Raw genomic sequence first — 123,603 nt, 5'->3', positions numbered from 1 at the left:
CCCCCCTGTCTGGGTTGTGCCGTGGCGGAGATCTTTGTGGCCTATACTCAGCCTTGTCTCAGGATGGTAAGTTGGTGGTTGAATTTTACCCTCTAGTGGTGTGGGGGCTGTGCTTTGGCAAAGTGGGTGGGGTTATATCCTTCCTGTTTGGCCCTGTCCGGGGGTGTCCTCGGATGGGGCAACAGTGTCTCCTGACCCCTCCTGTCTCAGCCTCCAGTATTTATGCTGCAGTAGTTTGTGTCAGGGGGCTAGGGTCAGTTTGTTATATCTGGAGTACTTCTCCTGTCCTATTCAGTATCCTGTGTGAATTTAAGTGTGCTCTCTCTAATTCTCTCTTTCTCTCTTTCTTTCTCTCTCTCGGAGGACCTGAGCCCTAGGACCATGTCTCAGGACTACCTGACATGATGACTCCTTGCTGTCCCCAGTCCACCTGGCCGTGCTACTGCTCCAGTTTCAACTGTTCTACCTTATTATTATTGGACCATGCTGGTCATTTATGAACATTTGAACATCTTGGCCATGTTCTGTTATAATCTCCACCCGGCACAGCCAGAAGAGGACTGGCCACCCCACATAGCCTGGTTCCTCTCTAGGTTTCTTCCTAGGTTTTGGCCTTTCTAGGGAGTTTTTCCTAGCCACCATGCTTCTACACCTGCATTGCTTGCTGTTTGGGGTTTTTAGGCTGGGTTTCTGTACAGCACTTTGAGATAGCAGCTGATGTACGAAGGGCTATATAAATACATTTGATTTGATGGGAGAACCTTTCAGAAGGACAACTGTCTTTGCAGCCCTCCACCAATCAGGCCTTTATGGGTGAGTGGCCAGATGGAAGCCACTCCTCAGTAGAAGGCACATGACAGCCCACTCGGAGTTTGCCAAAAGGCACCTAAAGACTCTCAGACCATGAAAATCAAGATTCTCTGATCGGATGAAACCAAGATTGAACTCTTTGACCTGAATGCCAAGTGTCACATCTGTAGGAAACCTGGCAGCATCTCTACGGTGAAGTATGGTGGTGGCAGCATCATGCTGTGGGGATGTTTTTCAAGGGCAGGGACAGGGAGACTAGTCAGGATCGAGCGAAAGATGAACGGAGCAAAGTACAGAGAAATCCTTGATGAAAACCTGCTCCAGAGCACTCAGGACCTCAGACTGGGGCGAAAGGTTCACCTTCCAACAGAACAACCCAGGAGTGGCTTCGGGCCAAGTCTCTGAATGTCATTGAGTGGCCCAGCCAGAGCCCGGACTTGAAAGACCTGAAAATAGCTGTGCAATGACACTCCCCATCCAACCTGACAGAGCTTGAGAGGATCTGCAGAGAAGAATGGGAGAATGGAATTCCCCAAATACAGGTGAGCCAAGCTTGTAGCGTCATACCCAAGAGGACTTGATGATCGCTGCCAAAAGTGCTTCAACAAAGTCCTGAGTAAAGGGTCTGAATACTTATGTAAATGTGACATTTCAGTTTTCTATTTGTAATAAGTTAGCAGACATTTCTATAAACCTGTTTTTGCTTTGTCATTCGGGATTACTGTGTGTACATTGATCAATTTTAGAATGAAGCTGTAACGTAACAAAATGTGGAAAAAGTCAAGGGGGTCTGAATACTTTCCAAAGGAACTGTATAGCCTAAGTTAACAATGTGTGTACTATCTCAGGACACCATAAACCAGGAGGACCATGTAACAAACCAGTCAATCATTACAATGGAGGCTTCATTTATTTCTTCTTTCCTAAGTTTCCCTTTGTAGTGGTGACTTGGCTATAATTTAAATGACAACAGAAATGACCTTGTGGTGTTGTTGATTTTCTCAGGGGAAAACAGTCAATACTGCCACACAAATGTTCACCCGTTTCAAAAGCAGGTTCCTTTTAAATGCTATTTTTAGATTCAGATTTGGCTCATCGTTTTAAGTTACTCTCAATGAACAGCTGGAAAGAGGGACACAAACCCATTGATAAGGCCCAGCCTTGCCTGTATATAGGTGCTAAATAGATGATTTATGTTGCCCATATCTTTAGTGTTGGCAGTACTCTGCACCTGTTATGTCATATTATGTAGTGTAACTAAAATGCCTTAAAGTTAATACCGATAAAACCATGAGCAGCAATATTGATTGGCAAACTAAAATCTTTGCCTTAGTACGGACAGATATAAATGTTATAATGACATCGACCTTTCAATTTAGGACTATTATATCACAAGGCAAAGATCCATATTTGTTTCAAGTAGTGAAAGAGAGAGTTCCATTTGATTTGTTTTACTCACTAGCCTGTTTGACAGGTTGTACAAGCCACAATCACTGATAAGACTTGTAGTACCCGCATGGTCAATCCAGAATTCAGCAAATAGCAACTGTTAAGAGACACATCGGTTGGCACCTGTTGCAAACATTTTGAACCGATTATGAATGGACTATGTTCATAAACATTATGTTGAACAATTCAAATAGAAATAACCACCATGCATTTTGATAGGCAACAATATTGAACTGAGCTTTGTTGAATTCAGGAACACCAATGTACCCAGCCCCACAAGCAGTTTGTCCACTTCAGCAGGCCTACTGTAGATATGCAAAGATATGGTAATTGCTTTTGAGTTGAAAATGGATATGAGGCCTGTCTAAATATATCAGGGGTTAGGACCTCCCTGCCAGTAGAATGAGTTGTGTGCGTGTGACTAATCAGCATATCCTCTCCTGACTTACACAACAATGCCCTCCATTTTCTCAAATTCAATTACATTCCACTAAATGAAATGACATATCATAACGAAAATGATTAACTGAGACCAAAATAATCCAATCAAATGAATTAAAGCAAATTTAAGTGGAATGGATAACATGAGCCTGATCCTGTGATTGTGCTTAGTAGACGTACAGAGGTCGAGTAACTCATAATCACACATTACCGTCTTCTACCGGGACCAGAGTCATGTCTTTATGACCTGAAAGCGAGACTATTGCTACATGCAGGTCAGAGGTAAGGTGTTGTTTTGAAACATAATTAGGGTGGCAAATTCCTAAGACAATCACCCATCGCTGAGGACATAGACATGACTGAGACGGGAAAACCCCTTGGTGTAGATGTGGGTATTTACTAGTGAATGAGAGGGTGATGTCACGTGACACAACTACGTTACCATGTTTGGTAACTAACACGCTGTACGGTTTGACTCTGACAAGATACAGATAATAATGTTGTGGTAAGAAAAACAATGCTTGTGTCATAACATTCCATGACAAGTACTACCAGCTGTTAGACTTACTGTTGATGAGTGAATGATTCAATCATTTACTCTCATAGCAGTCCTATGACATAGTTATAGTAGGACTGTCACGAGTCACTACAGAGATTTGTCGCATCAGACACTATTCTCCTGTTATGACAGCCCAATGTTGAAAGGTCTCTTGAGTCATCTACATATTTTATTTTTACTGCATACCAACACTTACACTAGATTGGTTTAGAGATGTATTGTTGTCTCTAAATAAATTGGACAAAAATAAGAAAAGCAAAACAGGATGTTCAACTATCCACACTGTCCCTATCGCACATCCTTACGACCACCCTTCTACAACAGGAGGATGAATAAGGAAAGATACCCAAATAATAATAAAGGAAGTCTAAAACAAACACCCAACTCTATTTCCAGAAAAGGAAATATGTTCGTACAAGTATGCAAAATAAAACAACAATAAATCTGTAGATGGACTGACATGTAGTAGGCCATACCACTACTAAATCTCTAAGGCCTCCGGGAGATTGAGAAAACAGAACTCGTCTCCCCCTGGCTTTAACCCCCTGAGCCAAACATCTTGTTTCCATTAAAGAGCATCGGTAATGGCCTCAGAGTCACTCTGGAAGGAGCTCCTGCACAAGTCAGTTATTTAAGGAGGCCGGGGCCGTATCACATGGGTCTTACATGACAGTATCGTAGTCCGGTTCTACCCTACCACTTCCCTCGTGCCTCCCCCTCCAGAAAAAGAAACATCTGGAAATGAGGAATCAAATTCGCCTGGACCTGGCGGAGGAAACGAGGCTGCTGAATTATGGAGGAGTGTTGGGCTGGGGACAGAGCGAGAAGCATTGGAGCGTGCCCGTTTGGTCTGCTCTCGCTGGTGGCACACTCAGCTCCTTCATGGAGGAAGCACTAAAGAAGGCTGCAATAAATCGTCATGCTGGGAAGCCAGACTTTGTGCAAATGGCAGGAAGCAACTTCCTGTGGTCTTAGTAAGCTGGCCAATGAAGAAGATGTGTATAAGGGTGGAGTGGCTCTGTTTTAAACAGTGCGAAGGCAGGATGTCTTACGCAATTGGGCAGCTTTATTCATTGTGATGTCAAGATGGGGCCAATATAGGCTACCGCTCTAGGCCCCAGGGTAGGGACCGAGTTGAGTCTTACTATTACTTATTCTGCTGGCCAAGCACAACAATAGCTACTGTCACACAGATGAAGGCAAGGGCGTCATGCACCCCAAAAATCTGAGGGGGCACAAAGTACGTGAGGGGGGCTAGTTGGAGAATTTTGCAATTTTCCCCTGAAACACCAGTAAGTTTTCTCCTGCAATCTAGAGCCATAATCATTATGTTTAATTGTCGGTTAAAAAAAGTATATATTTTTCTGCATATCTAAGCATACCTCGAGTGGTCTGTACCCACCAGACTACTTCTCTGAATCTCTGCTTACATCTGGGTAAAAGATGTAAGCAGAGAGCTGTTGTAAAATATGTTTTACTGCTGCTCTTTAATTACTTGTTACTTTAATCTCTTATTCTTGTCCATATTTTTTAAACTGCATTGTTGGTTGGGGGCTCGTAAGTAAGCATTTCACTGTAAGGTCTACAGAGCATCTGTAATGGCCTCAGAGTCGGTGCATGTGACTAATAGCATTTGATTTGAAGATGGAAAGGAATGCTTCTTATTCAGTAAATTTAATTATTGCTTGCTTTTCTACCAACCTTGCCAGCAGGCATGCCAGCTAAAATAGTTAGTATAACTGGGCTAACTAAAGCCAACGTCATAAAATTGCCAAGTGGCTAGTAGTATTACAAAGAACAAACAAACACACTTGCTTTTTTAAAGGACAAATTGAGGGGGCACGTGCCCCTGTGCCTCCTATAGGCATGACGCCTCTGGATGGAGGCACTGCTATTCCTTTGCTGCATTTCCAAAACAAAGAAATAATGTAGTGTTTAATCCCAATGACATGGCTTGAAATTCAATACATCTTGGTAGGCTATCTATTCTGAACACTGAACTCTATTTGACTTACCCAAGCTGCCTTTCGTGAGAGAAATATTGTATTGACTGAGTAAGCAAAAAATTGATATACTGTGGGCCCCCAAGTCTCTATGAGAGCCTCATGCCAACAGTGCTATGGGAGTCTCTCACAGGTCGTTCTGCATATGGTTAAAGTTTAGAAGTCAGGCCTGTTCAAAGAGTGCTCATCAAAATAAACTCCCAGCCGACTCTCTCTCTCTGACGGTTGGAGAGGTTGATGGGGGGGGTTTGTGTCAAGCTGCGGGAAAGCTGTACAAACACTGTTGTTTGTTCTGCCCATTAAACCATACACAAATAGAGGTGATGAGGCTTGCATGAATTGCATATGATGACCTCGATAACAGAGCGTCATGAGCTCCCTTTTGTTCACGGTAATGCAAACATTGAGTGTTGTAAAGAAGTTGGTTTGTGTAGTTCAACTGCTAACAGCAGATGTGGAAGCGGTCTGTTCATTACCATGGAACAATAAGCTATTACTATGTCGTCAAGTCTATTACTTCACAAAATTCTACCATGTGAAAATAAACAAGGCTCTTGGTTAGATGCTTTGAGCTGCAGAAGAGGTATAAAAAGGAGACTTCTGGGTATTATCTCAAACTAAATACATTTGTCATAAGAAACTCGCTCCCTGGTATACAGAAAATACCCGAGCTCTGAAGCAAGCTTCCAGAAAATTGGAGCGGAAATGGCGCCACACCAAACTGGAATTCTTCCGACTAGCTTGGAAAGACGGTACCGTGCAGTATCGAAGAGCCCTCACTGCTGCTCGATCATCCTATTTTTCCAACTTAATTGAGGAATATAAGAACAATCCGAAATTTATTTTTGATACCGTCGCAAAGCTAACTAAAAAGCAGCATTCCCCAAGAGAGGATGGCTTTCACTTCAGCAGTAATAAATTAATGAACTTCTTTGAGGAAAAGATCATGATCATTAGAAAGCAAATTACGGGCTCCTCTTTAAATTAGCATATTCCCCCAAAGCTCAGTTGTCCCGAGTCTGCACAACTCTGCCAGGACCTAGGATCAAGAGAGACACTCAAGTGTTTTAGTACTATATCTTTTGACACAATGATGAAAATAATCATGGCCTCTAAACCGCCAAGCTGCATACTGGACCCTATTCCAACTAAACTACTGAAAGAGCTGCTTCTATGCTTGGCCCTCCTATGTTGAACATAATAAACGTCTCTCTATCCACCGGATGTGTACCAAACTCACTAAAAGGGGCAGTAATAAAGCCTCTCTTGAAAAAGCCAAACCTTGACCCAGAAAATATTTTAAAAACTAACATCCGCCTATATCGAATCTTCCATTCCTCTCAAAAATTTTTGAAAAAGCTGTTGAGCAGCAACTCACTGCCTTCCTGAAGACAAACAATGTATACGAAATGCTTCAGTCTGGTTTTAGACCCCATCATAGCACTGAGACTGCACTTGTGAAGGTGGTAAATTACCTTTTAATGGCTCTGCATCTGTCCTCGTGCTCGTGCTGCTTTTGATACCATCGATCACCACATTCTTTTGGAGAGATTGGAAACCCAAATTGGTCTACACGGACAAGTTCTGGCCTGGTTTAGATCTTATCTGTCGGAAATATATCAGTTTGTCTCTGTGAATGGTTTGTCCTCTGACAAATCAACTGTAAATTTCGGTGTTCCTCAAGGTTCCGTTTTAGGACCACTATTGTTTTCACTATATATTTTACCTCTTGGGGATGTCATTCGAAAACATAATGTTAACTTTCACTGCTATACGGATGACACAGCTGTACATTTCAACGAAACATGGTGAAGCCCCAAAATTGCCCTCGCTAGAAGCCTGTGTTTCAGACATAAGGAAGTGGATGGCTGCAAACTTTCTACTTTTAAACTCAGACAAAACAGAGATGCTTGTTCTAGGTTCCAAGAAACAAAGAGATCTTCTGTTGAATCTGACAATTAATCTTGACGGTTGTACAGTCGTCTCAAATAAAACTGTGAAGGACCTCGGCGTTACTCTGGACCCTGATCTCTCTTTTGCCGAACATATCAAGACTGTTTCAAGGACAGCTTTTTTCCCATCTACGTAACATTGCAAAAATCATAAACTTTCTGTCCATAAATGATGCAGAAAAATGTATCCATGCTTTTGTTACTTCTAGGTTAGACTACTACTTTCCGGCTACCCAGATAATGCACTAAATAATCTTCAGTTAGTGCTAAATACGGCTGCTAGAATCCTGACTAGAACCAAATCATTTGATCATATTACTCCAGTGCTAGCCTCCCTACACTGGCTTCCTGTTAAGGCAAGGGCTGATTTCAAGGTTTTATTGCTAACCTACAAAGTATTACATGGGCTTGCTCCTACCCATCTTTCCGATTTGGTCCTGTCGTACATACCTATAGGTACGCTACGGTCACAAGACGCAGGCCTCCTAATTTTCCCTTGTTGCAACCTCGACAACTACTGTGATTATTATCATTTGACCATGCTGGTCATTTATGAACATTTGAACATCTTGGTCATGTTCTGTTATAATCTCCACCCGGCACAGCCAGAAGGGGACTGGCCACCCCTCATAGCCTGGTTCATCTCTAGGTTTCTTCCTAGGTTTTGGCCTTTCTAGGGAGTTTTTCCTAGCCACCCTGCTTCTACACCTGCATTGCTTGCTGTGTGGGGTTTTCGGCTGGGTTTCTTGAGATATCAGCTGATGCAAGAAGGGCTTTATAAATACATTTGATTTGATATTATCTGGGGTTCAACTGCAGTTTTTCACTGGACTACAAAGAATACTTTTTTTTTCTATTTTGACAAACACTACTATCTGCAGTTTATCCTGTCAAACAATACTCCATTGTAAGCTTACAAGACGAGCACAGAAAATACCTTTCGTTGAAGCCAAGATTACACCTCAAAACCACAAGCAGCGTATCACTAGTAGATAGTTCTTACCACATGAGATAAGGGGCCTGTGTGTGTAACAACTTCAGTTTCCTTTAAGGAGACAAAGCGGAAGAAGGGAGGGAGAAAAGCATATATTTAAACAGTGTTCTCAAAATCAGGTGTAAGTTTGCAGTAATAGCCACCACAGGGACATGAAGTTACTGTAGAAACCCCTTTTCTGGATATCAAGATGGGAAAATGTAGTCATGATGCAAGGCTGAATGGGGAAACTGTGACATCATACCCCATGAAAATATCTGAGGTACTGTGGTGGTGAGTGAAAGGGGGTGTCCCGGGGGCCGTCCAGTCAAAATGGTGTTTAAATATAGCTGGTCAACAGCAGTAGTTTGTTTGTTAGTGAGGGGCTCATGAATTGTGCTGTGACACCTCACTGAGTAGGTTCAGTTAAAAAGCAAAGGACATACCATTAGACTTGATGTGCTTTTTCAAGGACTGTGTGTGCGCGCACATACCTGGAACCCTGCAGTGACGAAACATTTGTGCACTAATTGAATGGTCTTATTACTTTTTGAAACGTGAAAAGCAACAAGTACTGTATGTTCTATGTAAAATTATTTGTGCCATTGGGGGTTTGTCTCAAAAGTAAATGAAAGAAAACTTGATGCAATGTAGAAAAACATTATTTCCAGTTGGATGGTGATAAAGGAACAGTATAACATTGTTATTATGGCTTGCTAAAATAACTGTACCCCGTAGGAACCAGAGGTGTTTGCAAATGGACCAGGAAGGACCAAGGAGTCTGCGAGGGAGGCAGGACGGTTCATTTCTTTGTATATTTACAATGTTATCTTTAGTACATCTGAGGTATGCCCCCACCCTTTTGAGTTAGTGTATTTTCCAAGACTAGGTTGACTAACTTTGAAAATGAGACGTTTACTAGGAGACATATGGTGAGTAAAATGTAAGAATGTCTTCCAAAAACATTGGTCTAATTTCTGAGAACACAAAAGGATGGATGTTAATACTGTTTCCTTTTCATGAATAAAGCTGAAGGATTCCTAGATCATTTTATACTACTGAGAGTGAGACATTATACATAGCTGGCGAAATAAAGCAGGGAACTTAGTAACAGAAGTGCTTTTTAAAGTATGCAGCGAGAGATACAAATCCTTATAGTCATTAGCGAAGTGGTTCATTGAATATGTCAAATATGTACTATTCCTAACCTTTCCATCAAGGAAACAGTCCATTCCGTTTCTTTTAACCATTGTGGCTTTTCTCAGTAGTCCTCTGAACAAAAAAAAATGCAATATGCCTCTAATTGTCCTGTGATAGGCATCTTAGAGAAATCAGTAGGGAATGTAGATGTGTTTAGCCACGATAGTTAACTTATCCAAAAGAATTGCAAAGTCCCTGCCAATCACTTCACCATAGTTGTGTCCCCCAAAGCTACAGTTTCTGTCAAATGATTCAACTGTAAATATTCACTACAAACCATGAATGAAACATTGATGAGCGACCTCTAATGTAGCAGACAAATTCTGCAACACTTGAAGGGTTTTCTACAAAACAGGATTAATGAGATAGCCAGATAAACAACTAGAAATAACTTGATTTTCTGGTTCATTAAGAAAGATAAACTTAAATGTGTTTTTGGTTACTGAGTCATTAGACCATGCCCATATCAAGCTTATATTTCTAAAGAATGAAAAGTATTTTCAGAATATTTCTACAAGTTAACTGGCTAACTCATTGATCCTGCTTTCTAGTATACCCCTGTGCAAAATATGTGAATGAGGGGGAAAAAAATCAAGTGAAATACTGTTTCATTTTATTTAATAAGCTGGTAAATTATAAATTATCGCACATAAAATATTATTTTCAATAGTTACAAAGTGGATAGCAACGTCTGGTAGCGGATCAAAAAAAAACAAGAGGGCGGCAGTTTACAAAGGTTTCAGTTTCATCTGACGACACAGGATTTGAACAGCTGGGAGAGGAGTCGAGGTGCAGAGGAGGGGTATTCAACCACTGTTGACTAGCATCCTGTTAAGCAGAGGTTGGCCAATTACCCGACTAGCAGCAGCAAACACAATGGTAACAGAGGTAGCTCCAGAACACACTGAAAACAAAGAGGGGGGATGCTGTACTCTTATGTCAAATGTTGTCAAATGTGTTTGAAGATAAGAGGGAGGAAATGGGAGGAGGATGTGGAGGATGTATGACAATAAAAAAAAAAAATGTGGATCATACCACAGCATGCGGAGGCGTATCAGAGAAGGGTCAACTTAATCAGATGAGGAAGTAGCATCTTTGGCTTTCCCTTGGAGATGCTACGTGGAGCTACGACAGCGGCTGAGAGACGATAGGGGAAAGGTTCAAGGGAGCGAGCTGGTTGAAGAAGCAGCCCGTTCAGAGCACACCACTTGATCTGTGAGTCCAACGGCCTATTACTTCACTTCAACTCCAGAAATCATCTTCACTTTGTCACTCTGATTTTTGATTTTCTTTCTGGTCCTTCCACCCGCCTCCCCCGGGTCATGGGCCGTGGTTGACCGGACCACTAGGGTGGGTGGGGTTGGGTTGGTTGTGTTGTCCCCTCTACGGTAAGTCTGAGGGAACTTCCTGTTTACCATGTGCCACGTTCACTGTTTTTTTCTACACAAGGCCCAAAGGGCCTTCTACTCCGTGTGTTCTACTTGGTCATCTGTTGCTGGATGTGGAGCAGGAACTCGTAGTAGGAGAAGGCCGATTCCGACCTGTCCTCTACCAAGTGCTGGAAAAAGCTGGTCTTAGCTGAAGCATCATCCCTACGGGGAGAAGTAATGAAATGAATAAGCATGTGAAATAAGAAGGAGAGCATATAGTCCGAATACATATACATTCTATTGAAATTACTTTGATACTCAAAAAATTTGTAAGACGTCCATTTGCTATGAAGAATTGTCCTCTGGCCTGTAGACATTTGTAGCAAACAGATCCTCACAGCAGTGTAGAGGTGCTGACTAAAGGTGAATAAACTGTAAGCTGTAAAAACAAAGAGTTGCACACTATGTATAAATTACTGGGAGTTTATACATAGCGTGCGACACTGTTTTTTATAGCTTATAGTGCAACAATGCACCAGCATGACGTAAGAACACATGATCGTTCCATGACAGAGTGACCAGGTGAATCAAGGTGAAAGCTATGATCCCTTACTTATTTCACTTGTTAAATCCACTTCAAATCAGTGTAGATTAAGGGGAGAAGATAAAATATTTAACTTTTAAGCCTTGAGACATGGATTGTGTACAGTCGTGGCCAAAAGTTTTGAGAATGACAATTTGCATATACTCAAGAATGTTATGAAGAGTGATGAGATGAATTGCAATTAATTGCAAAGTCCATCTTCGCCATGCAAATTAACTGAATCCCCCCCCAAAAATCCACTGCATTTCAGCCCTGCCACAAAAGGACCAGCTGACATCATGTCAGTGATTCTCTCGTTAACACAGGTGTGAGTGTTGACGAGGTCAAGGCTGGAGATCACTCTGCCATGCTGATTGAGTTCGAATAACAGACTGGAAGCTTCAAAAGGAGGGTGGTGCTTGGAATCATTGTTCTTCCTCTGTCAACCATGGTTACCTGCAAGGAAACACATGCCGTCATCATTGCTTTGCACAAAAAGGGCTTCACAGGCAAGGATATTGCTGCCAGTAAGATTGTACCTAAATCAACCATTTATCGGATCATCAAGAACTTCCAGGAGAGCGGTTGGTGTGAAGGCTTCAGGGCACCCAAGAAAGTCCAGCAAGGACCGTCTCCTAAAGTTGATTCAGCTGCGGGATCGGGGCACCACCAGTACAGAGCTTGCTCAGGAATGGCAGCAGGCAGGTGTGAGTGCATCTGCATGCACAGTGAGGCGAAGGCAGCAAAGAAAACCAGGGACAGACTGATATTCTGCAAAAGGTACAGGGATTGGACTGCTGAGGACTGGGGTAAATTCATTTTCTCTGATGAATCCCCTTTCCGATTGTTTGGGGCATCCAGAAAAAAGCTTGTCAGAGAAGACAAGATGAGCTCTACCATCAGTCCTGTGTCATGCCAACAGTAAAGCATCATGAGACCATTCATGTGTGGGGTTGCTTCTCAGCCAAGGGAGTGGGCTCACTCACAATTTTGCCTAAGAACACAGCCATGAATAAAGAATGATACCAACACATCCTCCGAGAGCAACTTATCCCAACCATCCAGGAACAGTTTGACGACGAACAATGCCTTTTCCAGCATGATGGAGCACCTTGCCATAAGGCAAAAGTGATAACTAAGTGGCTCGGGGAACAAAAAATCTATATTTTAGGTCCATGGCCAGGAAACTCCCCAGACGTTAATCCCATTGAGAACTTGTGGTCAATCCTCAAGAGGCGGGTGGACAAGCAAGACCCCACAAATTCTGACAAACTCCAAGCATTGATTATGCAAGAATGGGCTGCCATCAGTCAGGATGTGGCCCAGAAGTTGATTGACAGCATGCCAGGGCGGATTGCAGAGGTCTTGAAAAAGAAGGGTCAACACTGCAAATATTGACTCTTTGCATCAACTTAATGTAATTGTCAATAAAAGCCTTTGCCACTTATGAAATGCTTGTAATTATACTTGAATATTCCATAGTAACATCTGACAAAAATATCTAAAGACTCTGAAGCAGCAAACGTTGTGAAAATTTATATTTGTGTCATTCTCAAAACTTTTGGCCACGACTGTATATGTGCCATATAGAAGGTCAAGCAAAATAATTAAGTGCCAGGCGCACTAGTTTGAAAAGGGGGTTACAACTCAATAATAGGAAGGTGTTCCTAACGTTTTGTACACTCACTATGTGGTCACCGATGGCTTCCTACACGACATGGACCCAGACACTCACTAGCAACAAACACACACGCGTCAATGCATCAGACCCGGGGTCCTTGACTTACTTCAGGACGTGAAGTGTTGAGCTGAAGGTTCGCGAGTCCTGTAGCCAGGCGAGGAGTGCGCGCAGTCGTTCAGACAGAGGGGTTTCCAGCTCAGGAATTTGGGTCTGGTATTCATAAGAGACAAAGAAGAAAAAAACAAGACCCACAGCTTTGTTTTTACTACTCAAGACAGTCTACACTGTGTGTGTGTGTGTGTGTGTGTGCGTGCGTGTGTGAAAAAACTAAAGATAACTAGTGGTTGGTTTCAATCCCAGATCTCCACACGTCTGACGTGTTTGTGATTTAGTGAAATATGTACGTGTGGTTCCGATTGTGAGGCATGCCTGTGGTTTAGGGATGTGTTGGTCTTCTCCCGAAAGAGGGAATCAGAAACGCAAACAAAACCTCGACAATTGCTACTCGGCCTGTGTTTGGGTTGTAACACACCCACGTTGTGTGGTATTACATTATTTAGGTAGCCACGGGCCTTTTGTCAAAAAAGTAGAACCAAATAAACAAACCTACTAAAATGGAAATTACTCTCTGGCTGAACTGACTAAAGTACAGTACTATTTAATTGTGAAGCACCAGCTGGACACAGCACAGTTATATACAGCAATAAATGTGTCACATTGTGTCTAATGAATGTTAGTGCCCCACTAACCATGTTAGGGGGTATTGAAGCATGGTTTGGGAAGCCCAGCACGTCTCGAATGAACATATCATTACAGCATTTACCAATCCACAAGTAAAACACCTGGAGAAGAGAATAGAGAGGAAGTCAATGAAGTGTACATTTCTACACGGGACAGTAACAAGGATACTTCTTCAAATACATGAATCTTTCCTCCATTCCCTTCCTTGAGGTAAATACTGATCTACACAGAGTCTGAAAACCATTATGGACACCTGCTCAGTCCATAACACAGACTGACCAGGTGAAAGCTATGATCCCTTATTTATGTCACTTGTTAAATCCACTTTAAAATCAGTGTAGACAAAGGGGAGGAGACAGGTTAAAAATAATTGCCTTGGATTGTGTATGTGTGCCATTCAGATGGTGAATGGGCAAGACAAAATATTTAAGTGCCTTTGAACGGGGTATGGTAGTAGGTGCTAGGCGCACCGGTTTAAGTGTGTCAAGAATTGCAACGCTGCAATATTGCCTTCACCTAGTCAACCTTGTCAGATCTGTTATCATCATGGAGGAACGGATGGAGGAGTTCATTGCTAACAAGTCCTCAAACAGAGACAAGGTTAATTTTTTCAGGAACTTCGGTCAATTGACCGAAGCATAGCAGGACTTACACTGCCACAGTCCATGAGGAAAGCGCCTTCTCTGGTCAGCTTCTCAGCCGTAAGGTGCAGCAGATGGGGCTGGGGCACTATGCAGTCGTTCAGGTGGAGCGCCCCCTGTGGACAGAAAAGGGTAAAGCAGTCTTACATTTCAGTATACTTGTATACTTTTTACCACCAGGTAAAACAAAACCAACGTGTCCAGCTAGGAACCAGTGGAACGCTGGAGAGATGAATCAGTTGTTCAAAGCAGAGCGGGCAGTGTTGACCTCTCACCTGGTCTGAAATGGTGTCCAGGCGGTAGAGGTCGGGGTGGACTGTGCGCATGATCTGCTGCAGCGGCTGGCTCTTGAACTCGCACATGGCGAAGACGCGCTCGTCCAGCTTTGTGCTGGTCCCTGTGCGCAGTGCTTTCTGTTAGGTGGAGAGGAAGGAGAAGGAAGGGGAAAGAGGAGGAGAGGAGGGAGCACAGATTCATGAGAAGGGATAGCATTGACAGCTTTAAACGGCTTCTGACTAGTGACGGAGACATACAACGGCTCTGTGTGTGTGTTGTTCAGACAGACCTGTTTGAGTAATGCCAGCACGTAGAGGGGGAAGAGACAGAGGGCTGCGGGGGCGATGAGGCCAGACTGCTGCAGATTCGAGACTGTGTTCTTGTACGCACTCAGGGAGTCCACCACCGCATTCACCAGGGCATCCCGGGCGTCCGAAAGGCTTGACGATATCGACCGGTCAATGGCTGTTCAAAATTAAAATGTATGAATATACACAACAACAAAAATCGGATCTCATTAACAAATGCAGCGTGCGTATATATACACGCACCCATGTTGGCTAGGAGGCAGGTGATTGCCTGAACGTCAGCCCCGGCATATACATCACTCAGCTGGCTGACCACTGGCAGACACAGAGTATGGACCCTGATCCGCCTCTTCCCTAGGAGGACGGAGGGAGGGATAGGAGCAGAGATGAGGGTAGATTCATTTGTCTTTGTTAGATGATATTAAAATAATCAACTCTTGTACTAGAACTGGGACTAATTATTCATTATTTAAGTAAAAGTCAGCAATGACTTCTCCAAATATTTACACAATGAATGAAACGGTGAGATGGTGTTCACCTTTGCTGGAGGTGTACAGCAGCGCAGCCTGGAAGCAGGCCAGTGAGGTGTCGGCCATGCTCTCCTCTATAGACATCTGCACAGCAAAGCCCGAGTCTGGGTTGACATTGGCCAGGGACAGCAGGTCCGTCGAGCGCACAAAGAAGTTCCCATGGAATGTGTGGATGGACAAGCCTGTTTACCAAAGAGACATACATAGTAATGATGACTGCTAAATCGATCTAGAAATTGTCAAGAAATGTGTACTGTTTGGCCTCCCGAGTGGCGCAGTTCTCTAAGGTACAGCATCGCAGTGCTAGTGGCGTCACTGCAGACCCGGGTTCGATCGCAGGCTGTGCCGCAGCCGGCCGCGACTGGGAAACCCATGAGGCGTAGCCCGGGTTAGGGGAGGGTTCGGCCGGGCCGGGATGTCCTTGTCCTATCGCGCTCTAGCGACTCCTAGTGGCGGGCCGGGCACAATGCACGCCGACTTTGGTCGCCAGTTGTACAGCGTTTCCTCCAACACATTGGTGCGGCTGGCTTCCGGGTTAAGCGAGCAGTGTGTCAAGAAGCAGTGCAGCTTGGCAGGGGTCGTGTTACGGAAGGACGCATAGCTATCGACCTTTGTCTCTCACGAGTCTGTACGGGAGTTGCAGCGATGGGACAATTGGATATGATGAACTTGGGGAGGCAAAACACGTAAAAAAATATTAACAAAAAAACAGTACCTTTCAGAAAAAGATTTTAAAAACTACTCAGACAATACAAAACAAAATATCTAGGAGTAGCTTACCCTTGCAAAATCATAACCATTTGAAGAAACAAACTAACAAAATAGACCTACCTTTGGTGCAGCGTATCCTCATGACAGCCTCGAAGCCGATCTTCCTGGTGAGGTAGCGCTCCAGATCCTTCTGGAACTTGTCCAGCTGGGCCGGGTTGTGAACGTGGTGCAACGAGGGGTAGTAGAAGATACTACCCGCTGAGTATTTAGACACACACGCTGGCCATCCGAGAGGGGCGGGGGGGAATAAGGAAGGAAAGAAAGGAGGATAGAAATTCTCTTTAAGACGCCGGTCTCTTTGTCAACTTTCAGCACTTTCCTAAACAGTAACCTGTCTATTATATAATCTAAGGAATGGACGATCACGTCTTACCTAGTGAGGCCAGGTCAGAGTACTGGGAGCTGAGGAGGAAGAGGTCCACTCCTATCTGCTGACCAGAACAGTCCAGGGCCAGCTTCTTGTAGAAGTCTGTGGCTGGGCCCAGGTGTTGGACCCCCTGTCACAACATGACATGCAGAACAGACTTCTTAGACAACTGGAACCTTACATTACAGAGCCATATGATCTGACAGTGTGTGTCATGCCTGTGTGTGCGACTCAGCACTCATACCTTGGTGCTGGACCTCTGGTTAGGGTCCTCCCGGGACTGCAGCAGGCCGGCACCCAGCGTGGGTAGCTGGGTCTGGAACACGGAGACGCGGCCCCCTGTGGAGGACATGAGCTTGTAGGCAGCCTGCAGCGCCGGGCCCAGGGCACTGTGGGTCTCCCTGGTCTGGCTAAACATGCCAGGTAGGGAGGTCAACAGGACCCTCACCAGCTGGGAGGGGGAGTGGGAGAGAAAATGAGAGATCAGGGAGAGAGAGAACAGTCAAAATGACTAAAGATGCACACACACACCAGCATCAGAAAACAAACTGTCTATCACACTAAAGCAACCATACATGGCCAGAAACACACAGACTCTCACCCTCCAGTCATAAAAAATAAATTAATAAAATAATAAAATTAACCCATGATGACACTGGTAAACACAAATAGTTCCACACATTCTCAGTCAAAGAAAAACCTTTACCGCTCTGCTTTCCTTCAGGTTCACCAGTAGACTGTCGTGGGTTGGAATGAAGATATCTACAAGAACAGAACAATGACTGAATCATTTACTGCATCACCACAGCTCACATTCAATGTCCTGGGATAATTCACTGGGAGAAATGACTATATTCACCAGCAGAAGGACAAGTCATTACATCTCTACAGTACACATTATTTTTACCATTAGTGGATTAGTGACATGTCAGTTTGAGGGAGAGGAGGGTGTAGTCAGTCTGCAGTCAACAACACCGTTGCCTTGCCAAGAGCTGTTTGTTGTTTAGTAAGACAACGACATGTTGGCTCGAGCACAAACTGACTGGCACCCAGGCTGGAGATTTTTAGGCAGTGGACCTAAAGTTGGAGGAGAGCTGACTGAAACACACACACACAGAACACACACCGTCGATGTCGGAGACCACCAGCATCTGGGGCTGCGAGAGGCTCTCGTGGAGGTTGTAGAAGTGGATGGTGCTGTTGAAGGTGATGAAGCCCACTCGGGTACGCGTGTCCCCCGGCATCCTGAGACACAGAACAGACACCCCCCGGAGAGTTAGCCTGGCCGCGGCATATAACAGTACTGTACAAGGAACAGGTCAAGAAAATGGCAGAATAACTCTATGGTTTGAGAGATACCAGATGTGTGTGAGCGTGGAGTTCTGGTGAACTCTTTTTCACGTCAGAATGTGAGATTATGGAGTTCAAGTTGACGTGACTGAGATTTTCCAGACATCGGAACCAGCAGTGAACCTTCGTCAAAGCTAGTTTTGTATAGTTGCAACAAAGAACAGGATAATTTCCTGAGAAAAACAGGAAGGACAGTCCTGCTAAAGTATTTCATGTTTCTCTTTTCTTTTTTTCTGGCAAGAGTTCAAGTATATACACTTCAAAATGGTTTGCTCCCTAAGGAACTGTCCGATTAAACCAAATCTTATTGCTCACCATGTGTATGAATGTTGACGGACTTAACTACTAAAACAGAAAGCAACAGAGCGATCACCATTTACTTTTATATGCCTCCAGTTCTTACGCACTTGCAAGCCAGCCAATACTAGTATGACTTTTATAGTAGGGCTTGACCTGTTTCACATTTGATCCATGGCCTTTATTTGTTTATTTCTCTTTGAAATGGAGCCTTGACTACTTAATAGTAGGGGTGTGAGCAGGAAAGGCCTTTGTCAGATACATATAAACTGACTGGAAAACTATAGCTACTGCACCGGTTATCTAAGTGAATTTATCATTAGTCAACGGCAGTGCTGCTATAAGCAACTCAGATCATATTGAACACATGAATCCAGGTGCGAAGCTACTCACTTGTCCAGGTTCTCCAGTAAGGTCTGACAGAAGACGTCCAGGTAGCCTGCATCCACCGCATTGTGAGACACATCCAGCACAAACAGGTACACTGCAGGCTGAGGAGGCCGCAGCTGGGGACAACACCCATACACATGCTTTACTCAAAACATTCAACCAGTTCACATCTGCAGACTGACAGTCTGATATTGGAAAGCACAGTGCCTTGCCATTGGTGACTGCATGAATCTGATGGAGACCTGCCCTCTAGAGGATTGTGGGCAAACTGTTTCTGGATGAATGAACATTGATCTCAAAATTATTATTATTATTGTTTTTTTAAATCACTCACCATGTAATCTGAAGAGGCTATGAACTCCACCGTGGAGTTCTGCACCTCTGGCCTCTTGTGGGGCTCTCCATAGGAGCGGGTCACGGGATTGTACATGAACTCATCGGGAACTGTGAGGGGGAGAATATGCACGTTCAAGTCATTTAGCAGATGCTATTTAACGTCTCACATTTTGGACGGTGCTGCCCTAAGTACACATATTGAATAGAGGGATCCGTACCATCGTTGACCCTGTAGCAGAGGCTGCATTTCCATCTCCTCTGGTCCAGGAAGGAGACGAAGGGGTTAATGTAGGTACGACAGGAGCGACATCTCACTATGGTGCTGGACGTGATCACTGGGAGTTGCTATGGATGGAGAGAAAGAGAGATTATGTGATTACTTTTTTATTTTTTAACTAGGCAAGTCAGTTAAAGAACAAATTATTTTACAATGATGGCCTACCCGGGCCACACCGGGACGACACTGGGCCAATTGTGCGCCACCCTATGGGGCTCCCAATCACAGCTGGATGTGATACAGCCTGGATTTGAACCAGGGACTGTAGTGACGCCTCTAGCACTGAGATGCAGTGCCTTAGACCGCTGCGCCACACGGGAGCCCAAAGATGAAGACGACTGTTGATTTGTGGTTTGTTACTCATTAAATGATTTACATTCTACACCTGATCGAACCTGCGTCTGCAATCTATAGGAGAGGACTCTTTTCTGTCAAGTCTTTATATCAACAGTCTGCTTTTTGTACTTTTACCACCTTGCACCTGACACTGTCAATGAAACTAAAATAATGGCTTTCTGCACCTCCTCACCCTCCAGCTCATTCTGCCTTGCCTCATGCTTTTCTGTTTCTGAACTCAGGTCAACTTCCTATGACATATTGACAGGGTGTTATTAAGGGGCACTGAACACTACTGTCAATATAAATAACCACTGAAGTGTCTTATTCTATGATATTCACTCAATTCCACAACAAAACATTTGTGCTATGTTCAATGTAGAGTTTCAATTCAATTGCACTTCCAAGTTGGTAGCTTCCTGAAATGTCAGTCGCTTACACCTATCCAATCCTCTCAGATCTACACCAGCACATAGTAGTTAGGGGCTAGGGGATGTTTGTGGACAGGACCCGGGTTGTATTAGGGCTGGGTGTCTTCTTACTGCGAGGTCTCTGAAGGGGTGCAGGAGGAGGCCCAGGGGCAGCCGGGCTTTATTCAGCAGGGCCTGGGTCTGTGGGATGTTGGTCAGGGTACACCTGAATGTGCTGTGGAGGCCAGAGAGAAGAGCTTTTAGCACAGCTTTGTAAAGGCATGAGCTAATGAGTTCAATTGAGTGAGCGGGGACTATGGAGGAACAATGCCGTGTGGAGACAGAGGAGAAGTACGTTTGAAATCAACAAATGTTCCCTACAAGCGTTTTGCTTGATCCTATAAATATAAGTGGGATCGCACTTGTCATTCCTAGTATTTCAGTTTACGCTGAATATTGTCCGTTAGTGTTGTGTCCAGATACCAGCATATCCTCAAACCCACAAACTTCCCCTGCGCTTACTCTGGGCTGCAGTTGGCCTTCTTGAGGTCAGCGTTGAGGTTGGGTTCGGGGGCATTCAAGGGCCGGTGGGGCAGAAGGTTCCTCTCCTGCAGCAGGTTGACGGGCCGCAGCGCCTCCACCTCCAGCTCTGGCACACCGCTCAGCCCGCCCAGGGCCGCTGACAGCTGGGACATGTTAGGGAAGGGCTGCATGGACAAACAGGTGGCAGTTAGTCAAACAGTCACTAGGGACAGGTAGATCATTACCACAAGGGTCAGGTGTGGGAGAGAGATGAACATGATAGAAAGGAACTGATATCCACAACACTAATATGCCCCCAGAGAAATTGATTGACATGCAGTGTCTTAGTAGGCCAACTCCTTTTCATGTATTTCATGAGGGACAATATTAAAATGACACAATACGGCCTGAGGGGGTGTGGTATATGGCAAATATAGCACGGCTAAGGGCAGTTCTTATGCACAACGCAATGAGGAGGGCCTGGATACAGCCCTTAGCCGTGGTATATTGGCAACACCACAAACCCCCGAGGTGCCTTATTGCCATTATAAAACTGGCTAGCAATGTACTTAGAGCAGTAAAAATAAATGTTTTGTCATTCCTGTGGTGTACGGTCTATTATAAACTGGGTGGTTTGAGCCCTGAACTCTGATTGGCTGACAGCCGTATACCATGGGTATGACAAAACATTTATTTTTACTGCTATAAATACATTGGTAACCAGTTTATAATAGCAATAAGGCACCTCTGGGGTTTGTGGAATATGGCCAATATACCACGGCTAAAGGCTGTATCCAGGCACTCCGGGTTTCTTCGTGCATAATAACAGCCCTTAGCCGTGGTATATTGGCCATATACCACACCCCCTCGTACCTTATTGCTTAAATATACCAACGCTGTCAGCCAATCATCATTCAGGGCTTGAACCACCCAGTTTATTTAGAATATATATTATCTTTTAGTCATACACAACCAGGTGAGTTGTACCAGAACATCTTACCTGTGACAAATGCTGGTAGCCAGTTTGGTTGTAACTGCCGTGTGAGGGGGAGGAGTCTGTCCTGGGGGATGGCCTCTGCTGATAAGCTGGCTGCATGCTGGGGTAGCCATAGCCAAAGGGCGGGGCTTGTTTGGTCATGTCGGTGGAGGGGGAATGGAGGACTCTAGAAATAGAGTGACAAACATTAGGGTTGAAGGTACCAAATTGATGACTGCCTGCCCACTTAGTGCATTTTGGGGTTGTGGTTGAACGGAGAGAAATGTGGCAGCAGAATCGTTCAATTGTGTCAAATGCCTCAACGCGGCGCTGGATTTTTAAGAGCCGAGTACAGTATGTACCTGGGTAGCTGCCGCCTTCCAGGGAGTCGTAGCTGTTGGGCACCGGGGACGCACTGCCAGTGGTAGTTGAGGAACTATCACCACCTGAGAGTGGGGATGGTGGGGGAAGGAAGAGAAAAACATTTGAGGAGCTGCTCTCTAACTTTAAAAGTTTAATACAGTGCACATGCAGGCGGGAGAAAAATGACACATGAAAGGTGGACATGTTAGGCGTGTGTAAGCAGGGCAGGGGGAACGTGATGCTGATGAAATAGGAAAATAGGTGAAGCCATAGACAGACAGGCAGTAGTTATCATCATCATCCCTCTAGGCTGTACACATCCAGCCTTCCCTTCCAGATCTCTGAGAGAAGGCATTTTAGGTCTCGCCACCCACACCCACGCACTGGAAGCTCTGAAAGAGTCGTTTAATCCAATTGGGCAAAACGGAGGGCTGTGACAGTGAACCAAGATAGCGCTGCCTCATTGGATGAGCTCCAATTATCACAGGCAGCTAAATCTGCCTGCCACCCCAGTGGATTAAGTGCTCTAGATATTAAAGAACCTGGGCCTGGGGAAACATGTACTATGACTGACAAGCCCTCCTAACACATCGGAATTCAGCTAATTAGACATATCAAAATGACCAAAAATGGAGAGCGGCTGAATGATGATTGGCCAAATGTACAGAGAATGATAAGAAACCACTTGAGAAAAAAAAAATAGGACAAACAAGAGAAACATCAGTGGCACAAAAAAAAAAAGTGCATGAAAATGACATCTGAAGGCATTTGGAGAGCAAGGGCAGAGGAGAAAGAGTTAAGGCATAGCACACTTAATTGAACCAAGGTGCTAAGGAGTGCTAGCTGCTAGAGCTGACTTGCCTCAGCCTCTACCCTTTTCCCATTGGAGACCAGTGAGCGGCAGAGAGCCTGTTGGCCCGTGGTAACAGGGGACGTGCTATATATATATATAAAAAGTGGTTAACCTCTAGACAATAACACACTACCCAAGGGTGGGGACCCACCAGCGCCTCTAGGATATTCATCAACACCTTCTCATTGAAACACGGCGTGTACTCTGATAACAACATGTGAAATGTAGTATGAATAATATCATTATCAGGATAGCATAACTATGTAAGTTGCTAAGATTTCAGGTTCCAAACCAACTGGAGGCTATTGACTGGCCCAGATAGGGGGTCTATTGAAAATTGTGTTCAATTATGTCTGCTCTAAACATCCATTTATCTAAATGCAAAACCAATCATGCAAAAATCTATTGTTTTTCAGGAGGATACAATTTGGAAATTTCAATGGGAAGCAATAAGAAGGTTTTTATTCAGTGACCAGTTAGACCCCTTCCTATAATTTAAATGCAGACAGACATTCCCAAATGGTTAGTGGGTGAGAGGACAACTGAGGACATGATTGGAAAGGACAAGAACGAGTGCATAGCCTGAATTTCAAGAAGACTAAATAGATTCTAAAACAGATCATTTACTCTCAAACACTACACCGTACTCACATTATTTGAACCGATGGTTCGAATGAAGCTTAACCTCTGTGATGAAGTTAGGATAACTGATCAGATGCTCCACACCATTCTGATTGCCATGCTTCAGTGATTTTAGTTACAACGAGCTCACATCACTAAAAACAAATATCTATTGGGAACACTGTGATAATGTTGGGAGAAGATATGGCGTAGATGTTGAATGCGTGGACGCGTCAGAATGCGTCAGATGGGCAGCAGAGAGAGATGGATCTGCAAGTGGGGGGCAGGCAAGCTGCTAGAGATGGGCAGAGGTGGCTTTGAGACATGAGTATGAATGCAAAGTGCCTGGGGTTGAAAGGAAAGTAGTGGGTTGATGTGGGGGTCGGGTTGGTTGGGTGGTTATTGGAGTTGGGTTGGGATGAGGGGCGGGCAGGGATGGGAATAAAAGCTATAAGCAGACCTGCTTCCTCATCCTCCTCCTCATCAACATCCTCATCGGAGCTGGATGACAAGGGGGCAGCGTTGGTGGAGGCGTTGGCAGAGCTAGCGCCACTATTGGCTACATATCCGTAGTGCATGCCTGTAGAGGGGTGGGAGAGGGTAAAAAACAGAACAACCGTCAACTATGTGGAGGGGAGGAGGGGGCGAGGACGGAGCCAGAGGACTGTCAATTTAGAAAATCTGTGTCGTGGGAATGTTGGTGAGGATGCTTGCGATTCGCCTGGCGAAACATCACATCTCACTAGCTTGTACCAAATTGAGACAAAAACAAATCATGGTAGGATTGTATCTATGGAGAAGAGAAAACGGAAAGCGAGACAGGACAAGAACAAAAAGGAGATAGAGGACCTATTAAATTCACTTAGTTAGACTAAGCCTACAAGAAGTGAGTTTGAAAGATGAAATACAGATCCCTTCATCAATCATTGAATGAAGGTCCTCAGGGTGAGGACGGATAACCACACAATTGTAAAAATGCACGAACTAGGGCAGGCAAAATTACCGTATAACTGACGGTTATGGAAGAAGACCGTCATGAAAATTAAGTAACCGTCATAACTGTAAAAAAAAAAAAATTAAAAAAGGATTTTACGGAGACCGCGGTCATTTACCATCATCCAAAATTCCATGAATGTCAGAGCCTTGGCAGGATCCTCTTAAACTTGCATCAAAATGGCAGACATGGGCAAGCCATTGAGGACTTAGAGTTACTGTAGAGATATGGAGGCTAATTCAAAAGTTGAAAAGCCTCTCTTCTCTCTCCATTTACCTTGCTGATGCCCCGGGGAGGAAGTGAAAGGGGTTCCTGAAGGTGGTCTATCTCCGTCAGCACCCCCGGTGTTGTGTGTGACTCCGTAGTGGTCATGTGCCATGGCTGCCTGGTGGCTTTGGTCATAGTGCTGGAGGACTGGAGCTTGGACTGGGGAGAAGATGGCAATTAAGGCAGAGGCAAATATATCAAATATTGTCATCACATAAATTAAAAAGAAAAGGGGATTGACAAGTGTCTCAAAATCGATTATGTACGGACAATCACAACAGTGCAGAGCCGACTGTACCTGCATTACCCTGGCCGTTGACTGTGGCTGGTTGGCCAGGGGGAGCCATGCTATGCCCAGAGGGAACCGCTGCAGTAGATGCTGGGTGACTGGTGCCATTTCCTGGGGGATACTGGTGGAGGGGAGCGCCTATCAGGTTGGAAATGGCTCCTGGGCCGGTGGGAGCCTGGGAGGAACGCAAAGTGCCGTACTGGCTGCTTCCTGGTGCAGAGGGGTACGAGACAATGGGGTACATGGGAGTGCCTTGACTGCTGGGGGTCGCTGACACCAAGTTAAGCTGCTGGGGATAGATTAGCGCTTGGGAGGGGAGGTACTGCTGCTGTCCATGGTAGGCCCCATGCGGTGCGTAGGGGGATGGTTGTTGGAATGGAGGTGCCTGTTGGGGGTTTGGAGGGGCGACTGAGGTGGGAAGGGTGCCATAGGGCTGAGAGGGAGGATGGGAGCCTTGAGTTACCCTGTATGCAGAGGGGGCTACAGTAGGTGCAGCAATAGGCTGCTGGTGGCTGTTGTGGTGGTAGTAAGCACTGTGGTCATTGTTCGTAATGGGAGATTTGTTGGGGGCATTGGCACAGTGTCCAGAAATGGTTGGGTAGCCCTGCTGTTGAGGCCCTGCTCCATAGTACCCCGGAGGATATGTGGATGGGTAGGTCTGTCCTACTGGACCTGTGGAGAATAACAGTTGAGGTTAGCAAAACCAGGATTCATGTTAGATTTTTTTTAAAGGAGTTTGCGTAACAATTTACATATTGTTGATGGATTTTTGATCATAAATGTGTAATCAATCTACCATTATCAAAAGTATTACCTACCTACATTACTAAATATTATATAGAAGGGGTCAAACCTGTCAATGTCAGCTAAGCAGTTACTGACTTATTCAAACCAACAGTAACATAATTTTGCTAACTAGCTGCCGGTGTATTGTCCTACCAGTAATGAGATGTCAATACCCTAGCTAGCCTAAAGGTTCCTCCCCTCCATGGACCCTGGCTGCGTTAGTACAATAAGCAAAGAAGATAGATAACTGCTGGCAACATCCATTTGTGAACATAACCAATATTACTACAAATACTTTAGTGATGTGGTTGTTCAATATAGCTTGCCAACTAGCTAGCTGGCTAGTTGCAAGCTTGAATGGATGTTCGCTAGAAAGTTAAGCTTTCTCTTTAACGTTAGCTAGCAAGCTAGCTACAGTACAGTAGATGGCTAACGGTTTGCTAGCTGTTTCTAGCTAACGTTACTGCTAGTTAATAACAAAAGGACAATTGTTCCGTTTTTACTAGCTAATAACGCTATAGCTAACGTAAGTTAGTTATCTAAGCTAATTACCAGACGCAATAGCCAAACAACACCCTTTCACACAGCCATTAGCTATTTCAACCACTGGCACTTGCTAGTTTAGCTAGCGGCCGTATCTCCACGGCCCGTTTTACCATTCTGATAGGGGGGTGCTGCTCCACCATTAGGCGTAGAGTTCATGCTGTAACCGACAGGGGTTTTCAGGTCCGTCTCTTGGTCACGAACGCACAGGGTGACAAAAACACATGAAAGGTTGTCACCAGGGCAATATTCCCATTTGCTAGCTAGTTGTTGGCTGAGGATTTTGTGTCCCCTACTCCGATGGCTGTCGAGCAGAGACGACGAGGTTCATCCACTTATGTGAAGCTGCCGTTTCTATGCGACTAGAGATGGCATAACGGCGCCACCTGTCAGTAGGCAGAAGAGCAAGAGCTGGATCAAGTGTTGAAAAAAAAAATGTATTTAGCTAGTCAAATCAGCACCTATTTTTTTCTGTTGTTCTTAATCATGAATATAGATGTTTTATTTATTTGTATTAAACAATAAACCAGGTGATGATATCAGGGACATATGTCTGTCATATTTACTATCTAGTGTAAAATGTTATTGCATTTTTAACTCAACTAATTAAAGGCAAACAAATAAAATAACAGATCTGTTGAGGATTACTTTAATTAAAATAGGCACACGCCGATTGTCACCACAATCACATTTGAGTCTATTGAAAAAGGATGGTCCATTTAAAATACATGAATGGGTTAAGCTCCAGGTAAGGTCTCTGCTTAGCTCTGTTGAACTTTTTTTTAAACTGGTGATGTCACATCACAATGCATCCTGGGGGATCATGGGCCGCATGGCTGTGCACTTGCACTCCTCTCTCTGTGGAGGTGTGGCAGGGGGCTCTTCTCCCTTGCCCTTGGTCTGGCAGATGGGGCAGCAGGCGGTGTGGCCACCCTGTCTGCAGGCAGAGCAGGAAAGAACCAGCTGGCAGCAGAAGTGTGTGGAGCATAGCTGGTACTGGTCCCACGGAGAATTGCAGTACCTACACTCTGCACACAGAGGAAGGGGAGAGGAATGTTGATGAACAGGGCCTGGTTTCCCAAAAGCATCTTAAGGCTGCATTCATCGTTTAAAAACTATTGTTACTAAAGTTGTGCTTGAAAAAGCTTGTTATATTTAACAACTGCCTCAGACCACTCAGAACAGTTAAGTATGTCATTACATGCTTTTTTGCATTTCCACATCACTTTATACACAGAAATCTCTGCTAAACACAAAATCAAGATGTTCATCTGTCTTTCTGTGACTGCCAATAACTTCAGAACAAATGTGACCGCGACTACAAATACAAAGTTGACGATTTCTTTGCATAACAAGAGAAGGGTATCGAGGCTTCAAGTGAAAACTGAGATGACTGTATTAAAATATAAATAGGCCTATAAATTAAATTATTATAAAATACATTTCATGTTCATTCAATTCAGTTTTATTTAGCAATTTGTGCGCTACCATCTGTGATTTTTGCCTCAATATATTTAATGTATAACATGTGAGCAATGATGTGCCAAATCTGGATTTTGTGCATTATTATAGCGTAAGCATTAGAATAAGCCGGCTCAATATTTGTAGCCATAGGTTTATATTGCTCTAGGAGCTAATTCGTCATAAGTATTGTGGAATAATTGTAATGTTAAGGTAAGATTGGAAAGGCAGAACGCTGATCCTAGAGCAGTGCTTCCTTTCTTTTGATCCTATCAGTATTGACACATGCCTCAACGACGCACTTAGCAAACGTGCTCTCTGCATGGCGCTTTGGGAATCGCATGTTACATCTTCGGCTGTTGTAGAAAAGATGCGTGGTTAAAACACTCGTAAGCCTAAATTCCATCGCTTTCAGGAAATTGCACCCTGGTCTCTCGTTCTAACAGGAATGGTGAACCATATGTTGGAATGCTGGGTTTGCTACTGCTTACATTAAAAAAAAAAACATTGTGGTGATCATAAAGTCTTAAGGGCAATTCATAGTTAACACAGACCTGAGATGATGTCACTGTTGGAGGAGATTGCAAAGCGCTCGTCAAACACAAACAGTTTGCTGCGATAGAAGCCCTCAGGGAATTGTTCCAGGTACTTATGAATGCCACCTTTCAGCTGATAAACCTCTTTACACACAAGCTGGAAGTAGGAAAGAAACACAAACACTTTGTTTAGGTTGAGCTTTTTGGTTGGATAAAGTGTGTTTGAAATGTTCCAATTATATACGGTCACTGTGCAAAACCTGAAAGGTAGGCTTACTTTTGAGCGGAGATAGGCTGAGCCGCGTTCACAGCGAATGCCACCGGTACAGTACATAAGGACCTTCTTGTCTCGAAAGAGGTCAAGGTTCTGGTCAACGTAATCGGGGAAGTAACTGAATTTTCGGATGTTAGGGGCCAAACATTGGCTGAACTGGCCCTGAAAACAAAAACATATTTAACCTGCCATTATCTTTATTACTCTATACGATACACTTTAAACATGCATAAATAACCAAGTGGGATACAAACATATGCAGTCAAAAGCAATACTTACAATTCTAATCTCGTAGAAGTTCCGGCAGTCCAGCAGTATTGTATCATTGCAAGAGTCACCTTTTGACAAAAGAGCCTCCACTTTGTGGAATTCTTCAGGTTCCAATTGAGTACCTAGGTGGTAAAAAGAGGATTAACTCAGGGCCATATTCAACCATAACCACTTACTGGTTCCATCATCTCAAATAGCATATTTGTATTTTTTTATTTATCCGTTATTTTACCAGGTAAGCAACGACCTGGGGAATAGTTACAGGGGAGAGGAGGGGGATGAATGAGTCAATTGTAAACTGGGGATTATTAGGTGACCGGGATGGTTTGAGGGCCAGATTGGGAATTTAGCCAGGACACCAGGGTTAACACCCCTACTCTTACGATAAGTGCCATGGGATCTTTAATGACCTAAGAGAGTCAGGACACCCGTTTAACGTCCCATCCGAAAGACGGCACCCTACAAATATGCAACGCAGACGTACACAAGACACGTTGTTTACCTGCTAGACTGTAGGAGAGGGCATCAGGGTCCACTCCCATTGGAACTATTTCCTTGTAGACTCCAACCCTCAGGTCACAAAAACACTCTGCACCCCCATTGCTGGTCTAAGGGGAAACAGAAAGACATATTGAGCATTGAAAACAACACTTGGGCGATTCCACGCCAGTACAGCCCGAAAAAATTTAAGGTTTCTCAGATAGTATCACATTTTCATTTCATTTCATTACAGTACAACGGTTTGATTTGTTTGATCGTAGCTAGCTACATAGCTAGCTACATAGCCGTCTTTGTATCAAAGATAATTGTGTAGTCTAGAGCGATTTTCTAGGTTAGCTAGCCAGCTATTGTCGTTCTTTTAACGCAACGTAACGTAATCAACACTGCTAGCTAGCCAGCTAGCCCCCGAATAGCAGCACTGTAGAAACTATCACACTCAACGGAACGACTTGATTAGTGTAGTGTCAACAACGCAGCCACTGCCAGCTAGCCTACAAAGTCAACAACGCAGCCACTGCCAGCTAGCCTACTTCAGCAGTACTGTATCATTTTAATCATTTTAGTCAATAAGATTCTTGCTACGTAAGCTTAACTTTCTGAACATTCGAGACGTGTAGTCCACTTGTCATTCCAATCTCCTTTGCATTAGCGTAGCCTCTTCTGTAGCCTGTCAACTATGTGTCTGTCTATCCCTGTTCTCTCCTCTCTGCACAGACCATACAAACGCTCCACACCGCGTGGCCGCGGCCACCCTAATCTGGTGGTCCCAGCGCGCACGACCCACGTGGAGTTCCAGGTCTCCGGTAGCCTCTGGAACTGCCGATCTGCGGCCAACAAGGCAGAGTTCATCTCAGCCTATGCCTCCCTCCAGTCCCTCGACTTCTTGGCACTGACGGAAACATGGATCACCACAGATAACACTGCTACTCCTACTGCTCTCTTCGTCCGCCCACGTGTTCTCGCACACCCGAGAGCTTCTGGTCAGCGGGGTGGTGGCACCGGGATCCTCATCTCTCCCAAGTGGTCATTCTCTCTTTCTCCCCTTACCCATCTGTCTATCGCCTCCTTTGAATTCCATGCTGTCACAGTTACCAGCCCTTTCAAGCTTAACATCCTTATCATTTATCGCCCTCCAGGTTCCCTCGGAGAGTTCATCAATGAGCTTGATGCCTTGATAAGCTCCTTTCCTGAGGACGGCTCACCTCTCACAGTTCTGGGCGACTTTAACCTCCCCACGTCTACCTTTGACTCATTCCTCTCTGCCTCCTTCTTTCCACTCCTCTCCTCTTTTGACCTCACCCTCTCACCTTCCCCCCTACTCACAAGGCAGGCAATACGCTCGACCTCATCTTTACTAGATGCTGTTCTTCCACTAACCTCATTGCAACTCCCCTCCAAGTCTCCGACCACTACCTTGTATCCTTTTCCCTCTCGCTCTCATCCAACACTTCCCACACTGCCCCTACTCGGATGGTATCGCGCCGTCCCAACCTTCGCTCTCTCTCCCCCGCTACTCTCTCCTCTTCCATCCTATCATCTCTTCCCTCTGCTCAAACCTTCTCCAACCTATCTCCTGATTCTGCCTCCTCAACCCTCCTCTCCTCCCTTTCTGCATCCTTTGACTCTCTATGTCCCCTATCCTCCAGGCCGGCTCGGTCCTCCCCTCCCGCTCCGTGGCTCGACGACTCATTGCGAGCTCACAGAACAGGGCTCCGGGCAGCCGAGCGGAAATGGAGGAAAACTCGCCTCCCTGCGGACCTGGCATCCTTTCACTCCCTCCTCTCTACATTTTCCTCTTCTGTCTCTGCTGCTAAAGCCACTTTCTACCACTCTAAATTCCAAGCATCTGCCTCTAACCCTAGGAAGCTCTTTGCCACCTTCTCCTCCCTCCTGAATCCTCCTCCCCCCTCCTCCCTCTCTGCAGATGACTTCGTCAACCATTTTGAAAAGAATGTCGACGACATCCGATCCTCGTTTGCTAAGTCAAACGACACCGCTGGTTCTGCTCACACTGCCCTACCCTGTGCTCTGACCTCTTTCTCCCTCTCTCTCCAGATGAAATCTCGCGTCTTGTGACGGCCGGCCGCCCAACAACCTGCCCGCTTGACCCTATCCCCTCCTCTCTTCTCCAGACCATTTCCGGAGACCTTCTCCCTTACCTCACCTCGCTCATCAACTCATCCCTGACCGCTGGCTACGTCCCTTCCGTCTTCAAGAGAGCGAGAGTTGCACCCCTTCTGAAAAAACCTACACTCGATCCCTCCGATGTCAACAACTACAGACCAGTATCCCTTCTTTCTTTTCTCTCCAAAACTCTTGAACGTGCCGTCCTTGGCCAGCTCTCCCGCTATCTCTCTCAGAATGACCTTCTTGATCCAAATCAGTCAGGTTTCAAGACTAGTCATTCAACTGAGACTGCTCTTCTCTGTATCACGGAGGCGCTCCGCACTGCTAAAGCTAACTCTCTCTCCTCTGCTCTCATCCTTCTAGACCTATCGGCTGCCTTCGATACTGTGAACCATCAGATCCTCCTCTCCACCCTCTCCGAGTTGGGTATCTCCGGCGCGGCCCACGCTTGGATTGCGTCCTACCTGACAGGTCGCTCCTACCAGGTGGCGTGGCGAGAATCTGTCTCCTCACCACGCGCTCTCACCACTGGCGTCCCCCAGGGCTCTGTTCTAGGCCCTCTCCTATTCTCGCTATACACCAAGTCACTTGGCTCTGTCATAACCTCACATGGTCTCTCCTATCATTGCTATGCAGACGACACACAATTAATCTTCTCCTTTCCTCCTTCTGATGACCAGGTGGCGAATCGCATCTCTGCATGTCTGGCAGACATATCAGTGTGGATGACGGATCACCACCTCAAGCTGAACCTCGGCAAGACGGAGCTGCTCTTCCTCCCGGGGAAGGACTGCCCGTTCCATGATCTCGCCATCACGGTTGACAACTCCATTGTGTCCTCCTCCCAGAGCGCTAAGAACCTTGGCGTGATCCTGGACAACACCCTGTCGTTCTCAACTAACATCAAGGCGGTGGCCCGTTCCTGTAGGTTCATGCTCTACAACATCCGCAGAGTACGACCCTGCCTCACACAGGAAGCGGCGCAGGTCCTAATCCAGGCACTTGTCATCTCCCGTCTGGATTACTGCAACTCGCTGTTGGCTGGGCTCCCTACCTGTGCCATTAAACCCCTACAACTCATCCAGAACGCCGCAGCCCGTCTGGTGTTCAACCTTCCCAAGTTCTCTCACGTCCTCCGCTCCCTCCACTGGCTTCCAGTTGAAGCTCGCATCCGCTACAAGACCATGGTGCTTGCCTACGGAGCTGTGAGGGGAACGGCACCTCAGTACCTCCAGGCTCTGATCAGGCCCTACACCCAAACAAGGGCACTGCGTTCATCCACCTCTGGCCTGCTCGCCTCCCTACCACTGAGGAAGTACAGTTCCCGCTCAGCCCAGTCAAAACTGTTCGCTGCTCTGGCCCCCCAATGGTGGAACAAACTCCCTCACGACGCCAGGACAGCGGAGTCAATCACCACCTTCCGGAGACACCTGAAACCCCACCTCTTTAAGGAATACCTAGGATAGGATAAAGTAATCCTTCTCACCCCCCTTAAAAGATTTAGATGCACTATTGTAAAGTGGCTGTTCCACTGGATGTCATAAGGTGAACGCACCAATTTGTAAATCGCTCTGGATAAGAGCGTCTGCTAAATGACTTAAATGTAAATTGTTATAGCAATTTTCACATAGTAACTTCATTGGGACGAAGAAAGTTTTAAATGCTTTTTACAATTCTATCACAGTTTGAGAAAGTCATGATGAAAATTGCCATTTATAAGGCCCTTTTTAGACCTACACATGCCTCCTGTAAGACCCTATGATCTGTGAAATGTACATGATACAGACAACATCTTGGTGTCATTATACTCCTAACAAACAGAGAGTCTGTCTAGATTTAGAAACACTTTTTTTTTTACATTAATTTGTTCAACATTTAATACAAATATTCACTAGAATTATAATTTTTCAAAAGTACCCTTTTTGATTTCATTCGTTTCAATTTCTAAGCATTAAATGGATCAAATATTTAAGTACCAGAGAACCCATTCTGGAAAGTTGACATGTTTGAAGAGTATATCGTTCCAAGCAATATGTAAAAAAATAATAATAATAATAAATAAGCCAAATCAAAAAGGGTACTTTTGAGATATTAATATTTTTAATGTTGAAAAAATGAATGTGAACATTATTATTTCCGGATCTTGACATACTCCATATTTGAGATCACACTATTAAAGGAGTAAAATGCAATGGTGTAATGGTGCCGGAGAAGTGGGTATACTCAAATGTTGCTAAAAATTTCCCAGGCGTCCTGCCCGGCGAAGGAAAGGCACCTCGTGTGAAAAATTCTATGACAAACAGTGACACGCACAATGACCTAACGTGATAAATCCCATATTGGTCTTTCACAGTCAGGCCAACCAAAGCTGTACTGTGCAGTAGGCTAATAATAGGCCAACTATTGAAACAGATAAATCAAGCTATCAACTGTCAGAAATTCACAGACCACTTTTGAGGTTGGGGGAAAATCCAAGATTTTAATTTTTTTGAATGTAGTTACCCTTTAATTCAAGCAAACAGGCACCTAGCACTGTTTGGTTATATGTGTTCCTGTAGCACGAGTTGCAGTTTGAAAAACAAATAGCCACTGGATTGATTCTGCCAGGTAGGCATAGGCTACTTTGTAGCTAGTTAACATTTCATTTAGATTTTTTTGGGGGAAAGCTTCTCCATCTACAAGACAATGTTTAGGCCTATTGTTGGCGTCGCTATATTTTTCCTGTTCTTTAATTGTTTAAAACTGGACATTTACTTCATATATTGAGGCATGTCTTGCCTTGCTTCAAAGAATACTGAGCAAAAATATAAATGCAACATGTAAAGTGCTGGTGCCATGTTTCATGAGCTGAAATAAAAGATCACAGAAATGTCCCATATGCACAAAAAATGTATTTCTCTAAAATGTTGTGCACAATTTGTTTAGATCCCTGTTAGTGAGCATTTTACCCTTTGTCAAGATAAACCATCCACCAGATAGGTGTGGCATATCAAAAAGCTGATTAAACAGCATGATCATTACACAGGTGCACCTTGTGCTGGGGACAATAAGAGGCCACTCTAAAATGTGCAGTTGTTACACAACACCACAGATGTCTGAAGTTTTGAGGAGAGTACAATTGGCATATCCACCAGAGCTGTTGCCAAATAATTGAATGTTCATTTCGCTACAATAAGCCGCCCCCAACGTCGTTATTTAAGAATTTGTCAGTATGTCCAACCCAGGACCTCCATATCCGGCTTCTTCACCTGCTGGATCGTCAGAGGGTTGGGGGGTGCTGAGGAGTATTTCCGTCTGTAATAAAGCCCTTTTGTGGGGAAAAACTGTTCTATTGGTTCTTTCATTGTCCAGCAGTTAAAGGCATTATCCTAGTCATTATCAACCTATGATAGTTGTCGCATCTTTTCTAAATTTCTAAAGGAAATTTCCATCTCTGTCCATGTGCATTTTATGACGGGTTTTACCCATAAATTGCATTTTTTAACATTCGCGCATAGGCCTACCACCATGTGCACATTGCTGCGCCTAAAATGTGAAGAAATAATAGTTCAAGATTTTAAGCTAAACATTCGGATCGGTTCCATCAGCCCTATTGATACGGTGCATACCTCCACTACACTACTTTGATATGCATCGTAGGGATTAAGTGAGTATACGCAATGCCCACTGAAAAACAAGTGGATATACAGCATATACCCTCCACTACACTGGTAAAATGACACCAAGATGTCTGTATCATGTACGCCTCGTGGATCATAGGGCCTCACAGGAGGCCTGTAAAGGTCTATAATGGGCCTAAAAATGGCCACTTATCATGATTTTCTCATAACTTTTGCCAAGTCTACCTGCCCCAAATTCTGGATCTGCCAGCTGACAGTAGCAGTAGAGCAGAAGAACATCACCTGGGCCACTTTACAGATTACAAGAAACAGAGCACGAGAAGGTATTGATTTCATAGAGTACTATACAGTCTTATGTAATAACTCCCATACTTGTGAAGCTGGTCACCAGTGATGTGACTGGTGTCAGGTATCCAGGAGGAAATGTCCACTGGCTCTTTCTCTGTTGATTGTTGTTGTGAAGTGGCTTCTTTCTCAATCTGGCTCAGTAAAACCTCAAATGTGGACTGGGTAAGCTGGTGAATGTCAGTGTCATGAGACCTTGCCACATGTTTATGGATGGAAGAAAGTTCCTTGAAGGTCTGGCCACAGCAATTCCAAACTGTTGTTGAAGCTCTTTTGGATGCCACAAATGTACCAAATGTCTGCAAGATGAGAGATACGTCTCCATTATGACATACAATAACCAGCACTTTAGCAAGCCAATAAAATAGACCGTTTGTTACACTCACCCTCCTCTTACAGAATGAGTAGTACTTTCGTAGAGTTGCAGAAAGTTGGAGTTTTTCTTGTTTTAAATCATGGGGGGCAAGGGTGTCAACATCTATGTTAATTAATTCATTGCATGCCATATCATCGGTTGTCATCATGTCCCCTCTTCTTTCTGTGGCTAGACCTTTCCTAGAGTGATAACGTTATTTGCTAAGTTGATAATAAAGATAATGTGACCTAGCATACAGTTGAAGCTAGCCCCCATGCCTTGTTTAGCTTATGTCAGCAATTAAAACATTAAACGAAGCAAATAACCTTTGTACCCGAGTTTATCACCAAAGCCAACAAAATGTAGCTATAAATTAACACTACTAGCTAGCTAACTTACGTTAGGACACACCGGCGATGACAAATACGGAACCATACACAAGAAATTCGGAAGACAAATAAAGTACACAACCAAGTACTTCTGGTTAACCTCCACCCCGGATGTGCCTGACTTGAATCTGACCGCTATTATTTTTGCGACCATTGAAAAAAATCAAATCTTTATAACTTGGTTTCTTATTTCGAAAAAATATTGTTGCCATATTCAAAAAGAAGCAGCACACAATTGTTAATCCAACGGTGTCAACAATAAAATGTCGAGAAGACGGCACAGTGACGGAGATGATGGTAAGTTAGTTACTTCGAGGCTAACGGTATAACGTTTGCTGAAGCCCGCGAGAGTTGATGCTGCTAGCTCTGTCAATGTGTGCATGCTAGCCAAATAGCTAGCTAACCACCTTGATTGCTAACTAAATCATTGTAGCTAGTCATTTCAATTAGCTAACGGTGACTGTATCGGTTCATACTTGTATGTGACACTTTAAAACAAGTTTTTCGCAAGTCATTGGCAGTTTTCCAGCACCCCATTATTGGCTAGCTAGTTAGCCTGATGGATTAGCATAGCCCTTGCTTTTAGCCGGTTAACTAGAAATTGCCTAGCAAACTACCTTTCGTTCCCCATCACATAAAGCAAAAACACTTCTTTATCCTACCATTACGTTAAACATTTGACCAACCTATAATGTGATATATAGCTAACGTTATTCTCTTGTTGTTAATTAACAACTGTTAATAGTATTTCAGACCTTGGGGGCGGCAACCATGCCAAAAAGTTGTTTATCTCGCTAGCTGGCTATCCTCTGCCATTTACCCCACAGACAGCGGATGTTCAAAATAATGATTAATGAAATGAACTAGTTAGTTAGTAACTTGTTACACCACTGAAGGATAACGTTTTTAAAGAGCTAAGTATATTTGAGCTAGCACAAAATACTACATTGAAGGAAGGCTTTATCTAAGACTGTATATGGTCCATCTCCCCATCATCCGTCCTGTATGTCTCTGTCTGATTTCAAGGAGGCCAATCTCACAAAAGAAGGAGAACGTCTGAGCCCATTGAGATTGAGGATCGCCTGGAATCACTGATATGTCGAGTGGGAGAAAAGGTAATAGGGCTTTGCAGTAAGTGTGGGGATGTTTTCTGCATGATACCCATGTGTGTATTTTCTCACTCACTATACTTTTTTTTGCCTGATTTGACCCCAGAAATCACCAGATATGTTGCCCTACAACAATTTCTTCATTTGCAGAGTACCTCTTCCCTGGAAAGCAATTTGGAAGGTCTTGCAGGTGTCTTGGAAGCCGACCTCCCCAATTACAAAAACAAAATCCTCCGCATTTTGTGTGCTGTGTAAGCTATTGGAAGTTATTCTAATACATTTGAAGGACTTTTAGTTAAAAAAATTAAAAACATGGAATGAGTAGGTGTGTCCAAACTTTTGACTGGTACTGTAATTGTGTGTCTGCTTTTGACAGGGCTCGACTTCTACCCGAGAAGCTGACAGTGTACACAACATTAGTGGGCCTTCTCAATGCCAGGAACTACAACTTTGGCGGGGAGTTTGTGGAGGCCATGATCCGACAACTCAAAGAGACCTTGAAGGCCAACCTGTACACCGAAGCGCTTTACCTAGTAAGTGTTTGGTGCAATAAAATAATTAGTCCACAGGCTCACCAAGGCAATTTTCTTTCAAAGTAATTACAGATGCATTACAATCATGTTTGACGTTATGCTAAACAATGGTTTCCAACACCCTGGCTTCCCTCTTTTCTCCAGGTGCGCTTCCTCTGTGACCTGGTGAACTGCCATGTGATCGCTGCCCCCTCCATGGTGGCCATGTTTGAGAACTTTGTTAGTGTCACTCAGGAGGAAGATGTGCCACAGGTAACATCTTATTGATGCATTTTAAACCCTTGAATTGTATGAAAGTATATTCAGTTTAGTTTTAGGATTGGTACATTTGAACTGTTTTCCCTGTTCCCAGGTGCGCTCGGACTGGTTTGTCTATGTTGTACTCTCCAGTCTCCCCTGGGTTGGGAAGGAACTCTATGAGAAGAAGGATGTGGAGATGGACAGGCTCCTAAACCAGATTGACGGTTACCTCAAGTATGCTTCCCCCCTCTTAGTTTGGTATTAACATGTCTTTCTGGCTCTTTCCTAGTTGAGGAACTGTGTATGATGTAATGCAACTGAAATTCATGAGTATTTTGAGGGAGACTCCTTTGTCAACTGCACTCAATAGTGGTGAGACGGTCATGGTGACACCAATCTGTTTTTTTAGGAGGCGACTGAAGACTCATGTCCCCATGCTTCAGGTTTGGACAGCAGAGAAGCCACACCCACAAGAGGAGGTAAGTAAGAGATATGTGTTCATATATGTTATTCCTCTGTCATAACCATCATAACCTTCACCTCTTCCTGGCTCGCCCTCAGTACCTGGACTGCCTGTGGGCTCAGATCCAGAAGCTGAAGAAGGACCGCTGGCAGGAGCGCCACATCCTGCGGCCGTACATTGCCTTTGACAGCGTGCTGTGTGAGGCCCTGCAGCACAACCTGCCACCCTTCACCCCACCTGCCCACATGCCCGACTGCCAGTACCCCATGCCCCGCGTCATCTTCCGCATGTTCGACTACACCGATGCCCCCGAGGTACCGTGTAGTACTCCCTCGCTCAGACCAGAGAAAGAGGAATGTTTGGGGATGGGGTGGCCTTTTTGGAATGCTCCGACTAGTCTTTCTCTCTCCCTGACCACAGGGTCCCGTCATGCCAGGCAGCCACTCTGTGGAGAGGTTTGTGATTGAGGATAACCTTCACAACATCATCAAGTCCCACTGGAAAGAGAGGAAGACCTGGTGAGCTGCTGTACTTTCCAATTGACTTGTTTATGTGTTCTCTTGTTGTGCGAGTGAGTCATTTATGACTCGTAATTGATCGAACAACTTATTATTTGTTTCCAGTGCTGCGCAGTTGCTCAGCTATCCAGGGAAAAACAAGATCCCACTCAACTATCACATTGTGGAGGTAAGCCCATTACTGCTTCATATCAAGGTTTCATATCAATAAGAGGACATGATCGAAGTCGACGCTTCGGTTCCTCTTTCCCTCTCTTCTGCCAGGTGATCTTTGGAGAGCTCTTCCAGCTGCCCTGTCCCCCCCACATCGACGTCATGTACACCACACTGCTCATCGAGCTCTGCAAGCTGCAGCCAGGCTCCCTGCCTCAAGTTGTATCCTTCTCCCCACTACTGGGACTACCCATTACAGTCTAGTAAAGGGCACACTGAATGGGTGGTCCATCACAGAAATGCTTGTTTTGAATACTTAAGAAATACATTTTTGTCCTATGCCAAAATTTGAGAATAGTGGGAAACCAAGTTACACAAAATGGCATGGGAAAGACATTTACATTTAAGTCATTTAGCAGACGCTCTTATCCAGAGCGACTTACAAATTGGTGCTTTCACCTTATGACATCCAGTGGAACAGCCACTTTACAATAGTGCATCTAAATCTTTTAAGGGGGGGGGGGGTGACCCTACAATTTTTTGGACCACAAGTAATTATTTTGTCAGGCTTGGATACCTGTTTTACATCAACCGTGAGCGTTAACCCCTTAACAGCCTCCTCCCAGTTGGCCCAAGCCACAGAGATGATGTACATGAGACTGGACACTATGAACACTACTTGCATAGACCGACTCCTCAACTGGTTCTCCCACCATTTGAGCAACTTTCAGTTCCGATGGAGCTGGGACGACTGGTAAGATCAGCTGTCTATCACACAGCTTTTCATTTTATTTAGTTGGAACCCCTACTTATTATATTGAAATACTTATTTACTATTCCAATCAAATACATGTTCTTCTCCAAAGGACGGACTGTTTAGCGCTGGATGCAGACAAGCCCAAGCCCAAGTTTGTCAAGGAGGTTCTGGAGAAATGCATGAGGTATTTCCATTCAGATCCACTATAACTGTGTTGCACCCAGATTGTTTTGAATCATACATGGGGAGGGATGTGTTATAGAGTCTGTCCCTGTAAACTGACCAATCGGCTTTTTGTTCTCGACCTCCAGGCTCTCCTATCATCAGCGGATAGTGGACATCGTCCCGCCCACTTTCTCAGCCCTCATCCCAGCCGACCCCATCTTCTTTTACAAATACCAAGATGAGGCCAACAGTAAGTACACTGCCTCTCCAGGGGCCATTCATTTATGTATTCTTGAATATATTTCTGTAAACTTCTGTCTGTTGGTGCATCATAGCCTGGGGACTAAGATGACTCTATTGTGCTCATAATTGGTCTGCCATTTATTTGATTTTTTTTTCTGTTGGATTGTAAGAGTGTGATCACAAGTGGCAGCCTTTTGAGGGTAAAGCTCAAATAAACCCCAGGGGTAACACTTCACATTAGTGTTGTTATTCCAGTGAAACTGTTATGGAACAGATGTAATTAGCCTGTAACAGGAAAGAAGTTCACTCAGCTTAATCTAAGTAACTATTGGCGTAAGCACCATCGGAAATACAACACGACACCTCTGCCTTTGTCCAGGTGCGCTGCCAGGATATGCCGTGGCCATAACGGTGGGCAACGCCATCAAGAACCGGGCCTCCAACGAGGAGATCCTCACCGTGCTCAAAGACGTGCCAAACCCCAACCAGGAAGATGACGATGGTCAGTTAGCCCCAAAGCACTCACCTTCTCAGTGTCCCTATATCCTACATACACTCATTACAGTACTGTACACCATAGGGATATGTTCTGCTCATTTCTCACTCGCTCCTCCTTTGTCTGTTTCCAGATGAGGGTGAGGGCTTCAACCCCCTAAAGATAGAGGTGTTCCTGCAGACTCTCCTCCATCTCGCTGCCAAGTCCTTCAGCCACTCCTTCAGTGCCCTGGCCAAGTGAGTGCCTGTTATGCCGACCCACACCCTCCATTTCTGTGCCCTCCTCTGTGCCACAGAAAAGGATGGCATTGTTCAGCCTTGAGGCTTAGTGTAGCATCGCTATGATACCAGGCAGTTGAATGAACGGTGGGAATCGGTCTTCTGTTGAGTTTTGCGCGTGTTGTCTGCGTGTACAACCCCTAAAGTGTCCTGTTTCCATCTGCCAGGTTCCATGAGATTCTGAAGGTCCTGACGGACTGTGACGAGGGCAAGCTGCACATCCTCCGGGTGGTCTACGAGGTCTGGCGGAACCACCCACAAGTGAGACCGACCACCCATCTCCGTCACCTACACTAGAACCCTCATTTCCACAGAGTTAATATAGATTTTGTGAATTGTGATGTGACCATAGTGTGTATGGAGAAATATCAGTCTGTAGTGTAACTGTGCAGTTGACCTTTCTCTGTCTGTGCAGATGATCTCTGTGCTGGTGGACAAGTTGATCCGTACACAGATTGTAGATTGTGCAGCTGTAGCCAACTGGCTCTTCTCCCCAAACATGGCTCATGAATTTACCAGGTGGGTGTTAAACCCTCTCTGCGTGTGTGCCCGCACACGCACGTTTGCTGTGTCTTCCTTTGATTTAAATCAGATCATGCAAATATCTCGATCAATAGTTTTCAATTAACCTACTATGTACTACAGTATAAAAAAAAATCCACTGTTTTGAAATTAACAAACTCATTTTTACTCCATGCTTGGCCGTGTGGTGGGCAGGTTTTACGTGTGGGAGATTCTGCACTCCACCATCCGTAAGATGAACAAACACGTCCAGAAGATTCAGAAAGAGCTGGAGGAGGCCAAGGATAAGCTGGAGAGGCAACAGCATAAGAAGGTAGGCAGCAGGAGTGTGTCCTATCAACCGCTGCTGTCAACACTGACTCTTTATAGACTCTTTAAATGCACGAATCGACCAGCCGCATTACTCTGAATATTGTACTGATTGTGCCAGTAGTTTCTCTTCCAAGGTTTGCACAAAGCAGAATGTTCCCTTGTCTATATATAGTGACCTTTTTAGATTGCGCACTAGTTTTGCTTTCTAAACATGCATCACACGTGGTATTTTCAAAACCAACACATTTAATTTGGCCTTGAATGGACAGACTGTCCCTTTCAAACATATTTAAACATTTGAATTAGTTTAGTCTGTGTTTGCTGATAATAGACATTACCAGTAGATGTCAGTGCTGCCACCATTTTTAAAGGGACGAGAGGAGCCAAATACGCAAATAAGATTCACTCTTTCTCCCCCTCAATCTCTCTCGTGTGTTTGTCTCTCTCCCCTCCCTATCTCAGCAGAAGGACAGTGGCGATGAGGAGGACATGGAGAAGAACAGTGAGGATGAGGACGGTCAGCTGGAGGAGCAGATCGAGCGTCTGCAGGAGAAGGTGGAGTCGGCCCAGAGTGAGCAGAAGAACCTCTTCCTGGTCATCTTCCAGGTAGTGCATGGGCAATAAATCTTTGAAGTTAAATGTACAATGTCGGCAACATGGTTTCCTGTTTTTGTTTTCAACTGTTCAGCGCTTTCAGTGATGCTGAGGAGAGGACAGTAGACAGGATGTCACTCCAACGTGTTTTGTATGAGTCCATAGTACCCAGCCTGATTTCATCCTTTTTTCCCCCTTCTAATCTTTGTCCCTCTCTTCTGTCCCCGCAGCGCTTCATCATGATGCTGACGGAGCACCTGGTGCGCTGCGAGACAGGCAGTGTGGACTTCAGCACGCCCTGGTACAAGAACTGCATCGAGAGGCTGCAACAGATCTTCCTCATGGTATTAGCTAGCCTTTCTCGCCTCGGCCGTCAGTCTGACGGGCCCTGTTCGTTCAATTCCATGTCATTTCAAGGTCAACTGATGTTCATGTGGTTCTTTTGTGTTTTCTTTGTAGCATCATGTGACCATCCAGCAGTACATGGGGACCCTGGAGAACCTGCTGTTCACCGCCGAGCTTGACCACCACATCCTAGCTGTTTACCAGCAGTTCTGTGCCCTGCAGCTCTGAGACCCTGCACACACACCATTACTTTACATATGCCATACTCTATATATATACACACACACACACACACACTTGCATCAAGATGTCCTCATTACTTTTTAATTTTTATTTTATGTATGAGTGCCATTGACGGTATTAACTATAAAAGACCATATTTGAAGGAGGATTTGTTTATTTGGTGAAGTAGTACATTTGACAGATGTTAGAATCTGTCTCTCGGGTCTTATGCCATTTCTTTTGTATTGTTTTTTTTCTTTCTCCCCCTTCATTTTGCTGTTCATTTTTACCACGTTACTCGTAGCCCTATTAAGGTGGCTCTTTTAAAAAAGAACTGAGGTTGCAACAAGGCAGAGGGTGGCTTTCAGTGTTGCTCAGGCGAGCCTGAATCCAGAGTGTTCTATTTTTTTTAGATGTATTTTATGTGAATTGAAATTGGGGAAATGATTCAAACTCCTGTAGAGTCTTATCTGCCTGTATTATCTGTATGGTGTCTACTGAGGGGAGTGCAGTTCTGTTTGTCACTGTGTAACACTTTGGAACAGTGATGAAATAAATACACTGAAACGGCTTCCTCTTACAAAAAAAAAATCTATCTTTCTTAACTTTAGAACTTTTAGATAAATGGCTCATTTTATCAGCTGCCTGTATCTTGGTTGGGGTGTATGCATGTGGTAAATGGCACATAATAGTATCCAGGAGAAATGAAAGTGTTTTGACAATTCACTAAGTTGTATGTATTTAGAAGTGAATTAAACCAATGACTGACATGGTGGTTTATTTGACTATAAAGTATATTTACAGGAGCAGTTTAAAATACCAAATTTACACAATTGAATGTGTAAAAGAATTTGGTACTGACAAAAAATGTGCCATCATTCAAATGGACCTGGAATATTATTTTATGAACTAGTCTGTACACCCCACAAGCATACATGTCCACCACCATCACAGTTTAATTCCGTTGAAATGTCAGTCAATTCAGGTATTGGATTACTTTTGCATCATACATTTAATGTCCAACTTAACAGACCGAGCCGAAATGACCTCCACTTTGCTCCGCATCAGTGCAAACGGTGCGGTGCATAAGATGCTATTCATCTTAGAGTATACCTGTATAAAAAGGAAAGCCCCGTTTCAAATCGAGTAACTTATGATCACTGTTTACCACCACCGTTTAAGCAATATTAAATATCGCTATTGTCAAAACTGTAATCATTCACTTGGGACGAGAGAATGAAGCAGTATAGCAAAGGTAGAAATTACCTTTCAGTTACATTCAGTGCTTCTGAAATGATGCTAGTGATCTCAAAGCAGTTCAGTTAACCCCTGACCTGTTCCTACTTTTGGTCAGAGTTTGACGTGCTGTCACAGGTTGCCAGAGTTGGCTTTTTTCCACCAGCTTGTGCCTCAGCATCCAGTCTCCTGTACTTCGTGTGGAAGAAGATAACGAAGCAGCAGGTAAAGACACTGAACAGGCCTGCCATCACCAGCATGGGCACTGTGGAGACGTACACAGAAAAAGACAAGTCAATGACTGGAGCTAAGACATTTTCAGACATTTCTACAGGAACTAATCACAGTGTGTGTGTTTTCGAGAGAATAACGCTGCTAGAGCCACTGCAAAGCACCAGACAATAACAATACAGACTTGTTCCTCTTTATCAAGTCCCCAGAGGATATCATTATGTTAAATTTAGAAATAAGAGTGGCAACTTAACTTAACTGAACATAACCTCCGGCATCACTGTGTTTTGGCCTTGGGCACGTAATTTATTTTTGGAGGGCAATATTTTTTTATGTATTTGTAAAATAAACTATAGCTTGTCAGGGCACCTGTCCCCTCAATTTCAATGGAAATATGTATTTGCAACATACAGTACCAGGCAAAAGTTTGGACACACCTACTCATTCAAGGGTTTTTATTCATGTTTACTATTTTCAACATTGTACAATTATAGTGAAGACATCAAAACTATGACATAACACATATGGAATTATGTAGTCCCCCAAAAAGTGTTAAACAAATCAAAATATAATTTATATTTGAGATTCTTCAAAGTAGCCACCCTTTGCCTTGATGACAGCTTTGCACGCTCTTGGCATTCTCTCAACCAGCTTCACCTGGAATGATTTTCCAATAGTCTTGAAGGAGTTCCCACATATGCTGAGCACTTGTTGGCTGCTTTTCCTTCACTCTGCAGTCCAACTCATCCCAAACCATCTCAATTGGGTTGAGGTCAAGTGATTGTGGAGGCTAGGTCATCTGATGCAGCACTCCATCACTCTCCTTCTTGGTCAAATAGCCCTTAGACAGCCTGGAGGTGTGTTGTGTCATTGTCCTGGTGAAAAATAAATTATAGTCCCACAAAATGTAAACCAGGTGTGATGGCGTATCACTGCAGAATGCTGTGGTAGTCATACTGGTTATGTTTGCCTTGAATTCTAAATAAATCCCTGACAGTGTCACCAGCAAAGCAGCCCCACACCATCACACCTCCTCCTCCATGCTTCACGGAGGGAACCACACATGCGGAGATCATCCGTTCACCTACTCTGCGTCTCACAATGACACGGCGGTTGGAACCAAATTTGGACTCATCAGCCCAAAGGACAGATTTCCGCCGGTCTAATGTCCATTGCTCGTGTTTCTTAGCCCAAGCAAGTCTCTTCTTATTATTGGTGTCCTTTAGCAGTGTTTTTTTTGCAGCAATTCGACCGTGAAGGCCTGATTCACACAGTCTCCTCTTAACAGTGCCACAATACAGTGCCACTGACACGGCCCGCTACCAAAACCTGCGGGCTCTCCTTCACCGCAACCAACGTGAGTAAAACATTTAAACATGTTAACCCTCGCAAGGCTGCCGGCCCAGACGGCATCCCTAGACTCGTCCTCAGAGAATGCGCACAGCAGCTGGCTGGTGTGTTTACGGACATATTCAATCAATCCCTATCCCAGCCTGCTCTTCCCACATGCTTCAAGAGAGCCACCACTGTTCCTGTTGCCAAGAAAGCTAAGGTAACTGAGCAAAACGACTATCACTCACTTCCGTCATCATGAAGTGCTTTGAGAGACTACATTTACATTTACATTTAAGTCATTTAGCAGACTAGTCAAGGATCATGTCACCTCCACCCTACCTGACACCCTAGACCCACTCCAATTTGCTTACCGCCCCAATAGGTCCACAGACGATGCAATCTCAATCACACTGCACACTGCCCTAACCCATCTGGACAAGAGGAATACTTATGTAAGAATGTTGTTCATCGATTACAGCTCAGCAGTTAACACCATAGTACCCCCCAAACTCGTCATTAAGCTCGAGACACTGGGCCTCGACCCCGCCCTGTGCAACTGGGTCCTGGACTTTCTGACGGGCCGCCCCCAGGTGGTGAGTATAGGAAACAACCTCCACCCCGCTGATCCTCAACACTGGGGCCCCACAAGGGTGCGTGCTCAGCCCTCTCCTGTACTCCCTGTTCACCCATGACTGCGTGGCCATGCACGCCTCCAACTCAATCATCAAGTTTGCAGACGACACAACAGTAGTAGGCTTGATTACCAACAACGACGAGACGGCCTACAGGGAGGAAGTGAGGGCCCTCAGAGTATGGTGTCAGGAAAATAACCTCACACTGAACGTCAACAAAACAAAGGAGATGATTGTGGACTTCAGGAAACAGCAGAGGGAGCACCCCCCTATCCACATCGACGGGATAGTAGTGGAGAAGGTGGAAGGTTTTAAGTTCCTCGGCGTACACATTACGGACAAACTGAAATGGTCTACCCACACAGACAGCGTGGTGAAGAGGGCCATCAGACTGTTAAACAGCCATCACTAACATTGAGTGGCTGCTGCCAACATACTGACTAAAATCTCTAGCCACTTTAATAATTAAACATTGGATGTAATAAATGTCACTTCAAACAATGCCACTTTATATAATGTTTACATACCCTACATTACTCATCTCATATGTATATACTGTACTCTATACCATCTACTGCATCTTGCCTATGCCGTTCAGCCATCGCTCATCCATACATTTTTATGTACATATTCTTATTAATTCCTTTACACTTGTGTGTGAAATTGTTAGATTACTTGTTAGATATTACTGCACGGTCGGAACTAGAAGCACAAGTATTTCGCTAAACTCACATTAACATCTGCTAACCATGTGTATGTGACCAATAACATTTGATTTGATTTGATTTGTTGAGATGTGTCTGTTACTTGAACTCTGTGAAGCATTTATTTGGGCTGCAATTTCTGAGGCTGGTAACTCTAATGAACTTATCCTCTGCAGCAGAGGTAACTCTGGGTCTTCCTTTCCTGTGGAGGTCCTCATGAGAGCTAGTTTCATCATCAGTTTCATCAAAGTTCCAAATTGACTGACCTTCATGTCTCAAAGTAATGATGGACTGTCGTTTCTCTTTGCTTATTTGAGCTGTTCTTTCCATAATAGGGACTTGGTCTTTTACCAAATAGGTCTATCTTCTGTATACCACCTCTACCTAACACTTTTTTTGGTTACTACATGATTCCATGTGTTATTTCACAGTTTTGATGTCTTCACTATTATTCTACAATGTAGAAAATTGTGAAAATAAAGAAAAACCCTGGAATGAGTTGTGTCCAAACTTTTGACTGGTACTGTATTTTGTTAGCTGTGGCAAAGCATGTGTTGTCTAGGATGCCGTTTCAGCCAACATTTTGGTCTGCCACATGCATCTTGTGTTATTTTCATACAGATGCAAAGTCTTACCTGCTAACAAAACAACCAATAGCTGTAATTGCCTGCAGAAATGTAATGGTGGGCAACCATACCTCAATTAGCATTCATATACTATTTTAATCCCTCCGATACATATGGTAGTTCTTGACTTACCCCTCCAACTCAAGGCCGCATCCCCTCCTACAGAACAGGTAGAGAAGGCCGAGTAGGCCATTGGTTTGGTCAACCCCTGAAGAAGCAGTATATAGATAACTGACTGGATCTGTCTGAAAAAACAAAAACAAGCACATTCTTGTTAACACATAGCCCTTTATTCACACTCTTGCTCTTTAGTCTATGTTCTTCTTGTATGAAACAGTGTATCAGACAGATGTACCCTGATATAAATATCAGGCCTGCTGAGGTGGCCTCCCCAACTGGGTAGGAGCACTCCACAGACAACTCCATGGCAACCGGGTAAATGGAGAAGCCGAAAAAGCCGAAGAGCGAACAAGCAACGGCCACGGCTATTCCCTGATTCCGCATCTGAGATACCTGGTAGGGGGAAACACACACACACACAAGGATGAGAAGGTGTTACACACAAAACTGCTTGGTAAAAATAGAAGATCGTAAAGAGGATAATGGTACCAACAGAGAGGGCTGCTGTGCTTCTAGCTCATAGGAAAATGTGCAGTATTTAGTTTTTTAATGTATTATTTATTACATTATTAGACCACACATTTTTTTTTTTGTTATTACATACATCCGGGAAGAACTACTGAATATCAGAGCGGCGGTAACTCACCAGCACTACCAGCATTACAACCAGGAATATGACTTTCCCAAAGCGAATCCTTTGTTCGCACCCCTCAGGGCAATTTAACTGATTCCAGAGTCCGACCCAAAACACCGCCGGCAGAGGAGAGGTACTCGGAGTGGTCTTCTAGTTCGCTAATGTTCAGTCTCTGGATAATAAAGTTGATGAGCTCAAAGTGAGGATTTCTTTCCAGAGAGACATCAGGGATTACAACATACTCTGTTTCACGGAAACTTTGCTCTCTCGGGATATACTGTATGGGGAAGTCCAGCCAGCTGAGTTCTCAGTTGACTGCGCAGACACTAATAAATATCTCTCCGGGAAGAAGAAGATGTGCGGTGGTGTTTAGAGACTCATGGTGTGATTGTTCACCCGACCTAGAATACCTCAAAATCAAATGCAGACCGTATTACCGCCCAATAGAATTCTCTTCGGTTATAGTCACAGCCGTGTATATTCCCCTTCAAGCCAATATCACGACGGCCCTCAAAGAACTTCACAGGACTTTATGCAAACTGGAAACCACATATCCTGAGGCGACATTTATTGCAGTTGGGGATTTTAACCGAGCAAATTTTTGAAAAAATAATGTCGAAGTTCTATCAACACATTGACTGTAGTACTCGCGCTGCTAAAGCACTCGACCACTTCTACTCCAACTTCCGGGATGCCTACAAGGCCCTCCCCCGCCCTCCTTCGGCAAATCTGACCATGACTCCATTTTGCTCCTCCCTTCCTATAGGCAGAAACTCAAATGTGTGACTGTGACTGTGAATATTAAAACCTACACTAACCAGAAACCGTGAATAGAAGGCATAATTCACACAAAACTGAAAGCGCGAACCACAGCATTTAGAAATATGGCAAGGTGACTGGGAATAAGGCAGAATACAAACGGTGTAGTTATTCCCTCCGTAAGGCAATCAAACAGGCAAAATGTTAGTACAGAGACAAAGTGGAGTTGCAATTCAACAGCTCAGACACGAAACGTACGTATGTGGCAGGGTCTACAGACAATCACGGACTACAAAAGGAAAATCAGCCACGTCGCAGACACCATTGTCTTGATTCCGGACAAGCTAAACACCTTCTTCGCCCGCTTTGAGGGTAACACAGTGCCACCGACTTGGCCCGCTACCAAGGAATGTGGGCTCTGCTTCTCCGTGGCCGAAGTGTGTAAGACATTTAAGCGTGTTAGCCCTCGCAAGGCTGCCAGTCCAGACAGCATCCCCAGCCCCGTCATCAGAGCATGCGCAGACCAGCTGTCTGGAGTGCTTACAGACATATTCAATCTCTCCCTAACCCAGTCTGCTGTCCCCAAATGCTTCAAGATGTCCACCATTGTTCCTGTACCCAAGAAAGCAAAGGTAACTGAACTAAATTACTATCGACCCATAGCAGTCAATTCTGTCATCATGAAATGCTTTGAGAGACTAGTCAAGGATTATATCACCTCTACCTTACCTGTCACCCTAGACCCATTTCAATTTGCTTACCGCCGGAATAGATCCACAGACGATGCAATTGCCATCACACTGAACACTGTCCTATCCCATCTGGACAAGAGGAATACCTATGTAAGAATGCTGTTCATTGACTATAGCTCAGCATTCAACACCATAGTACCCACCAAGCTCATCTTCCCCAGGTGGTGAAGGTAGAAAACAACACCTCCACTTCGCTGATCCTCAACACTGGGGCCCCACAAGGGTGTGTGCTCAGCCCCCTCCTGTACTCCATTTTCACCCATGACTGCGTGGCTACGCATGCCTCCAACTCAATCATCAAGTTTGCAGACAACACAACAGTAGTGGGCTTGATTACCAACACTAACAATACAGCCTACAGGGAGGAGGTGAGGGCTCCCGGAGTGTGGCGACAGGAATATAACCTCTCACTCAACGTCAACAAAACAAAGGAGATGATCGTGGACTCCAGGAAACAGCAGAGGGAGCACCCCCCTATTATCCATATCAACAGGACAGCAGTGGAGAAGGTGTAAAGATTCGGCGCCTCTTCAACCTCAGGAGGTGGAATAAATTTGAGTGGCACCGCACAAACTTTTACAGATGCACAATTGAGAGCATCCTGTTGCCTGGTACTGGAGAGTATCACCGCCTGGTACTGCAACTGCACCACCAGCAAATCCAGAGGGTGGTTTGGTCTGCCCAACGCATCACCGGGGGCAAACAACCTGCCCTCCAGGACACCTACAGCACCCATGTCACAGGGAGGCCAAAAAGATCATCAAGGACAACAACCACCCGAGCCACTGCCTGTTCATCATGCTATCATCAAGAAGGCTAGGTCAGTACAGGTGCATCAAAGCTGGGACCGAGAGACTGAAAAACAGCTTCTATCTCAAGGCCATCAGACTGTTAAATAGCCATCGCTAGCACATTAGAGGCTGCTGCCTATAGACTTTAAATCACTGGCCATTTAAATAAATGGAACACTAGTCACTTTAGTAATGTTTACATATTTTGCATTACTCATCTCATATGTATATAATGTATTCTATTTTACTGTATCTTAGTCTTTGCCGCTCTGACATTCCTTGTCCATACATTTATATATTCTTAATTCCATTCATTTACTTAGATTTGTGAGTATAAGCTGTATGTTGTCAAATTGTTAAGTATTACTTGTTAGATATTACTGCAGTCGGAGCTAGAAACACAAGCATTTCGCTACACCCGCAATAACATCTGCTTAACACGTATGTGACCAATTCATTTTGATTTGATACCTTGAAAGAAGAAAAACTGAAAATATATGCTGTTTTCTTCCACCCCAAACCTTAGTTTGGAACATGCATCACTGTTTCATCATCACACCTATTCATGAGGTACTAAACTGATAACCCTGAGGTTTGATCCCAACTCACCACTGAGAAGGCAATGCAGGCCAGCGCTGAGAGGCTCATGTTGACCTTGGTGACCTCAGTGAACTTCTTGGACTTGTCAACGTAGAGACCCAGGAAGCCAGCTCCGACTATACCGAACACGATGAAGAGACCTCCGCACAGTCCTGCAAAGTCCTGCAACAACAACACACATTGAAAATACTGTTCAGGAAACCAATTCATGGGACATATATTTTTTTCATATTTTGCATGGAAAAACTAATCTTGTTGGTCCTTTGGGATCATTGATGTTTGCTTACATTAGTGTACCCTCGGACACACATAATCTGCTCCAACAGTGTAGAGAAGCAGGTGAACACAGCGATCCCCGAGCCGAAACACAGCAGGAGAATCATGTAGGCCTTGTTCCTCAGGAGCTACAAAGGAACAGGAGGCAGACAGGCACAGGTTACAGTGGGTTACAGATGCTCCTGTTAGAAATTAGCCATCCGGGATCATTCAATGCTGCAGAAATTTGCAGAAATTTCAAGCAGTATCCAAATCCATCGGATATAATGATCACAATATAGTAGCCATATCTAGGAAAACCAAAGTTCCAAAGGCTGGGCCTAATATAGTGTATAAGAGGTCATACAATACGTTTTGCGGTGATTCCTACGTTGATTGATGTAAAAAATATTTGTTGGTCCGTGGTGTGCAATGAAGAGCAACCAGATGCTGCACTTGACACATTTATGAAATTGCTTATCCCAGTTACTAATAAGCATGCACCCATGAAGAAAATGGATGTAAAAACTGTTAAATCCACCTGGATTGATGAGGAATTTAAAAATGTATGGTTGAGAGGGATGAGGCAAAAAGAATGGCAAATAAGTCTGGCTGCACAACCGATTGGCAAACGTACTGCAAATTGAGAAATCTTGTGACTAAACTGTTACCAACACTTCGTAAAAATTGTGTTTGACTAGATACAATGCTATTTTACACTAAACAAATTGACAAAATACTTTCAGCACGCTTATAGGAAAGAACATTCAACAAGCACAGCACTTACACAAATGACTGATGATTGGCTGAGAGAAATTGATGATAAAAGATTATGGGGGCTGATTTGTTAGACTTCAGTGCAGCTTTTGACATTATCGATCATAGTCTTCTGCTGGAAAAACTTTACACCCCCTGCTATATTGTGGATAAAGAGTTACCTGTCTAAACAGAACACAGAGGTTGTTCTTTCATGGAAGCCTCTCCAACATAATCCAGGTAGAATCAGAATTTCCCCAGGGCAGCTGTCTAGGCCCCTTACTTTTTTCAATTTTACTAACGACATGAGTAAAGCCAGTCATGTCTATGTATGCGGATGACTCAACACTATACACATCAGCTACTACAGAGACTGAAATGACTGCAACACTTAACAAAGAGTTACAGTTAGTTTCAGAATGGGTGGCAAGGAATAACTTCTTTCTTTCCCACCTCTTTCAGGAATACCTAGGATAGGATAAAGTAATCCTTCTCACCCCCCTTAAAAGATTTAGATGCACTATTGTAAAGTGGCTGTTCCACTGGATGTCTTAAGGTGAACGCACCAATTTGTAAGTCGCTCTGGATAAGAGCGTCTGCTAAATGACTTAAATGTAATGTAAATGTAATAAGTAAAAACTAAAAGCATTGTATTTGGGAAAAATCATTCACTAAACCCTAAACCTCAACTAAATGTTGTAATAAATAATGTGGAAATTGAGCAAGTTGAGGTGACTAAACTGCTTGGCGTAACCCTGGATTGTAAACTGTTATGGTCAAAACATATTGATACAACAAAAGCTAAGATGGGGAGAAGTCTGTCCATAATAAAGCGCTGCTCTGCTTTCTTAACAGCACTATCAACAAGGCAGGCCCTACAGGCACTAGTTCTGTTGCACCTGGACTACTGTTCAGTCGTGTGGTCAGGTGCCACAAAGAGGGACTTTTTTGCAATTGGCTAAAAACAGGGCAGCACGGCTGGCCCTTGGACGTACACAGAGAGCTAACATTAATAATATGAATGTCAATCTCTCCTGGCTCAAAGTGGAGGAGAGATTGACTTCATCACTACTTGTATTTGTGAGAGGTATTGACATGTTGAATGTACCGATGTGTCTATTTGAACTACTTGCACACAACTCGGACACCCATGCATACCCCACAAGACATGCCACAAGAGGTCTCTTCACAGTCCACAAGTCCAGAACAGACTATGGGAGGCGCACAGTACTACATAGAGCCATGACTACATGGAACTCTATTCCACATCAAGTAACTCATGCAAGCAGTAACATTTGATTTCAAAAACAGATAGAAATACACCTTATGGAACAGCGGGGACTGGGAAGCAACAAAAACATAGGCACAGACACACACGATAACATACACACTATACACACACGTACACATGGATATTGTGTTGTAGATATGTGGTAATAGAGTCGGGGCCTAAAGGCAGACACTTAATGTGTTGTGAAATCTATTGTTAATGTTTTTAAAATGGTATAACTGCCTTCATTTTGCTGGACAGAGAGTAAGAAAGGAAGAGTATCTGCTAATAAACACCAAATATACAATGCAATATGGATGCTGCTACCCCTCTCAAATGAAGTATAATGAGCCTGAACCTCAGTACCATCAGGAGTGAATTAAATGTCGATGGGGACTACAAATATTATTAGTACAGTATTGTCATTCTTTGTGTGTATAACTCCTCACCAGCTTGATTCCCTCCAGGAAGGGCTCTGAGTTGGAGCTTTCGGCACTGGCTGAGGGGGGCGTTGGGGGGGCACTATCACGGATCCCCACTGTTGCTAGGAGACAGATAATGGCTGCTGGTACAGCATATATGAACAGCTGGGAAGATCAGTGAACGCGGATAAAGTATTAATGTAGTGATAAATATATATGTAATCTAAAGTCAAGACAATCTGTTTTACTATTTCTTCCTTAACTCACCAATAAAGGGATGTTGTTGGTAGTCCCCACAATCATAGGGGAAAAGATGCTAGCAATGAGAATCCCAAGGGGATTTGCTGAAAGGAGAAATAGAGAAACACAACCGAAAAATGTAAAATATGCCGCCATGATATTGTCCTTTGTTTGGAGCTAAAACGAACAGACATTTTGGACTTTCTCTTCCTACTTTTTAGGGGATCTCAGTTCCTGTGACTGAAAAGCTGACTGAAAAGCTGACTGAAAAGCTGACTGAGGCTGACGGAAAAGCTGACTGAAAAGCTGACAGAAAGCTGACAGAAAGAGGAGCAGTTGGCAATTCAAAACACATATAGCAAGTGGTGACTAAACCAATAATTCTGACTTGACACAGGTAGTTTTAACAGAGTAACTGATGGGAAATCTGTGGTGGACAGGACAGCAACCATAGCTCACTCACACATGGAGGCTATCATATTGGCGGTGGCCCGCTGGTGCTCTGGGAACCAGAGGGCTGCCAGCTTGGTGGGAGTGAAGATAACTAGGGGCTGGGCCAGGGCACATAGGGTTTGCCCCCCCATCACCACGGGGAAATTGGCTGCACTTGGTAGGTTCCTCATGATGCCCACGAAACGCAGCACAGCTCCCAACATGTTGAGCCAGGAACCCAGCACCAGCTATAGAACAGTCAGAAAGGCAAAATGTCACAATGGGCACGATTTAGTAAAAAAAGTGCCATCTGCATGTGGGCAGCTTCCTCTATCACTGACAGCAGACTTCATATCCAAAGCCCACACACTTTCTATCTGAGATTTTTCCAGACAAACTCAAACATTCACACTTTACTGAATGTCCCTCTTACACCTCTCATCCATATCTCTTTCATCATATCTCTTTCATGCATATTTATTTCATGCATATCTTAAAGGAACAGTCTGTATCTTTCATTTCAAGCACTGGACAGACTCCCCTCACAGGTTTGTTTTCAGTGTGTGCACAGCATTGTAAACAAATATTCTGCGAGATACTGTAGGCAAGGCAGATTTAATGGAATCTGGTCTGTTTTATTCATTTAACCTTTATTTGCCCAGGAAGTCCCATTGAGGTCAGTAGACCTGTGTGTGGTCTACCTTGACCAGACTGTACATACTGTGATTCGGAGTCCTAAGGTGTCCAGCATCCATGTGGTCCCAAAGCTGAGAGGAATGGCCACCACCATGTAGATCATGGACAGCCAGTTGATCTGGTCCAGCGTGACACCCATGAACTGGGCTGAATGGTCTGCCACTGGAGCAAAGGTCAGCCATAACTGAGGACACAAGCACAAACACAAAGGAAGAGGGTGTTTTAGGATCATTTGATTATATATACAATAAATGTGTTATTACATTATTTACAACTTGCTGCTTGTACACAAATGTTCTTCACTGATATTTCCATTCTATCTGCCCAATGTTACAATGCAGTGACACAAAAGTGTCTGATCGGACACCATCTGTTAATATTCCAGTCCAATCAAGATGTCAACCAATGAGACGTAAAGCTTGATTTATTCTATTGAACATTTATTCAACCAGGAAGTCCTATTAAGGACTGAATACCTCTTTCCCAAGGAAGATATTGCAAAACTGCATGACAAACGCAACCCACTGGTATACATGTGATCATGTGATAAAAAGATACATCACTAAGCAGGAAGTAAACCACAGCCTTGCCTTGTGGAACTCCAAGTCACGTGAAAACAGAAGCAATGACTCACAAGGCACTAGCGTATGACCCAGCTTTAGGCCGGACTATTCAAATCAGAGGCTAATATGGAGTGTTTAGGCTTATAGGCTTATTTGCAAATAGTCTGGGTAGCCATTTAATTAGCTGTTCAGGAGTCTTATGGCTTGGGGGTAGAAGCTGTTTAGAAGCCTCTTGGACCTAGACTTGGCGCTCCGGTACCGCTTGCCGTGCGGTAGCAGAGAGAACAGTCTATGACTTATATTGGCATTCATTGGTCAAAATGAATATGTAGAATTCCTATGCTGAGGAGAGAGACCAACCATCCCAGCCCAATAAACAGTGATAGGCCGATACAATCACAGCATGTTAACCATATACAGTTTGACCCCTGTGCCCTCTCCTTCAAAGATTAACCTAACTTTAACCTCTTAGATGTTGTCCCTTATATAGGAGACTTTGAGCGGTTGTGGACCGGTTCCAACTTACATTTTGGTGTACAAAGCCCCCTGTGAACGTTGCAGGGTCCAGTACCTTATAGTGCCAGAAAGCCCCAATTGTCTGCTTTCCACTACTTCTCAATCAGCGGAGCTTACTTGAAGTGTCAGGTTTCACACCCAACATTTGCATAGGGAGTGACGTGTCACATTTTCTGGCCTATCCAGACAAAGTTTCAATTTCATCTGCCTCTGAGCACTAGATTCCAGCCTACTCAAGAGCATGTTGTGTCTCAACCGATGGTGGACACAACACTAAAACCTCAGATGATTTAAAGTAAAGTATAAGCTACAACACGCAAATATGAAGGCACAAATTCATTCCTTCAATTCAGTACCGCTCTTCACCGTGCCCAGAACTGGCCGAACAGGTGTTCATGGCCGAACAGGTGCTGTACCTCCTTTCCCTCCTTTATGGAACAGTAGTTATAGTCATAACTGTACCTTCCCTTTCAGTCACTCAACTCAGTACAACAAATCTATGAGGACATGAAATCACACCCCAGGGCACCAAATGAAATTGCCAATGGCAGACCACTCAGAGTTCCAACCCGATAGGAAAACCTGCGGTACCGGGTATTGTGCAATCTGCATGCTGCTTAATGACACTCTCCTGACCCAGTGGTAACCACACTGTTGGCTACACAGGGGGCAATGAAATCCGAGCAATAAAACCTCACAAAAATGTTTGGTAATGCCCAACTCGCCGTAGAACAGATATCCCCTGAAGGCAACCCTTTAAACAACGCCCAAGACGTTGCCAAACCCCTGGTGAAATGGGCACGTGCACCATTAGGTAATTCTTGCCTTTTGCTGTCATAGCGGACCAGAGAAATAGCCCCCGAGCTGCAGTTTAGAAAGCCCCCTAAAACTATCCGGATTAGCAAAACAGACAAAAAGTTGGACACTCAAACGTACACCCCTAGGCCGCTAGATGTACAAATCAAATCAAATTGTATTTGTCACATAAGACGTGGTTAGCAGATGTTAACGCGAGTGTAGCAAAATGCTTGTGCTTCTAGTTCCGACCATGCAGTAATATCTAACAAGTAATCTAACCTAACAATTTCACAACAACTACCTTATGCACACAAGTGTGAAGGAATGAATAAGAATATGTACATAAAAATATATGAACGAGTGATGGCCAAACGGCATAGGCAAGATGCAGTAGATGGTATAGAGTACAGTATATACATATGAGATGAGTAATGTAGGGTATGTAAACATTATATAAAGTGACATTGTTTAAAGTGGCTAGTGATACATTTATTACATCAAGATGGCAGTATGCAGTAGATGGTATAGAGTACAGTATATACATATGAGATGAGTAATGTAGGGTATGTAAACATGGCGTAACGCTCATACGGATATAGGGCATGTAACCTCCACTGCTCCTCAGAAGCAAATGGAGGAGGCGAAAAGGGAAATAGCTCAAAGCCAGAGACCTGTAGGACATAGTCATGACCTTAGCAGCAAAGGGTGCAATAGGACGCAACGTCACCTTAGAGTCAACAAGGGTGAACTTTATACAAGAGGGGTGAATGGATAACATGTGGGGATCTCCAACACATTTGGCTGAGGCCAAAGCCACGAGCAGGGCGGTCTTGTAGGAGAGGATTTCAGATCCAATGACTCCATTGGTTCAAAGGGGGCCTCACAGAGCACATACAAAACCAAAGCCAAATCCCAAATGGGTGCAATAGGTTTAGAATCCGGGTCCCCGCCTAAAAGGAGAATGATCTCCGTGAACCAATGTTGTTTGGGCCAACGGGGAGCCACAAGGATCAATGACAATCCCTCCAGATGCACCATTTCCAGCGTGGGCTGAATCAGGTCCACAGGGGGAAATGCGTCAAGGAGCACCCAGAGCCCTTATCGAGAAAACCAGTCAACAACGCACGTTTTCTTATGATGAGTAAAGATCTACGTCATCCTTGCCAAACATTTCCCATATCTGGGAGATCCCAGAGAACGGGTGCACCCCTGGATAGCAGATCCACACCTGTATTGAGGCACCCGGGGGGATGCGTCGCCCGGAGTGAGGGAAAGTGCGCACTGCTCCACAGCAGTAGTGAGCGAGCCAAGGATAAGATGGTTAGAGACTGCACCCTTCCCTGTCTGTTGATGTATGCCAGCAACCCCCAAATGTAGCTGCCCTCAGGGGATGCATCTGTCGTGATCACCTTGCGGGATATAACTCATCCCATGGGGGTCCCCAGCGACAACAAAGCCCATTGGCATAACGGGGCCACCCGGAGGGACCAATTTAGGTGGCGCGATGCGTTCATGTGCCTATAACCCACCGCTGAAAAGGTTGCATCAGCAACAGCCCAGGGGAAACCATGGGTATCATAGAAGCCATCATCCCCAATTGACGCAGGCACTGGTGAAAATGCAATATGTGACCCAGCCAAAATCAGGCCAAGTAAAACCGGAAACCATACGGCCTCTGCTGGGACAAGAACGTTTATGTCTATCTTGAGACCCAGAAACGGAACATGCTGAGATGGAGTCAAACAGCTATTCTCTTGATTCACTCTGAAACTCAAGAGACTGAACATGTGAAACCAGCATGGATGTGTTTAACACAGCCTGCTCCCTTGACTCCGCTACCACCAGCCAAATAATAATAATAAATAATTGGAAGAAGCTAGCTAGCTTACAAAGAATAACAACAAAAAATATCTAGTTAACAGAAGAAAGGAAGACAAAATAAGGACAGAAGAAAAAGGAAAATAAAAAGGACAACAAAGTGAAACCTCTAAAGAAACAAGAGACCATAATACAAGAAACAGCACTATAGAGAGATAGAACAACAAAAACGCAGCCACTGCCAGCTAGCCTACTTCAGCAGTACTGTATCATTTGAATTATTTTAGTCAATAAGATTCCTGCTACGTAAGCTTAACTTTCTGAACATTCGAGACGTGTAGTCCACTGAGAGTTCATCTCAGCCTATGCCTCCCTCCAGTCCCTCGACTTCTTGGCACTGACGGAAACATGGATCACCACAGATAACACTGCTACTCCTACTGCTCTCTCTTCGTCCGCCCACGTGTTCTCGCACACCCCGAGAGCTTCTGGTCAGCGGGGTGGTGGCACCGGGATCCTCATCTCTCCCAAGTGGTCATTCTCTCTTTCTCCCCTTACCCATCTGTCTATCGCCTCCTTTGAATTCCATGCTGTCACAGTTACCAGCCCTTTCAAGCTTAACATCCTTATCATTTATCGCCCTCCAGGTTCCCTCGGAGAGTTCATCAATGAGCTTGATGCCTTGATAAGCTCCTTTCCTGAGGACGGCTCACCTCTCACAGTTCTGGGCGACTTTAACCTCCCCACGTCTACCTTTGACTCATTCCTCTCTGCCTCCTTCTTTCCACTCCTCTCCTCTTTTGACCTCACCCTCTCACCTTCCCCCTCTACTCACAAGGCAGGCAATACGCTCGACCTCATCTTTACTAGATGCTGTTCTTCCACTAACCTCACTGCAACTCCCCTCCAAGTCTCCGACCACTACCTTGTATCCTTTTCCCTCTTGCTCTCATCCAACACTTCCCACACTGCCCCTACTCGGATGGTATCGCGCCGTCCCAATCTTCGCTCTCTCTCCCCCGCTACTCTCTCCTCTTCCATCCTATCATCTCTTCCCTCTGCTCAAACCTTCTCCAACCTATCTCCTGATTCTGCCTCCTCAACCCTCCTCTCCTCCCTTCTGCATCCCTTGATTCTCTATGTCCCCTATCCTCCAGGCCGGCTCGGTCCTCCCCTCCTGCTCCGTGGCTCGACGACTCATTGCGAGCTCACAGAACAGGGCTCCGGGCAGCCGAGCGGAAATGGAGGAAAACTCGCCTCCCTGCGGACCTGGCATCCTTTCACTCCCTCCTCTCTACATTTTCCTCTTCTGTCTCTGCTGCTAAAGCCACTTTCTACCACTCTAAAGTCCAAGCATCTGCCTCTAACCCTAGGAAGCTCTTTGCCACCTTCTCCTCCCTCCTGAATCCTCCTCCCCTCCCCCCTCCTCCCTCTCTGCAGATGACTTCGTCAACCATTTTGAAAAGAAGGTCGACGACATCCGATCCTCGTTTGCTAAGTCAAACGACACCGCTGGTTCTGCTCACACTGCCCTACCCTGTGCTCTGACTTCTTTCTCCCCTCTCTCTCCAGATGAAATCTCGCGTCTTGTGACGGCCGGCCGCCCAACAACCTGCCCGCTTGACCCTATTCCCTCCTCTCTTCTCCAGACCATTTCCGGAGACCTTCTCCCTTACCTCACCTCGCTCATCAACTCATCCCTGACCGCTGGCTACGTCCCTTCTGTCTTCAAGAGAGCGAGAGTTGCACCCCTTCTGAAAAAACCTACACTCGATCCCTCCGATGTCAACAACTACAGACCAGTATCCCTTCTTTCTTTTCTCTCCAAAACTCTTGAACGTGCCGTCCTTGGCCAGCTCTCCCGCTATCTCTCTCAGAATGACCTTCTTGATCCAAATCAGTCAGGTTTCAAGACTAGTCATTCAACTGAGACTGCTCTTCTCTGTATCACGGAGGCCCTCCGCACTGCTAAAGCTAACTCTCTCTCTCTGCTCTCATCCTTCTAGACCTATCGGCTGCCTTCGATACTGTGAACCATCAGATCCTCCTCTCCACCCTCTCCGAGTTGGGCATCTCCGGCGCGGCCCACGCTTGGATTGCGTCCTACCTGACAGGTCGCTCCTACCAGGTGGCGTGGCGAGAATCTGTCTCCTCACCACGCGCTCTCACCACTGGCGTCCCCCAGGGCTCTGTTCTAGGCCCTCTCCTATTCTCGCTATACACCAAGTCACTTGGCTCTGTCATAACCTCACATGGTCTCTCCTATCATTGCTATGCAGATGACACACAATTAATCTTCTCCTTTCCCCCTTCTGATGACCAGGTGGCGAATCGCATCTCTGCATGTCTGGCAGACATATCAGTGTGGATGACGGATCACCACCTCAAGCTGAACCTCGGCATGACAGAGCTGCTCTTCCTCCCGGGGAAGGACTGCCCGTTCCATGATCTCGCCATCACGGTTGACAACTCCATTGTGTCCTCCTCCCAGAGCGCTAAGAACCTTGGCGTGATCCTGGACAACACCCTGTCGTTCTCAACTAACATCAAGGCGGTGGCCCGTTCTTGTAGGTTCATGCTCTACAACATCCGCAGAGTACGACCCTGCCTCACACAGGAAGCAGCGCAGGTCCTAATCCAGGCACTTGTCATCTCCCGTCTGGATTACTGCAACTCGCTGTTGGCTGGGCTCCCTGCCTGTGCCATTAAACCCCTACAACTCATCCAGAACGCCGCAGCCCGTCTGGTGTTCAACCTTCCCAAGTTCTCTCACGTCACCCCGCTCCTCCGCTCTCTCCACTGGCTTCCAGTTGAAGCTCGCATCCGCTACAAGACCATGGTGCTTGCCTACGGAGCTGTGAGGGGAACGGCACCTCAGTACCTCCAGGCTCTGATCAGGCCCTACACCCAAACAAGGGCACTGCGTTCATCCGCCTCTGGCCTGCTCGCCTCCCTACCACTGAGGAAGTACAGTTCCCGCGCAGCCCAGTCAAAACTGTTCGCTGCTCTGGCCCCCCAATGGTGGAACAAACTCCCTCACGACGCCAGGACAGCGGAGTCAATCACCACCTTCCGGAGACACCTGAAACCCCACCTCTTTCAGGAATACCTAGGATAGGATAAAGTAATCCTTCTCACCCCCCTTAAAAGATTTAGATGCACTATTGTAAAGTGGATGTTCCACTGGATGTCTTAAGGTGAACGCACCAATTTGTAAGTCGCTCTGGATAAGAGCGTCTGCTAAATGACTTAAATGTAAATGTAAATGCAAATATCCAGGTAGTCCAATTTCCTGAGTCCCAGACACTCGTAGGCTACACAGCCTCGAAATGGAACCTCAGGAACTTCCTGTGAGGGGGATATTATTGCCACATGAAAGTATGTGTCCTTCAGGTCAATTGAGGTGACCCAATTGCCCGGGCGCCCTGTAACAACCGGCTGTTCGTGACCATTCTGAATTTTTACACCCTGAAGTCCTTGTTTAGGGCACGCAGGTCTAAAATGGGTGCAAAGTCCCGCCCTTTCTGGGTAAATACTGGGTGTGCCGGGCCTCTGACATGTTCGCATTATCAAGGGTGACACTGTGCATGCACGCCATTGGTCGACACAGACAGCGAGTCTCCCGCAATGTGCCATCTGAAGCAGCATAAAACCAAAATGTGGGGGGGTTCACCATTCTCAACAACCGAGTGTCTGACTGTGGGAAAGGGACTCTTTTTATTGAGCTCGTATGTGGAGGACAACACACACTTGACACCCGTGAAAACAATGTAACTTGGGTTAGAAACAATGTGTTTAAGTGCCTTTTATGAGCACAGGAGCTCAAGTAACGGCCGAAGCAGTACCCTGGTCGGCCGTAGCCAAACACAGAGGCACTGTTGTCACCGTATGCAGTACCGTATGCTAGCCAAGCCTGCTGCCAGTGTAGAGCTAGCAGAAGAAAACCCGGGTTAAGCTAGGGCAGCTTTCACATGCCTCAGCCCAGGCAGACAAGGCATTTGATCTGACCAAAGCCTGAATTCATCCATGGTTCCCATAACTCAGACCCAGCCGAGGCTCCTGTGAGAGGAAGTCCTAAGAATTCTACCCATTTGGGGTGGCAGAGAAGCCTAGTGGTTAGAGCATTGGACTAGAAACCAAAAGGTTGCAAGTTCAAGTCCCTGAGCTGACAAGGTACAACTCTGTCGTTCTGCCCCTGAACAAGGCAGTTCCTAGTGATTGAAAATAAGAGTTTGTTCTTAACTATCCTGCCTGGTTAAATAAAGGTACAAATTTGCCAAGGGAATCTGGTCACACTATGGACTTGGGAACAGGGCAAGCCACTGTTACTGACACCTTCATCTCACACACAAGTTGAGCAGGGGCAGCAAGAGCATGCGCTGCTCCGAGACATACCAGACAACAAAATGTGAGTATCATTTAATTTATTTGGGCATGGTCTTGAACCTGAACCCGCCTTGTTAGCCTTCGTCGTTTTGGTTGCGTTAACCATCTTACTCAGCCAGTTAGCCAGGCTAAACAGGCAGAAGAATAACTAACAAATTGGTCGGGAACTTCACCAAACTAGTTATTAAACTTTAATATATAAAGTACAGAAGGATTTTTTATTTATTTAACTTGGCAAGTCAGTTAAGAACAATTTGTTATATACTATGACGGTCTACCCCGGCCAAACCCTATAGGACTCCCAATCACAGCCAGTTGTGTTACAGCCTGGACTCGAACACGGGTCTGTAGTGACACCTCTACCACTGAGATGGACTGCCTTAGACCGCTGCGCCACTCGGGAGTCCAAGTATGTCCGCCCTCTTGGCCAGTTAAGTTGGAGTAAAGCCTGATACATTTTGCATTCCAATATTATAATTTTTGTGTGAATTGTTCTGCTCAGTTAGAGGTGAAGAGTGGAAGAATAGAAGGAATGAATCCGTGTCTTGGGTTCATCACCTGTGGAAGATGGGGCTTCAATTTACATTGTCAGGCGTGATTTGCCCTAAGGCACACATTCCCTATTAAAGCAATAGCCCCAGGGGTACATTAGCTTAATTCTCTGAAATATTAGGGTGCACCATATGGCAGATACCTTCACAGTACCCTTGTAGAAGTCTGAACCAAATGCATTTTGACTCAATGAGTGATATGCTGAAGGGGTTCATGATGACTCCTGAAACGTCACTATAGGCTGCTAAGCTACTGTATTTCATAGTGAAGGGTAAACACTAATTTAGGATCTGCAGCAGTCTGTCCAAATCAAATCAAATGAAATTGTATTGATCACATACACATGTTCAGCAGATGTTATTGCAGGTGTATTGACATGCTTGTGTTTCTAGCTCCAACAGTGCAGTAATATCTAACAAGTAATATCTAACCATTTCAAAACAATACACACAATACACACAAATCTAAAGTTAAGGAATGGAATTAAGAACATATTAATATTTGGACGAGCCATGTTGGAGTGGCATAGACCAAGATACAGTAGAATAGAATAGAAGGACTTCCTGTGACATCGGGTGCTGTAGGTATCCTGGAGGGCAGGTAGTCTGCCCCCGGTGATGCGCTGTGCAGACCGCACCACCCTCTGGAGAGCCTTGAGGTTGTGGGCAGTGCAGTTGCTGTACCAGGCGGTGATAAAACCCGACAGGATGTTCTCAATTGTGCATCTGTAAAAGTTTGTGAGGGTTTTAGGTGCCTCCTGAGGTTGAAGAGGCGCTGCTGCGCCTTCTTCACCACACTGTCTGTGTGGGTGGACCATTTCAGTTTTCAGTGATGTATACGCCAAGGAAATGGACGCTTTCCACCTTCTCCACTGTGGTCCCGTCGATGTAGACAGGGGGTTGCACCCTCTGCTGTTTCCTGAAGTCCCCGATAAGCTCCTTTGTTTTGTTGACCTTGAGTGAGAGGTTATTTTCCTGCATCACACTCCCAGGGCCCTCATCTCCTTCCTGTAGGCTGTCTCGTCATTGTTGGTAACCAGGCCTACTACTGCTGTGTCGTCTGCAAACTTGATGATTGAGTTGGAGCCGTGGGTGAAACGGGAGTCATGAATGAAAAGGGAGTACAGGAGGGAGCTGAGCACGCACCCTTGTAGGGCCCATGTGTTGAGGATCAGCTAAGTGGAGGTGTTGTTTCCTACCTTCACCGCCTGGGGGGCGGCCCTTCAGGAAGACTAGGACCGAGTTGCACAGGGCAGGGTTCAGACCCAGGGCCTCAAGCTTAATGATGAGCGTGGAGGGTACTATGGTGTTGAATGCTGAGCTATAGTCAATGAACAGCATTCTTACATGCAACAGCATGTAAGAAATGAACAGCATTCTTCCTGCAACACTAACTCAAAAAGGTTCTGGGACACTGTAAAGTCCATGGAGAATAAGAACACCTCCTCCCAGCTGCCCACTGCACTGAAGATAGGAAACACTGTCACCACTGATAAATCCACCATAATTGAGAATTTCAATAAGCATTTTTCTACGGCTGGCCATGCTTTCCACCTGGCTACTCCTACCCCGGTCAACAGCACTGCACCCCCAACAGCAACTCGCCCAAGCCTTCCCCATTTCTCCTTCTCCCAAATCCATTCAGCTGATGTTCTGAAAGAGCTGCAAAATCTGGACCCCTACAAATCAGCCGGGCTAGACAATCTGGACCCTTTCTTTCTAAAATTATCTGCCGAAATTGTAGCCACCCCTATTACTAGCCTGTTCAACCTCTCTTTCGTGTCGTCTGAGATTCCCAAAGATTGGAAAGCAGCTGCGGTCATCCCCCTCTTCAAAGGGGGGGACACTCTTGACACAAACTGCTACAGTCCTATATCTATCCTACCATGCCTTTCTAAGGTCTTCGAAAGCCAAGTCAACAAACAGATTACCGACCATTTCGAATCTCACCATACCTTCTCTGCTATGCAATCTGGTTTCAGAGCTGGTCATGGGTGCACCTCAGCCACGCTCAAGGTCCTAAACGATATCTTAACCGCCATCGATAAGAAACATTACTGTGCAGCCGTATTCATTGATCTGGCCAAGGCTTTCGACTCTGTCAATCACCACATCCTCATCGGCAGACTCGACAGCCTTGGTTTCTCAAATGATTGCCTCGCCTGGTTCACCAACTACTTCTCTGATAGAGTTCAGTGTGTCAAATCAGAGGGTCTGCTGTCCGGACCTCTGGCAGTCTCTATGGGGGTGCCACAGGGTTCAATTCTTGGACCGACTCTCTTCTCTGTATACATCAATGAGGTCGCTCTTGCTGCTGGTGAGTCTCTGATCCACCTCTACGCAGACGGCACCATTCTGTATACTTCCGGCCCTTCTTTGGACACTGTGTTAACAACCCTCCAGGCAAGCTTCAATGCCATACAACTCTCCTTCCGTGGCCTCCAATTGCTCTTAAATACAAGTACAACTAAATACATGCTCTTCAACCGATCGCTACCTGCACCTACCCGCCTGTCCAACATCACTACTCTGGACGGCTCTGACTTAGAATACGTGGACAACTACAAATACTTAGGTGTCTGGTTAGACTGTAAACTCTCCTTCCAGACCCATATCAAACATCTCCAATCCAAAGTTAAATCTAGAATTGGCTTCCTATTTCGCAACAAAGCATCCTTCACTCATGCTGCCAAACATACCCTTGTAAAACTGACCATCCTACCAATCCTCGACTTTGGCGATGTCATTTACAAAATAGCCTCCAATACCCTACTCGACAAATTGGATGCAGTCTATCACAGTGCAATCCGTTTTGTCACCAAAGCCCCATATACTACCCACCATTGCGACCTGTACGCTCTCGTTGGCTAGCCCTCGCTTCATACTCGTCGTCAAACCCACTGGCTCCATGTCATCTACAAGACCCTGCTAGGTAAAGTCCCCCCTTATCTCAGCTCGCTGGTCACCATAGCATCTCCCACCTGTAGCACACGCTCCAGCAGGTATATCTCTCTAGTCACCCCCAAAACCAATTCTTTCTTTGGCCGCCTCTCCTTCCAGTTCTCTGCTGCCAATGACTGGAACGAACTACAAAAATCTCTGAAACTGGAAACACTTATTTCCCTCACTAGCTTTAAGCACCAACTGTCAGAGCAGCTCACAGATTACTGCACCTGTACATAGCCCACCTATAATTTAGCCTAAACAACTACCTCTTTCCCAACTGTATTTAATTAATGTATTTATTTTGCTCCTTTGCACCCCATTATTTTTATTTCTACTTTGCACATTCTTCCATTGCAAAACTACCATTCCAGTGTTTTACTTGCTATATTGTAATTACTTTGCCACCATGGCCTTTTTTTGCCTTTACCTCCCTTCTCACCTCATTTGCTCACATTGTATATAGACTTGTTTATACTGTATTATTGACTGTATGTTTGTTTTACTCCATGTGTAACTCTGTGTCGTTGTATGTGTCGAACTGCTTTGCTTTATCTTGGCCAGGTCGCAATTGTAAATGATAACTTGTTCTCAACTTGCCTACCTGGTTAAATAAAGGTTAAATAAAATAAATAAATTACATAGGTATTCCTCTTGTCCATGAAAGCAGACTGGGATAGGGAGAGATTGAATATGTCTGTAAACACTCCAGCCAGCTGGTCTGCACATTCTCTGAGGACGCAGCTAAGGATGCCGTCTGGGCCGGCAGCCTCGCGAGGGTTAACACGCTTAAATGTCTTACTCACGTCGGCTACAGAGATGGAGAGTCCACTGTCCTTGATAGCTAGCTGTGTCGCTGGCACTGTGTTATCTTCAAAGCGGCTGAAAAAGGTGTTTAGCTTGTCCGGAAGCAAGACGTCGGTGTCGCTTTCAGTTTTGCGCGATTGCTGCCATCTATCCACGGTTTCTGGTTTGGGTAGATTTTAATAGTCAAAGTGGGTACATCTCCTATACATTTTCTGACAAACTCATTCACCGTATACATGTATTCGTTGATGTTATTCTCAGAGGCTACCCAGAACATATCCCAGTCCCATGATCAAAACAATCTTGAACCATGGATTCCGATTGGTCTGACAAGCATTGAATAGTCCATAGCACGGGTACTTCCTGTTTGAGTTTCTGCCTATAGGAAGGGAGGACCAAAATAGAGTCGTGATCAGATTTGCCGAAGGGAGGGTGGGGGAGGGCCTTGTAGGCATTTCGAAAAGTTGAGTAGCAGTGGTCCAATGTTTTCTCAGAGCGAGTGCTACAGTCAATGTGCTGGTAGAACGTTGGTAGCGTTTTCCTCAGATTAGCTTTGTTAAAATCCCTGGCTACTATAAATATGGTATCAGGATATGTGGTTTCCAGTTTGCATAGAGTCCAGTGTAAGTATTTGAGGGCCGTTGTGGTAACGGCTTGAGGGGGAATATACACGGCTGTGACTAAAACCGAAGAGAATTCTCTTGGGAGGTAATGTGGTCATCATTTGATTGTGAGGTATTCTAGGTCGGGTGAACAAAATAACTTGAGTTTATGTATGTTATCACAATCACACCATGAGTAGTTAATCATGAAACATATACCCTTCTTCTTCCCGGAGAGATCTTTATTCTTGTCTGTGCAATGAACTGAGAACCCAACTGGCTGTATGGACTCCGACAGTATATCCAGAGAGAGCCATGTTTCTGTGAAACAAAATGTTGTATGTTACAATCCCTGATGTCTCTCTGGAAGGAGATCCTCGCCCTGAGCTCGTCAACTTTATTATCCAGAGACTGAACATTATAGAGTAATATACTCGGAAGCGGTGGGTGGTGAGCGCGCCTACTGAGTCGGGATTAGGAGTCCACTCCGAATACCTCTTCTCTGCCGGGGGTGTTTTGGATCAGCCTCTGGAATCAGTTCAATTGCCCTGGGGGGTACGAACAATCAATCCAATTCGAGAAATTCCTGAACATAATGCTGCTCGAGAACATCTACATTTTAAAAAGTCTAATAAATTCATGTAATATAGCCTAAACCATCACAATAAATCCATTATTTATTCTAGACAGGTCTAAAGAAACATGATATGAAGTAAATGTAGTCTATTTCAGAAGAACAGAATAGCATACATTGTTGCTATAAACTACGCCATATGCCTGCCTGTAGGCTACACTAGTTCATTTATCAAATGTGGCAGTAGGGAATCACATAATATACCATATTATATCAGGATCACAAACAATAGAAAGAGGTCAGACTTTTCAAAAGTAACCTGTAGGCTACATGTCAGTGTCACATGCTTCTCCAGTTCATTTACCTTTTAAAACAATGTAGTAATAGAGCCATAGAGATTGCTACATTGTTGTAACATTGTAGCAATCTGAGCCCTAGAGATTATTACATTGGTGTAACATTGTAGGAATCAGAGAAGGGGAGATTATAACATTGGTGTAACGTTGTAACAATCTGAGTCACAGTGAGTTTTACATTGCTACAAAAAATTACAAAATCACACCATGGATTTATTGACAGATTACAGCCAAGTTAATGTATGAGACAGCAAATGATAATTAAAGCCACTTACTATGGAGTTTGAGCAATTTAGCAAGCACAACACGAACAGAATGAACCATCTCCTCTTGTAAACTTTGAACACAATACATTTTTCGAGTACTGGATTGGGTTTAATCGGAATGACGTCGTCCCGGAATTCATTAACATCTTCCATTAGTAGTGTTGTATCCAGCCTGATGCAGTAGACTTTAAAATATTAAATTAGCATATTTGAACCAAGGGTATAGTGCCTTTAAAACGTTTATTTAAAACATATCCTACATTGTCATTCCGATAAAGCAACACAACCAACTGGTTTGAGATCAACAACACCGCACAGTGTTTTTAGTGGGGACGGGTATTCATTACGGAAACCGGTTACCGTTTAAGAACCAAATGGAGCAAACAGACCAAACGTAACGAAACGGCGAGGGACCTACCTTAATTTGTCCAATAGAAATTCCCGTTTGCGTTTTCCGTTTGAAGTTCACGGAAAACGTTTTGTAACAGACGAAACGTTTTGCAACAGAATCGGCATAATGACTACACCCCAGCAGGAATACTGAAATTCGGATGCCCCTCCCTTTGGCTAGCCCTAAAAATTGAGTCCTAGTGATAGTCTAGTTCAATGCTCATTCGGCTTTGGAGAACGAGGTAGAGGGTGTGCAGAGTTTTGTTCTAGCCCAGCACTAACACACCTAATTCTATTATTCAACTGCTCAATTATTATAAGTGACAAAATTCATGTTCATACTGAAGATGAGGAGTTACCATCAGATAAAGGATATGAGATGAATATGATAGACTGCAGTGGAGGTATGTGCTGTTTAAGATGAGGGATGACCATGATTTTTTTCATGAGCATGGCCTTATTAAGCAATATGGCACGAGGGGGTGTGGTATATGGTCAATATACTATATGGTCAATATACCACAGCTAAGGGCTGCTCTTTGCAGGGTGCAACGCGGAGTGCCTGGATACAGCCCTTAGCCGTGGTATATTGGCCATATACCACAAACCCCCGAGGTGCCATAATGCTATTATAAACTGGTTACCAATGTAATTAGAGCAGTAAAAATAAATGTTTTGTCATACCCGGGGTATTTGGTCTGATATACCACGGTTGTCAGCCAATCAGCATTCAGAGCTCGAACCACCCAGTTTATCATTTCTATTATAGCATAGTGGATGACTGTCATTCATATTCCATTCACCCAGTTCAATGTAACATCGATAGGTTAAGGCTACTACATGATACACAAATTTTCCCTATACCCATCATGAGGTTGCTACAACCTAGCCTATGAATGAAAGTTTCCAAGGTAGGTGCACACAGGTCAAGAGAAACATTTGAGGGGACAGACAGGGACACATTCAATACTGCCTTGCACACTCTGGCCTACATCTGGCTGATCTAGTTTGTAATCTTTAGTCTGACAGTTGCAAACAAGAGTTTCTATTGGACTAATTCAGGTATGTTTCTCCCTGTTTCATTCCATTTGCTTCCGTTAAAGAAACATTTAAAAAAAAACAGAATTGTCAGAATAAAGACACCCCTGATCACACGAAAACATAGTTCACCTTCATAGCAGCCACGTTGTATTCCTTCTCGCAGCTATGCGCTCTCCCCCTCTCACCTTTTCACTTTGTTTGTGGACTTCAATACACAACACATCAGCTGTACGTGACCAGGCAAAAAAAACTTTCCAAGCCAAACAATATCATAACTGCTACACATAGCCTACAGAGTTGTCACCATATTAGCTAAAGTAACATCATAGTCAACATAGCTAATAGAACTAACACGTTAGTAAACCCGCTACAATCATGCAGTAACGTTACAGTGTATAGTCAGTAAGCAGTTTAGCAGATTAGCAGTTTCAACGACGGGCCCCTGTGGCAATAAATTAGTCAAACCAAAAGCTTATCTTGACTTGGAAGAGTTCCAGTGTTGTGTTGGATAGTCATAGCTAGTTAACTAACATGGCATCCCTCTAGTTGAGCAGGGTGTGAGTATGCTAAACTAGCTAGCTACATTTGCTAACTAAGTAAGTGAAACCGAAGGTGAAAAGAAAATGACAATCTCTCTTTCTCTCCTGCTTTTGGAAGAAATAAATTTGTTCAAAACCATTCACCTACTGTATTTCTCTCTCTTTGAGACAACAACTCACATTTTATGCACTGCAGTGCTAGCTAGCTGTAGCATATGCTTTCAGTACTAAACTCAGAAAAAAAAGAAATGTTCCTTTTTCAGGACACTATCTTTCAAAGATAAGTCGTAAGAATCTAAATAACTTCACAGATCTTCACTGTAAAGTGTTTAAACACTGTTTCCCATGCTTGTTCAATGAACCATAAACAATTAATGAACATGCACCTGTGGACCGGTCGTTAAGACACTAACAGCTTACAGACGGTAGGCCATTAAGGTCACAGTTAGGGAAAACTTAGGACACCAAAGAGGCCTTTCTACTGACTCTGAAAACACAAAAAGAAAGATGCCCAGGGTTCCTGCTCATCTGTGTGAATGTGCTTTAGGCTTGCATGAGGACTGCAGATGTGGCCAGGGAAATAAATGGCAATGTCTGCACTGTGAGACGCCGAAGACAGCGCTACAGGGAGACTGGACGGACAGCTGATCGTTCGTCGTTCGTCGCTGGACCAGACAAGACTGGCAAAAAGTGCTCTTCACTGACGAGTCGCGGTTTTGTCTCACCAGGGGTGATGATCGGATCCGCGTTTATCGTCGAAAGAATGAGCGTTACACCGAGGCCTGTAGTCTGGAGCGGGATCGATATGGATGTGGAGGGTCCATGGTCTGGGGCGGTGTGTCACAGCATCATCGGACTGAGCTTGTTGCCATTTCAGGCAATCTCAACGCTGTGCGTTACAGGGAAGACATCCTCCTCCCTCATGTGGTACCCTTCCAGCAGGCTCATCCTGACATGACCCTCCAGCATGACAATGCCACCAGCCATACTGCTAGTTCTGTGCGTGATTTCCTGCAAGACAGGAATGTCAGTGTTCTACCATGGCCTGCGAAGAGCCCGGATCTCAATCCCATTGAGCACGTCTGGGACCTGTTCGATCGGAGGGTGAGGGCTAGGGCCATTCCCCCCAGAAATTTTCGGGAACTTGCAGGTGCCTTGGTGGAAGAGTGGGGTAACATGTCACAGCAAGAACTGGCAAATCTGGTGCAGTCCATGAGTAGGAGATGCACTGCAGTACTTAATGCAGCTGGTGGCCACACCAGATACTGACTGTTACTTTTGATTCTGACCCCTCCTTTGTTCAGGGACACATTATTCCATTTCTGTTAGTCACATGTCTGTGGAACTTGTTCAGTTTATGTCTCAGTTGTTGAATCTTGTTATGTTCATACAAATATTTACACATGTTAAGTTTGCTGAAAATTAACACAGTTGACAGTGAGAGGAGAGTTTCTTTTTTTGCTGAGTTTATATTAATTCTCTAATTCTTTGATTGGGTGGACAACATGTCAGTTCATGCTGCAAGAGCTCTGATAGGTTGGGGGACGTCCTCTGGAAGTTGTCATAATTACTGTGTAAGTCTATGGAACGGGGTGGGAACCATGAGACTTCTAGGTTTGTACTGAAATCAATGTACCCAGAGGAGGACAGAAGCTAAGCCATGGGACTACAATACAGAGTGTGGTTGAGGCTACTTTAGACCTTAGTTGCAAAACAGTGTGTTTTAATGAATTATTAGTTGATGTGAATATATTTTGTATAGTTTTATCTAAAAAGGATCACTTTTTAAATGTTTTACCGTTTTTATTTTTATGAAATTCACTGAGGGGGGTGGTCCACCCCTTCCTCCTCTGACGAGACTCCACTGATAGGCTGTCACATGTGTTGTCACATGGATTTTGTTATGTCAATGTGTAGGCCACTGGAAGCGGCTAGTCAGGTTAACACAATTGATTAATAGAGGCTTTTCATTCTGGTGCTTGATTACTCATGTTAAGGATGTGTGTAGGACTACCTGTAAACTGTGTACCTATGTTGAAACATACTGAAAAAGCAAACATTCTCTGATAAGGTTTGACCTAATCTCCTGGCATAAGCCCTTAACCACCCTCTAAGCAGTTGTGTCCTTCCAGGAAGAAAGTGCCTTTTGCGTCCCTTTGATATATGGAGTAGAAATTGTGCACCAATATTGCATTTTAAATTCCTGTTATATAAATTAAATGTATTTCAATATAGACCACATGGACAATTTGATAAATGTGATTTTGTTTTGCATAATTACTTGCTGAAGTGCCAAAAATCTGCATTTTGACGTGTCCCTCCTCATGTTTTTCTGACTTCTAGGAAGATTTTAACCCACTTAGTGCAGAAATGTCCCCAAATGTTTCCATCATTGTAAAGGCCTAGTTACTTTGTTGCTTTGACAGTCATTTTTGAAGTTTCATATTTATTTAAAGCGATTAGTGATTAATTTATGTTTGTCCCTCATTTTAAGGTCAACTCTGTTACGTGAACTGAACTGTCATTTTAATATGGTGAAAATGTTCCTTTTAAAATATTTTTTTCTAAAGAAACATTGAAATGTCTAAGAGTATCAAAAGAGTATTCTACTCTTTTTGACCATTTTCTGGTGTTACATGGAGGAAAACTGAGCAGATCAAGCATAGGGCTCCTGAGTGGTGCAGCGGTCTAAGGCACTGCATCTCTGTGCAAGAGACACCACTACAATCCCTGGTTCAAATCCAGGCTGTATCACATCTGGCCTTGATTGGGAGTCCCATAGGGCAGTGCCCAGTGTCGTCTGGATTTCGCTGGGGTAGGATGTCATTGTAAATAAGAATTTATTCTTAACTGACTTGCCTAGTTAAATACAGATTACATAACATAACAAAGCTACGGTCACAAGACGCAGGCCTCCTAATTGTCCATAGAATTTCTAAACAAACAGCTGGAGGCAGGGCTTTCTCCTATAGAGCTCCGTTTTTATGGAACGGTCTGCCTACCCATGTCAGAGACGCAAACTCGGTCTCAACCTTTAAGTCTTTACTGAAGACTCATCTCTTCAGTGGGTCATATGATTGAGTGTAGTCTGGCCCAGGAGTGGGAAGGTGAACGGAAAGGCTCTGGAGCAACGAACCGCCCTTGCTGTCTCTGCCTGGCCGGTTCCCCTCTTTCCACTGGAATTCTCTGCCTCTAACCCTATCGCAGGGGCTGAGTCACTGGCTTACTGGGGCTCTCTCATACCGTCCCTGGGAGGGGTGCGTCACCTGAGTGGGTTGAGTCACTAATGTGATCATCCTATCTGGGTGATCCCCCCCCCACTATCTGGGTGATCCCCCCCACCCCCACCCCCTTGGGTTGTGCCGTGGCGGAGATCTTTGTGGGCTATACTCAGCCTTGTCTCGGGATGGTAAGTTGGTGGTTGAAGATATCCCTCTAGTGATGTGGGAGCTGTGCTTTGGCAAAGTGGGTGGGGTTATATCCTTCCTGTTTGTCCCTGTCCGGGGGTGTCCTCGGATGGGGCTACAGTGTCTCCTGACCCCTCCTGTCTCAGCCTCCAGTATTTATGCTGCAGTAGTTTATGTGTCGGGGGGCTAGGGTCAGTTTGTTATATCTGGAGTACTTCTCCTGTCCTATTCGGTGTCCTGTGTGAATTTAAGTGTGCTCTCTCTAATTCTCTCTTTCTCTCTTTCTTTCTCTCTCTCGGAGGACCTGAGCCCTAGGACCATGCCTCAGGACTACCTGACATGATGACTCCTTGCTGTCCCCAGTCCACCTGGCCATGCTGCTGCTCCAGTTTCAACTGTTCTGCCTTATTATTATTGGACCATGCTGGTCATTTATGAACATTTGAACATCTTGGCCATGTTCTGTTATAATCTCCACCCGGCACAGCCAGAAGAGGACTGGCCACCCCACATAGCCTGGTTCCTCTCTAGGTTTCTTCCTAGGTTTTGGCCTTTCTAGGGAGTTTTTCCTAGCCACCGTGCTTCTACACCTGCATTGCTTGCTGTTTGGGGTTTTAGGCTGGGTTTCTGTACAGCACTTTGAGGTATCAGCTGATGTACGAAGGGCTATATAAATACATTTGATTTGATAACACATTAACCATAGATAGGCTACAAATGTTTTAATAATTGCTATTTTTTGTGAAGCTTGCATTCATTTGCTCCTCCCTGTTGCTCACAACATTCCATTACCCCGTCACAATGGGAGTTATGACTGATTTAAGATGAAAACTCCAACCCTGTTACAATCAACCCGGTTACTTTAATTGCCACCTTTTATAGTAATTTTTCTAAATTGAACCTCTGGAGATGTGAAAACATGTTTTTTATTAACTTGAACACGTGCTCTTTATGATAGAATGTTAAATACAGGTTGAATAAATTGCTTATCTTAACCAAATAGCACTACCCAACTGGCACTCTATTGGTGGAGTGGCATAACGTTATTCTGAGTTATTGTCTGAATTAATCAAATGTTTGATTAATATGTTAAACTTGTTGGAGGACTTTTAAAATCTCCCCAAATGAGCCCGGTCCTACTTCGAAACTCAATCCACACTGAACACATCTCAAACTTATTGAAAGTGTGTTCACAGGGCCATTTATAAACACCCTATCTTGCAGTAATATTAAATAGATATTGCTCTTTTTGTCAACATCATTCTACATCAGGGTGCATTTTAGCACAAGCATCCACCTTTTACTTTTGACATCCTAATGTGCTACATCTCAGACATCAATGTATAGTGTTATCATCAAATTGACTGAGATGACATACATATCTCCTAATACAGTAGTGGGCTATTAGCAAAGAAACTTATTCTGACAACATAGTCCGCAGGTCTTGCCCACAAATTACCCTCGATTTCATTGTGTGTTTTTTGGGGTCATTTCCCGGGAATTCTAAAATGTATAGAAATGTATCAAAATTGTGAATTATTTTAAATGAATGGGGCGCTCCCTCCTATAATGTTACCTTTTCGTCGACTCTCGTTCAACCCTCCTCCCCCTCGACTAATCAGCGCATGCTCAGCAAAGCTCCAAATGGTGTTTCGGCCTGTTTCGGTATTGCCCGGACATTTTCGCCTCTTTGTTTTACCGATAGTGCATTTAACTCGCGTTCAACCCAATATCCAGCGGACTGTACTGTTCTCAAACAGGTTAGTTCGTTTGACTTGAAATATTTCAGGCGTATTAATGCATTAATGCGTCTTTTATTGATTTATGGCTGCGATTTGTATTGTTCTTATTCATTTGTGTCTGTGTCTTTTCCGCTTGGTGGTATGGACATGCCATACGTGTTGTTGTATGTGCCAATGTTGTAGTGTATGGCGGCGCCGGGCCCTCCAGTTAGGCACCGGGATCCTTTTCAAGGAAGAGTGCATTATACCGGAGGGTTTGGATAGCAGCGAAGCACGCTTTTTGTTCTTTAGGAAGGGAGCTCTCGTAGACGCTCACATGTCTCCCATAATATTTGTGTTGTTTGCAGAGACCAATCTTTCCCATTGCCTGGAATGTTCTTGAAAAACCATGGTCCAACATTAACGCCTTCGGGTTTCGAAAGTTCGGTGTTAAATGCACGATGATGTAGTTGTCGCCACATGATTTAATCTAGACAAAAGAAAGTTATTGCTTTTTCGGGGCTATTACGGCCCCGTCTGACTGTATGGAGCTGTTACATTGTGGGGTTTTGGTGAAGGGTCGAGCCAACAAGTCTGTCTTTTGGTAGATTGATGTCTTGTAATCAGGGACAGCAATATGTAAATGACTCTGTGGGTCATGGCACAATATAGCAATATAAGTGGCTAAGAAGCTAAACATAGGTGGGTTTTCCTGACTTCAGACTATATGGATTCAATGGTTTATGACTTGCATAATAGCACAAGACAGTTCAAAAAGTCAGACAGGAACAAAATTACTGAACTTTTATTGTAGCATGACCTACTTTGCTTTTTAAGTAATAAATATATCTAGACATGCACAGCTTCTTCATTCCTGGTTTGTCTTAAATTGATTGATCAGGGGGAAAAAATTGCAGAGAGCCGTTGGCTATTTTCGATATCGTTGGTCATGAAACCTACCTTAGATCCAATTAAGAAGGCTGTTCTTCCCTTCATAACAGCCTTTGCTATGAACAGTCAAATAAATCAATAAAAAACACACCCACTCACACTTTACAAAGAACTAAGGTAGCCATACAAAGATTCCACATGTTGATGGCCCCTTGACAGTGGTGCAACTACTGGCCATTAGGCTACAGCTTTGTGACAGTCTCTATCCATGATGCTCTATGGCTAGTATGCCCAGCTGTGTATAGAATAGCCCATATGTAAAGCTGCTCTTATACCTGTGGTAACGCTGTAATTAGCCTACTACCACATCGACCTTGTTGTTACATTGTAGTATTTACATTGTAATGTAGTTGAGTTTGTTTTGGTCATAGTACAAGTGTTAGGGCTATCAATAAGTGTTGCTGAAATGACAAAATACAAACTATTAGGGGAATCTACCAACATTTTGGGGGATTTGGTTCAATTCCATTCAGTTCCATTCCGTACCACCTTCTTTGTCAAGGTGTGTTGACTGTTGTTAATGAGAATCGCTGATCAGTGACCAGCAGAGCAAAACAACAGATGGACAAGAAACTAGATATCACCTCTTTGAACCATATCCCACTTCATCCCTTCTTTGAAATTATGTCAGCTTATGCAGACACATGAAAAAGGGAATACAAGATGTTGGTTATAGACCTTGTGAATGTACAAATCCTATTCATTTTAAGAACAAGACCAGACCTACTCAACATTCTGCATTATGTGTATAGGAGTTTCTCTACACTCTTGAGTGGATTACACCCATAGAGGGAAGTAGGTCCTAACTGTATCAGTTCACTACCCCGACTGTTGCTGTTGTATGCCAACATCCTGAAAAACTGGTTCACACAACCAATTGTGCTAATCCAGTGGTTTTCACTCACTGCACACACACACACACACACGCACACACACACACACACACACACACACACACACACACACACACACACACACACACACACACACACACACACACACACACAGACACACAGACAGATTAAGATTTAGGGAACCAAGATTTAGGGAACCAAGATTTAGGGAACAAATGATCCACTGGCTGTTGCTTTCTGAGTTTGACAGATGGGGCTAGTTAGCCTGTTGATGCTTACCCAGGCCATGGTATATGGCCTATCATTCATGCATTTAGCAAAATCTCTAAATTGTAGTTAACTGATGGGCACTGGACTGAATCCAGGAACACTTGCCAATTTGAAAGTGGTAATGTGAAGGCTTTGTGAAGCAATTCAAGTAACCCAATCCCAAATCACCCACTATACCCTACGTCCTATATTCTTGTGGATGTCTGAGAGGAGTACATTTTCAGTGTGTCACTTATAACTTATTACCCCATTATTGCCATTTTATTACCACTTTAGTCTGTGTTGTAATGTAAAGTACTATCCTAAATTCTGTAAGGATACATTTCAACTGTGTGTTAGATGGGCTTTCAGATGGGCTAAAAATTGTCAAATTAAGAAGGTTGAGGCTGTCGCTCTGGATAAGAGCGTCTGCTAAATGACTTAAATGTAAATGTAAATGTGTTCATGAACCGAATAGGCGGTGACTTGCTTATGTAGTGCCACTGCCAACCCTCTTTGTGTAACGGCTGTTAGTTAAGGTTCTGTTTTAGGATTTGTTAGTTTACAACTAACTGCCTTTTAGTCTTACGTCTGAATATAGCTTTGTGATTTCTTTAGACAATGACAAGAGGGCTGCCCAAAGTCATTACAATATTAACACGAGTACACCCCTCCCACCCCCCCGGCATGTACTTTGCTGATTAAAACGAATTCCATGACAGGAAATACATCAATGTTTGGTACTAGAAGTCATTAAAATTCCTAGTTTTTGATGTGAGGTGAAAGTTGTATTTTTCAAATGTGTTTTTTTTTGGGCTAAATCTCCAAATCGGAGACTGTTGCTGCACCGTCCCCCCCTTCCACCTCACGCATAGTGTCACACCTATACCAGCCCCCCCTCCCCCATTCCGACAGTATATATTTTAGTTGAAAAATACAAAATGTACTTTATGTCAAGACTCAAAGGTATACATTTGTTGCGATAATGCAAAGGTGAAAACAAGCATGCGCTGAGGGATCGCGCCATGAATCCCTGATAGAGCCTAAAGGATTTGGGAACGTTATCGAAATCCATGCTGAAGTACAGAGGCAGTGGCACCATACACATTATGAGAGCATTGTTATAGACTGAAAATGTAGTTCCTAAGTGTAAATTACTCTATGCTGACAACATGGACATCCTCTACAAGACACATTAAAAGACACATAGGCCTAAGCCCACTGTCTCTGAAGAGGGCCTCTAGCTATCTAGCAATGCCATTCAAGGGAAACCCAACCGCTTGACCAAAGTTCACCTTAACCGGAGGAATGGTTATCGTTGTATAAAACAATAATAGTTGTTCCTGATCGGTGATAGTGTCTAGTGTAAACAAACGGTGATGGCTGAAACTTTGTTAGCTGAAAAGTTGTTAGCTGTGCTTCTTAGTTAATGAAAGACAACAACATGGCTCAACAGAACCTGAAGGGTCCACATTTCCTTGTTTACTCCTTATCTCCTCCTCTGTCTCACTCCTGTTGCGGTAGTCTGATGCAACTGCTGCTGCTGCTGATGATAGGGTTTATTCACAAGCTCCTTGACTATGTGTGTGTTCCTGCGCACTACCCAAGATCAATTTGTCTCAATCTACAGCAGTCACTGTCCATTGCATTACCCCGTACCTAAACTGGCCAGGGAATCAGCTAGGGCCTAAACGCACTACACTGTTTGACACGTGTGGTCAATTCTGAGGATTTCCTCATGCTAGTCCATGTCATATTGCGTAAATGTTTCTAGCTGTGTTCCACCAATCAGGCAACGCCACTTCACAAACCAAAATGGTCACACCATTTTCATACCTCATTATTCCGATTTGGCCACTGCATGACACATAACAACACATAAGAAGGCTTTCTGGCATCTCATCACATTAGTGCAGCTTGCTTCACATTTTAACACTTGTTTGGTCTGTCTATCCCTTTTGGCACCAACTCTCATTCATGAGTCAGTTGGGACCATCAGAGAGCATTTAGAAGAGTAGAATAAACAGTGTGTGTGTGTGTGTACACGTGCACCCGTGTGTGTGTGTGTATGTGTGTTTAAAGTGAATCCAATGCATCAGCCACAACAAGAGTGTTCTCCTCCTGGCTGCCTCTGCTGATACAGGCCTCAGTGTCCTACTCCCAGGCTGTCGCCCAGTCTACACTGGACCCAAACACTCCACTGCCCACAGGCTGCCAACAGGGGCTCTTTGTGCCTATGTGTCTGTGTGTGTGTGTGTTGCCCAATTTCAATCGAGAATTTACCCCAGTGTTTTACCCAAAGGCTCAGACTTTTCTGTTTCCATCTATGCCTGCCGGCACCCGTGTCTCACTGGGCCATGACTCCGGCAGACCTGCTCTAAGTTGGAGCCAAGGCAAGGCCCTGGGTACTTTTCAGCTTTCATTTGCATAACAAAGGCTAACTGTGAACTTTAACACCTTCTCACAAAGCAACAGTCTTGAATGATGGAGAGGTTGTTGATTCTGCTCGCCACAACTCTTTAGTGTCACACTCCTGATGGAAACACAATAAAATACTTAATTCTTACTTTAGAATATGGTGGTGGATCTTTGATGTTTTGGGGCTATTTTGCTTCCATTGGTCCTGGGGCCCTTGTTAAGGTCAACAGCATCATGAACTTGACCCAGTACCAGGAACCCCGTCCATTCAGCCAGCAGAGTTTTCTGTCCATCGTGCTGATGGGAGGAAAGAACTCTTAGAGAAAAATAAAGTAGGGTGGGTTTGTTTCATGATTAACAACTTATGGTGTGATTGTAGTAAAGTACAGGAACTCAATACCTTTTGTTCTCCCGATCTGGAATACCTCACCTTCAAATGCCGACCGCATCACCTTCGAAGATAATTTTCTTCGGTCATCGTCACTGCCGTGTATATTCCCCCCCAAGCCGACACTTCGTCCACTCACTCTCAAGGAACTACACTGGACTATGTTCAAACTGGAAACCGCATATTCTGAGGCCGCATTTATTGTAGCTGGGGAAATCTGAGGAAAATGCTACCGAAATTCTATCAACACATCTCCTGTTCTACATGTGCAACATGGACCCTGTATCATTGCTACAAGGCCCTCCCCCAGCCTCCCTTCAGCAAATGAATGAAGCAAAAGCTTCCATTCTGCTCCCCCCCATTTATAGGCGGAAACTTAAAATAGGAAGCTCCCGTGTTAACTTCTTCGAGATAGGGGGCGCTCTTTTAATTTTTGGATAAAAACGTTCCCGTTTTAAACAAGATATTTTGTCACGAAAAGATGCTCGACTATGCATGTAATTGACAGCTTTGGAAAGAAAAAACTCTGACGTTTCCAAAACTGCAAAGATATTATCTGTGAGTGCCCCAGAACTAATGCTACAGGCGAAACCAAGATGAAATTTCATACAGGAAATGGTCCAGATTTTGAATGCCCTGTGTTCCAATGTCTCCTTATATGGCTGTGAATGCGCCAGGAATGAGCCTGCACTTTCTGTCGTTTCCCCAAGGTGTCTGCAGCATTGTGACGTATTTGTAGGCATATCATTGGAAGATTGACCATAAGAGACTACATTTACCAGGTGTCCGCCCGGTGTCCTCCGTCGAAATTATTGCGTAATCTCCAGGTCCATGCGCGTTCCATTTTCTTCAGAAGAGAAACCAAACTGCCACGAATGATTTATCGTCGATAAATATGTGAAAAACACCTTGAGGATTGATTCTAAACAACGTTTGCCATGTTTCTGTCGATATTATGGAGTTAATTTGGAAAGAAGTTCGCGTTGTAATGACTTAATTTTCGGGTTTTTTCTTACCCAAACGTGATGAACAAAACGGAGCGATTTGTCCTACACAAATAATCTTTTTGGAAAAACTGAACATTTGCTATCTAACTGAGAGTCTCCTCATTGAAAGCATCTGAAGTTCTTCAAAGGTAAATGATTTTATTTGAATGCTTTTCTTGTTTTTGTGAAAATGTTGCATGCTGAATGCTAAGGTTAAATGCTATGCTAGGCTATCAATACTCGTACACAAATGCTTGTTTAGCTATGGTTCAAAAGCATATTTTGAAAATCTGAGATGACAGTGTTGTTAAGGACGATTCAACGTTGGTCTGACCAATCGGAATCTATGCTTCAAGATTGTTTTCATCACATGGACTGGGGTATGTTTCCGGTCACCTCTGAGAATTGTATCGATGTATACAGTGACTCAGTGATGGGGTTACTCAATAAGTGCATAGAGGATGTTGTTCCCACTGTGATGATTAGAACTTATCTAAACCAAAAACCGTGGATAGAGGGTAGAGGTCGACCGTTTATGATTTTTCAAAGGCAATACCGATTATTGGAGGACCAAAAAAAGCTGATACCGATTAATCGGCCGATTTTTATACATATATTTACATTTACATTTACATTTAAGTCATTTAGCAGACGCTCTTATCCAGAGCGACTTACAAATATTTGTAATAATGACAATTACAACAATACTGAATGAACAATAAACACTTTTATTTTAACTTAATATAATACATAAATAAACTCTATTTAGTCTCAAATAAATAATGAAACATGTTCAATTTGGTTTAAATAATGCAAAAACACAGTGTTGGAGAGGAAAGTAAAAGTGCAATATGTTCCATATAAGAAAGCTAACGTTTAAGTTCCTTGCTCAGAACATGAGAACACATGAAAGCTGGTAGTTCCTTTTAACATGAGTCTTCAATATTCCCAGTTAAGATGTTTTAGGTTTTAGTTATTATAGGACTTATAGGACTTTTTCTCTCTATACCATTTGTATTTCATATAAGTTTGACTATTGGATGTTCTTATAGGCACTATAGTATTGCCAGCCTAATCTTGGGAGTTGATAGGCTTGAAGTCATAAACAGCGCTGTGCTTCAAGCATTGCGAAAAGCTGCTGGCAAACGGAGGAAAGTGCGGTTTGGTCACGATCGTTATAATAAGTGGACTAAGATGCAGCGTGGTATGGTTCCATCCTCTTTATTATGAAGTGAAACTCAAAGAAAATAATAAATGCAATAAAGCGTAAAGACGAAACGTGAAGCTCAAAAGAAGTGCTCGCAGGCAACTATACCAAGACAAGATCCTACAAAGCACAATGGGGAAATGGCTGCCTAAATATGATCCCCAATCACAGACAACGATAAACAGCTGCCGCTGATTGGGAACCACACCAGGCCAACATAGAAATATAATTATCTAGATGACCCACCCTAGTCACACCCCGACCTAACCAACATTGAGAATAAAAAGCTCTCTACGGTCAGGGCGTGACAGGTTTGAATGAATGCTTACGAGCCTGCTGCTGCCTACCACCGCTCAGTCAGACTGCTCTATCAAATATCAAATCATTGACTTAATTATAATATAAGAAACACACAGAAATACGAGCCTTAGGTCATTAATATGGTAAACTCCGGAACCGTTCCATTAAGTCTAAATATTGCTGTTACATTGCACAACCTTCAATGTTATGTCATAATTATGTAAAATTCAGGCAAATTAATTTTGGTCTTTGTTAGGAAGAAATGGTCTTCACACAGTTTGCAACGAGCCAGGCGACCCAAACTGCTGCATATACCCTTACTCTGCTTACACTGAACGCAAGAGAAGTGACACAATTTCAGGCACCACGTTGATTATATGCAACACAGGACAAAGTAGTTAAACTTTTAATTTCATTAACCATGTGTAGTTAACTAGTGATTATGTTAAGATTGATTGTTTTTTATAAGATAAGTTGAATGCTAGCTAGCAACTTACCATGGCTCCTTGTTGCCTGCACTCGTGTAACAGGTGGTAAGCCTTCCACACAGTCTCCTTGTGGATTTGCAGTATTATCGGCCATAATCAGCATCCAAAAATTCAGATTACCGATTGTTATGAAAACTTTAAATCAGCCCTGATTAATCGGCCATTCCGATTAATCAGTCGACCTCTAATTGAGGGCATAATTTGTGCAAAACTGAAATCGCAAACCACCACATTTAACCATGGCAAGGTGACTGGGAACATGGACATGTACAAACAGACTAGCTATGACCTCCGTAAGGCAATCAGAGGCAAACCGACAGTACGGGGACAAAGTGGAGTCGCAATGCAACGGCTCAGACACGAGATGTATGTGGCAGGGACTCCAGACATTCACAGATTATAAAGGGAAAACCAGCCACGTCGCGGACACCTACGCCACATTCCACGTTTAACATTTTGGGGTATTGTGTGTAGGCCAGTGACACAAAATCTCAATTTAAATTGATTTTAAATTCAGGCTGTAACACAACAAAATGTGGGAAAAGTCAAGGAGTGTGAATACTTTCTGAAGGCACTGTATATACTGTATTCTATTCATTGAACACTGGTCACATTAATAACGTTTACATGTTTTGGGTGCTGGAGTATTGAAAACAGGGGATCCAATACCTTTGACCCCTATCTTTTTTAGATCTTTAAATATTACTTCATTAACAAAATGTCTTTTTCTGAGCAATTGTATTGGTATAACCTAATATAATAAGTCAATGTTTTGGAGCATACACTATAACTCAGTATTTGTATTACTTATTTTAGTCTTTTTTGCTCATCTTTTTAAAGGGATCCAATCATTCCGTACCCCACTGTATATTAGGCATAGCCTTTATTTGTTTTTGCCAAAATAAAGAAAACACTGGAGTAAAAAATCTAACTTTAAGCACCAGCTGTCAGAGCAGCTCACAGATCACTGCACCTGTATATAGCCCATTTGTGCATAGCCCATCCAACTACCTCATCCCCATACTGTTATTATTATTTTTGCTCCTTTGCACCCCAGTATCTCTACTTGCACATTCATCTTCTGCACATTTATCACTCCTGTGTTTAATTGCTAAACTGTAATGATTTCGCCACAATGGCCTATTTATTGCATTACCTCCTCACGCCTTACCTCCCTTATCTTACCTCATTTGCACATACTGTAAATCAATTTTTCTATTGTATTATTGACTGTATGTTTATTTATTCCATGTGTAACTCTGTGTTGTTGTTTGTGTTGCACTGCTTTGCTTTATCTTGGCCAGGTTGCATTTGTAAATGAGAATTTCTTCTCAACTGGCCTTCCTGGTTAAATAAAGGTTAAATAACAAATATATAAATAAATAAATGAGGCATACAAAGTATATTTAAAGCAAGTGATTCCACACAGTATAAGGTGCTTCCACACCTGATTGATTGCAAAGTTAAACAACCATACAACTCACAAAGACTACCTTTAACAATTTCCACTAAACATTTGATAAAAAACACATTTACTCGAAGAACAGTGCAAATGTAAAGTTTGGTAACAGAATGACAGTAAAATCTCCCTCGTTTTTATGTGACCACGTTTTCCAAAAACTCTTAAATATTGATTCCGAATTAAGATTCAAAGATGCTTTGCTGAAAGAATAGGGTGTCAGATATGATATGACACCTTGAGTTTGAAAAAATATCTATTTTGATTATTGAAATACAGTAAGTGAAGTGGATTAACTCCCGGTAACAATGTTTCTACTGGTGTCTTCGCCCAAGACGTTAATGAACATTGCCCAGTTGTTTGTGTTAGAGATGCGAGAATACAAAAATCTAAGCCGCGTGGTATCACAAAGACGAACTTTAAAAACATCAGTGAACAGGCTTTTCAACATAGTCACCTTGATTGTATTTCAGCTATCCCTGAACCTGATTTAGCTTTCTGCCTTTTTGAAGATGTCTTCATTACTATTGTGGATAATCATGCTCCTTTCAAAAAATAATGGGTTAAAGGCAGATCGAATTATCAGAAGTCATTTATAAAAGAGATGATGCTTTAAGCAACTGAGGAATGATGGTGTAATACAAATCAGAAAGGCTAAATCTGATTATTATGTTACCGCTCTTTCGGATTGTAATTGGAACCCGGTTTAATTCTGGAAAACGGTCAAATCCCTGAAGGGTTCTACTTCCTCCTCTCTGCCACAACAAATTAATTCAGACACTGGCCTCATTACGGAAAAATATGCTCTCATTGATGCATTTAATCACCATTTTATTTCAGCAGGCTATCTCTTTGAAATAACTTCTAAGTCTATTCACAATGATATTGTGCTGGATACTGATAGGGGAAACTTGCTGAATGATCAGAGAAATGACAGACGAAGCTTTTCTTTTAGGCTATTTACAGAAAAATAAGTACTGGATGCTTTACTAGCAATAGATAAGAAGGAATCCACAGGGGCCGATTAATTGGATCCCGGGCCTGCTTAAGTGTAGCGCCCATCGTTTTTTGCTCAAAACCCCATATTTTTTATTTAAAATTGTTATCAGGAAATATTCCAAAAGTATGGAAATCAGCTCTTGTGCTGCCACCCCATAGGGGCGGGGATAGTAGTGATCTTAATCATTATCACCCCATTTCAAGGCTTCCTTGTCAAGATAAGATTCTTGAATCTTTGGTAAACATTGCTCTTTTTTATCCGAGAAATCTATACGCTCTACCCTCTGTTGCACCCTGCCGTCAGATGCTGAGCAGTTTCCATACCAGTCCGTGATGCAACCAGTGCTCTCGATGGTGCTGCTGTAGAACTTTTTGAGGATCTGAGGGCCCATGCCAAATCTTTTCATTCTCCTGGGGGGGAATAGGCATTGTCGTGCCCTCTTCACGACCATCTTGGTTTTGTTGGACCATAATAGTTTGTTGCTGATTGTTGATGTGGACACCAAGGAACTTGAAGCTCTCAACCTGCTCCACTACAGCCCAGTCGATGAAAATGGGGCGTGCTCGTCACGCCTTGTATACACAAGTAATTATGACGAATAAACTCAATTCAGAAAGGTTATGTGTTGCAGTAATGAGAAATTACAAATACATCTGTTCAATTACATTTTAAATTTATTTGTTTTCAGTATTATGCTTAACTCAGGCCTTTTCATTTGGTTAGCAATGTAAAAACATATTAGCAATTGATTTGTTTATCACTTTTTGGGACATTGAAACTATTATGGTAATGAGAATTTTTTAATTGGTAGTTGTGGAAATTGTGGTAAAATGCATAGTATCTGATCAATAAACATAACAATAAATATGAAATAGATACAGTGCCTTCAGAAAGTATTCACACCCATTTATTTTTCCCACATTCTGTTGTGTTACAGCCAGAATTTTAAATGGATTAAATTGAGATTTTGTGTCACTGGCAAACACATAATACCGCATAATGTCGAAGTGGAATTATGTTTTTAGATTTAAAAAAATAAATAAATAAAATAAATGAAAGCTGAACAGTCCTTCCAACACATCACTGAGTTCCACCCTTTATATGGAAGCACTAGAGGTAAATCTGGTTCTGTCTGCTCTCCAACAGACACTGGGAGACAAATTCATCTTTCAGCAGGACAATAACCTAAAATGCAAGGCCAAATATACACCGTAGTTGCTTACCAAGACGACATTGAATGTTCCTGAGTGGCTTGGTTACAGTTTTGACTTAAATCTGCTTGGAAATCTATGTCAAGACTTGAAAATGCCTGTCTAGTAATGATCAACGACCAACTTGACAGATTTCTATATTTTTAATATTGTGCAAAGCTCTTAGATGCTTACCCAGATGTATTGACGAAGGGTTGTGAATACCTATGTAAATAAGATATTTTTATATTTAATTTCCAACAAATGTGCAAAAAATTCTATGAACATATTTACACTTTGTCATTATGGTGTAGTGTGTGTAGATGTGTGAGAGGGGAAACAAAATTCACACTGTAACACAACAAAATGTGGAATAAGTCAATGGGTTGAATACTTTCTGAAGGCACTGTAAGTAACCACAGATCTTAATTTTAGTGATTCCAAGAGGAATTATAGTGCCAGTTTTGTGATGTTTTGTCATAAAAGATCAACGTTCTCAGATTCACGATCTGCAAAAAAAAAAAATATATATATATATATATCAGGAACAGCCTTATTCATTAGCGCCGCCGATACACCGTAAATATTCTGAATTGAAAAGAGCAATTTAAACACCATAGCTCAACATTTCAGAGGTTACAGAGTCCCAGCTCCAGCGTCAATCACTATTATATCACTATTACTATGAATTACTATTATAGCTCCGGGTTGGAGCGAGCAGTCGCATCCGCACTTCGGTCTGCACTTCGGTCTGCAGGTAGTATAACTTTTCATTACATTTCATTACATTTCATTATAGTACAACGGTTTGATTTGTCTAATCTTAGCAATTTCTTCTTAGCTAGCTACATAGCCGTCTTTGTATCAAAGATAATTGCGTAATTATCGTATTTCGTCGTCCTAACGTATCTGCCCAGCAGCTAGCCAGCTAGCTAACGCCCACCGTCTATATAGCTAGCTACATAGCCGTCTCTGTATCAAAGATAATTGTGTAGATAATTGTGTAGTCTAGAGCGATTTTCTAGGTTACCTAGCCAGCTATTGTCGTTCTTTTAACGCAACGTAACGTAATCAACACTGCTAGCTAGCTAGCCAGCTAGCCCCTGAATCAACAACGCAGCCAGCTATTTGTCGTCCTTAACGTAGGAGACACTGCTAGCTAGCTAACAGCTAGCCAACGTCTACCGATTAGAACTCAACAACCCGGTCGCATTCCGCCTCGCTCCACAGGTAGTATCACATTTTCATTTCATTTCATTACAGTACAACGGTTTGATTTGTTTGATCGTAGCTAGCTACATAGCTAGCTACATAGCCGTCTCTGTATCAAAGATAATTGTGTAGTCTAGAGCGATTTTCTAGGTTACCTAGCCAGCTATTGTCGTTCTTTTAACGCAACGTAACGTAATCAACAACGCAGCCACTGCCAGCTAGCCTACAAAGTCAACAACGCAGCCACTGCCACCTAGCCTACTTCAGCAGTACTGTATCATTTTTAATCATTTTAGTCAATAAGATTCTTGCTACGTAAGCTCAACTTTCTGAACATTCGAGACGTGTAGTCCACTTGTCATTCCAATCTCCTTTGAATTAGCGTAGCCTCTTCTGTAGCCTGTCAACTATGTGTCTGTCTATCCCTGTTCTCTCCTCTCTGCACAGACCATACAAACGCTCCACACCGCGTGGCCGCGGCCACCTAATCTGGTGGTCCCAGCGCGCACGACCCACGTGGAGTTCCAGGTCTCCGGTAGCCTCTGGAACTGCCGATCTGCGGCCAACAAGGCAGAGTTCATCTCAGCCTATGCCTCCCTCCAGTCCCTCGACTTCTTGGCACTGACGGAAACATGGATCACCACAGATAACACTGCTACTCCTACTGCTCTCTCTTCGTCCGCCCACGTGTTCTCGCACACCCGAGAGCTTCTGGTCAGCGGGGTGGTGGCACCGGGATCCTCATCTCTCCCAAGTGGTCATACTCTCTTTCTCCCCTTACCCATCTGTCTATCGCCTCCTTTGAATTCCATGCTGTCACAGTTACCAGCCCTTTCAAGCTTAACATCCTTATCATTTATCGCCCTCCAGGTTCCCTCGGAGAGTTCATCAATGAGCTTGATGCCTTGATAAGCTCCTTTCCTGAGGACGGCTCACCTCTCACAGTTCTGGGCGACTTTAACCTCCCCACGTCTACCTTTGACTCATTCCTCTCTGCCTCCTTCTTTCCACTCCTCTCCTCTTTTGACCTCTCCCTCTCACCTTCCCCCTACTCACAAGGCAGGCAATACGCTCGACCTCATCTTTACTAGATGCTGTTCTTCCACTAACCTCATTGCAACTCCCCTCCAAGTCTCCGACCTGTATCCTTTTCCCTCTCACTCTCATCCAACACTTCCCACACTGCCCCTACTCGGATGGTATCGCGCCGTCCCAACCTTCGCTCTCTCTCCCCCGCTACTCTCTCCTCTTCCATCCTATCATCTCTTCCCTCTGCTCAAACCTTCTCCAACCTATCTCCTGATTCTGCCTCCTCAACCCTCCTCTCCTCCCTTTCTGCATCCTTTGACTCTCTATGTCCCCTATCCTCCAGGCCGGCTCGGTCCTCCCCTCCCGCTCCGTGGCTCGACGACTCATTGCGAGCTCACAGAACAGGGCTCCGGGCAGCCGAGCGGAAATGGAGGAAAACTCGCCTCCCTGCGGACCTGGCATCCTTTCACTCCCTCCTCTCTACATTTTCCTCTTCTGTCGCTGCTGCTAAAGCCACTTTCTACCACTCTAAATTCCAAGCATCTGCCTCTAACCCTAGGAAGCTCTTTGCCACCTTCTCCTCCCTCCTGAATCCCCCTCCCTCTCTGCAGATGACTTCGTCAACCATTTTGAAAAGAAGGTCGACGACATCCGATCCTCGTTTGCTAAGTCAAACGACACCGCTGGTTCTGCTCACACTGCCCTACCCTGTGCTCTGACTTCTTTCTCCCCTCTCTCTCCAGATGAAATCTCGCGTCTTGTGACGGCCGGCCGCCCAACAACCTGCCCGCTTGACCCTATCCCCTCCTCTCTTCTCCAGACCATTTCCGGAGACCTTCTCCCTTACCTCACCTCGCTCATCAACTCATCCCTGACCGCTGGCTACGTCCCTTCCGTCTTCAAGAGAGCGAGAGTTGCACCCTTCTGAAAAAACCTACACTCGATCCCTCCGATGTCAACAACTACAGACCAGTATCCCTTCTTTCTTTTCTCTCCAAAACCCTTGAACGTGCCGTCCTTGGCCAGCTCTCCCGCTATCTCTCTCAGAATGACCTTCTTGATCCAAATCAGTCAGGTTTCAAGACTAGTCATTCAACTGAGACTGCTCTTCTCTCTGTATCACGGAGGCGCTCCGCACTGCTAAAGCTAACTCTCTCTCCTCTGCTCTCATCCTTCTAGACCTATCGGCTGCCTTCGATACTGTGAACCATCAGATCCTCCTCTCCACCCTCTCCGAGTTGGGCATCTCCGGCGCGGCCCACGCTTGGATTGCGTCCTACCTGACAGGTCGCTCCTACCAGGTGGCGTGGCGAGAATCTGTCTCCTCACCACGCGCTCTCACCACTGGCGTCCCCCAGGGCTCTGTTCTAGGCCCTCTCCTATTCTCGCTATACACCAAGTCACTTGGCTCTGTCATAACCTCACATGGTCTCTCCTATCATTGCTATGCAGACGACACACAATTAATCTTCTCCTTTCCCCCTTCTGATGACCAGGTGGCGAATCGCATCTCTGCATGTCTGGCAGACATATCAGTGTGGATGACGGGTCACCACCTCAAGCTGAACCTCGGCAAGACGGAGCTGCTCTTCCTCCCGGGGAAGGACTGCCCGTTCCATGATCTCGCCATCACGGTTGACAACTCCACTGTGTCCTCCTCCCAGAGCGCTAAGAACCTTGGCGTGATCCTGGACAACACCCTGTCGTTCTCAACTAACATCAAGGCGGTGGCCCGTTCCTGTAGGTTCATGCTCTACAACATCCGCAGAGTACGACCCTGCCTCACACAGGAAGCGGCGCAGGTCCTAATCCAGGCACTTGTCATCTCCCGTCTGGATTACTGCAACTCGCTGTTGGCTGGGCTCCCTGCCTGTGCCATTAAACCCCTACAACTCATCCAGAACGCCGCAGCCCGTCTGGTGTTCAACCTTCCCAAGTTCTCTCACGTCACCCCGCTCCTCCGCTCTCTCCACTGGCTTCCAGTTGAAGCTCGCATCCGCTACAAGACCATGGTGCTTGCCTACGGAGCTGTGAGGGGAACGGCACCTCAGTACCTCCAGGCTCTGATCAGGCCCTACACCCAAACAAGGGCACTGCGTTCATCCACCTCTGGCCTGCTCGCCTCCCTACCACTGAGGAAGTACAGTTCCCGCTCAGCCCAGTCAAAACTGTTCGCTGCTCTGGCCCCCCAATGGTGGAACAAACTCCCTCACGACGCCAGGACAGCGGAGTCAATCACCACCTTCCGGAGACACCTGAAACCCCACCTCTTTAAGGAATACCTAGGATAGGATAAAGTAATCCTTCTCACCCCCCTTAAAAGATTTAGATGCACTATTGTAAAGTGGCTGCTCCACTGGATGTCATAAGGTGAATGCACCAATTTGTAAGTCGCTCTGGATAAGAGCGTCTGCTAAATGACTTAAATGTAAATGTAAATCACATTGCATGTGCATTAAGGAGGACAATAGTTATAGGCTTAGTTCATGCAGACCAGTTTTTGACAGGCTAGATTGGCTAGAGTGCCTTGCCAATGGTGTGTCAATGTGATGCACGGAGTCATCCTGTGTCGTGTTGAATGACTGTTCCTTCATCAGGAACCTGTAGGCGTTTGGAACCAAACCTTCATTACCGTCTTCTATTGTAATGGAAAAGTTGTCACCTTGATTATGACAGTTTATCATCTTAGCAACTTTGAATTGTCGCACATTCATTAATGAAGCACTCTTGTTCAGCTGTCTCTGCAAGTCATCCCATCTGAAATGAAATAAATCAAAAACAATGGACATGGTGATTGACTTTCGAAGGAACATTACAATGCACACACCATCACTGATAAAAGGTGAGCCCATTGAAATAGTGGAGGAGTACAAATACCTTGGGCTAGTCATTGACAACAAGCTGTCCTGGGATCAGTGTACTGACACAATTTTTAAGAAAGGCCAACGGAGACTTTATTTCCGACGGAAACTGCACTTTTTTAAGGTTGATCTAACCGTCATGGTTCTCTTTTATAAATCATTCATTGAGAGCATTCTGTCCTACTGCTTGACCCGCTGGTTTGGGAATATCAAGGTTGCACAGAGAAATAGGTTGGGCAAGATAGCAGTTTCTTTTGCACCCACCATGAGTCACGTCCGCAATGGTCATGTGAGGTGAAATGTGTATATAAGCACTCAGTGTGCTTGACCTGAGGAAGATCCGTTTCGGATGGAAACGCTGTCAATAAAGCGGGTGAATTGGGAGCTTTAACAGTGTGCGGCTCTTCTTGTTCGGTACTAGTATTCTTTATTAGCCCAGCATTTATGTTTTTAAGGATGTGCGTAGGACCACAGACGTTTCTATAAGGCAGGTTAACACGTCCTGTCAACACACTTGCAAGTGCTCTGCAACTGAATGCACTTGTTCAAGTCGACAGTGTGGCAACTGTTACAACAACTCTGATACATGATTTTGGAAGCAGCCCAAGTTTGAACCCAAACAGCGCAGGCTAGGGTTCTAATACATCCGCAGCAGCTCTCCTTCACTCATCTCAATGGAGTAAGTGGGCTAATTTCATGATCTGATGAGCAGACAACAGCACACAGGCAGACTCTTATTGTCCAAGACAGAGTAAAAGAGAATTGCACATTTAGGATCAAGAGGCCCAAAACAAAGTGGTGGGAGTAGTGGGAGCCAAGTCGAAAGAGGGTTTTCGGGCTCACAACTCCAAAGCGGTCTGCCTAGAGAGTAATGACTCTCTAGGGCTATGTCTAATGGATTGACTAAGTACTGCAGTACGTCGTTCCTTGAGTCATGTGGGGACACCACTTTTTCTTGTTTATTTTTTAGGCTTTGGTGGATTGTAAGTTACTTTAAATTATGTCTCTGGTTCTTATTTTGTTACATTAATTCAGGGACGTCTCCTCTCCATACAATGGTCTCATTGAGTAAATGTCTCAGATTTTCAATGTCTCAGATGTTGTTTCAGAGTTTCAAATATGAATGGACTTTTTACAGTAGCAATGGCATGTGCAGTCAGCACTTCCCAGTTTTAATTGAGTTCTGCAGAGCAGTGTCTCAAAAAATGGTGGGTCACTGCCTACTCCTAAGAGTTTGCGGTTCAATATAAGCCTGAGATCAGACAGATTTATTCTCTTCTGCAACATTCGACTGGTTTTAGGTTAGTTCATGATTAGGCTAAGGCTAGAAAAGCCTCTCCAACTCCTGTCCTGGAGAGCTACTGGGTGTGTGCAGGCTTTTGTTCCACACTTGTAGCACTGCTCTCCAGGATAAGGGTTGGAGGACCCTGGGTTAGAAACACGGTTTTATTCATCTGGAGGGTCTTTGTTGGCTCATCACGGCACAAGGAACTTTGGGGCATCACCACTGCTGTAGAGCACAATGAATTCTGACTGTGTTGTTGTCTGTGTTCTCCCTTTAGCCACATGAGAGGGCATCTATGATGAGGAGCTAACACCACTGCGTGCCTGCAGGAAGAGACGTGGCTGCCAAATCATCCTCAGTCAACACATGGCGTCATTAGGGGTAAGCCAAAACAAGCATCCACCGTGAATAGAATTTTATGTCTCTGTCTGTCTGTCTGTCTGTCTGTCTGTCTGTCTGTCTGTCTGTCTGTCTGTCTGTCTGTCTCTCTCTCTCTCTCTCTCTCTCTCTCTCTCTCTCTCTCTCTCTCTCTCTCTCTCTCTCTCTGTCTGTTTCTCTGTCTGTCTCTCTGTCTGTCTGTCACTCTCTCAAAAAAGGTACTCTGCATAACCTTGAAACCAATGAGTTGTACAGTTGACATGTGTCTTTATCCTGTATTATTTTGTCAAAAGTGAATTGAGAGGTTACCCTTAGAATGTGCAAAATGCACAGAACAGAACGACTCAAATGGTTTTGTTCTCCTTCTCCCCAGAACCCCGAGATGCTAACCAGGAAGATCAAGCTGTGGGACATCAACGCCCACATAACTTGTCGCCTGTGTGAGGGGTACCTGATAGACGCCACTACTGTCACGGAGTGCTTGCATACCTGTGAGTACCTGCTGATGACACAAGCATGTACTCATACTCCGACACACATCATTCACATATTAACACGGATCATGTATCTTCATGAGGACTTCGTGCATGTGGCTTCATACAGCAATAGATATTTTTGTTGTCTCATTAAAGTTCAATTATCATAACGATCAAGCAACCCCCCACCCACAAAGTAGGCCTAGTTGTACTGGAGACAAGAGAAGTCTTGAGTAAATGTCAGCAGCAGCGCAAGTAATGTAATCAGTCAGTCATGCCCTAGAGGGCGCCATTGTACCATACGTGGAAAGTCCCAGTTGACCAAATGTCAATGTCGAGTGGAGAGCTTCAATCGCAATCCTCAGGTTGGAAATGACTTTCTCTCACACCCCCCTCAGAGATGAAACAGAGAGACTCACATCATGTCCGGATAGCTATCGGACACATCATAGCGAGGCTGGTCTCTCAAAAAAGCAACCCTTTTTTTAACAACACCAAAAGATAGAACAAGATACCCGTATTGCTTATCATGTGATTGACATCTCTCGCTCTCTCTCTCTCTCTCTCTCTCTCTCTCTGTCTCTCTCTCTGTCTCTCTCTCTGTCTCTCTCTCTCTCTGTCTCTCTCTCTGTCTCTCTCTCTCTCTCTCTCTCTCTCTCTTCTCTCTCTCTCTCTCTCTCTCTCTCTCTCTCTCTCTCTCTCTCTCTTTCTCTCTCTCTCTCTCTCTTTCTCTCTCTCTTTCTTCTCTCTCTCTCTCTCTCTCTCTCTCTCTCTCTCTCTCTCTCTCTCTCTCTCTCTCTCTCCCCCAGTCTGCAGAAGCTGTCTAGTGAAGTATCTGGAGGAGAACAACACCTGTCCCACGTGCAGGATTGTCATTCACCAGAGCCACCCACTGCAGTACATCGGGTCAGTAGGCAGCCTGGACACCAAACCACATTCCCCTTAGCCGCTCAGTTGTTTCATCAGTGTGCAGAACAGAGAGCCACCACTACGGGGCAGCAGCACTGTCCAAAAACAATACCGTCGAAGGAGATGGGAGAGGAGGGGGAAAACAAAACAACATGAATATTCTAATTAAATAAATACATACATGCATATTTGCTTAAATGTTTGTTTTACTACGCTGGTGGGGACAAAGCAATTGATTTCCATTCAAAGTCCTATTTTCCTGAACCCTAAACTTTTTTTATTGTGGGGACCGGTGAAATGTCCCCACCTGTTTGAATGTTCCTTTTTTTACCCTCCTTGTGAGGATTTCTGGATAGTCAAACCAAACACACACACACAAAGTAAAGGGACTGTTGTCCATCTGCCCTATTAGGGCTTGTGCAGTAGTGTCTGATTAATAGTACAGCCAATGGGGATGTTCGCCAGCCTAAATGTCTACCAGCTATTTAGTCATAAGCATTTTCCAGCCCAGAAAAATGTCCCCATTTTGATGGAAAACCCCAATTTCGAACACATTTGAAATGCACTGCTCTCTTCATTTCCCTCTGAGTAGTTGTTTGCTCAAATTAAAATAAAAAGCGAATAAATGTGCCAAACGAAAACATTTAAACAGATGTAAGACACATCAAAAATGTTAAAATTCGAAACATAAAACAATTAACAGGTTCAAACTAGGTGTGAGAGGCGGAGATATAAAAAAACAACAACGAGTGCTGCTACTACTACGGCCTGCTGCCGAGAAGATGAAAACACAAGCATTCTAACCATATTTCAAGTCATACATCATTTAAGGCTTATTATAAGCTTGTATGCACTTATCTTTAGTGTTTCAAGACTAATAAAACTCGAACGATTCATAATAGGTCAACTAGGAGTAGCCAACATCATCAACGAGCATTAGGTCATCTTTCAGATGGTATATTTAAGCCTCGATCCATCCCGCACTCCCGTGCACCAAGGGCCCTGTCAATAAGGCGTCAGCGCTCGCTGTGTTTGGGGCGAGGCAGAGTTTGGCTACCGCAGTGGTAAGTGGTCAGCTCTCACCTGCCTCAGGGGGTGGTGAAAATCAGCTAATTATGGTCTTGAGCGCAGGATAGGATAGAGAGAATGACCTTCACTCCAGACGGCGCACACCCCGCTGAGTTTCGCTAGTCACACTGCAGGCCCAGGTGTTGCAGTACAAAGTGGGCGTCACAGCTGGGTAGTGGACAAATGCGCGGTGTTTTGATGTCATTCATGCTGTTATATGGTAAACATGGGAATTTTGAATGTCAAGAAGCATGTGCTTGCTGACATTAAGGAAGCGTATATGTTTTGTATATGCTGTGGCAAGAGAACGTATGTGAACCCTTTGGAATGACCTGGATCTCTGCATAAATTGGTCATAAAATTGGATCTGATCTTCATCTAAGTCACAACAATAGACAAACACAGTGTGCTTAAACTAATAACACGCAAACAATTATACGTTTTCATGTCTTTATTGAACACACCGTGTGAACATTCACAGTGCAGGGTGGGAAAAGTATGTGAACCCTTGGATACTGGTATATAACTGGTATTAAAACAGGTTGACCCTACTTTGGTAGCAATAAATTCCACCAACCGTTTTCTATAGTTGCGGATCAGACCGGCACAACGGTCAGGAGGAATTTTGGACCATTCATCTTTACAAAACTGTTTCAGTTCAGCAATATTCTTAGGAGGTCTGGTGTGAACCGCTCTCAAGGTCATGCCACAGCATTTTAAATGGGGTTGAGGTCAGGACTCTGACTGGGCCACTCCAGAAGGCTTATTTCCTTCTGTTGAAGCCATTCTGTTGTTGATTTACTTCTGTGTTCTGGGTCGGTGTCCTGTTGCATCACCGAACCTCTGTTGAGCTTCAATTGGCGGACAGGTAGCCTTACATTCTCCTGCAAAATGTCTTGATAAACTTGGGAATTAATTTTTCCATCGATGATAGCAAGCTGTCCAGGCCCTGAGGCAGCAAATCAGCCCCAAACCATGATGCTCCCCCCACCATACTTTACATTTGGGATGAGGTTTTTATGTTGGCGTGCTGTGCTTTTTTTTCTCTCCACACATAGTGTTGTGTGTTCCTTCCAAACAACTCAACTTTAGTTTCATCTGTTCACAGAATATTTTGCCAGTAGCGCTGTGGAACATCCAGGTGCTCTTTTGCAAACTTCAAACGTGCAGCAATGTCTTTTTTGGACAGCAGTGGCTTCTTCCGGGGTATCCTCCCATGAACACTATTCTTATTTAGTGGTTTACCTATCATAGACACGTCATCAGAGATGTTTGCATGTTCCAGAGATTTCTGTAAGTCTTTAGCTGACACTCTAGGATTCTTCTTAACCTCGTTGAGCATTCTGCGCTGTGCTCTTGCAGTCATCTTTGCAGGACGGCCACTCCTAGGGAGAGTAGCAATAGTGCTGAACTTTCTCCATTTATAGACAATTTGTCTTACCGTCCCAACCTACACTGTGAATGTTTAAATTATGTATTCGATATATACAAGAAAAATGCAATAATTTGTGTGTTATTAGTTTAAGCGCACTATGTTTGTCTATTGTTGTGACTAAGATGAAGATCAGATCAAAAGTTTTGACTAATTTATGCAGAAATCCAGGTAATTCCAAAGGGTTCACATACTTTTTCTTGCCACTGTATGTCTATCATTAAACTCAACATTTCCAAACAAGACACAGAATAAGCATGGTACCACATGTCATCAGCTATTAGTGATAATAAATGTAGCATTGTCAGATTTGTAATTTAAAAAAGAAATCTCTCTCCCCTTTAGCCATGACCGAACAATGCAAGACATTGTCTACAAGTTGGTACCGGGGCTACAAGAGGGTAAGTGTCTCACTTTGGTTTCTCTCCTTCCTTGTCCCCTCACCAAAAAATGAAATATATATATTTGAATCTGTCCATATACATTTCCAAACCAACCCCAGTTCGCCTTGAATCTTCTTCTTTCGGTGAGATTGGGGCTGAATGACTGAATAACAAACATCCCAAAACACATAGCCCTGAAATATCTATGAAGGATTTGACTTTTATTGATTTATCTGACAGACTGTAATGAGAGAAATCCTACTCCATACAGTCTGCCATCAAATTTAAAGAAGCCCTAGTGACAGTTACCTTCAGCCAAAGCAAGGCTCTAATTCTCCCTTGTGTCTCTCTCTCTCTCTCTCTTCATTCCCCTTTCCCCTCCTGCAGCGGAGATAAAAAAACAAAGAGACTTCTATCAGAAGCTGGGAATGGAAGTGCCCGGGGACATCAAAGGAGAGCTGTGCAGCATGAAACAACATCTAGATCCTCAGCGCAATGGTACGGTCCACTCTCGCCCGCCAGAGCCTATGCACACACACCTTCCCCCCCTCTATTTTCCCTACTTAGTATCACCTCTTTCCTGGATTCGGCCCAGGCGAATCAGAGTGTGAAAGTGGCGGTGCCTGTAAAGCACGGCGGTGTTGCGATCCAGCCCGACAACGAGGTGTAAACGCATGCCCAGAGAGTCGTCGCAGAGCAGGCCTAATTGGTCGCTCAAAACCCCTTCTGATTTCTTGTAATTAACGTTCAATATGGAAGTGGAACTGCTCTCGCCCCCCCGTTGGGCTGAGCTGTGGCTAACATCCTTACGAGGTCGTTTAAACAGAATTCTGGCAGAAATGGAACCCTTGTCAACACTCACTGCCCAGCAAAACAGAAATAGTGCAGAGCTTGTTGGCTAACAACAGGCGACAGCTCCGGCTCCTAGATATCCTGAGAGCCAAACCCCGGAGTGGGGAATGACATGAGTGTGCTAATGGACAGCTTCTATAATATCACCTTCACTTCAAGAGCACAAAAAGTGGCTTTCACTCTCATTTTATTTCTGTCTATTCCTTTCTTTCATGTTCTCTCTCTCACTTCTATCTCTCGCCCCCCCTCTTTCTCTCTGTCACTCCCTCTCTCTCTCTCTCTGTCCCTCTCTCTCTCTCTCTCTCTCTCTCTCTCTCTCTCTCTCTCTCTCTCTCTCTCTCTCTCATACCTCTAACATTCTTTTTCATTCTCTTTCATTCTCTCTCATATACACTGAGTGTACAGAACATTAGGGACACCCTCCTAATATTGAGTTGCAGCTCCTTTTGCCCTCAGAACAGCCTGAATTTGTTGGGGTCATGGACTCTACAAGGTGTCAAAGGACACCATATATACCGTATACTGAGGTGTTTGGAAATAGCCACAGGATGGTTTGTCAATACCGTCAATACTGTTGAAACTATTTCTTTTAAATAGATTACATTTTTTAATTTGTAAATTTTCATATTTGTAGCAATGTTTTAAGTAAATACCTGCAGTCAACTAGTGCAATGCGTTAGTAAATAAAGCAGATTGCTTTCTTATTTCACCTGTCACATTATTTTACATTATGAAGCTTACTTAGTTCCCAGCACAATTGAGCAAGTCACGTGTTTGTTTGTAAAAGCACAACAGGAGATTGACGAGTGTGTATGGACGAGTCACGTTTTATATTGAAAGTCAAAAGTGTTTTTTTTTTGCTTCAAGAGTGATCAGGGACGTGCAACCATTCTTTTCATTCACAGAAAATACATTAGTGCAACACATTCAAAATAAAATGGCTTCATTTTTATCAGATGGCAACAGAAGTGCAACGCTATTTGGCTGGCAGCCGCAAGTAAATGAGCAAAAATATTTCTAATGTTTAGGCCTATAGAGAGAATGTTGCCAACTACATTTCCTAATGTTTTGCTTAAAGTTAATCTAGCATTTTTCCGGAGGAAAATAGGCTGGCTACACCGAGAAGTACAGGAGAAAAGAAGCGCTGTCTGCTGATAGAATGCTGTTCATGAATTCTCATTTGAGTTTAGAAGTGCAACTGAAGCACAAAATGAGTCTGATGCCGAGCAGAAATTACAATAAGAAGCCATTTAGATCTGTGTTCACAAAACGGGGGCAAGAAATGTCTTGTGTTTTATATATTTTTTCCTTTGTGAAAAATGCTGCATTTCGTGTTAACACGACCCTTAAATTTAACATGCTATCTAAGTAAGTGGCTGGATTAATAAGGTGACGGGGCATCGTATTGTGTAAGCTTTCTGTCTTGTTTGAGAAGTCAAAGCCCTCTGGATGAGTTATTTGTATAGCTGCCCAAGGCTTTCTTGATTTCCTTATTTTTTTTCTCCTCCGTTCTCGGCCTGTCTGCTCCTCCCCCCTCTCTTCTCTGAGCAGAGCAGGCAGGCCCGTTGCCCTAGCGACTCCAGACTTCACAGTCCACTCAAACACAGTGTGTAGACATGCTGCTGGAGAGCCAGTACTGCATGCTTCAAAACTTTGTTCATTTGCATAATGCCTCTCGTTCACATTCGCTTGAAAATGTTCAAACTCGCCAAAAATGACATTCGGCAGCTCCTACCTATTTATGTATAACATTATGAACTGGATTGCCTGTCTTTGCAATTGGTTTATTTGTTTTTGAGCTCGTTAGCGTATTTAGCTAGCAGCCTCCATGCAAATTCACTATTACTTGTGCTGATTTTGTTAGCATTCTGATAATAGATGCCCAATTTTCTTATGTACTAAACCGGTAATACTGTAAATCCCGTGGTGAGAGAAGGACGGTATGACGATACCGCCCAACCTTGTCGAAACCATTCCACAGGGATGCTGGCCCATGTTGACTCCAATGCTTCCCACAGTTGTGTCAAGTTGACTGGATGTCCTTTGGATGGTGGGCCATTCTTGATACACATGAGAAACTGTTGAGCATGAAAAACCCAGCACTGTAGCAGTTCTTGACACACTCAAACCGGTGCGCCTGGCACCTACTACCATACTCCGTTCAAAGGCACTTCAATCTTTTGTCTTGCGCTTTCACCCTCTGAATGGCACACATACACAATCCATGTCTCAATTGTCTCAAAGCTTAAAAATCCTTCTTTGTTTGTATAGTCAGTGTGCATTAATGCCAAAGTCTCCATAAAGACCCACTTATGTGAAAAATCACATGAGTATTTTACATGCCAGCTCTTTATGACAATGTCCTCTGTGAGTGGTGTTTCGATGGTAAACAATGCTGTATGCTATGTAGAAGCTAATGAAAAAGAAAATGTTCTGTGACATATAGTGCTCAGATTAGCCCACTAGTTTCTTGTTTGTAAGACTTGATAATATCAGTGTCTTGTTTCCTAGAATTGTTCCAAAATGGAAACAAAGTCCACCTTATACTTAGTGTCATTGAGTTATTTTCAGGTTGGCTGAAGGTGTATCATAACCAATTTGGCCTCACTTGAACAGTAATCACTCTGCTTACTCTTGAGATTAGCTCGGGCTTTAGTACAAGAGTGCTCTCAAGCCTCACTGTCAATCCCCTTTGGAATGTACCGTGGAGAGCAAATGGGAGAACAATAGAAGATGGTTGGGCCCCAGTCCCATCGCCAATCATAGAGAGGGAGGAAATGTTTGTCCACAAACAAGGGGCTAACCTAATCAACTGAGCTCAGATAATGGCCCCTCGCTTCGCCGGGACGGAATTGAAAACTCAGGGTATTGGGAGATTCTCAAGGCCCTCTCTCCCAAGGTCTTTTCCATCACAGTGAACCAAAGATCCGGAGCCAACAGGTTTATTTAACAGGAGCTAGCCTCCCTCTCACCGCTCCACACCTATTTTCCTCAGCTTAGTTATTTCGCTGGTGTGTAGAAGCATTATTTCTCTCTTCCTTTTGCCAGTGACCATCGGCCCTTACTTTATAATGACCTCTCTCCATCTCAATTTCCCTATTCCTCCATCTTTGCTCAAATGGTTCCCCAAGACCAATTAAACCAGAGAAGAGGTCTGATTTGAGCCCCCTTGCAATCACAAAGGCAAAAGATCAGTTTGCCTTCATTAAAAGGCCCCCCGATTTGGATGACCGCGCTCAGACGGTGGACAAATCAAGTAAACTGCTTGACGCGTTGGGCCACGTAAATTCCTAATAAATGTAATTCTACAGTTGAATGGATACAGGCCATTTGGTTCATTAGAAAAAAAAGCCCTGTTTCTTGCCATCAGATGAGCATTGCTTGTGTTTAGTTAATAAAGAGAGCAGGTATGAAAGTCAATTATGTCCAGTCGACTAGATTAAAGGTTGAACACACTCCGAGTGATCCATTCTTGCCATTCACTCATAATTGTCTGGTAATCTTATATAGAGCCATGGCTGTATGAAGTAATATTCGTTAATGTGTTAAAACATTGAAATGATGGCGACTAAAATAAAGTATTATTAGGCTTGACCACTATCTGTCGCTCCTCTCATTGGTTGACAACAGGTGAGGTGAAAACGGAGGACACGGCAAATAAGGAAACAGCGGAGGACAAACCGGAGGAGGAGGAGAACGATTATCACCGCAGCGACGAGCAGGTAGGTGGACGTCCACCACACGCCACCTTCATTTCCTGCAGGACAGGAAGGAGTCATCTCTGAGCTCATCTTTCATTTTCTCTGTCCACGGTGCCATGAAATTACGAGCCCCATGCTTTGTCTGCTCAAGTGGAATCTCATAAAACATTATCCTAGGTTATAGGGGAATGTATTTTATACCATCTATTGCATTTTGCCTGTCATTGCTCATCCAAATATTTATATGTATATATTCTTAGACCATTCCTTTACATAGATTTGTGTGTATTAGGTAGTTGTTGTGGAATTGTTAGATTACATGTTAGATATTGATGCACTGTCGGAACTAGAAGCACAAGCATTTCGATACACTCGCAAAAACATCTGCTAACCATGTGTATGTGACCAATACAATTTGATTTGATTTGATTTAGGTGAACTATGTTGTAATGACCAGTTCACTACATGGTAGGCCTATAGTTGTTTTGGGTCGTATATCCACAAGTAGACAACCCAGCATGCCCCACATACAGCTCATTTAAAATACGGAAGGGTTTTTACACGAATCTCGTCTTGATGATCATTTGTATTCCAGTACATTCTCAGCTCTGTGGACGATATCAATAATGCAGAGAGCTTGTATTGTCTCTGCTCGTCGCCATTGTATTCACAAACAGTATTTTCCAGAAAAGAGCCGCCGTACACGCGTCACCACTATATAGCTTCAGGTGATTGGCTGTTTAACATGTAGCTATTGTCTCCGTAAAGAAAAGATCAACATGTTTTTGTAAAAACACGCAGTGTCGACTTGCAGCCAAGTGCCACGTCCTCTCTACTTGGCCGGGTGATTGTACCAGAGGTCAAAGGTCCCGCTCTTTTGGTATTCAGCAGAGGTGTGGAGTGTTGAACGAATAGCTAATAGAGCTGCTAAGCTTTGTGAGCAGAATACACGGAGGGGAGAACTGCTGTCCAGCGTCATGTGAGGCACGGGAGAAAGGGAGCGGGTGAAAAGGAGACAGTGGGGGGAGGATGTGAGAAAGAGATAAAATAAAAAAAGATTTGGAGGGTCGAGATAGAAGCCCTTTAAGACTCCGTGGGTGAGAGAGTCTGCTAAAATGACATGGCTGCAATGGAATTGTGGAGGAGATGAAGAAGCGCGTGAGTGAAAAGGATGGATAGAAGGAGGTCAAATCAAATGTTATTTGTCACATGCACATGGTTAGCCGATGTTAATGCGAGTGTAGCAAAATGCTTGTGCTTCTAGTTCCTGACCATGCAGTAATATCTAACAAGTAATCATTTAAGTCATTTAAGTCATAATCGAACCTAACAATTTCAGGTGATGAGAGGAATGAGAAACAGAGAGATCAGGTCAATGGGGAGAGAAAGAGAGGACCCTGAGGAGGGAGGTTATGCAGAAAGGGACGAATTGATAACCGAAAAAAGAACAGAAACCAAAGATGGCGAGGACGGATAACGAAATTGTCTTACAGGCAATGTTAAGATTCGTTACTTACTTGGAATAGTAATATATGAAATATTATTTGTTATATTAGTTATTTATTTACGCCGTCCATTCAGTACGGATAAGCAAACTTTTAGATTTACTTTGTGATTTTCGCCATTGTTTGTCCTTAATAAGTAATCCCTTTAATTTGATGCTTTATATTTCAATGCGTTATTATGTGCAGGATCGGTCTGACAGTTTGCATTCGCCGTCATTTAACCCACACGAGTTTTGATGTCAGCATTTGAAGTCGGCCTTGTTGTGACTTGATAGCCGGTATTTCATGGCTTTAATATGTATATTTCGTTTCGTGAAGATGCCAAAATGTTTATGGACAATATTCCTTTGATGTGTTAGATTTATTAAGATGGAATTTTGTTGTGATGAGAGACGTTTTTCTTGCTGTTTTGAATGACATTTATTAGACATTTCTATTGTTTTTATGGACATTACTATAGAACACTTGAAAACGTTATTTATGGATATTTTGGTTATTATAATGTGCATATACAGTGGGGCAAAAACGTATTTAGCCAGCCACCAATTGTGCAAGTTCTCCCACTTAAAAAGATGACAGATGCCTGTCATTTTCATCATAGGTACACTTCAACTATGACAGACAAAATGAGAAAGAAAATCCAGAAAATCACATTGTAGGATTTTTTATGAATTTATTTGCAAATTATGGTGGAAAATAAGTATTTGGTCACCTACAAACACGCAAGATTTCTGGCTCTCAAAGACCTGTAACTTCTTCTTTAAGAGGCTCCTCTGTCCTCCACTCGTTACCTGTATTAATGGCACCTGTTTGAACTTGTTATCAGTATAAAATACACCTGTCCACAACCTCAAACAGTCACACTCCAAACTCCACTATGGCCAAGACCAAAGAGCTGTCAAAGGACACCAGAAACAAAATTGTAGACCTGCACCAGGCTGGGAAGACTGAATCTGCAATAGGTAAGCAGCGTGGTTTGAAGAAATCAACTGTGGGAGCAATTATTAGGAAATGGAAGACATACAAGACCACTGATAATCTCCCTCGATCTGGGGCTCCACGCAAGATCTCACCCCGTGGGGTCAAAATGATCACAAGAACGGTGAACAGAAATCCCAGAACCACACGGGGGGACCTAGTGAATGACCTGCAGAGAGCTGGGACCAAAGTAACAAAGCCTACCATCAGTAACACACTACGCCGCCAGGGACTCAAATCCTGCAGTGCCAGACGTGCCCCCCTGCTTAAGCCAGTACATGTCCAGGCCCGTCTGAAGTTTGCTAGAGAGCATTTGGATGATCCAGAAGAAGATTGGGAGAATGTCATATGGTCAGATGAAACCAAAATAGAACCTTTTGGTAAAAACTCAACTCGTCGTGTTTGGAGGACATAGAATGCTGAGTTGCATCCAAAGAACACCATACCTACTGTGAAGCATGGGGGTGGAAACATCATGCTTTGGGGCTGTTTTTCTGCAAAGGGACCAGGACGACTGATCCGTGTAAAGGAAAGAATGAATGGGGCCATGTATCGTGAGATTTTGAGTGAAAACCTCCTTCCATCAGCAAGGGTATTGAAGATGAAATGTGGCTGGGTCTTTCAGCATGACAATGATCCCAAACACACCGCCCGGGCAACGAAGGAGTTGCTTCGTAAGAAGCATTTCAAGGTCCTAGAGTGGCCTAGCCAGTCTCCAGATCTCAACCCCATAGAAAATCTTTGGAGGGAGTTGAAAGTCTGTGTTGCCCAGCAACAGGAATGGGCCAAAATACCAGCAACAGTGTGTGAAAACCTTGTGAAGACTTACAGAAAACGTTTGACCTCTGTCATTGCCAACAAATGGTATATAACAAAGTATTGAGATAAACTTTTGTTATTGACCAAATACTTATTTTCCACCATAATTTGCAAATAAATTCATTAAAATCCTACAATGTGATTTTCTGGATTTTTTTTTCTCCTCATTTTGTCTGTCATAGTTGAAGTGTACCTATGATGAAAATTACTGGCCTCTCTCATATTTTTAAGTGGGAGAACTTGCACAATTGGTGGCTGACTAAATACTTTTTTGCCCCACTGTATGTCTCTTCTTTCACCCATTTTTGCAGAACAATTTCAATATAGGCTACAAGCGTTTCTCCATTCAGTGTTTCAGAACATGATTGGAGAATGGTGCTCGTTTAATAAAGTTAGATCAAAGCTGAATGTCTGCAAGATCACATAATGATAGTGTTCTACATAGTCTAACCGAATAGTATAACGTTACTGTAAATAAAAAAAACAGCACATTTTATTATGAGATGGTAAGATGATTGTGCGAATGGTCCGATTTTTTGCTCATACAGCCAAAACTGAACAGTACACGACACAAGGCAAAATAGATTGAAACAAAACACAAGTAGGCTACAGTTTGTGAACTGCATGCCAACCATTTGATATCAATCAGTTTCATGAGAATATGCACTTAGATCTCGAGTGATGTTGCATGAATGATGTTGCATGGACATTTCACTGGTAAAACTTGAAGAATAAGCCTGTCATTTACGATTGACAGTGATAAATGTGAATGGAGGGTGAGCACATACAGTTAAAGTCGGATGTTTACATACACTTAGGTTGGAATCATTAAAACTTGTCTTTCAACCACTTCACAAATTTCTTGTTAACAAACCATAGTTTTGGCAAGTCGGTTGGGACATCTACTTTGCGCATGACAAGTGACACAAAAATTGTTTTTGACCTAATTTCAGTGGGTCAGAAGTTTACATACACTAAGTTGACTGTGCCTTTAAACAACTTGGAAAATTCCAGAAAAGGATATAATGGCTTTAGAAGCTTCTGCAAGGATAATTTAACTAATTTGAGTCAATTGGAGGTGTACCTGTGGATGTATTTCAAGGCCTACCTTCAAACTCAGTACCTCTTTGCTTGACATCATGGGAAAATCAAAAGAAATCAGACTCGACCTCAGAAAAGAAATTGTAGACCTGCACAAGTCTGGTTCATCCTTGGGAGCAATTTCCAAATGCCTGAAGGTACCACGGTCATCTGTACAAACAATAGTATGCAAGTATAAACACCATGGGACCACGCAGCCATCATACCACTCAGGAAGGAGAGGTGTACTTTGGTGTGAAAAATGCAAATCAATTCCAGAACAACAGCAAAGTACCTTGTGAAGATACTGGAGGAAACAGGTATAAAAGTATCTATATCCACAGTAAAACAAGTCCTATATCGACATAACCTGAAAGGCCACTCAGCAAGGAAGCCAGACTGGCCTCCCAGGTGGCACAGTGATCTAGGGCACTAAATTGCAGCGCTAGCTGTGCCACCAGAGACTCTGGGTTCGCGCCCAGGCTCTGTCGCAGCCGGCCGTGACTGGGAGGTCCGTGGGGCGACGCACAATTGGCCTAGTGTCGTCCGGGTTAGGGAGGGTTTGGCCGGTAGGGATATTCTTGTCTCATCGCGCACCAGCGACTCCTGTGGCGGGCCGGGCGCAGTGCACACTAACCAAGGTCGCCAGGTGCACGGTGTTTCCGCCGACACATTGGTGTGGCTGGCTTCCGGGTTGGATGCGCGCTGTGTTAAGAAGCAGTGCGGCTTGGTTGGGTTGTGTTTCGGAGGACACATGACTTTCGACCTTCGTCTCTCCCGAGCCCGTACGGGAGGTGTAGTGATGAGACAAGATAGTAACAAACTAATAATTGGATACTACGAAATTGGGGAGAAAAAGGCCAGACTATGGTTTGCAACTGCACATGGGGACAAAGATCATATTTTTTGGAGAAATGTCCTCTGGGCTGATGAAACAAAAATAGAATTGTTTGGCCATAATGACCATCGTTATCTTAGGAGGAAAAAGGAGGAGGAAGCATGGGGGTGACAGCATCATGTTGTGGGGGTGCTTTGCTGCAGGAGGGCCTGGTGCACTTCACAAAATAAATGGCATCACGAGGAAGGAAAATGATGTGGATATATTGAAGCAACATCTCAAGACATCAGTCAGGAAGTTAAAGCTTGGTCGCAAATGGGTCTTCCAAATGGACAATGACCCCAAGCATACTTCCAAAGTTGTGGCAAAAAGGACAACAATGTCACGGTATTCTTTAAAAAAAAATGTTTTCCCCTATTTCAGTAGGTTAGTAGTTACTATCTTGTCTCATCACTACAACTCCCATACAGGCTCAGGAGAGACGAAGGTCTCTCTTAACACAGCACGCATCCAACCCAGAAGCACCAATGTGTCAGAGAAAACACCATGCACCTAGCGACCTGGTCAGCATGTACTGTGCCCGGACCACCACAGGAGTCGCTAGTGCACGATGAGACAAGGATATCCCTACCGGCCAAACCCTCCCTAACAAGGCTAGGCCAATTGTGTGTGTGTCCATGGACTTCCCAGTCACGGCCAGCTGCGACAGAGCTTTGGCTCGAACCCAGAGTCTCTTGTGGCACAGCTACCACTGCGATGCAGTGCCTTAGACCACACCTGGGAGGCCTGGACATCACAGTTCTGACCTCAATCCTATAGAAATTGTGTGGGCAGAACTGAAAAAGCATGTGTGAGCAAGGAAGCCTACAAATCAGACCCAGTTACACCAGCTCTGTCAGGAGGAATGGGACAAAATTCACCCAACATTTTGTGGGAAGCTTGTGGAAGGCTACCTAAAATGTTTGACCCAAGTTAAACAATTTAAAGGCAATTGCCTCTACTATTATTCTTACATTTGTCATTCTTAAAATAAAGTGGTGATCCTAACTGACCTAATACAGGGAATTTTTACAAGGATTAACTGTCAGGAATTGTGAAAAACTGAGTTTAAATGTATTTGGCTAAGGTGTATGTAAACTTCTGACTTCAACTGTAAGTTGAGGTAAAGAAACCGAGGGTATAACATGCCAGTAGAGACTTGATTCTGAAAGTAACGTTACTTGAAAAAGTAACTGTAATAATGCTACAATATTTGAACACAAGTAACTTGTTATATTATTCATAAAAGTAATAGATTACTGTAACGCGTTACCCCCAACACTGCTTATAAGTGTGAATTTTGAACAGCCACTCAACCCTATTTGGTAATAGTAATAACAGCAGGAGAGGGCTATGCATGGCTGGTTTTTGGACTTCTTCCGCCATGTCTGCTGGGTGACCTTCTAAAGGTTGACCTTGGGGTGGGGAGGGAAGCCAAGGCAGCCTAATGAAAGCAGCACAACACTGAAATTGAAAAGAGGAAGAACCATGAAAGCAACATTTAGCAGAGTATTGAACGTCTGCTCACGTTGGCAGAGGCACAAAGGTTTGAATTTTCACATCCAGGATATACAGACAATGGAATGAGTGTATTCGGTGTTAGTTATTTTCAAGTGAAATGAGCTCCCAATTAAAAAAGATACACAGACACTGCTTGATAATGTGATAAAATGATTTTTTAGAAAGACATGACATCAGAATATATAACTCCATGTTCTTGTATGGTGATTTTGGGATGCTAAATATGGACACACAGTTGAATTCGTAAGTTTACATACACTTAGGTTGGAATCATCAAACCTTGTTTTTCAACAACTCCACACATTTCTTGTTAACAATCTATAGTTTTTGCAAGTCGGGTAGGACATCTACTTTGTGCATACCACAAGTAATTTTTCCAGCAATTGTTTACAGACAGATTATTTCATTTATAATTCACTGTATCACAATACCAGTGGGTCAGAAGTTTACATACACTAAGTTGACTGTGCCTTTAAACAAATTGGAAAATTCCAGAAAAGGATTTAATGGCTTTAGAAGCTTCTGCAAGGCTAATTGACATAATTTGAGTCAATTGGAGGTGTACCTGTGGATGTATTTCAAGGCCTACCTTCAAACTCAGTGCCTCTTTGCTTGACACCATGGGAAAATCAAAAGAAATCAGCCAAGACCTCAGAAAAGTCTGGTTCATCCTTGGGAGCAATTTCCAAACATCTGAAGGTACCACGTTCACCTGTACAAACAATAGTATGCAAGTATAAACACCAATGACCACACAGCCGTCATACCACTCAGGAAGGAGACACGTTCTGTCTCCTAGAGATGAACAAACTTTGATGCGAAAAGTGCAAATCAATCCCAGAACAACAGCAAAGGGCCTTGTGAAGATGCTGGAGGAGACAGGTACAAAGGTATCTATATCCACAGTAAAACGAGTCCTATATCGACATAACCTGAAAGGCCTCTCAGCAAGGAAGAAGCCACTGCTCCAAAACCGCCATAAAAAAGCCAGACTGCACATGTGGACAAAGATCATACTTTTTGGAGAAGTGTCTTCTGGTCTGATGAAACAAAAATAGAACTGTTTGGCCATAATGACTTTTGTTATGTTTGGAGGAAGAAGGGGGAGGCTTGCAAGCCGAAGAACACCATCCCAACTGTGAAGCATGGGGGTGGCGGCATCATGTTGTGGGGGTGCTTTGCTGCAGGAGGGCCTGGTGCACTTCACAAAATAAATGGCATCATGAGGGAGGAAAATTATGTGGCTATATTGAAGCAACATCTCAAGACATCAGTCAGGAAGTTAAAGCTTGGTCGCAAATGGGTCTTCCAAATGGACAATGACCCCAAGCATACTTCAAACATTGTGGCAAAATGGCTTAAGGATAACAAAGTCAAGGTATTGGAGTGGCCATCACAAAGCCATGACCTCAATCCCATAGAACATTTGTGGGCAGAACTGAAAAAACATGACTCAGTTACACCAGCTCTGTCAGGAGGAATGGGCCAAAATTCACCCAACTTATTGTGGCAAGCTTGTGGAAGGCTACCCCAAACATTTGACCCAAGTCAAACAATTTAAAGGCAATGCTACCAAATACTAATTGAGTGTATGTAAACTGACCCACTAGGAATGTGATGAAAGAAATAAAAGCTGAAATAAATAATTCTCTCTACTATTATTCTGACATTTCACATTCTTAAAATAAAGTGATGATCCTAACTGACCTAAGACAGGGAATTTTTACTAGGATTAAATGCCAGGAATTGAATTTAAATGTATTTGGCTAAGGTGTATGTAAACTTCCAACTTCGACTGTAACTGTTTCACTGGAATATAAATGTAACATATTTAATAATCTCCCTAAACCATTGAATCTATCAAGCCATATTTTGTTCTTAAGTAATCGATACCTGCTATTCGCTACAAAGCTCAAAAAGAGTGAAACGGGGTGGTGCTCCAAAAACCTTCATTTACTCAATGCCTTACGCTATTGCATTAGTCATATCTGTGAATTTGCTCCGAGTCATACCAGCGCGGCAGTTCCCTAATGGTTCCACTAATGTAACGGCCCCGAAGACTGCTGCCGAACTACCATTAACTCTCAGTGCCTCACTCTCTCAATGGAAAGCTTTTGTTTGCATCACAATGTTCCCCTCATTGTTCGTTCCATTGAAAACCAACCATTTACACTTTACAGCAGTCTTTACACTTTACAGCGGTCTTTACACTTTACAGCAGTCTTTACACTTTACAGCAGTCTTTGCTTTCGATAGGTTCCATTGCCGCTGAGTATTTATTCGCGGATGATTTTCCACATTTGAGCACAACTCTGGAGACCCTTGTTTTTACTGGCTCTGTTGATGTTTTAAGGAGAAAGACAGGGGTTGCTAATGCCATCTGTTTCTATTAATGCATCCCTGGGTCTCCAGAAATCACCTGAAAATGGCAGTATAAAGCCACTTTACCAGGGCACTTTGTCTGTCTGTGTGCCAGTCAGAGGGAGAGGCCTGATGCTGGTAATGCAACGTGACTCCTTCAGGCACAGACTTGCCAAGCCACCTGCGGTACGGTCTTCGCTTGCCATGCTTCAAAAGTGTGCCACTCTCCATCTCCTGGCTTCTTGAGACAATGCCATGGCACACAGTCACCATGGAAGACAGCAAGTCTCATGTGGAATGGTATTTTCAACGTAGTGGTTGATATCACTTTCATGTACAGTATTTGCAGAATACTGAGAAGCCTGGAAGGAAAATTCAAGTGCCACCTCAGTCATTTTTTAAATGCGTGTTCATGTGTCTTCCCTCCTTGCAGGTCAGCATCTGTTTGGAGTGCAACAGCAGCAAGCTCCGTGGCCTGAAGCGCAAGTGGATCCGCTGCTCGGCGCAAGCCACGGTCCTTCACCTCAAGAAATTCATCGCCAAAAAGCTTAACCTGACATCGTTCAATGAGGTATGGCTAACCCACTTTAAGGCAAGGGGGGAGGTGATTTTCCTGCAGTAAGGCGAATTTGAGCTTGTCTAGTGACGAAGGACCTCTTTTTAAGGAGGCCCCAAGATGTAGTTTTGACTAGCTGTCTCTTTAAGCCCTTCCCATGCACTTTAAACTGAAAGACGATCCCTTTTAACAAGGCGTTCTTGGTTCTCTCAAGGCAGTGCATTTGTTTGCCTCATCACATACACTATCCAATCCTCTTCCTCCGCTGCCATTATTCTTCACAAAGCTTTTGCCATTCACCTTATGTTCTGGGGAAAATATGCCCTTGTAATATAATTTGCTTTCTGTCTTGTCATTGTGAGTCGCCTGTCACAACTGTATGCGGGAGATGTGATGTAACTTTTAAGCCGGTGTTCAATTGGCCTTTTATCTCGTATCCGTCTGTCTTGAAGATGTGTGTGTGTGCGTGTGTGTGCGTGCGTGTGTGTGTGTGCGTGTGTGTGCGTGCGTGTGTGTGCGTGCGTGTGTGTGTGCGTGCGTGCGTGCATGTGCGTGCGTGTGTGTGTGTGTGATGTCTTCAAAGCGTATGTTTCCATCACCAACGTCCGTGACGCAATACAGCTGTCAGCTGCTCTGTTGTTGTCTATTGAATATCAAGAGCCGGTCTTCATTCAAAATCTATTTTCAACACTAAACATAGAGGTGTACGTCAACAGTCCCTGCTGTGTCAAAGCACAGCGCGGCGCTTTCCCATGGGTTATATTTATATCTATAGGATAATTGGAGCATCCATCTTGATATTTCAGCAGACCTCACCAGGCCATGGAGAACAGTATTTATTAAATCACTGTACCTCACTAAGCCACGGAGAAGAGTATTCGACCACATGAGCTGAATGCGTTGCGTCACCCACACCATGTGTTTCATAATGTTTTATTTGTTTTCAAACTTGTTGCCATGTCCCTTAGCGCCCAAACACATGTACGCATGGGGAGAGGGAATGTGTTATGTTATTAATGACATTATCAACAATGGAATAAATACTCGAATACATGCTGTCTATTATTGCTGTAACTCTTGCTGTGGCAAGACGGTTTTACTCTGTTACCAAGATAAAATAACATCAAGGCAAAAGCAATGTCTCTCAGTTAGAAGGAAGAGCCAGCTACCAGTAGGTGCTGCTGTGGCAGTGCTGCTTCACACTGGCTTCCTCTCCTCCTCTCTCCCCTTTCCCCCTCAGCCCCTCAGTGTCTGTGTTGGGGAGAGTATTGATTGGCCGAATGCAGATGCGGGCAGCCGCCTCACAGAATATCAATGTTTAATCCACGGAGGAGGAGTGGATTGGCAAGGAAGTCTTTGATTCAATTGGCTACAATGAAGGTTTTTGTGCTTTTCCAAAAGACCCCCATGCGCAAGGTGCTAAGGGCCCACCGGCAAATGTACTTTTCCGTCTTTGTTTCCTCTCAAAGAAATGTAGATATTTTGACAGCACAGAGAGACCTCAAGTCTGAATCAAAAGGACAATATATAACATATAATCAAAGCAGTGCCTGTTTCTGACCGTGTGGGGGTTACAGCACACGCATTACACACTCCTAAGGTTAAAGGTATTTATTCTCTATATGCAGTGCAGCGGATTTCCCTTCCAGTGAATTGTTAATAAATGCATCATTCTTATATCTTCCATTCACAGCTGGACATTTTATGCAATGAGGAAATCTTGGGAAAGGACCACACTTTGAAATTTGTTGTCGTGACAAGATGGAGATTTAAGGTAATACTTATAAAAGAGTATGGGGTAGAATAAGTCTACTAAAATATTGCTTTTCCGGTTGTTTTCTGCATAGATCATCCACAGAGTTGCATGCTGATAAGCTGTGCACACACACACACGTCTCGGTGGAGAGGACAGCTTGCTCTCCAGAACTATTTAGAGACCTTTTCTCTCACGATGTGCTATGGTGACACAAAACCCAGAGATGAATGGAAGTGAATGTTACGATCAGAGCTTGTCATTTTAAACCCCGATGTTTTATACTAGGGGCTATGATAAGGATATAATCAAAGTAGTAGCCTCTCTATCTCTGTCTGTGTTGAGAAGGACATCTTTCCAGCTGTATTGTTTTCAGTCAGTTAGTCTTTATTTGTCATTTGTTTTGTTTGCATTCCAGAAATCCCCCCTCCTGCTGCATTACAGACCCAAAATGGATTTGCTGTAGTCGGACAGAACGGTTGTTTTGGCCCAGTGGCCCAGAACTGTGCAACGTACTATTTATGCAGAGACGATCAATCCCAACACCAAGCAAACACACCAGATCAGAAGTCCACACAAGCCAGCAAACAACAAACCCCAGCACAGATACTGCACCACTGGCGGGTTTAGATAAAAAAAAAAAAAACTTTTTTGTCCGCTATACATCCTAGATATGTGAAAGATTTGAGAGAAAAAAGCATATATTTATACTTTTGTACAGATGAGACATGGAACCAAGACACTACTGGTGCTCTGTTTACACATGAACAAGATGTCGGGGAATCGTGTGCCCATATTTTTTGTTTTTTTCCGACAGACTTCACTCCTCCGACCCTCATTGACTGATAAAAAGGCGAGGACGAGGATTTTTAACAGTTCATTTTATTTTTCAGGTTACACTCAAACGAGTCTTGGGAGCAAAGAAAGTATATACATTTATATAATAAGACATTGTTTCAAAGCTGTTTATTGCATTGTTGTATTGTTCTCTGATTTATTTTTTTATTTTACTTTAAAATTGCTTCGGGTTTGCTGAAGGTTGATTGTGAATAGGGGAAAAATGTGTGTACTAATTTATGTTCTATATACCAATATTGTACATAAAATGTCATTATGAGAGAGATTGAAAGGAGTAAGAAAGATACTTAAGATTGTTAGGAAAGGTTCACAGAAGTGCTTCAGTACGGTGCATTCGGAAAGTATTCAGACCCTTTGACTTTTTCCACATTTTGCTATGTTAGTCCACATAAATCTACACACAATACCCCAAACAGGTTTTTAGATATTTTTGCAAATGTATTATAAATAAAAAACAGAAATACCTTATTTACATAAGTATTCAGACTTGCTATGAGTTTCGAAATTGAAACAGGATTGTGTCGAGGCCCAGATCTGGGGAATGGTACCAAATTATGCAGCATTGAAGGTCCCAAGAACAACAGTGGCCTCCATCATTCTTAAATGGAAGAAGTTTTGAACCACCAAGACTCTTCCTAGAGTGGGCCGCCTGGCCAAACATCGCAATCGGGGGAGAGGGGCCTTGGTCAGGGAGGTGACCAAGAACCCGAGTTCCTCTGTGGAGATGGGAGAACCTGAAAGAAGGACAACCATCTCTGAAGCACTCCACCAATCAGACCTTTATGGTATTGTGGCTAGACGGAAGCCACTCCTCAGTAAAAGGGACATGTCAGATTGAACTCTTTGGTCTGAATGCCAAGCATCACAGCTGGAGAAAATCTGGCACCATCCCTACAGTGAAGCATGGTGGTGGCATCATAATGCTGTGGGGATGTTTTAGGCGGGAGGGGCTGGGAGACTAGTCAGGATCGAGGGAAAGATGAACAGAGTAAAGTACAGAGAGATCCTTGATGAAAACCTGCTCTAGAGCGCTTAGGACCTCAGACTGGGGCGAAGGTTCCCCTTCTAACAGGACAACGACCCTAAGACAATGCAGGAGTGACTTCGAGACAAGTCTCAGAATGTCCTTTAGTGGCCCAGCCAGAGCCCGAACTTGAACCCGATCAAACATCTCTGGAGAGACCTGAAAATAGCTGTGCAGCGACACTACACATCCAACCTGGCAGATCTTGGGAGGATCTGCAGAGAAGAATGGGAGAAACGCCCCAAATACAGGTGTTTCAAGCTTGTAGCATCATACCAAGAAAACTCAAGGCTGTAATCACTTGCAAAGGTGCTTTAACAGTGCTGAGTAAAGGGTGTGAATACTTACACTAACGTTCAAAAGTTTGGGGTCACTTAGAAATGTCCTTGTTTTTGAAAGAAAAGCACATTTTTTTGTCCATTAAAATAACATCAAATTGATCAGAAACACAGTGTACACATTGTTAATGTTGTAAATGACTATTGTAGCCGGAAACAACAGATTTTTTAATGGAATATTTACATAGGCGTACAGAGGCCCATTATTAGCAACCATCACTCCTGTGTTCCAATGGCACGTTGTGTTAGTTAATCCAAGTTTATCATTTTAAAAGGCTAATTGATCATTCGAAAACCCTTTTGCAATTAGGTTAGCACAGCTGAAAACTGTCGTTCTGATTATAGAAGCAATACAACTGTCCTTCCTTAGACTAGTTGAGTATCTGGAGCATCAGCATTTGTGGGTTCGATTACAGGCTCAAAATGACCAAAAAACAAAGAACTTTCTTCTGAAACTTGTCAGTCTATTCTTGTTCTGAGAAATGAAGGCTATTCCATGCGAGAAATTGCCAAGAAACTGAAGATCTTGTACAACGCTGTGTCCTACTCTCTTCACAGAATAGCGCAATCTGTCTCTAACCAGGATAGAAGGAGGAGTGGGAGGCCCAGGTGCACAACTGAGCAAGAGGACAAGTACATTAGAGTGTCTAGTTTGAGAAATAGACGACTCACAAGTCCTCAACTGGCAACTTTCATTAAAAAGTACCCGCAAAATACCAGTCTCTACCTCAACAGTGACGAGGCGACTCTTGGATGCTGGCCTTCTAAGCAGAGTTGCAAAGAAAATTACATTTCTCAGACTGGCCAATAAAAATAAAAGATTAAGGTGGACCAAAGAACACAGACACTGGACAGAGATATGGCTTTTTATTTGCATCTCTGCCTAAAGGCCAGCATCCGGGAGTCACCTCTTACCTGTTGATGTTGAGACTGGTGTTTTGCGGGTACTATTTAATGAACTTGCCAGTTGAGGACTTGTGAGGCAATTGTTTCTCAAAATAGTGTACTAATGTACTTGTCCTCTTGCTCAGTTGTGCACCGGGGCCTCCCACTCCTCTTTCTATTCTGGTTAGAGCCAGTTTGCTCTGTTCTGTGAAGGGAGTAGTACACCGCGTTGTATTGTGTGTAGATCGATGAGGGGAAAAACTATTTAATCCATTTAGAATAAGGTTGTAACATAACAAAATGTGGAAAAGTCAAGGGGTCTGAATACTTTCCGAATGCACTGTATATTGTTGGGCTACTTGTATATGTAATATTGGGTTTTTAATGTAGAGCAGACTCCTTATCAGTATATAGAAAGGCATCTTTTAGTTGTCTGAGAGAGAAACAAAACAAATATATCAAATCTTCTGCCGTGTAAAAAAGGAAATAGTCTGAAATTACGTTGCATTGCTACATGCACAAGATATGAATTAGAGACAGTCTATGAAAGCAGCCCGCTTTTAAACTATTCCAGTGATTACTACATCTCAATTGCATTGCCATCAAATACGATTGACCATTAAATCAACCTGGTTTCGTCTAACAGTATAATCAAGCAAGAACTTGGGAGTATTGTTTGAAACATCTGTGTCCAAAAAGCCTGCAAGGTAATATTATGCAGCTACTGTTACTCTTGCTATCGACAGGAGGCACTTGTATTGATTTATTCTCTTTAGGTATTCATACCACAATAAATCCGTCCTCGTGTTTATTCGACCGCACTTCACAGCTCCCTAGCCCTGCATATTGTTTCGAGAGATGAGGAAGTGCAGCCACATGCATATGAGATGGCCGAGCACCCAGCAGCTGATAGCATTAGCATCCCAGTCCTTTGTAGAATGTATTCCTCTGGGTTACAGTGCAGCATCCCACCACTTCTTCTATCCCTATGTCATCGCGACCTTTAGTGCCAAAGGCTTGAAAACCCCCCTTGACTTGATCTTGTATTTCCGTGTGGTCAGCTATATGAAAGTCAATGAGATTTAATCTATTTCACAGCAGTATGGGACCTGAGATATAAAGCTGTTTGGAACAGAGAGTCACATATGAAACAGTTACATTTGAGACGTTATTAAATTGACAAGAGCTTGAAGTTTTTTCATTATGTGGAAGAAGCACACTCAGACGTGAAAGATTAACATGCTCTTTTGAGCATATGAAATAAATGCATTTTTTGATATGATAGTATCAAAATCAGATTACTTTTGTACCTTTTTGAGGTGGCTCTAATTTTGGTGCTAATTTGAGCGTGTCTAATGAGAGTTTGGGGAGAAAGTACTTCAGAGATTAATGGCTCAACTGTGTATTACGGGATCCAGGGCACGGAAGGACAGAACAGTCTTAATTCATAGTCATGGCCACCCTTTTCTTCAGTGCAACTGAAATATGCTTTCCTTGAACTGGACCATAAATGAACATTTCAGACCTCACATAGCATTACCTCACTGCGCTGTCAATATTACTGTCAATAATTGTTGATTCCCCTCCTTGTATTTATGTAAGGAAAGCTGTCGATCTTGTTCACACACAGTCCAAATAAGGTCTTATAGGTGCATATTATATTTTAAAAATACTTTCATACCTGTCTCTACCAAACCAGCTTAACCAAAACTCATTTTTATTTGGTTAACGGTCACCCCATCAGTAAATGCATAAATGCTATTCATATAAATACTTTTTTTTTTTTATCCATACTTCGACCATATTTGTTGAGATGTCTTACAGTGCAAAAAAATTGTTGTATGCATATGGCAACACAATATGTGTAAAGCCTGCCTGGCTCATTTCCTGTTGTTTTTATCAGTACCTTCTGCCTTTGACCTTAGCTTACCCATCCAAGAGCTGAAAGATGTGCAAGCATTTTTTGTCAATATTGACCGCTTGGCTCCTGTGTGAATGACATATTAATTTTGTGTTACAGGCCCCGTATATTTACATTAGCTTGGTTTGAACAGCATATTAGCCATGTAATCATTACTTTTCGCAAAAATGCTATCAGAGTAAACAATGAGGTAACTATTTCCCAGCAGAACCTATGTAATTCTTAAGAACTGGTATAATTGGAACGAAGGCATGTTACATGTTTTTTTTTTTTTTTTTACATGATTCAGATATTCTTTTCTCTACTTGTTTTACATGTATGCGAGTGCTGTTCAGTAACCCTGTGATGTGATCTCTGGAACATAATGGGGGGGGATGGGGCTTTGTTTTGGGGCCTTTGCCACTGTGAAGGCTGGTGCCTTCTCTTCTTTTCTCTCTTCTTGGAGCTGAGTACGGTGCTAACATCTTTTCTCTAACTCTAACTCAATCTGGTTCAAATCCGCTTCAGAGAGTTCAAATGAGTGCTGTGGATTCCGCGGCCTGTAGTACTTCAGTCACTCACTAATCGGGCTTCGTGACGACGTGCCCTAGTGCCTACATGCTGGAGTCCAGGGGTGTGATGTCTTGTCGTGTCTGTCTCACTTTCTCTCTGTGCAGATGACAAAGGTGCTGTTTTTATCTTGTTGATTTGTTTGTTTGCTTGCTCTGGAAAAACAGAATAGAGAGAAAGGTAAATAACGTTTTGGACCGTGAAGAAGTTGCTGTTATTTGAAAACACACAAAAAGCGGAGAAGCTGAGGTAGCTATATACCTGAATGATTCTTCTTCAGAGAGAAAGAGTATTTATTTGGAGTTATTTTCATGCGACTCACAGTAACCTCAGTGAAATGCTTGGGGATCCCTGTTTTAGCTGTAGTTGTCCTTTCTGCTCTATGGAATTAGTACAGAAAGCTCTTCTTTATCACTACACTTTCACGACTTCTAGCAGTTGGACATTCGCCAGGTGCCTAGTGCCGGCACAGGTATTGTTGTTAGAATTTTTCCAAAGTTAACTCATACCCCAGGAGTCATGCCTGGGAGGTGTGTGGAGTAACGCGGGGGCAGGTTCCACCTCCAGAGCACTGGATCGGATCGATCTTCACACTTTTATCATCCCTACGTTGAGACATCAGTGTCGCTACACTTGACAGCTGGGCTAAGAGGCTTTTACATGCTTCCCTATTCTGCTCACTGCAGAGCGTGGTTCGTATCCAGACTGAACCGTTGCCAATGTGGAGACCGTGACATGTCAAGGCCTCAACTCATAAACTCCTCTTTTCTCATTTTCTAGACTCTTATCCTCTCGTTATCTCCGAATTATCCACACCGCGGTTGGGGCGAGCTGTACGTAACTGATAGTCTGATTGCCTGAACTTGACTACCAGCTCATTTCAATGTCATAATGCTACTTATGAAGACCAGAATAAGCCATGGTACCTGTGGAGGCTTTTAACCTACTTTTTTAAAGAGCAATTAAGTCTTAATAATAGTTTCGTGAAACATTGGCAGTCATTTTTGAATGGATGCCCTGGATAGACACCAAAGTATTCCAGGTGGTCTCAAAATGGCCCAGTGTTTATGTTCCTGTAATAACAGTCTCCACTCTGAGAGTGTGATGGCTCTTTTTCACTCTGGCCCCCTGAGCTCTCCTGTAAAGCTCTGTAATCACCCAGGCGACCCCTACGTCTGACCGGGGTCACTCAGGCGGCTAGTCTGGATGAAACACACTCCACAAATACGGATTGTCTGGCCAGGGCAGCACTGCACCACTGCACCCACTCAGAAAAGGCAGCTTGGCTCTTGACGGTGCCATGCAGCGAATCACAATCCCACAGGTGGTACCGATTGAGGGGTAACTGTCTGGAGTTGGCTTTCATTTCAACATGATATTTCCATTTCAATTGTCTATTTCAAAGGTGTTTAACTATCATCTGCAACTTTGACCCGACTCTGGGAATGAGGAAAGAGATGTGGTCTGGATGTCACAGTGAGTTCATTAGCCTGATAAATGTTACAGTCATATTTTCCTTCAAAATGAAGGGAAATAAATCCACAGTAACCAACCTTCACAGTGGCGCACTGGTCATCGATATAATCTGTCCGAATTTTGTATTATTATTATTTATTTATACTGTAAAGTTATGAATCCTGCAGTAGCTTTTTGTTTTTGAAAAACATACAGAGATTTGATATCCTTCCCTGTGTTCATTATTTTTATTTTTGTTTTGTTTAAAACATACGATTTTATGGCCTAAATTATGAATTTATAACTGTGCTCCCTCTTTTGTATTGTAAGTGATCGCGTCTACTCAATGCTCTCTGTGTACCAACAGCACAAGCTGTGCTCCTCTTTGGGTCAAGGTCTGGCAAAATTAAAACTAATGTAAAACTGGCAATGTGGTAATTGTATTTGCAAGGAAAATGTGCAATATCCTTTTCTCAGATGGTTCCAGGTTTCAGAGTAAAAATTCCATTTAACGTATTTTTTGGCTTTCCAGTCAATTCCTCAGGTCACAAAAATGCCTTCCTGGTCTTGAGGGTGACCAGGAATCTCAGATCACACTAATGCACCCGGATATGAAATGGCTGGATTTTATTTTGGTCTTGTCGCTCTTGTTTATTTTATGTCTCTGTTACACAAATTTCCTCAGAAAAAAAGTTCTGGGTTAAACACAGGCACTTATTCAGGTGTCCTTTTCCTTGTTCTCTTTTTTGTATTATGATTATTTATTTCCATTGCCACATGAAAGGAGTTTTTGGTAGAGAACTGGGCTGGAATTTGTTACACACAATTATTAAGGATGTTTTTTGTCAAAAACGTAAGTGTGTATTTCATCAATAAATGCCTTTAAAAGTGGCTGTAATGCCTTGGTGTCTTTGCTCTGTCTGATCCCAAAGAGATTGCTCACACAGCGTGGTCACTCAGAATAGATGTAACATAGTAAATGTACATTTGTAGCCCTCCAGTTATTATGATATGTTACGTTTGGTGTGGTTACTAAAGACAGAGGGTTACTTAAGACAGAGACGATAGGGTGGAGGTTGGTCAGGATATGTGGGCGTATAACGCAATTTTCTAGCAACCCAATGGTTGCACGTTCGAATCACATCACAGACAACTTTAGCATTTTAGATAATTAGCAACTTTGCT

General features: G+C 43.7%; 5 protein-coding genes across 7 annotated transcripts; 2 read left to right on the top strand and 3 right to left on the bottom strand.

Annotated features, from left to right (window-relative positions):
* Positions 1 to 9,988: 9,988 nt before the first annotated feature.
* Positions 9,989 to 26,797, bottom strand: sec24b (SEC24 homolog B, COPII coat complex component). The gene is given in 25 exon segments (XM_029659917.2): positions 9,989 to 10,979; positions 13,128 to 13,231; positions 13,771 to 13,863; positions 14,415 to 14,519; positions 14,679 to 14,816; positions 14,969 to 15,144; positions 15,231 to 15,341; positions 15,526 to 15,699; positions 16,349 to 16,507; positions 16,662 to 16,785; positions 16,900 to 17,106; positions 17,362 to 17,417; positions 17,782 to 17,900; positions 18,696 to 18,808; positions 19,027 to 19,136; positions 19,247 to 19,373; positions 20,184 to 20,286; positions 20,574 to 20,758; positions 21,574 to 21,719; positions 21,722 to 21,736; positions 21,912 to 21,995; positions 23,847 to 23,966; positions 24,657 to 24,806; positions 24,946 to 25,608; positions 26,379 to 26,797. Coding segments are annotated over 25 exon segments (3,543 nt in total). The 5' UTR covers positions 26,425 to 26,797; the 3' UTR covers positions 9,989 to 10,864.
* Positions 26,798 to 26,891: 94 nt separating this feature from the next.
* On the bottom strand, positions 26,892 to 36,180 carry LOC115129508 (thiosulfate sulfurtransferase/rhodanese-like domain-containing protein 2). The gene is made up of 6 exons (XM_029659925.2): positions 35,786 to 36,180; positions 29,309 to 29,414; positions 28,816 to 28,928; positions 28,540 to 28,698; positions 28,281 to 28,419; positions 26,892 to 27,293 (listed from the first exon to the last, which is right to left on the bottom strand). Exons 1-6 carry the CDS (start codon positions 35,921 to 35,923, stop codon positions 27,067 to 27,069), a joined length of 882 nt encoding a protein of 293 aa, XP_029515785.2. The 5' UTR covers positions 35,924 to 36,180; the 3' UTR covers positions 26,892 to 27,066.
* Positions 36,181 to 36,259: 79 nt separating this feature from the next.
* Positions 36,260 to 43,664, top strand: LOC115129506 (nuclear cap-binding protein subunit 1-like). Of its 2 annotated transcripts, none has more exons than XM_029659922.2 (22): positions 36,260 to 36,440; positions 37,170 to 37,258; positions 37,403 to 37,503; positions 37,629 to 37,785; positions 37,930 to 38,037; positions 38,138 to 38,259; positions 38,435 to 38,504; positions 38,587 to 38,802; positions 38,909 to 39,006; positions 39,112 to 39,175; positions 39,271 to 39,381; positions 39,786 to 39,913; positions 40,026 to 40,100; positions 40,228 to 40,331; positions 40,704 to 40,826; positions 40,954 to 41,056; positions 41,266 to 41,359; positions 41,514 to 41,617; positions 41,816 to 41,933; positions 42,398 to 42,538; positions 42,757 to 42,870; positions 42,986 to 43,664. In XM_029659922.2, exons 1-22 carry the CDS (start codon positions 36,407 to 36,409, stop codon positions 43,097 to 43,099), a joined length of 2,388 nt encoding a protein of 795 aa, XP_029515782.1. In that variant the 5' UTR covers positions 36,260 to 36,406; the 3' UTR covers positions 43,100 to 43,664. The 2 variants fall into 2 exon arrangements, with proteins under 2 accessions (XP_029515782.1, XP_029515781.1); XM_029659921.2 differs by having other exon boundaries at positions 36,261 to 36,440; positions 42,395 to 42,538.
* On the bottom strand, positions 43,174 to 70,113 carry LOC115129507 (solute carrier family 49 member A3-like). 2 transcript variants are annotated; one of them, XM_029659923.2, is made up of 10 exons: positions 69,774 to 70,113; positions 55,610 to 55,768; positions 54,920 to 55,136; positions 54,484 to 54,560; positions 54,244 to 54,381; positions 51,801 to 51,917; positions 51,523 to 51,675; positions 48,213 to 48,370; positions 47,990 to 48,102; positions 43,174 to 44,594 (listed from the first exon to the last, which is right to left on the bottom strand). In XM_029659923.2, exons 1-10 carry the CDS (start codon positions 69,915 to 69,917, stop codon positions 44,434 to 44,436), a joined length of 1,437 nt encoding a protein of 478 aa, XP_029515783.1. In that variant the 5' UTR covers positions 69,918 to 70,113; the 3' UTR covers positions 43,174 to 44,433. The 2 variants fall into 2 exon arrangements, with proteins under 2 accessions (XP_029515783.1, XP_029515784.1); XM_029659924.2 differs by lacking the exon at positions 48,213 to 48,370.
* A 6,689-nt stretch (positions 70,114 to 76,802) lies between these two features.
* Positions 76,803 to 123,309, top strand: LOC115129159 (polycomb group RING finger protein 3). Its single transcript, XM_065018668.1, has 10 exons — positions 76,803 to 76,901; positions 95,017 to 95,120; positions 95,491 to 95,608; positions 96,403 to 96,499; positions 99,348 to 99,403; positions 99,773 to 99,883; positions 103,868 to 103,959; positions 113,513 to 113,650; positions 115,329 to 115,409; positions 115,807 to 123,309. Exons 2-10 carry the CDS (start codon positions 95,106 to 95,108, stop codon positions 115,852 to 115,854), a joined length of 756 nt encoding a protein of 251 aa, XP_064874740.1. The 5' UTR covers positions 76,803 to 76,901; positions 95,017 to 95,105; the 3' UTR covers positions 115,855 to 123,309.
* The last annotated feature ends 294 nt before the right edge of the window (positions 123,310 to 123,603 follow it).

Source organism: Oncorhynchus nerka, linkage group LG5, assembly GCF_034236695.1.
Source record: "Oncorhynchus nerka isolate Pitt River linkage group LG5, Oner_Uvic_2.0, whole genome shotgun sequence".
NCBI classification, from domain to species: domain Eukaryota; kingdom Metazoa; phylum Chordata; class Actinopteri; order Salmoniformes; family Salmonidae; genus Oncorhynchus; species Oncorhynchus nerka.
The sequence above is the reverse complement of the archived record's forward strand: the minus strand, read 5'-3'. Positions and strand labels throughout refer to the sequence as shown.

Coding starts and splice junctions, on each gene's coding strand:
- LOC115129508 (XM_029659925.2), bottom strand. CDS start 35,923: ATGATGACAACCGATGATATGGCATGCAATGAATTAATTAACATAGAT. Junction 28,420..28,539: donor CAGCCTATCTCCGCTCAAAA/GTAAGCCTACCT, acceptor TCCTACTTCCAG/CTTGTGTGTAAAGAGGTTTA. Junction 27,294..28,280: donor CAACAGTGACATCATCTCAG/GTCTGTGTTAAC, acceptor CTCTGTGTGCAG/AGTGTAGGTACTGCAATTCT.
- LOC115129506 (XM_029659921.2), top strand. CDS start 36,407: ATGTCGAGAAGACGGCACAGTGACGGAGATGATG. Junction 37,786..37,929: donor ACACCGAAGCGCTTTACCTA/GTAAGTGTTTGG, acceptor TCTTTTCTCCAG/GTGCGCTTCCTCTGTGACCT. Junction 41,057..41,265: donor TCCTTCAGTGCCCTGGCCAA/GTGAGTGCCTGT, acceptor TCCATCTGCCAG/GTTCCATGAGATTCTGAAGG.
- LOC115129507 (XM_029659923.2), bottom strand. CDS start 69,917: ATGGAAGATGTTAATGAATTCCGGGACGACGTCATTCCGATTAAACCC. Junction 55,137..55,609: donor CCTTAGGACTCCGAATCACA/GTATGTACAGTC, acceptor ACTGTTCTATAG/CTGGTGCTGGGTTCCTGGCT. Junction 51,676..51,800: donor GTGTCCGAGGGTACACTAAT/GTAAGCAAACAT, acceptor TTGTTGTTGCAG/GACTTTGCAGGACTGTGCGG.
- LOC115129159 (XM_065018668.1), top strand. Junction 95,609..96,402: donor CACGGAGTGCTTGCATACCT/GTGAGTACCTGC, acceptor TCTCTCCCCCAG/TCTGCAGAAGCTGTCTAGTG. Junction 115,410..115,806: donor TGACAAGATGGAGATTTAAG/GTAATACTTATA, acceptor TTTGCATTCCAG/AAATCCCCCCTCCTGCTGCA.